Source organism: Myxine glutinosa, chromosome 4, assembly GCF_964187855.1.
Source record: "Myxine glutinosa chromosome 4, kmMyxGlut1.1, whole genome shotgun sequence".
NCBI lineage: Eukaryota > Metazoa > Chordata > Myxini > Myxiniformes > Myxinidae > Myxine > Myxine glutinosa.
The window spans coordinates 198,661,424-198,805,602 of record NC_136264.1 but is presented as its reverse complement, the minus strand read 5'-3'; the positions used below and the strand labels follow the sequence as shown (position 1 = coordinate 198,805,602).

Sequence of the window (144,179 nt, the reverse complement as noted above, 5' to 3'; positions counted from 1 at the left end):
TTAATTTAAAATGTAATAAACGTTTCTCCTGTCCCTGCCCTTGTCCATGTCCATGGATGTTCCAGAACGATGCTGTGGAGGGAGCAATGATGTCCCGAGTTTGGGATGTCCTGGTGGTCGCAATTGCGATGTTATTGTTTGCCGGAGTTAAATCATTTGAACCATCTTCCTGGTTCAAGAGGAAGAGCCACAAAACAAAGCCCCGCACTCAGTGGTGAGGAACACAAGTGACGTTTAAATCAATGTTTTACTTTCTATCAATATTTTCATCCAAGGGGACAAGATAGCTCAGGAATTTAAAATGAATTGACGTTGAATTTTTACAAATAACTAGCAAAGGATCGACCCTCTGGTGGGTCGAGTTTGCACATTACTTGCTGAAAAAGAACAGTCGGTGTTTTCCAAGAAAACTATAGAGCTGTTTGTGTGGTCTGTTTTATGGGACTTCAAAAGGGTTAAGGGTCTTAAGTGTGTCAGGGTTGCAGGAGTTCTAAATGGTCTTTTGGGTCGTCAATGTTCTGAAAGGGTTTTGGGTTCCAAAGGGTCTTCAGGGGTGCAAATCGAAAGAGGTCCAAGGGGTCCAAAACAACAACAACATGCATTTTAAGGCCATTTTCCCTGCCAGAGCGGGGGTTAGCCTTGCGGTCCCCATGACAATCTTCTCCATTTTGCCCTATTTTCTGCATCTCTCCTTGTTAACCCCCTTGCTTACATTTCTTCTTCCACCATCTTCAGCCAAGTCTTTCTCGGTCTTCCCCGTCCTCTACTTCCTTCTACATTCATTTCCATCACTCTTCTCAACCAGTCGCTTTCATCCTTCCTTAACACATGACCAAACCATCTCAACCTGTTCCTCTTCGAAGCATCAATCACAGGCTCTATTCCCATCATCTTTCGCAATTCATCATTTGTCTTCCTCTCTCTCTCTCAACGATACTCCGCACACCCACCGAACCATTTGCATTTCCACCCTTTCCAGCCTGAGTTGCTGCTCTACGTTCATGACCCATGTCTCGCTCCCATAAATCATAACACTTCTCACACATGCAGCATACACCTTTCCCTTCAGCTTCAACGACACTCCCCTCCTCATCAGCACGCCACTCAGTTCCCGAAACTTCTTCCATCCACATCTCACTCCAGCAACCGCTGCCGCGTCTGATCCACCTTCTCCATTCAGCATGTCTCTGAGGCAGCAAAATTTTTTCACACCTTCCAGCTTCACGCCGTCTCCAAGATCCAACTCAACATTTCCTCCATGTGCAGCTCCCTCTGTGCACACCTTACATTTGAATGTAGTTGCCACACTGGTTAATGATCCTCTCAGACCACTACATTTTTGATGAACCCACTCAGCGCACATTGTACATTGAATGGAGTTCACTCCGACACCCTTCCTGCACACAGCACGTGGCCACTTCCCAGTTCTTTCCACCTCACCACATACTTTACCACTTGCCATCACCTTCGTCTTTCCGATATTCACCTTCAAACCTTTTGTCTCCATACATTCCTTCCATTTTTTTTTATTTTTTTTTTTATTATTATTATTATTTTTTTTGTATACAAGATCGAGGCTCGTGAAAGAGCGAACATTAATCACACAGAAAGACAAACAGACACATAAAACAAATAACATCGGGAGCGGTAGACAAGATGGGGAGAGAGGGGGAAGGACACAAACACAACATTTGAGAGCAGGGACCGAGAGACATGGAGACATCGAGAGATCTGTGGGAGGGAGAGGGCTTTGGGGGGGAGGCATGTGAAGGGGGGGAGGCATGTGAAGGGGGGGGGGGGTGGGAGAGGTATAAACATATGGACACTGCCAGGATTTCCAGGAAAGAGTTGGAATTTCAAACAAGGTGGATCTGGGGTGAATTAGTGGGGGTAGAAAAGATCAAGGTTATGGATGGGGGAAGATAAGAGATGGTGGTGAACAGCTGTTTTAAAGACTTGGAGGGAGGAGAGGGATTGAAGGGAGTGTGGGAGTTTGTTCCACAGGCGGGAGAAAAGAGGAATGAAAGAGTGAAGGTGAGCAGAGAGCCGAGATTTCGGCAGTTTAACCATCAGAGGGTTGCTGGCAGATCTTGTGCGACCTGTAGGAATATTTGGGGGACAGAGCACAGAGAGAGCTGGGGGAGCAAGGCCGGAGAGGAGTCGGTAGAAGACAGAAAGACCACCTACCTGCCTGCGGTGAGTGAGTGAAAGGCCCTCAGAGATAGCTTCATCGCGGGAGATTCCAATGATTTTGAAAGCTTTGGATTCAACAGCGTGAAGCCGAGCCAGGTGTGAGGCAGGAGCACCAGCCCATAGGGGAGAACAGTATTCCATTGAGCTGCGGATGAAAGCCTTGTAAGTGGTGAGGAGCTCAGGTGTGCCGAGGAAGGACTTCGCACGACGGAGGATGCCCAGTCGGCGACTGGCTTTGGAGGCCAGCTTGGAAATGTGGTTTTCCCAAGAAAGATCATGGCAGATAGTGAGACCCAAAAGCTTGAGTGACAGAACTTCTTGGAGAGGATTGTTGAGAAAGTAGATGGGAGGGTTGTCCAGTCGATCTTTTCGGAGAGACATAGTAAGAGAGTGAGATTTGGCAGGATTGAAAGACATGTTCCACTTGTTTGACCAGTCTGTGATTTTGTCCAGGTCTTCAGAGAGTGAGGAGGCTGCAGACTGCCGATCTGAGGGAAGAGGAATGGAGCGGCAGAGAGTGGAGTCATCAGCAAAGAGATAGAGAGGATTTTCCAGAGAGTCAGAGAGATCATTGATAAAGACCAGAAAAAGCACAGGGCCCAGCACACTTCCTTGGGGAACTCCAGCCTGAACAGGAAGGGGAGATGAGAGAAATCCATTCAGGGCCACACGTTGACTACGACCAGAGAGGAAGTCCGCAAGCCATGCATGGAGATTTCCATGGATACCATAGGAGGAGAGTTTGGTGAGCAGAGCTGGGTGCCAGACCGTATCAAAGGCCCTTGATATGTCAAGGGAGACAGCTCTGATTTCCTGTTTGGCATTGAGGACCTCCATCCATTGTTGAGACAGCAGAAGCAGCATGTCCAGAGTAGAGTGACCTGGTCTGAAACCAAATTGATGATCAGAGATCAAGCCATTGGAGAAGAGGAAAGATTTCATATCCGAAGCAATGATGGATTCCATGACTTTGCTGATAATTGGGAGCAGGCTGATTGGTCTGTAGTTGCAAGGATCTGTTTTTGCACCTTTTTTGTGTAAAGCGGTAATGTTAGCTGATTTCCAGGATGCTGGCAGATGACCTTGAGCAAAAGATAGGGTGAAAAGAACAGAGAGAGGGTGAGATAGAGCGGCAGAGCAGGATTTTAAGACCCGTGGGCTGATGCCGTCTGGTCCAGTTGCAGAATCAGAGTCGAGGTTTGACAAAAACTCCTCCACCTTGTCAGGAGAGAAGGACACAGAGTCCAGGAGCAGTTGGGTTCGACTGGGAAAGGTGGGAACAGAGAGAGATGGGTTTGGGACTAAGGATTTCGAGGCGAACACAGAGTTGAGGCATTCGGCTTTGTCACGTGCGATGTCAACTGTGTGGCCATTTGAGGTAAGGGAGGGGATGGAGGGGGAACAAACACCAGAAACGGATTTGACCAGACGCCACCAGGATTTGGAGGAAGGAGACAGGTTTGAGAGTTCATTCTTGAGTGAGGAGAGATAGTGCTTCCTGGCACTCCTGAGGGTAGACACACACTTGTTCCGAGCTTGGTGGAAGGAACTGAGATTTCCTTCAGTTGGATTAGCCTTCCAAGAGGCAAAGGCAAGTTGTTTCAGGGCAACTGCCTCACCACAAGATTCAGTGTACCATGGACGGGAGGAAGGGTAAGACAATTGAAGGCGAGATGGGATAAATCTGTGCATGAGAGAGATCAGTTTGCTTTGGAAGAATTCCCAGGAAGAATTGATGTCAGAGGCAGTGGAGATGGGAGACCAATCCAGACGATTGATGGCTGCTTGAAGACCGTCCCAGTCGGCCTGAGTGAAATGCCAGACTCGTCGACGCTGAGGAGGCTCTCTGAGAATGGCCAGAGAGATGTCCACTTTGACAAGCACATGATCAGAAGAACCGATTGGAGCAGAAGAAGAGCAGCAGACATTAGCAGGGAAGTTTGTCATAACCAAGTCTAGAAGAGAAGATACTCCATTGGCTGAGATCCGGGTCGGGAAATTGACAGATTGTGTCAATCCCAGTGAGTCACAGAAGTCCTTTGCTGAGGTGCCATGACTAGTGAGAGAGGAACCCATACCCAACTAGGTGGCATGATGACAGTTGAAGTCACCACATATGAGGAAGAGAGAGTTGGGATGAGTGGATAGAAGTTGGTCCATGTTGTCAGACATTGAAATGTAGATGGAGTCATAAGGAGACTTAGAGATAAGGAGACTTGTTCATCTTTTCCTTCAGTCCATCCATACTTTCCGCCATCAACACCAGATCATCTGCATACAACTCCCATGGTAAACCCTCCTTTACGTTCTGAGCCAGCACCTCCATCACAGCTACAAATAGTAGTGGACTGAGTACAGACCCCTGATGCACTCCCACCTTCACCTCAAACTCACCACTGTTTCCGTCCTTACAGCTGTGCACGCTCTTTTGTACATTGCCATCACAACTCTGATCAACCATTCCTCCACTCCTAACTTCCTCAATGCCCATGTCACTACTTCGCGTGGAACCCTATCGAATGCTTTCTCCAGATCAACAAACCTAAGAAACAACGTCTTCCTCTTCATGTACTTCTCCTGCAACTGCCTCACAATAAAAAGCGCGTCTGTCGTTTCTCTTCCTGGCATAAATCCAAACTGCATTTCGTCGATCTTCACTTTCTTCCTTATCCTCCTCTCCAACACCCTTTCCAATACCTTCATTCCATGCTCCAATAACTTTATCGCTCGATACGAGCCACAGTCCAGAGGGTCCCCTTTCCCCTTGTATAGACGGAAGAGGGTACTCAGTTCCCAAGCCACTGGAATGCGGCCTTCTTTCACCACCAGATTACAGATCTCTGTCATTCTCTTCACACCCCAACTTCCTGCTGCCTTCAACATATCTCCCACAACTCCCGTCGGCCCTCCCGCTTTTCTACTCTTCATTGCTTTTATCGCTTCCTCAACTTCCTTCTCAGTTATCTTCTCTGCCGGTCCTAAAACTGGGTTACTCTCTATGTTGCCATCCCATTCATTCTCTGCATTCATCAGCATTTCCACATATCTCTTCCATCTTCAAACTTGTACATGTGCAGAACCAAATTTGCAAACAAAGCGGCCGGATCTGAACCCATGGGTATGCCCACTGTCTGCTAGAGTATCTTGGGATCTGAACCCATGGGTATGCCCACTGTCTGCTGGAGTATCTTGGGATCTGAACCCCTGCGTATGCCCACTGTCTGCTAGAGTATCTTGGGATCTGAACCCATGGGTATGCCCACTGTCTGCTGGAGTATCTTGGGATCTGAACCCATGGGTATCCCCACTGTCTGCTGGAGTATCTTGGGATCTGAACCCATGGGTATGCCCACTGTCTGCTGGAGTATCTTGGGATCTGAACCCCTGCGTATGCCCACTGTCTGCTGGAGTATCTTGGGATCTGAACCCATGGGTATGCCCAATGTCTGCTGGAGTATCTTGGGATCTGAACCAATGGGTATGCCCACTGTCTGCTGGAGTATCTTGGGATCTGAACCCATGGGTATGCCCACTGTCTGCTGGAGTATCTTGGGATCTGAACCCATGGGTATGCCCAATGTCTGCTGGAGTATCTTGGGATCTGTACCCATGGGTATGCCCACTGTCTGCTGGAGTATCTTGGGATCTGAACCCATGGGTATGCCCACTGTCTGCTGGAGTATCTTGGGATCTGAACCCACGGCTGTCTGCCGGAGTATCTTGTTGCCAAATGTAAAGAAACTGTTGTTTAGCAGAAATCGAATACTTTCTTTGAGTTTACTTTTTTTTAACTGCATGAATATTGATTATTATCCTTTACAGACCAGTGTGCTCTGTTTTGATATACATTAATGTATACCATATTACCTCCTGCAAATGCTTTATCTATTGCTCTGTGCAATGCGGTTACTAGCTTGTCATGCGGAATGTTCACAATTACAATGACGTGTGTTATTTAACCATTCCTCCACATCTATAGATTGTACAGTGTCCTTGTAGTTGAAGATCTTTCCCCGAATTGAATTTACCAAAATGTACACAACTCTTGGTCGTGTTGTATTGTTTCTGGAAGTTTAGTCCACACTTCCTTATGTTGAAGTATTTTCTCTATATTTATCATTTCCATCCCTTTGTTATCAAACATAATTTTGATGACATCATTGTCTTTTCTACGATTCACTTTTTTTAGGTTTCTCTTTGTACATTTTATGATCAATCATGTCCAGAATTGCTTCCATGTGTTGGATTGGGAGTTCCTCTTGATCGTCCTCTTCCATTTATCTGTTCACGATTTGCCAAACTTCTTTCAGTTTTTTTATTATTAAGGTATTGATCTTAATTCTGCTGTTGTTACACACACACACACACACACACACACACACACACACACGAAACAAACACTTAAAACAGCCACCGTCACTTGCCGGGATACTCTGGATACCAGCGACGTCATAACAATGGCGCTGTTTTTCTCACTGTACTCAACATTGCCTTTCCTTGAGGAATTTCCTCCTCCTCATCGATGCAAACCGATGGGCATTATCAGTGCCCTATCCTTTTCAAGCAAGGAAGCAGCACGTACCATTTTAAAAGTCTTTGGTGTGACTTGAACCGGTCCAAACCAGATGGGTGTTTTTTGGAGACACCATCTCCTTACTGGATTTCCATTGGCTCCCCATGGGAGCTCATCCGCTCTTTGCCAGGTGTTGTTTTTGGTCCTGTCTCGGTGTCACAGTCACCCTCCCCACTAACAAAGCCAGTGATGGGTGTCCGTTTCGTCACCGATAACCTGACCATGTGGCAGGAAGCACTGGCTTTCATATTACCAGTGGCAGTCCCAAAAGACTGACCTGACCGAAACCTGATTTCCGTTCCAACAGGACAATGACCCCAAACATAGAGCCAAAGCAACACTGGAATGGCTTTAGAACAATAATGTGAAAGTTATTGAGTGGCCCAGCCAAATCCCAGACATGAATCCCATTGAGAATCTGTGGAAAGATTTGAAGATTGTTCTTCACCGACGCTCCCCATTGAACTTGGCAGAGCTTGAGCAAATCTTCAAGGAAAAATGGGAGAAACTCCACAAATCCAGATATACAAAGCTGATACATTCATACCCAAGAAGCCTCGAAGCTGTAATCACTGCCAAAGGAGCTTCTACGAAGTAGTGACTCACGCGATGTAAATTTGATATTTCTGTATTTCCTTTTAAATTATTTTGTCGACAATTTAAAAAAAAAGACACTTTGATATTATGGGGTATTATGTGCAGATCAGTGACAAAAAAAATCTCTATTTAATCCATTTTGAATTCAGGCTGTAACATAAAATGTGAAAAAAGTCAAAGGGTGTGAATACTTTCTGAAGGTAATGTATCTCGTTTGGTATCATGCATTTCGTCTGGTTGAATGTTGAACTTTGCCTGCATGCGGAGCTTTTCAAACGCAGCGTGGAAAGCTCCCGCCGGAAACGGGCGACAGTTGAATGTGCGACCATATAAATACATGGGCAGACGCCACACTTCACATTATATTAATATTAATAGATACCGCACTTGATTTTAGCTCAAACTGACAAGTACCGTCTTTGTTTCTTGCAGCTTTCGATGTGGCCAGAGACATTTGCAGAAAAAAATGGGGAAGAAAGAGCAGCCATTGCCTGAGGAGGTTCAAGAAAAGGAAGTAATGGAGATGCAGGAAGTAAAGAAACAGCTGGATCGAATAATAAAAGAAAGAAATGCATTGTTAGTTAAACAAGAATTGCAGGAACAACAATTAGAGCGAAAAAAGTTGTGGCTGAGAGAGAAAGAAAAAGTGCAGGAAAGGCGTGAAAAGTTGTCACGAAAAAAAGAAGAGCTGAAAGAAAGAAAGCGATTAGTTCAGCTCAGAGAGCAAGAGGTGCAGGAAAAGGAGGTGCAACATAGCTATGAGGAAGAGGTATGGATGAAAGAGAAAGAAAAGCAGAAGAAAACAGAGGAAGAACAGCAAATGAAAAGCAAGGAAGAGGAAATGAGGAAAACAGATGAGGAAGAGCAGATGAAAAGGCATGATGAAAAGCTAAAGGAAAGAAAGGTGGCAGAGTGGAGGCAAATCCAACTGGAAGATCAGAAAGAACATGCGGAATTTGTACAATGGAAGGAATCGGTATGTCAGGAGCATACACGAAGAATGCTTGAGATCCGACAAAAAGAGCAAGAAGTTCGAAAGAGTGAGTGCAGGGTGGAGGAATTAGAGAAACAGATTTGGAAAAAGGGAATGGAGTGCGAACAACTGCAGGCTCAATTCGAAAAAATGAAGGCGTTAAAAGAACCGGAGATAAAGCATAGAGAGCTTGAGACACGCCGACAAGAGGAAGAGGTTAGCGAACGAGAACGGGAAGTTGAGAGAAGGGAGAAAGCGGTACACCGAAGAGTGGAAGAGGATCGTGTGCGACAAGAACAATTTGGAGAGACAAAGACAAGAAAAGAGGAAGAATTGTTGTGCAGAGAGCAAGAGGCACATCGACTGGAGCAAGAGATTTGTAAAATGGAAAACGATGCGCTTGCACGGGAACACGAGGTTTGGCAAAGTGAGCAAAAGCGAAGAGAACAGGAAAAACACAGGGTGACGGATCAGGGAATAAAAGATCCGTTTGAGAAATTAAATGAGATGAAAGAGGAGGTAGAAGCAAGTGTTGGTGGAGAGGAGGTGGAAGCAAGTGTTGGTGTAGAGGAGGTGGAAGCAAGTGTGAGTGCAGAGGCAGAAGCAAGTGTTGGTGTAGAGGAGGTAGAAGCAAGTGTTGGTGTGGAGGAGGTAGAAGCAAGTGTTGGTGTGGAGGAGGTAGAGGTAGCGGAAGAGGAGGTAGTGGAGGTAGAGGAAGAAGCAATTGTTGGTGTGGAGGAGGTGGAAGCAAGTGTTGGTGTAGAGGAGGTGGAACCAAGTGTTGGTGTGGAGGAGGAAGAAGCAATTGTTGATGTGGAGGAGGAAGAAGCAATTGTTGGTGTGGAGGAGGAAGAAGCAATTGTTAGTGTGGAGGAGGCAGAAGCAATTGTTGGTGGAGAGGAGGCCAAAGCAATTGTTGGTGTAGAGGAGGAAGAAGCAATTGTTGGTGGAGAGGAGGCCGAATCAAGTGTTGGTGTAAAGGAGGAAGAAGCAAGTGTTTGTGTGGAGGAGGAAGAAGCAATTGTTGGTGTGGAGGAGGAAGAAGCTATTGTTGGTGTGGAGGAGGAAGAAGTAATTGTTGGTGGAGAGGAGGCCGAAGCAATTGTTGGTGTGGAGGAGAAAGAAGCAATTGTTGGTGGAGAGGAGGCCGAATCAAGTGTTGGTGTAAAGGAGGAAGAAGCAAGTGTTTGTGTGGAGGAGGAGGAATCAAATGTTGGGGTAGAGGAGGAAGAAGCAATGATTGTGCAAAATGTTGGTGAATGGAAACTGCGTCGGCAGCAACTACGGGATGAGAATGCCAAAGAGTTGTTGCGGAATTGGGATGAGAGTCAACGGCTGAAGCAGGAAGAAGAACAGCTGGTGAAAACAAAGGAAAAACTCTTGTTGAAAAAACAAAGAAAGAAGCAAAGGGAGGCAGCAAAGAAAAGTGTGGGAATTGAACAGAAACCCCACGGTGTTGGCAGGACTCATCAACCACAACAGAAGCCTCACCATGAAGATGGGCTGCAACAGCAGCAACCAAAACAGCAGGAACGGAAGCCTCACCATGAAGATGGGCTGCAACAGCAGCAACTAAAACAGCAGGAATGGAAGCCTCACCATGATTATTGGCAGCAAACACAACCAAAACAACATGTTGTTGAAGGGCTGCAGCAGGAACAGAAGCCTCGCCGTGATTCCTGGCAGCAACAGCAATACCGTGAACAACATGAAGAGCAGCAGCATGGTGTTGAGGTGCCCTACCATATTCATGACCTTCAACAGGTAAGCATTCTTCAGGACTTTGGAGAAGTTGGAGTGAACATACAGGTGATAAACACAGCCAACCGAAGATGAACATGATAAGTTGAAATAAATTTGGCACTTCGTCTTTGACAGACATTGCTGTTAATTCTTGCTTTGATGAAGAGGAATATCCTTAATTGTGGAAATAATTGTAATTATAATTTTGCTGGGAAAGTCTAACTTATTGGTTCAGTCATTCCCCATGAAGGATCATTCCCAAGCATTTTAACTCCCCTCGATTGGATTGGATCAGCTAATTCAAGCTTTTCTCGATTACATGTTCCATCAGTGCATTTTCTGATGTGTCCTTTCCTGAACAAGTTATCAAACTGATGAAGACATCAATGTATTTAATCATTCATATTTTGTTTTTCCAAAGGCCCCCCAGAAGAGGCGCCCGTTCCCTCCTCCACCACCCTCCTACATGAAACCATCGTACAAGTTAGAACGTAAGTCGCCAAGAATCTTGCCTTACATTACCAATTATCCCAAACTTTGTCGACGCTGCACGTTCTTCACCTCCATCGTGTCCCATTTTCTCTGTGCCTCCGAAGTGTTGAAAACAAACGAATATTTTGCTGCGCTCAAAGCCATCCAAGCACCAAACAAATCTTCCAATGTGGTGGAAGTCTGGCATGAGTGTTAATGTATCCATACAGAAGCCAAGTGTGCACCTGGATGATCATTAAAATTATTTTTTCACAATTCCACTTTCAATCAGTGACAGGTGACTCGAGCTGCCTTCTCCGGAGGAGTTCATCAGGGTTCGCTTCTCGGCCATCAGATGAGGTTTTAATATTTTAAAATTCGTACAGTAAGTGGGGATGTGTGGGCTCGGCATGAGGCACAGGAATGATGGATCAAGTCGCTTAAATTCCCTTGTAAAGTGACAGAACGTAAACATTCTTCCTCGTCCCGTGGGAGTTGTTGATTAAGAAAATACAAATGTGAAACTGCAGAGAAAAGTGAAATAAAACATGAACTCAAATACAGAAAACGAGGGAGAGGAGAGGCACAGAAAAAGAGATCGATAGATATTCATTCCAGGATTGTGTTGGGAGGCAGCAGAATGATGGAGATTATGGTGACGATGCTGTTGACTGCTTTTGCTGATGTGTGTGCAGCGAAACCAGTCATCGTAATGGCCGCTGGAGACGAAGATGAAATGCTTGGCAGTGACTCTGTCATCTTTCCGCCGTGCAAGCGCTCCAAGAATACAAAAAGAAATGCCAGGTTGATGATGATGGCGAATTCAAAATTTTTTAATTGAACATCAATCTCCAGAACTAAGGTACGATAAACACACGATGGACTCGACTTAATCACTCGCGTCCTTTTTGTGACTTTGTTACTGTACATCACATGTGACTGTTACTGTATTTCATCGACGACTTTATTACCGTACTGTACATTATGTGTGACTTCATTGCTTTAGTTGTGTGTTTTAATTACTGTACATCGTGCATCACTTCATTAATCTAAATGAGGCGTGACTTCGTTACTACTGTCGTATGATGGAGATGATGATGACAATGCTATTGAGTGGTTTTCACTTGCTTTTGTTCATGTGTTGCAGAGGAAAAAGTCATAGGAATACCCAATGGAGAGGAAGATGCAATGTTTGGCAATGGGTCTCTCTCTCATCACTCCACCGAACAAGTGCACCAGGACTAAAAAAAACAAACAAAAAAAAACACGCAGGTTCATTCAAAAAAATTGGGGATCCATCCATAAGCATCTTTCATGTTTCTCTCACCTTGGTTTTCATTTCAACTCTTCCTGAATCACAATCCTGTTCTACGTTTGCTTGAAACTGCTCAAAATATTTCCTGGAGGTCAAGTCCAGCTCCCTTCTAATCAGCAGTCAATATCCTGGGTACCCATCTCACTGAGAACTTTCTCATGCCAGATAAAATTCTAGTATCCGGATCCGATTCTCGGTGAGGATGCACTGATCCATTACTGAGTCTCACCAACGTATCTGCTCATCTTCAGTCATTGGTCAAAAGCTTGTGGACCACGTCAACCTCTTCTGGTGTGGCGGCTTCGTTGGGACATCAAGATCTTGGCTCAGACTCAGTGCTGTTTCTCTCTCAAATAAATTCAGCTGCCCAGTTGTTGTTTTACAGCGGCAAATGAAGGAAGGGGCATCATCTGTCAATGTTGCCACCATGTCCTCATGGATTTCCTTTGGACCTTTCGTATGGAGTTACAATGATTGATTATTGATCTGATTTCAGACTTTTCCATTGACCGACTCATGTTGAGACTTCTGGTCCTACGAAAATAAACAAAAGTCCGTTTTAAAATAAACTAGAACTGCCAACTAGAAACTAGACAACCCCCACACACACAGGAGCCTCGACCCCCGTACATTCGCAGAGAGTGTAAACGGGCAGGGTATCAGGCAACTTGAACTTGGCAGCCTGGCCTGGCTCGTACGCCCAAACTTCATTCTTCAGACGCTGGTGACGAGGCTGCCGCTGATAATCCCCACATAATCCCAATGCAGCCTGCGTGGGAGTATAGCCACTGATCTATAGTATAGCAGGCAGCGTGGAGTCTGGCGGCGAGGATGGAACATCACGTGATCACTCTGAGCGAATCAGCGAGCTGCTCTGGCACAGGATGAGATGTTTTATCTGTTCTGTTTTATCTGTTTATCTGTGTATCTGTGTATCTGTGTTTATCTGAGGTTTTATCTGTTTATCTGTGTATATCTGATGTTTTATCTGTTCTATTTTATCTGTTTATCTGTGTATATCTGATGTTTTATCTGTTTATCTGTGTATCTGTGTATCTGTGTTTATCTGAGGTTTTATCTGTTCTGTTTTATCTGTTTATCTGTGTATATCTGATGTTTTATCTGTTTATCTGTGTATATCTGAGGTTTTATCTGTTCTGTTTTATCTGTTTATCTGTGTATATCTGATGTTTTATGTTTATTTATTTATTGTTTTGTTTTTGTTTTATTGTTTTATGTGTTTTATCTGTTTATCCGATGCTTTATCTGTGATTATAATGTTCCTCGCTGAAATGTGCTAAGATATATATATGAATAAAAAATATAGATCTCGTCATCGGAGGTCATTTTTCCATAGGCCATGTCCTTCCCAGGCCCAATTGCCATGTCTATGCCAAAAATCAAGTATGTGAGCCTCTCCGTTTAGGAGTCTACAGGTAACATATATATATACACACACACACACACACGCACACGAACTGTTTTATTTATATAGATAATTATGACGTCATAGGTCACGTGGTATGGGCGCCATCTTGGAAAAACCGAAAAACTTTGCTCCTCTATATATCCGAAAGCGCTACATAGAAAAATTGGGACATGGCTCATTGTAAAGAAATCTCCATGGGGAATAAAATATGTTGATGATGATATCATAGGTGCCTCCATTATGACGTCATAATTCGACAAGTACAAAACTTCATCCGCTCAAGATGAAATTTATTGAGCGTCATCTAGGGATAAATTGGTGGAGAAAAAAATTTGATGACGTCATCGGTCATGTGGTTTCGCCGCCATATTTGTTTTAACACAAAAGCCTTAAAGAAAAAAAGACACTGAAAACACATCCTTGCGAGGGACTGCAATCTCTGATTGCTCTTTCTAGTTTCCTTGTTGTTGGGGTCCACAAGGCCACAAGACCGGTATGGAACACTGACACGTTGGTGGGAGTGGGAGTTTGGGGAAGAAATTCATTTTATCCAAGGGTCAAAAAGTTCAATAAAGGAGAGAATGGATATTTGGCATGTGAAGACAATAAATAAACAAGGAAGATGTTGTGAAGAGCTTGCAAAAATACTTGCGAAATCCCTAAAACAAATATGGCCTTAAAAATAATTGGGGGTTGGATTCAGTGACCTAACATGCAAATGAATGAATGATCGTTTTAAGGCCATTTTCCCCGCTGGAGCGAGGGGTAGCCTTGCGGTTCCCATGACAATCATGGTTCCCTGTTTGAGGCAATGTTTTTATGGCCGGATGCCCTTCCTGACACCAACCCTCAGTCGCCTCTTACGACACGCAGGGATACGGTGTACCTATTCTAAATCGGCGTACACACCGGGATCATGTGACCGGGATTATGTGACCTAACATGCAAATCATCTTCAAATTTCAAGTCAATCGGATGAAAATTGATGATATAAAAAATTTGACAAAGTTGTTGATATTTGGCCTTTGTTGACGTTTTGACCTCAAAATGAGTAGGCTTCTCGATTATGACCGGCTCAACCATTTGGTGGAGTTTGGTGAAGATCGGTTTAAAATTGTGACCTGTCGGTGATTGACATGCAGACAAACAGACAATCACAGACCAGACCAACCAATATATACACAAAGAATTAAGTTAAGCACCCCCCCCGTTTTTTTACAACCTCGCACATTACAAGTTTGTTGTCGTCAAAACAGTGTAATATACCCATGATATTGCTATATTTTCTGGAGAAGTGATATTATGGTCACATAAAAACATAACAATCATGCCGTTTTCAATATTTTATTCTGAATAATTTAAGGTGAAATTTTTTGGGAATTTTAGGCATATTTTCACCTCAATTTAAGTATGGAGCTATAGGTCCATCACGGACAGTGTGGATGACGTTTATGTTTTCTAACGTACAGTCATTGTTCTGAGAAGACCTCTAGCGATCTTTGCGTCAATAACGTGTGTAGGACCCACGTGATCGGATCACTGACTCAACCAATCACTTTTTTTCACTTTGATCACTCAATTTCATCAATGGATAATTGCTAATGTCATACCAATCATTATTTGATCTCACATACCTTAGAATATATGCCAATGTATACATATACACAAAGAATATATATTAGGGGGTGCTTACCTTAATTCGTTGTGTAGGGGTGCTTAACTTAATTCTTTGTGTATACTTGCTAATCATCAATTTTGCAAGTGATAAAGCTCCACAAGGTATGTCAGGAACCTCGGTAGAATAACAACAATCCATAAGTGCATTAGCAGAAGTCACTTATTAACACTTTAAGGTAACAGCTGCCCTTCCTACCCACCTGCCCCCACCCTCATCCCCGACACCTCATCTTTTTTCATACCGGCGGGAATTAGATGCACTCTCCTTTTTCCCTGTTGATGGGAGATTTCCTGTGGTGGATGATTTTCTCTGCACCATGCACCCATTACTGAGAGCAGGTCTGGATGGCAGGCTCGGTAGGGTCGGCAAACCTCCACGTCCTGAAATGAAAGCCCGGTGCATATGTGTACTTTACTTGGTAAACAGGAATTAGCAAAGTGTGGCATCAGGAATGAATGGATTAATGAATAAAAGTTGTAATTGTAATGGTTCTCTTTTTGAGGCAATGTTTTTATGGCCGGATGCCCTTCCTGACGCCAACCCTTTTACTCGCCTCTTACGACACGCAGGGATACGGTGTACCTATTCTAAACCGGGGTACACACCGGGGTACACACCGGAAATGTGGGCAAGGGGGTTAACAAGGGGAGATGCAGAAAATGGGGCAAAATGGAGAAGATTGTCATGGTGACCGCAAGGCTAACCCCCGCTCTTGCAGGTAAAATGGCCTTAAAATGCATGTTGTTGTTGTTGTATTTTATGGTTACTTCTTGACTGGCCCTTGTATTAATGATGATGTCATCAGTGCCTTCATTATGACATCATAATTAGACAAGTAGAACACTTGATCCGATCAGTTTGAAATTTATTGAACATGTTCTACACAAATTGTATGGGAGAATTAAGTTGATGATGTCATTGTTCATGTGGTTCAGCAGCCATATTTGATTGAAAATGAAAACCTTCAAAAATCTTTTCCAGAAAGGTTTACTATTTACCCCCACCAAAGGAGAGGGTGTTGCATTTGGATCCATTTGTTTGTTTGTTTGGCCGCACAGAACGCGAGGGTGTGTATTCATTTCATTCGACCCTTTGGAACCTCAAGACCCTTTACAACCCCCAAGATCCTTCTGAACCTTTATAATCCTGAGATCCATCAAGATCCTAAGTGCCATGAAGAACCATAAGGACCTTTAAAACTCTTTAGACCCCTAATTCCCTCCAAAACACTTAAAACACTTTAGAGCCTTTAGAACCCTGAGACCCTGTCGACCCCCTTTTAACCCTAAGACCATTTCAGACCCCTAAGACCCATTCAAACTCTTAAGACTCTCTATAACGCTACACCCTTTAAAATCCTTTAAGACCCAAAAGACGCAGAGGACCCAAAATACCCTTAAAGACCCAGAAGACCAAAAAGACCCATTAATACCCCAAAGACCCAGAAGACCCAAAAGACCCCAAGGACCCAAAAGACCCACAAAACGTAGAGGACCCAAAGGACAAAACCACATGCATCCTGGTGAGGGTCTGCAATCTCTGATTGGATTGTTCTTTCTCGTTTTAATATTAACCTGTTGCTGTTGGTTTTACCGTGTGGTCGTGTTCGTCTTCTTCTGCTTCTTCTTCTTCTTCTTCTTCTTCCCAAACACATTTTGTGAATAATTTGTAATTGAGTACTTGTGTGGATACTGGGGAACGAAACTCCAAAGCACGTCAGGAATTTGGAATAAATCCGTTAAGTCGGGCTGTTTGAGATTCGCGCAATTAAGGCACTATAAACAGTGAATCGTCTAACGGTCTGCTCAGCCACTCCTGACAGGCTGATTCACCGTGGTCTGTAACGTTCTGCTCAGCCACTCCTGACAGGCTGATTCACCGTGGTCTGTAACGTTCTGCTCAGCCACTCCTGACAGGCTGATTCACCGTGGTCTGTAACGGTCTGCTCAGCCACTCCTGACAGGCAGATTCACCGTGGTCTGTAACGATCTGCTCAGCCACTCCTGACAGGCTGATTCACCTTGGTCTGTAACGGTCTTCCCAGCCACTCCTGACAGGCTGATTCACCGTGGTCTGTAACGGTCTGCTCAGCCACTCCTGACAGGCTGATTCACCGTGGTCTGTAACGGTCTGCTCAGCCACTCCTGACAGGCTGATTCACCGTGGTCTGTAACGGTCTGCCCAGCCACTCCTGACAGGCTGATTCACTGTGGTCTGTAACGGTCTTCCCAGCCACTCCTGACAGGCTGATTCACCGTGGTCTGTAACGGTCTTCCCAGCCACTCCTGACAGGCTGATTCACCGTGGTCTGTAACGGTCTTCCCAGCCACTCCTGACAGGCTGATTCACCGTGGTCTGTAACGGTCTGCTCAGCCACTCCTGACAGGTTGATTCATGAGACGCCGATTAGTATGCAAATGAATGGGTGGACGTGGAGACCTCTCATCCATTCCCCGCCCGCCGGGCGTTGAAATAATTTCCACAAATACATTCTGCTGTGGTGTCAAGTTGGTGACATCTTCATAATGAAATTTTGCATTCTGTGCAAATTGCCAGAGGAAAGTGGACAAGAGGCCCTTGTTCTTTGTGAGAACAAAAGCAAAGCAATCAATTAGGCTACTGATGCACAATGAGATGGTATTTCGTTTTCAGAAAGATAAATAATTCACAATAACCTTAAGTTGGCTTAGCCCTTAACCCTGGTGTTGGCTTAGCGGTTAGGGTGCCGGCTTGGGATCCGAGGATCCTGGGTTCGAATCCCGGTCGATTGCTGAATTAACGCCAGGGGGGTTGACTCAGCCTGTCATCCTTCCGAGGTCGGCAAATTGAGTACCAGCTTGCTTGGATGAATGATCACGGTGTGTACCCCGATTTAGAACAGGTACACTTTATCCCTGCGCATCGTGAGAGCGTGACCAAGGGTTGGCGTCAGGAAGGGCATCCGGCCATAAAAACATTGCCTCAAACAGGGAACCATGATTGTCATGGGGCCCGCAAGGCTAACCCCCGCTCTTGCGGGGAAAATGGCCTTAAAACGATCATTCATTCATTCATATTCATTCATTCAACCTTAAGGAATGTCGTGTTGACAGAAAGCACTGCAACAATAACTGTAGCAGACCAATTAGGAAAAGTTCATTCATCGTTACTGAAGTAGAAGCTATGTAGTCATCTGCAGACTTACGAGAGAGCCAACCCATTATTATTATTTTCCGAATTGATGCAACTTCTATTCCTACCTGCCGCTGCTGGGTATTCAGAAACTGGAGAACAAGTCTCGTATTAGCACTGTGGCCCCATGATGCGCCCAAGGCTGCGGTCACAAAGGACTCCTCCACTGATGGTTCTTCTGCACAAAATACACACCAAAATTAGAGAAGAGAGTACATAAAGAACAGGCGAAAAGGAAAGGGGAACACACGGCAACAAGGCCATCAGAAAGCGATCCAAATCGGTACCAAAGAAACTTCTTGTTTGCTTTGCCTGAATTTCTGACTCATCTTACTCCAATTTTTATTTATACAAGAGTCTGACCTCATTAAGGAGCTAATTGACATTCAAGAGAAGGAAAGGAGAAATAATACAAAAACGAATACTCTAACAATGGCCCAGAGAGAAACTGTGGGGTAAGAATTAGTGAGTGGAGAAGGCATTGTGGAGACGTGGATGTGCAAGGGTTAGCACACGAGGTCGTGAGGGGCAGCACATTACAAAGCCTGAAGTGAGGAGAACAAGGTAATGGACACAGCGAGATGATCAGATGAATTCACACAACGGAGAATATGCGTCATGCTTGAATTGAAAGGAATGTTCCAGGTTCATGATAAATTGCTCACTTTTTTTTCAAGATCTGACAGGAGAGATTCTGCCGCAGCCTTCTGGACAAGCGGTTGAGGAATTATAATGCTGAGAGATGAATCATCTACAAAGTGTTAAAATGAATTTTCTAGTGATGTATGTGAAGGACAGGATTGTTCTCAGAAAACCACCTTGAGGGACACCTGCCTCCAGAGGTACAGCATGGCATAATATTTCATCAAACGCAACCTGGTGCGTGTAACGTCCAGGAAATTTCAACGCGAGTGGAGGAGGGAACACGAGATACCATTAGCCGACAGGAAGGAAATCAGTGCAGGATGCAGGATAGAATATAAAGTGCACACATGATACGTCGTGAGAAGAGCTTGGCCTCTTGTTTGAAATTGAGTGCATTCATTTATGAAGAAGCAATGGAACAATCAAGGGAAGCAATGAATTTCTCTCCACCTTGGCAGAAGGGAGGTCACATGCGATCAGAGGTTTCCATTGAACGGGACAGGGTGGGTGCAGGAACAGAGATTAGAAATTGTGGCCTTGTCTATAAAGACGGTAAAGGCAGTCAACCCTAACATAAGCCATGTACATAGTGATCCCCATCTCCTATCCTTCAAGTTACTCCCATCCTTCAAGAATGGAAGAACCCATTCGGAGCACGTTCCAAAGATACAGTTGACCAACTGCCACCAAGCTTTTGTCGATGGAAAGAAGCACAGCTGCGAGTTAATGTCTCAGATGGGCCTGGTGTTGAGATCTGGTGTGATTTAGCACAAAGACATGATGGTTGCGAGCTTTATGGGGAAACGTCAGCTTCCTGTTGGTGAGGTCGGCTTTCTTGCAGGAAGGGTAAGCTATTCTTATGGCAATTGGCTACTGCATCAATCACTGTACCAATGACGATATATATTGACAGAATAGGCAAAGGCAGGAAGGTGGTTTATTGAGAAATGTGTCGCATGCATTGTCGATACATCCAGAGAAGAAAGAGAGTGGAGCAGTTCGCTGGAGATGGAAGACTGCATGGAAGACTAATCTGCCCGATTAAAATTCCCAACAAGGCAGTGCCCTGGTGACCACCAGATAGATGGACAACTTCAAAAGTGGATGATGGAAGGAGCCATGGGGAGATGAGGAAGAACAATAAAGTTTGGAGATGTTGTAAATAACCTTTTGAAGTTCATGTAATAATTCTTCATCAGCCATTTTAGCACCCTTGGACTTTAGTCCGTTGAGCTACTGTGATTGAGTAGTGTCCGTCAGTCAGTCAGTGAGTCTGTAAACACCAGTCATTATCGCTTGATCCAAACACACGATTTCGATGAAACTTGGCCACAAGCTTCATATGTGATGCCTAATGAAGGTGTATTTACCGCATCAAAATCTGCGCTTAATAAGGGGATCAATGTGGGTCCAGGTTTGACCCCCCCCCCCAAAATAGGTATTTGCTCTCTTCTCTGTTACATGTTTTGTGTTTCATCCACACCTACCAGTGATTCCCTGGTTCTACCAGGTGAGTGCAGTGGCATTGTCCCCATTTAAAAAAAAATTCAGAAGGGTATTATTGCTCTGACGTGTTACTAAAGTCTCTTGGTATAAAATTTCCAAAGTATCTACACGAGCAAGGAGCACAGGGAACGTTCTATTGCAGGCAGTCGAGTGGGAACTTCAATCACCTCTTCTTGGACAATACAGTATATAGTTCATTATGATATCTATCTATAATTCCAGTAATCTCTGTGTGTATGTTTGTATGTATGTATGTATGTATGTTTGTCTGTGACCGCTGTTTCTCGACAACTACCGGTCCGATATACTTGAAACTTGCCAGGTATATTGCTGGGGACCCGAGGATGTGCCTTTTCAACGTTTCATATTAATCGGACAAGTAGTTACCGAGCTATGTCCAAAAAACGATTCAACCAATCAGAGAGCAGCGAGCTATCACGTGTGCCGAACGTGGCGAACAGACTCTGCCTCGGACGGCACATTTGAGAGCGTATTCATTTATTTCACGTTGGCAAACTATGTTGGCGTTCAACTATGTTTTAAAACTAATTAAAACTAATTTGCGATTCATCGTAACTGCGATATGCGACCTTCCGGACAGTGAAGACTGCACTTCCGGCAGCCAATCACAGAACGCGTTGTTGCGTAGGCGTGGCCGATGTGAGAGCGAGCCGAGCCGAGCGTGTGCGCCATTACGGTTCGTAATTCGATTTCTTCCGGAGAAAATAATAATTTCTCGATTTCTTATGCGCATTATTTCTCCCAATTCAGTCAGAGCGAAGGGCGGAAGCGAAGAGCGTTGTTTTTTTTGTTTACGGGCGTACGGGCGTACGGGCGGGGTAGAGCGTACGGGTAGCGTTTTTTTTTTTTTTTGGCAAGGAACGGGCACCCACGTACGGGCATGCCCTAGTAATAATAATAATAATAATAATAATACATTTATTTTATATAGCGCTTTTCAAGAAGCCCAAAGGCGCTTTGAAAGAGTACAAAAAACAAGTGCAAAAAGACAAAAATCAATAGGTAAATAATCAAAGCAAAAGGAAGGAGAAGGAGAAGAGATAGTCAGGGGTTAAATGCTGTGGGTTAAATGTTGAATGCAGTGTTGAGCAGGTGGGTCTTGAGTGATGTTTTGAATGTGGGGAGTGAGGAGGAGTCTCTGATGGTGTGAGGTAGTGAGTTCCAGAGGGTGGGAGCAGCGATGGAGAAGGCCCTGTCCCCCCAGGATCTGAATTTGGTCCGGATGGGGGGGAGGGGGGGGGGGTCAGGAGGTTGGTACCAGCAGAGCGGAGGTTGCGGGTGGGAGTGTGTCTGGAGAGGAGGTCAGCCAGGTAGGATGGGGCCAGGTTATGGAGGGCTTTGTAGGTCAAGAGGAGGATTTTGTACTGGATTCTCTGGGGGATGGGGAGCCAGTGAAGCTTAAAAAGGACGGGGGTGATGTGGTCACGGGTCCGGGAATGGGTGAGTAGATGGGCAGCGGAGTTCTGAATGTATTGGAGTTTATTGGTGATTATTGAGGGTGAACCATAGAGGAGGCTGTTGCAGTAGTCCAGACGGGAGGTGATGAAGGCGTGGATGAGGGTTTCTGCAGCCGTGGAGGAGAGGGATGGACGGAGACGGGCGATGTTTTTCAGGTGAAAGAAGGCTGTTTTTGTGATCTGTTTAGTGTATTTGTCGAAGGAGAGGGTTTGGTCAAAGATGATGCCAAGAATCCGGATGTGAGGGGAGGTGGATACTGGGAAACCGTCGATGTTGAGGGCAAAGTTATGGGTGGATTTGGTGAGCGTTTTTGGGCCAATGATGATTATTTCAGATTTATCATAGTTAAGTTTGAGGAAGTTGATTTGAAGCCAGGATTTTATTTCAGTGATGCAGTTTGTCAGGATAGAGTGGGTGGCGGTGGAGATGGACTTGGTGGAGATGAAAAGCTGGATGTCATCGGCGAAGCAGTGGAATTGGAGACCATGACGGCGGATTAAGTGACCAAGGGGGGACAGGTACAGGATGAAGAGGAGGGGGCCAAGAACTGAACCTTGGGGGACACCTTGGGGGAGGGGAGCAGTGGGGCATTTGCAGTTATTGATGGAGATGAACTGGCGTTTGTCAGAGAGGTATGATTTGATCCAAGAGAGGGCAGTGCCAGTAATGTTAAAGGTGGTTTCAAGTCGGGTGAGGAGGATGGTGTGATTGATGGTGTCAAAGGCGGCACTGAGGTCGAGGAGGATGAGAATGTTGAGGTTGCCGGCATCAGAGGAGAGGAGAAGGTCGTTGGTGATTTTGAGGAGAGCAGTTTCAGTACTGTGGTTGGAGCGGAATCCGGATTGGAATGTTTCATACAGGTTATTGGCAGAGAGGTGATGTTTGAGTTGAGTGGCTACAGCACGTTCCAAAACTTTTGACAGAAAGGGTAGGTTGGAGATGGGTCTGAAGTTGTTTAGGGTGTCAGGGTTTAGTCCAGGTTTTTTCAGAATGGGGGTAACAGCAGCAATTTTGAGGGATGGTGGGACAATGCCTGCAGACAGGGAGGAGTTTATTGTTGCAGTGATAAGTGGCGAGAGAGCAGGAAGGGAGGCCTTGACAAAGCTGGAGGGGATGGGGTCAAGAGTGCAGGTGGCAGTTTTCATTCCTATGAGGAGTTCAGAGAGGTCAGTAGGGGAGACTGGGTAGAACTGAGACAGGGGTTGGCAGGATAAGGGGGGGCAGGTGGTTGGAGGGGGAGCGGGTGCGGTGGTGGTTAAGCTGTTGTAGATGTTGTCAATTTTGCTTTGGAAGAATGAAAGGAAGGAGATGCAGTTTTCTCCTGTGAATGACTGGGTGGTGGTGTTCAGGGGGCTGAGGAGTTTGGTTATTGAAGAGAAGAGTGCTTTTTGGTTTCCAGAGCCAGAGTGGATAATTTGAGAGTAGTAGGCGGAGCAGGCGTGGGAGAGGGCATCTTTGTAGTGCTGTAGGTGGTCCTTGTAGGCTTGGGAGTGAATTGTGAGACCTGTTTTATTGCGGAGTCTTTCAAGTTGGCGAGCACGAGTTTTCATCAGGCGGAGTTCAGGGGTAAACCAGGGAGCAGAATGGGTGAAAGAAACTGTTTTGGTTTTTATAGGCGCAAGCTGGTCAAGGCAAGAGGAGAGAGTGTGGTTGTAGTAGTCAGTGAGGTCAGAAGGGGTGTGGAGGTCAACGAAGGGAGCATTGGACATTTTTTCATTTTTTCAGGTGGATGAGAATGAGGTAGGTGAAAGAGCGTTTAGCTTACGGAAGTTGATAGTGCGATAATGCCTTGGTGCTGGGGTGGGGATGTTGATGGTCATAGTGATGGCTAAATGGTCAGAGAGGGTGAGGTCGGAGCCAGAAAGATGGTGCAAAATTAATCCAGTAGAGCAGACAAGGTCCAGAATGTGCCCACGGTTATGGGTAGGAAAGTTGACATGTTGAGTGAGGTTAAAGCAGGTGAGTAAATCAGTGAAGTCAGTGGTTATTGTGGAGTCAGTGGAGTCCATGTGGATATTGAAATCACCGAGGAGGAGGATTGAGGGGGAGAGGGAACAGAGCTGGGTCAGAAAGTAGAAGTCAGACAGGAATGATGGGTGTGGTTTAGGAGGGCGGTAGACGACAGCCATGACTGACTGCGTGTGACCAGAGAGTTTAAAAGCCAGGTGTTCAAATGGTGGAGCAGATGAGATGGAGATGAGGCTGGTCTTGATGTCCTGTCGGTGTATTACGGCAATTTCACCACCTCGGCCCTCCGAGCGTGGTTTATTGATGTATGAATATCCATTGGGTGTAGTGAGGTTGAGTGAGAAGTAATCCAGAGGTTGTTGCCAGGTTTCAGTGAGACAGAGAAAGTCCAGTTTATTATCCAGAATGTAGTCGTTCAGGATGAGGCTTTTGTTGTTGAGGGACCGGGTATTGAACAGAGTGAGCTTCATGTTTGTTTGTACGGTGGGGATGAACTCAGGTGATTTAGCCAGGGTTTGCAGACAGGAGGTGCGATCGTGTGCGTTGCTGTGACCAGGTGCGCTGGGACGATGAGTGGGAGTGCGCTGAGCCGACCAGAGTACGGGAATGAAGTGACCTGTTTGTAAGTAAACAAACTTACGACCAGAGCCTCTATGAATATATCTGGGTCGTCGCAGGAGTCCGTGGTATTTGATTGCAGAGATGCATGATGGAGTGGAGTAAGTGTTGAGCAGAAGTAGCCTTGCAGCGGAGTACCTTAGAGCCATGTCAGGCAGGAGCAAAGGGGGCGAGGACAAGGCCAAGGTCGAGGAGGACGAGTACGCCTTGCCAGTGGGAGCGGCTTGCCAGAAGCGGCGAGCAAGACAGTAAAGGCCGAAGCGGCAGACGAGCGCAGGACAGTTCGGGAGCGGGCCTGAGGCAACGGTGGAAGAGCCGGGCAGGCGAAGCCAGGAGCAGAGCCGGGACCGAGCAGAGAGCAGACCAACGGCCAAAAAGCCGCCACGACCACCAGAAAAGCAGACTATGTACAATGACCCAGTCGGAGAAGCGGCGAGCAAGACAGTAAAGGCCGGAGCGGCAGACAAGGCGCAGGACAGTCCGGGAGCGGGCCTGAGGCAACAGTGGAAGAGCCGGGCAGGCGAAGCCAGGAGCAGAGCCGGGACCGAGCAGGAAGCAGACCCAACGGCCAAAAAGCCGCCACGACCACCAGAAAAGCAGACTATGTACAATGACCCAGTCGGAGAAGCGGCGAACAAGTAACGCCAGCGTCCTCTCCAGACCGGACCGGAAGCGGCACTCCAATCATGAGATATGGCTTGAAAAACGAGATTTCATTGTTATATTTACATCCAACACCGAAGGTGGAAGGAGGTCATGTTTTCACCCCTGTCTGTTTGTCTGTGAGCAGGATATAGTTGTGAGCAACCCTAACAAAATATCTCAAAAGGTTATGGATGGATTCGGATGTAACTTGGACAGGTTGGGTGTGTGACAATGATGAAGTGCTTAGATTTTGGTGAAGATCCAGACCTGCATCCGGATATTAGAATTTCTAGTGATTCTACTCCATTGTGAGATAGGGCCAAAAACGAACGTAGCACAATATCCCAAAAAGTTTGTGACGGATTTGGGCGAAACTAGGCGGATGAGTTGGTTGGGTGACAAGAACAAGGTGATTAGATTTTGGTTAAGCTGCGGATGCAGATCTGGCCTATCAGAGGAATACAAAAGGTAAACCGTTCAGCCTGGCACATGTATGCACTCTGAGTGCCTGTTTTATTTACACCTGTTACTCTCTTTGTGTTTCTTCTCTTCTTTCCTGTAAAAACGGTTCAGTTCTCGAGGATAATTGACCCACGTCTTTTTTTCCATCCTCCCCTTCGTTCTTTGACTTCCGATGCTTGATCCTGCTGATTCAACTCTGGGCCCATTCATTCCACAACATAATCCCCACTCACCGCCAACCACAATTCCTTCCCTCTTTTGCTCTAAATAAGGATTAACATCAACAACGCTAGCTTCACCTCACTTCTCACTTGTCTCAACTTACTCTTCTCAGCTTTGTTGATCAAATTAATCGTTTAACTTGTCTGCCGCTGCAGACCAACGTGTCTTCACAGAAACTAGATTCCATTGTTATTTTCATGTCCTATTTCATAAAACTGCCAGAAAAAAAATGTTCACACTGGAATTAGCGACTAGCAAAACCCTAACGTTAACACGTTGAATGAAGCACAGAAGTAACCTTTTTGTGAACGGGTTGGAATTTTGCGTTACTTTCTTGTATTATTTCTTCCTATTTCATGGTACATGTTATGCCGACTCTTCTTCAAACAGAAACACGGTTCCTACTGAATTATTCAGTCCATACCAAATCGTGGGAAAACAAACGAGGAGTATGATGGCATTATTGTGCAGGCGACACCTAAATTCAAATTAGAAGGTGCATCTCCGTCATTTTAACCACCCAGTGGTGATCAGTCCAGGCTTGGCACTGCGGTTTGAATTGCTGTTGTACAGGTCGAAATTGGAAGAAAATAATAAAATTACTTTGAAGCACAAAAAGTGCGGCACAAATTAAATAGCAATAAAACGTGTTGTTAACTCAGCAAAAGAACTGTAACTGACTTGAGGTGTTCTGAAACATGCAGGGCCGGATGCGCACTTGAGGTCAAGCCTTGGCGTGTTTGTCCCCACGTGGTGTATTACATGTTTGGGCGTTTTGGCAAGCGGGTTTGGGAGGTCGAGTGATAATGTATAACGAGCCGAAACCCGTGGAACATCCACGGAAGGGAGGATGTGGTGTATGGATAGAGTGTACCATTATGGGTGGCATAGGGGATTTGCTTGTCCGAGTAAGAATGAGGAAGAAAGATGAGAATGAAGAGTGCATATATGAACAACGCTCGCCGACACCGGCACAAATGCATGCTCTGGATTGTCCACTCAGTGGATGGCTTGCTTTCGCCTTCGCCTGTCCAATCAGCGGACGGCTTGCTTCGCCTTCGCCCAGCAGACGCCAATACGATGGCGTCGTAAGATGGCGTCGTATCGGCAGTTAATCGGATGCTTTTGGGCCCCAACGTCGGCTAATTCAGATTTTTCGAGTTTGGCTGTAGGTGACAAACAAAGAGTGCGGTTCGTAGATCGTAAATCCATTAGTGCCGTGGGCATCGGGTCACTGGGTGCGGCGTAAAAGGGATAACAAAGTCGAGTCCTTACGCTATTATTATATAGATGATTGTAAAGCGGATTATCTTGAAAAATAAGCGAAGTACCAACTTCTCCTCTGGTGTGTGGGTGTATCCAGGCATAAGGAAGAAGGCTATTGAAAATTGGGTAGCCACGTCAAATTCCAAGATGGCCGCCACCATATTTGTCTGAACCTTGTGAGTGAAACATCTTGAAAAGTAAACGAACTACTAACTTCTAATCTGGTGTGTGGGTGTATCTACGCATAAGAATGAATGAATGAATGATCGTTTTAAGGCCATTTTTCCCCGCTTGAGTGGGGGTTAGCCTTGCGGCCCCATGACAATCATGGTTCCCTGTTTGAGGCAATGTTTCTATGGCCGGATGCCCTTCCTGACGCCAACAAGAGGAACGCTATTGAAAATTGGGTCGCCACGTCAAAATCCAAGATGGCCGCCTTGCGTCTTCCACTTTGTCAACTCACATCACTTCAACGACGGGGGACCAAGGCGTAACGCTTGTCCAAAGGGTAATTATAAAGGTTAATTCTAAAGTGTAATTATAAAGGTTAATGCTCAAGGGTAATTCTTAAGGTTAATTCTAAAGGGTAATTCTAAAGGTTAATTCTAAAGTGTAATTCTAAAGGGTTCGATATAGTAATTCTAAAGGGTAATTCTAAAGGGTAATTCTAAAGGTTAATTCTAAAGGTTAATTCTAAAGGTCAATTCTAAAGTAATTATGAAGGCTGATTCTAAAGTGTAATTCCAAAGTGTAATTCTAAAGTGTAATTCTAAAGTGTAATTCTAAAGGGTAACTCCCAAAGGGTAATTCTAAAGGGTAATTCTAAAGGGTAATTATGAAGGGTTCGATATAGTAATTCTAAAGGGTAATTCTAAAGGGTAATTCTGAAGGTTAATTACAAAGGGTAATTCTAAAGTGTAATTCTAAATTGTAATTCAAAAGGGTAATTCTAAAGGGTAATTCTAAAGGGTAATTCTAAAGGGTAATTATATATATTTAAAAATAACCACCTTTAGAGGCCATTTTTCCCCGCAAAGCGGGGGTTGGCCTTTTTCGGGGACCGTGGTTGTTGTTGTTTTTCGGTCCCCTTTTTGAAGCAATGTTTTACGGCCGGATGCCCTTCCTGCCGCCAACCCTTTTTGTCGCCTTTTACGACAAACAGGGAATTACCAGTGAACTGGTACTCAATTAGCCGACCTCGGAAGGATGACAGGCTAAGTCAACCCCCCTGGCGTTAATTCAGCGATCGACCGGGATTCGAACCCAGGATCCTAGGATCCTAAGCCGGCACCCTAACCGCGAGCCCAACACCAGGGATCAAAGGGTAATTCTAAGGTGTAATTCTAAAGGGCAATTATAAAGGTTAATTCCAAAGGGTAATTCTAAAGAGTAATTCTAAAGGTTCATTCTACAGTGTAATTCTAAAGTGTAATTCTCAAATGTAATTCTAAAGTGTAATTCTAAAGGGTAATTCTAAAGTGTAATTCTAAAGTATAATTCTAAAGGGTAATTCTAAAGGGTTCAATATAGTAATTCTTAAGGGTTATTCGAAAGGGTTATTCGAAAGTGTAATTCTAAAGGGTAATTCTAAACGGTTCAATATAGTAATTCTTAAGGGTTATTCTAAAGGTTTATTCTAAAGAGTAATTCTAAAGGTTAATTTCAAAGTGTAATTCTAAAGTGTAATTCTAAAGTGTAATTCTAAAGTGTAATTCTAAAGGGTAATTCTAAAGTGTAATTCTAAAGTGTAATTCTAAAGGGCAATTATAAAGGTTAATTCCAAAGGGTAATTCTAAAGAGTAATTCTAAAGGTTCATTCTAAAGTGTAATTCTAAAGTGTAATTCTAAAATGTAATTCTAAAGTGTAATTCTAAAGGGTAATTCTAAAGTGTAATTCTAAAGTGTAATTCTAAAGGGTAATTCTAAACGGTTCAATATAGTAATTCTTAAGGGTTATTCTAAAGGTTTATTCTAAAGAGTAATTCTAAAGGTTAATTTCAAAGTGTAATTCTAAAGTGTAATTCTAAAGTGTAATTCTAAAGTGTAATTCTAAAGTGTAATTCTAAAGGGTAATTCTAAAGGGTAATTCTAAGGTGTAATTCTAAAGGGCAATTATAAAGGTTAATTCTAAAGTGTAATTCTAAAGGGTAATTCTAAAGGGTTCTAAAGGGTAATTCTAAAGGTCAATTACAAAGGTAAATTCTAAAGGGTTTGTTATAGTAATTCTAAAGGGTAATTCGAAAGTGTCCTAAAGGGTAATTATAAAGGGTTCAGAGGGTCATTCTTATGGGTTTTGTTCGTTTCTCGGCTTTGCCTATTCCACATTAAAAATGGCAAACTGAACCGCTTCCTTCGGACACGGGTGCGATATTTTTTTTCTTTTTTTTTAGCATTGTCTGCCTGTCTGGCAGTCAAACAAAATTGAAAATCATTGCAAACAGAAAATTTTGTGTTTAAGGATCTCAAAGGAAACAACAGCCACGAAGAACTAATGTAAAGTGTTAGATAAGGTGGTGTATAAGACACTGCATCAATGGTGGTAATCTTTCGGATTTTTTTTTTTTATTACAACCTTTAAATCTTTATTTTATTTCAATTGAATTAAATACTTCAACAATGCAAAACACAAATTGCCCTTTTCCACTTTCAAAACCCTCCCATTTAGCAGTACTTGGACAAAATTTTACGGCATTTTCGATCATCTCGGCCAATCAAATTTGCCGCTTGTAGACCCCGCTTATATGCTGGTTCCTCAAGACGGCGTGGGGTAAGATGTACTGTGAACTCTCTAGTTTCTAGATGTTGCAAATGTGGAACCTGTGTGGCTCAGCCCAGCATGGAGAAAGAATCCATTATCAGGTGGAGGAGAAAAGGCATTTGTGACAATCAGTGCTCATCGAGAAGAAAAAGGATGTTGCCAAATTTGCTCCGACAGTAATGAACTTTGGAAATGTGCACCAGTTTGATCTTCACCATACTGTCAAGGAAACCACGTATCTTTTATGTCAATGTTAATGTACTCAAACCCCTGCCTCACACCAATATACCACAAGACAAGAAAGATGAAGATGGGCAATTTGGTTCCATTCATATCAATATTGACTAATTGTGATGAAAAATAGCAGAAGTGCAATAATTACTGGAAGTGTGGCACATTTATTTATCCGACTTTTTTTGGGAGAGGAAGATTAATTTCGATCATTGTGTTGCACACTGATCTCACTAAAGATAATGATGTGTCCATGTAACAAGTTTTACAATCGGAGAAACAAACCCAGAACATTAAGCATTTAATTTCTTCTGATAAAGGAAGATATCCGGTGTTGCTCACCTGTTATCTCCAAAGCAGATTTCGGGCGATCGTTAAATCTTACTGCGATCTGATTCGTCAGCAAGATCTAAAATAAGAAAAAAGAAGATTAAAATTTCATGTATTAGGCAACGGCATACAAAAGTCTATAAAAACAAACAAACCACTGATGTATTGTTAAGCATTGGTCTTTCTTTCTTTGGTATTGGTCTTTCTGGCTTCAACCGACTCCTCTCCGGCCGAGCTCCCCCTGCTCTGTCTGTGCCCTGCCCCCCAAATATTCCTGCAGGACGCACAAGATCTGCCGTCAACTCTCTTCTGGTGAAACTGCCAAAATCAACTCTTTGTCTTGATTTTGCCTTTTTCATTCCTCACCTTCACTCTCACCTTCGCTCTTTCATTCCTCTTTTCTACCACCTCTGGAACAATCTCCCACACTCGCTTCAATCCCTCTCCTCCCTCCAGGTCTTTAAAACAGCTGTTCACCACCATCTCTTATCTTCCCCCATCCAAAACCTTGATCTTTTCTTCCCCCGTTAAAACACCCCAAATCCACCTCTTTCAATCCCAACTTCTTTCCTGAAATTCCTAGTCGTGTTCATTTGCTTTATACCATGTACTCCTCCTCCCCCCCCCCCCCCAGCCCTCCCCCTTGCACAGATCTACCGACGTCCCTGTTCCCTACTGTTGTTGTGCTTGTGTTCTTCTCTGTCTCTCTCCACCTCTTGTCTCCCGCTCCCTTCATTGTATGTTTTATGTGTCTGTGCATGTTTTCATGTTCAATGTGTTAGCTCTTACACGAGCCTCGATTCTGTATACAAAAAAAAAAAAGAAGTAAAGATTACAAGTAAAATAAATAAAAACAAATAAATGAGCACATTTCCAAGATTGATGACAAAAAGATCAATCGATATCTACAGCGTATAGTAATCCGCCAAGGTGTCGAGGAGGGTGGGGAAGGGGGTCCAAGGGTGGAGCTAAAGGTTTTTCCTTGACAACCCCCACCCCATCCTTTGAAATCCTCATCATTCATACACTCAAAGCCACGAAGGTGTTATTTGAGTGAGTGGACCCAAAGAGATGTAAATCACTCTGTGACAAGACTTGACTAGATGGAGGGTGATTCCAAACTGCCCAACCCATCTCTCGTACAGTATAGCATTGTACACATTTACTGTGTGAGACAAAGCATTATCATGGCAATAACATTACATACCGAGACAGTATACCACTGACCATCCCATTTCACCATGGAGCTAATCAATGGCCGTTTTACCACGTTCACGGAGTCTTTCCTGCATGATTTTAACTATTGAGGTCCTGACACGCGATATATTGCCCGAAACAACTAGACTGATGGTTAAGCTTGAATTTTTTTGAGTGATAGGAACCAATATCTCCACTCTATGCGAGAGAAATCACGATATCCCTCCCTATCGTCGAACTCCAGGAGCTACGTTGCATTGGCCGGACGAGGTACCTTTTGCTCAAACATTGAACTCCTTTGATAAACTACCTCGTACCAACCTTAATCGATTTCCAGGGATAATTCATTATTTTTTCCACATTTCTGTTTCTGACATCAAGTTCTGCAACTGACAATTTTATAGTCCGGCCACAAATCACACCCAGACAAAACAGCTGTCTGCTTCCTTTCTGGTCTTGCACCCCCTACTCTTTTCATACTTTTTCCACCCCCCTCTACCCACAGGTTTCTCCAGGGCACACATGGTCCGCCATCAATCCCCTTCTGGTGAAACTACCTAAAACCAGGATCACTGCTCACCTTCACTTATTTGTTCCTCTTTTTTCCCACCTGAGGAATCAACTTCCACATCCTCTGCAATCTCATTGTTCCCTCTAAATCTTCAAGACAGCTGTTCACCACCATCTCAGATCGTCCCCCATCTAAAACCATGATCTTTTCTTCCTTCGTTAACCACACCCCAATCCCTCCTCCTAAGTTTCCAGTTTTAACTCCTTGGAGTTTCCTTCTCCATACATGCGTTTTGCATCCTGATCCCTTCAGTGTGCTAAGTCTTACACAAGCCTCGACTGTATAACATAAAATAAAACAAGATTTAAAAAAAAAAAAAAAAAAATTTTTTTTTTTTTGTATACAAGATCGAGGCTCGTGAAAGGGCGAACATTAATCACACAGAAAGACAAACCGACACATAAAACATATAACATCGGGGGCGGTAGACAAGATGGGGAGAGAGGGGGAAGGACACAAACACAACATTTGAGAGCAGGGACTGAGAGACATGGAGACATCGAGAGATCTGAGAGAGGGCGAGGGCTTTGGGGGGAGGCATGGGAAGGGGGCGGTGGGAGAGGTATAAAACATATGGACACTGCCTGGACTTCCAGGAAAGAAGTTGGAATTTCAAACAAGGTGGATCTGGGGTGAATTAGCGGGGGTAGAAAAGATCAAGGTTTTGGATGGGGGAAGATAAGAGATGGTGGTGAACAGCTGTTTTAAAGACCTGGAGGGAGGAGTGGGATTGAAGGGAGTGAGGGAGTTTGTTCCAGAGGCGGGAGAAAAGAGGAATGAAAGAGTGAAGGTGAGCAGAGAGCCGAGATTTCGGCAGTTTAACCATCAGAGGGTTGCTGGCAGATCTTGTGCGACCTGTAGGAATATTTGGGGGACAGAGCACAGAGAGAGCTGGGGGTGCAAGGCCGGAGAGGAGACGGTAGAAGACAGAAAGACCACCTACCTGCCTGCGGTGAGTGAGTGAAAGGCCCTCAGAGATAGCTTCATCGCGGGAGATTCCAATAATTCTGAAAGCTTTGGTTTCTACAGCGTGAAGCCGAGCTAGGTGTGAGGCAGGAGCACCGGCCCATAGGGGAGAACAGTATTCCATTGAGCTGCGGATGAAAGCCTTGTATGTGGTGAGGAGCTCAGGTGTGCCGAGGAAGGACTTCGCACGACGGAGGATGCCCAGTCGGCGACTGGCTTTGGAGGCCAGCTTGGAAATGTGGTTTTCCCAAGAAAGATAAATATCCTTAAGTTTAAATCCTTAAGTTTAAATCCTTATCCTTAAGCTTAAAGATAAATAATAAAATATCATAAATAACACCAACAGGCCAACCTTAAGTTTCAATAGGATATGGTATATAGCATTAGTTAGGTATGGGGCAACATCACAGATCGAAATATCACAATGTTTTACCTGTCCATTATATGTTGTGTGCTGAACTCCCTGTACAAATGTACTCTGCCTGTCATTTCAAGGAGTCTTTCCTGACAGGCAAAGTACTCGGAATAGCGTTTCTGAGCAATCTCCATCAACCTATGACATAAAAAGGTAAAACCTGTGTGTTTAAAGGCAAAACGCAAGCAAATCTCTGGGTGACAATTTACCAAATCAGACATGTCAGTATTAAGGATTGATAAGAAAAAAACAAGGCGAGAAAAAAAGGAAATATCTATGTATGACACTGTATACAGTCGTGGAGTCGTCTGAATCCATCGGTGGAGAGCATCATCAAAAAACAACAACTGCAATGGGCTGATTACCTCTTAAGAATGAGCGATTTAAGGATCCCGAAACAGTTATTTTATGGGGAACTGCCTGTGGGAAAACGTGGCATTGGGAAACCTAGAAAGCACGCCAAGGATTGTCCAAACGCGACACGAAAAAGCTGCGATATTGACCCGGCCAAGTGGGAACATCAGACCACAGATCGCTCGTTTTGGAGAAGGATTGTCAACAAAGGCATCAGAAATTTTGAGAAAGTGAGATGTGAGCGTATCCACCAGGCTCGCTTGAGGAGAAAGAATCCAGACCAAGCGGCATCAACCAGATTCCAGTGCGACATGTGAGGGAGACCGTGCGCAACTGCGGCTGTGGCCTCGCTGCGCATTCTCGTGCTTACCACAGGACATGATAATCCAACAGTCTTCGTCGGACTCGACGTGACTTCCATCATCATCATACAGCCATGGCCAAAAATATTGGAACCCTTGCACTTTGCTCAAAGAATGCACCATTTCTTCCAGAAAATTATTGAAATTTAAAAAATCTTTTGGTATTCGCAAATGTATTTCTATGGTTTGCAGCGGAACAAAAAAAAGCTGAAAAATTTGTTAAATCTTAGATTATTCCACACAGAAATCCTAAAATGGCCCGGACAATATTATTGGCACCTTTTAGAAGTTGTTAGAAATAATTAAGTGTGTGGTATAAACAGGAGGTCGCCACTCCTCTCTGTCTCTCTGCTGACCGTTGGGGAATTCACCCTCTTCTGCCCGTGCTGTTGGAGTCAACTGGACTCTCATTCACCAGATGTGCAGAGCCATCTACCATTTGAGCCACATGACTATGGACCGTTACCCTGGGAAGGGGGGCTGACAGGTACTACACCTTGCCCACAGGTGACCTAGGATTATGCAAGGCAGGGGCATCCATCTCCCTGAGGTATCAGAAGACACCCGCATGCCCAATGTTTGCAGTGGAACAAAACAAAAAAAAGCTGAACACATTACTAAATCTTACATTATTCCACACAGAAATCCTAAAATGGCCCGGACAATATTATACAACCTTTTAGAAGTTGTTAGAAATAATTACATTTCATAACCTCCTTGGACGTGGCCGCAAGAGAAAACTTGATCGAAGATTGCAGCGAAGGATTGTTCGACTGGTGTAGAATGCACCTGGATCAACTGTCAAACAGATTGAAGCTGACCTTCATACACAAGGTATGACAGTTTCAACTCGCACCATCCGCAAGGCATTTTGGAGGGCAATGTTCAACCCAGTGGCGGAAAGCTGGGTCTCCGTCAAAGGTCAAGGGTCTTGCAGCAGGACAATGACCCCAAACACACTTCAAAAAGCACCCAGGAATGGTTCAAGACAAAACGCTGGACTGTACTGAAGTGGCCAGCAATGAGTCCAGATCGAAATCCCATTGAACACCTGTGGGAGATCTGAAAACAGCAGTTGGGAGAAGGCACCCTTCAAATCTGGGAGAGCTGGAGCAGTTTGCACACGAAAAGTGGGCCAAACTGCCAGTAGGGAGGTGGAGGAAGCTCATTCATGGCTATAGGAAGTGCTTGACTGCAGTTATTTTGTCCAAAGTCTGTGCTAGCAAATATTAAGTCGAGGGTATAAATAATTTTGTCAATGCCATTTCTTTTGAATTTTCTTATTTAAAAGGATATATTAAGTTCTGAATCAAAAACAAAGGGTCTGTAATATTAACAGTGAAATAAAGATTTGTGGAGACCAAATAATTTTGTCAATTTCATCTTATTTTTAGAGAAAATTGTGAGTTATTTGAAAGAAGTGCAAGGGTGCCAATATTTTTAGCCATGACTGTATAAGAGTGAGTTGTGTGTACGAGTGTGTGTGTGTTCGAGTGTCTGTGTGTGTACGAGTGTCTGTGTGCGTACGAGTGTCTGTGTGCGTACGAGTCTGTGTGCGTACGAGTGTCTGTGTGCGTACGAGTGTCTGTGTGCGTACGAGTGTCTGTGTGCGTACGAGTGTCTGTGTGCGTACGAGTGTCTGTGTGCGTACGAGTGTCTGTGTGCGTACGAGTGTCTGTGTGCGTACGAGTGTCTGTGTGCGTACGAGTGTCTGTGCGCGTACGAGTGTCTGTGTGCGTACGAGTGTCTGTGCGCGTACGAGTGTCTGTGTGCGTACGAGTGTCTGTGTGCGTACGAGTGTCTGTGTGCGTACGAGTGTCTGTGTGCGTACGAGTGTCTGTGTGCGTACGAGTGTCTGTGTGCGTACGAGTGTCTGTGTGCGTACGAGTGTCTGTGTGCGTATGAGTGTCTGTGTGCGTACGAGTGTCTGTGTGCGTACGAGTGTCTGTGTGCGTACGAGTGTCTGTGTGCGTACGAGTGTCTGTGTGCATACGAGTGTCTGTGTGCGTACGAGTGTCTGTGTGCGTACGAGTGTCTGTGTGCGTACTAGTGTCTGTGTGCGTACGAGTGTCTGTGTGCGTACGAGTCTGTGTGCGTATGCGTCTGTGTGCGTACGAGTGTCTGTGTGCGTACGAGTGTCTGTATGCGTTTGAATGTCTTCGTGGGTACGAGTGTCTGTGTGCGTACGAGTGTCTGTGTGCGTACGAGTGTCTGTGTGCGTACGAGTGTCTGTGTGCGTACGAGTGTCTGTGTGCGTACGAGTGTCTGTGTGCGTACGAGTGTCTGTGTGCGTACGAGTGTCTGTGTGCGTACGAGTGTCTGTGTGCGTACGAGTGTCTGTGTGCGTACGAGTGTCTGTGTGCGTACGAGTGTCTGTGTGCGTACGAGTGTCTGTAAGCATACGTGTCTGTGAGCGTATGAGTCTGTGTGCTTCCGAGTGTCTGTGTGCGTACGAGTGTCTGTGTGCGTACGAGTGTCTGTGTGCGTACGAGTGTCTGTGTGCGTACGAGTGTCTGTGGGCGTACGAGTGTCTGTGGGCGTACGAGTGTCTGTGTGCGTACGAGTGTCTGTGTGCATACGAGTGTCTGTGTGCGTACGAGTGTCTGTGTGAGTATGAGTCTGTGTGCATATGAGAAGACTTTTCTTTGACTTCTATACAACTCCACACCCCTTGACCAATCTCCACCAAATTTTTCACGAGTGCTGGGGGTACCCAGGGTCAGGTCATGGGCATCAAACCTCCCTCCTCCCTCCCCCCACACATCCCAAAAGGAAATTATCTGTGTGCATGTGTGTAGGCACTCAAAATGAACAGTTTACTTTTTAAATCCCACCGATATGCCGGATCTGCATCCGGACCTGAACGAGAATCCATTCAGCTTCTCCCTTGTCACCGACTCTACTCATCCACCAAGTTTTGTCATAACCCATCAATGACGTTTTGAAGTATCGTGCTCCATATAATTTTTGCCCCTATCTCTCAATGGTGAAGAATCACTTTTCAATTCTAGAATCCGGATATTCACCAAAATTGAATCAGTTTGTCCTCATCACACACCCAACCTGTCCACCAAGTTTCGTCCGAACCCATCCATACCATTTTGAAATGCAGTGTCGTGCTCTATATAGTTTTTGCCACTTTCTCTCTCAATCGTGAAGAATGACTTTTGAAATTATCGTATCCGAATCCAGATCTGCACCAAAATCTAATCAACTCGACCTTGTTGTTACACAAACAAACCTGTCCAGTAAGTTTCATCCGAATTCGTGCACAACTTCCTGAGATATCCTGCTCACTGACAGATAAATAGACAGAGAGACAGGGATGACAAACGTAACCTCTGTCCACCTTAGGTGGCGGAGATAAAAACGGCGGGCCCAATGCCCAACAAATTTTTCATATGTGTTGGCAGTTACCCACAGCCACTAACTGGCAATCACAGAGGTGGAAGGAATCACTGAAAACTCAAAGAGGTGGGCTGGGGAAGGGTTAATTTTCTTGCTTTTGAAATATATATATTTTTAAATTGATTAATTTCAAGGAGAGTGCTGTGCAATGAGGGCATGCGTACCTGTGGCGGTGATAAGATTGCTTGCAAGAGGAAGTGATCAATAAAGGCAAAGCATATGGAAACACCAAGAAGGTTTGGTCTAAAGTCGATTAAAACTGAAGTGAATGGTTATCCCACAACGTGCTCACCTCAATGGTGAAAAGGCTCCTTCCGTGTCAATATATATGACGGGGCTGTCCAAGCCACCCATTCTCATAGGAAGAGTGGCCAGTACACTCAGCATCATGCAGAGCTGCGTCTTACCACAGCCCGGTGGCCCTGACACCTATGTGGGTGAACAACAATAAACCTGTTTGGAAGTTACGATATTAAGTGTCATCGGTGAAAATCAACCAAATTATTCAGGCTTCATTTTTCCAGCTAGACAAAGACATACTACATACCTCTGTGACTGAACCGCAGGCAAGACCTCCACACAGAGCATTATCCAGAGACGCCAATGATGTGGGTAAAAAAGCAGACTGCTGCTTGTGTTGTTGTTTTATTTCAAGTGCCTGATGACATTGAAAACATGTTTTAAAAAAGTAATGTACAATACAAATATAAACAGTTGATCAGTAAACTTCCTTGGACAAACATGTAATGTCAATAACGGCACTCCCTTTGCAATAAAAACAAAAATAACTTGCACAGAAATCACAAGTCAGACAAATATATCAGCAACGAGAATGGCACTCGGTAGAGCGCATACCTCCGCCAGGCTGAACACTGAACACTCCATGTTTTGTATCCACTGATAGGTCAGATCTGGATCCGGACCTCAACCAAAATCGAATCGGCTTGTTTTTGTCATCTAATCTACTCGTCCACAAAGTTTTGTCATAACTCGTCCATAACTTTTTGAGATATCGTGCGATACTGTCGGACCCCGCTATTCATGGTTCCGCTATTCGTGTGATAAAATGTGACCTGTTTCTCTCTACACGGAAAAGTGCCCAGCAAATTCGCGGTTGTTTTCCTATTCGCGGCCGTGTTCCTCGAATTTGTGGTTTTTCAGTGGTTAAAAAAAAAACCATGAGCCATTAGCTTCACATACGGTATTTATAAAACCTTCGTGGATTATCGTTGATATTGAGGGATTTACCTCGCCATTCACGGATTTTGTCTCTCCATTCACCCCCGTTGACTCAGCTCAGGTTGACTCAGCCTGTCATCCTTCCGAGGTCGGCTAATTGAGTACCAGTTCACTGGTAATTCCCTGTTTGTCGTTAAAGGCGGCAAAAAGGGTTGGCGTCAGGAAGGGCATCCGGCCGTAAAACATTGCTTCAAAAAGGGGACCGAAAAACAACAACAACCACGGATTCCCGAAAAAGGCCAACCCCCGCTTTGCGGGGAAAAATGGCCTCTAAAGGTGGTTATTATATTATTTATATTCACCGTTTGGTCCTCTCTATTCGCGGATTTTTGTGACTCGGGAACCTATCCCCCCTTTTTCCATTGAAGCAATGCCCCGCTATTCGCAGGTTTCGCTATTCGCGGATTTTCCAGGAACGTACCCCCCACGAATAGTGGGGTCTGAGGGTATATCGGTTTTCGCCCGATCTCTCAATGGTGAAGAATCAATTTTTTTCTTGTCCATAACTTTTTGGGATAACCGGCTCACAGACAGACAAACAAAAAAACAAACGGACAAGGGTGAAAACATAACCTCCGGTCACCTTCGACAGAGGAGGTAAATATCATGAGTGTACTTTCACGTGGATGAAAAGGACATGAGTAGACAACGGAAAAACGCACATGGCGTGTGGGATTTCAACCTGGGTTCCCCACATAATGAGCCATCCTGGGTTCAAATTACTTTGATAAACAGAACAACCCAATTTTAACAAGCTGAAAGAAATGAATGAATGATCGTTTTAAGGCCATTTTCCCCGCTAAAGCGGGGGTTAGCCTTGCGGGCCCCATGACCTCAGGGATCCCTTTTTGAGGCAGTTTTTATGGCCGGATGCCCTTCCTGACGCCAACCCCTAGTCACCTCTTACGATGAGCAGGGATACGGTGTACCTATTCTAAATTGGGGTACACACCGGGATCATTCATCCCAGAAATCAGGTACTCAATTTGCCGACCTCGGAAGGATGACAGGCTGAGTCAACCCCCCTGGCGTTAATTCAGCGATCGACCGGGATTCAAACTCAGGATCCTAGGATCCCAAGCCGGCACCCTAACCGCTAAGCCAACACCAGGCTTGCCAATTTCGGTGAGGTACAAAAATCAATGATCTTCATTCGTATGTCAAATTCGATGACAAAAGCTTTAATAACATAGGGAAATGCAAGCAACATGCACTTTAGCTGGTAAAGTTATTTATTACACAGGAAGTGTAATTGATCAGTCGTGATCTTTCTATCGAGGAGTGTCTGATAGGGCAGGATTCCAAAGTCGACGGTAATGCATTGAGAGGCTGATCTATCAGTGGGTGTAAAATGCCGGGGTACCTGCACTGCCATGGTCATGCATTGACAGTGATCCAGGCATCTACTTCCTGGTTGATTTTGATGCCATCAGTGTGCCTCTGCTCTGGCTGGGGGCTCATTTGGGCTCTTGATGTAACCAAATAATATTTCGTCCACTCTTGCAGCACAGATACCCCTGGTGTCAGTGCTTTTAACTTTGCAATGTCCCAGGACCTTACTCACAGAATTTCAGCTCCGACTCTAATTTTTGATGTAAACATGGTATCTTCTCGATCTATTTTTGTACTCAAAAGCCAGGGATTGTACTGTAAAAAAAAATCGTCCCCCCTCCCCCCCCCCCCCCCTTTTGGAAACTCTGAACATGTCACTTCTTACTCCTCACCATCAACTTTTGTTCATCCTGCCCATCGAACCATCTTCCAATATAGCAAGGCTGACAGGGATGGCTTACGTTATTTTCTTGCTGATGTTCGCTGGAACTCAATTCTTTGACACAACCCACCTGAAGCTGAAGAGGAAGTTACTGAGTGGATCCACGTTGGCATGGGCTTCTTTACCCTTTCACCGATCGACCAAGTGAAACCACATGCTCAACCTTTGACGTCCCTGGGTCTCTACTGTTGTTGTGCTTGTATGCTTTCCTCTCCCTCCCCCTCCTGTCTTCCGCTCCCTTAATTGTACGTATGTTTTATATGTCCGTGCACGTTTTCCTGCTTAATGCGTTAGCTCTTACACGAACCTCGACTCTGTATACAAAAACATTGGGGCAATACCCCTGGCACTCACCTGGTAGAATAAACAGTATACTGCACCGACTGAAGGCATTTTAAACGAATTTCAATGGTTGCTAGAAGACAGGGCAACATGTACAATAAAAAACCTATTTTAGGGGGCAAACCCCACGCCCCTCCTCCAACCCCATATACCTCCGAAGACCCCAATATTTCTAATGCCTTGAACAAAATTGGTACATCATGGGTGATTAAGGTTGTGGTGAAGTTTCATCGAAATTGCGTGTGTAGTTTCTGAGAAGAAAGTAAACACTTATTTTGGGGGGCAACCCCCCCTTAAGCCCCCAAAGGGGCAGATTTTTTTTAATGCCACGAATAAACTTTGGGACAGCACAGGTGGTGAAGGTTGTGGTCAGGTTTCATCGAAATTGTGTGTGTAGTTTCAGAGAAGAAAGCAAATACCTATTTTGGGGGTTCAAACATGGACCCACTTTGACCCTCCGTAGATCCCCTTAGACTTAGATTTTTTTTGTGCCAGAAACAAACTTTGATACATCACGGGTGATGAAGGTTGTGGTCAAGTTTCATCGAAATAGTGTGTGTAGTTTCAGAGGAAAAGCAAATTCCTATCTTAGAGGGTCAAACCTGGATCCACTTTGACCCTGGGGAACCGCCTTCGACCCCGATTTTGTTAATGCCGTGAACAAACGTTAGTTACAACCCAACAAATATAATTTGTGCCAAGTTTGGTCAAAATCCCTTCAGCGGTTTCGGAGAAGAAGTTGCAAGTGTTTATGGACGGACGGACAGGCTGACGGATGACGCGCCATTGCATAAACTCCCCTGAATTCGTTCCAGCTTCATCGCGGTAGATTCCAATGATTCTGAAAGCTTTGGTTTCAACAGCGTGAAGCCGAGCGAGATGTGAGGATGGAGCACCAGCCCAGAAGGGAGAACAGTATTCCATTGAGCTGCGGATGAATGCCTTGTATGTGGTGAGGAGCTCAAGTGTGCCAAGGAAGGACTTCGCACGACGGATGATGCCCAGTCGGCGACTGGCTTTGGAGGCCAGCTTGGAAATGTGGTTTCCCCAGGAAAGATCATGGCAGATAGTGAGACCCAAAAGCTTGAGTTACAGAACTTCTTGGAGAGGGTTGTTGAGAAAGTAGATGGGAGGGTTGTCCAGTCGGTCTTTTCGGAGAGACATAGTGAGAGTGTGAGATTTGTCAGGATTGAAAGACATGTTCCACTTGTTTGACCAGTCTGTGATTTTGTCCAGGTCTGCAGAGAGTGAGGAGGCTGCAGACTGCCGATCTGAGGGATGAGGTATGGAGCGGCAGAGAGTGGAGTCATCAGCAAAGAGATAGAGAGGATTTTCCAGAGAGTCGGAGAGATCATTGATGAAGACCAGAAAAAGCACAGGGCCCAGAACACTGCCTTGGGGAACTCCAGCCTGAACAAGAAGGGGAGATAAGAGAAATCCATTCAGGCCCACACGTTGACTACGACCAGAGAGGAGGTCCGCAAGCCATGTGTGGAGATTTCCATGGATACCACAGGAGGAGAGTTTGGAGAGCAGAGCGGGGTGCCAAATCGTATCGAAGGCAAGTGATATGTCAAGGAAGACAGCTCTGATTTCCTGTTTGGCATTAAGGACCTCCATCCATTGTTGAGACAGCAGAAGGATCACGTCCAAAGTAGAATGACCTGGTCAGAATCCAAATTGATGATCAGAGATCAAGCCATTGGAGAAGAGGAAGAATTTGATGTCAGAAGTGATGATTGATTCCATGACCTTGCTGATAATTGGGATCAGGCTGATTGGTCTGTAGTTGCAAGGATCTGTTTTTGCACCTTTTTTGTGTAAAGTGGTAATGTTTGCTGATTTCGCAGTTGATAGCAGATGACCTTGAGCAAAAGAGAGGGTGAAGAGAACAGACAGAGGGTGAGATAGAGCGGCAGAGCAGGATTTTAGGACCCGTGGGCTGATGCTGTCTGGTCCAGTTGAAGAATCAGAGTCGAGGTTTGACAAAAACTTCTCCACCTTATCAGGAGAGAAGTAACTTGGCTTGTGTATGCATTATTTCAAAAACCGTTCAACATTTAGCTTTCATATTACACAGACCTATTCGGCCTATCACAAAAAAGGCAGGGGGCCTGGAGTATCAGCTCCTTGTTCAATCAGTATCATTGCGTTGCCTCAATTGAGGCGCGTCACTTGTTTCGTCTTGCAAGTAAACACTGTAAATGAGTCTTAGAGAATGTTAAAGCCCCAGTCACACCGGGCCTGCGACCAGGTTATGACCTAGCTGCGACCGAAAATTTTGTGAATCGCGGGCAAATCGTAGAAAGAGCGCGCGACTGGTCGCAGAGGTCGTGGGTGATCGCCAGAGCAAAATCAGTCGCAGCAAGGTCGATGGTCATGTTCAAAACTTCTGACCTGCGATTCCAAATCGTAAGAGGTCGTAGACAGGTCTTACATGGTCGTACCACCAGTCGCACATGGACGCACCACCAGTCGTGCATGATTGCGGGTCAAGTAGTCGCACGATTGGTCGTGCTACTGGTCCTGCCACCCGACGATTGGTGGTGCCACCTGTCGTACGACCTCACGATCGGTAGTGCGACCAGTCACGGCCTGTCCCGACTGGTTGCACGACCTTACGATTGGTGGTACCACCAGTCTTTAGCTCGCAGACCAGTATATTTGGACCATTATACTATAATATTATATTATTATATGATATTATATTATTTTATACCATTCGCGTGTGTTCGGCGTGTTTTGCTGTGCGTGTACAACAATGTTTTTGTCAGTGTTTAATGGTTCGACGTGTGTTGACAAGACGCTCGCTAAACGACTTTAGTAAATTCGGTCCGATGTTTTGATTTAAATCGCTTAATTCTTAAACAAGGGCTGGCAGGTACACAAACTCGGCTCCAAGCTGTCTACCCTGGGTTCGAATCCCAACCAAGCTATAAAGTGGCATCGTGGTGATTCATAGGCAGTGTGAATCATCATTTCCAGGATCGACGTTAAACGGGAATCCCGTCTGCTGGCGTTAGTTGGTAGACCCCACGCCACGGTGTCCTTCACGAAGAGGAGGCGAGCCATCACCGGAATCCTGAATAAAGTACAAATTCCTGTCCGAAATACTTCTGGGAATGCAATGGCAAACCACCAGTACAGTGTGACGATTGACAAGAAACTGTTTCGGTAGGACGGAGTCTTTGTCATACAGTATGGAGTATGGGACTGCACATCAGAATCCTTTAACTTTAACATGATATAAATAAATATTTAATACAGGATGTCATTCTATTCTTCAACACGATCTTCTTCCTGTGACTTCTTCTTCATTAGCCCACCTTTCTTGAGGGGTCGGCCGGGGGAAGCTTGGTCTGAGTTTGTCACGAACCGGTTGGCCAGGCCTGACGTTCCACTAGTCAGGGCAAGGATTTGTAATTTGTTGAGGGTGCCTGCGATAGCTCGCCGACTCTTCGCGAAGGACATCTTGGGGTCTTTAACGTCCACAAACGAACGTCGGCAGACGGCACGTCCGTTTAACGTCCATCTGAGGGATCGTAAACACATTTATGACATTTTATAGCTGCGTCGGGAATCGAACTCACGACTGGCTGTGACTGGCTGCGACTGGCTGCGATCGATCGTGTGAGCGGTCGCAGGTCGCCACCACTCGTCGCACGATTACCTACGATTGATCTTGCGATCGATCTTCTCCAATCGTTGGTGATCGCACGACCACGCGTACCACCAATCGTACGATGACCTACCATAAGTCCTAAGAGCAATCGCTGTTTGCGATCGCAAATGGAGAGCGTAGCAAACATTGACGATTGGTCGTACCTCGGCCAGATTGCCATCAATCGCACGATCCAGAAATCGTACGATCCAGTGTGACTGAGGCCTAAGCAACAGTATGCAGAATCTGTGTGTGATTCTACCTCAATTCAACAGGTAAGATCCAGAGATTTTTGGAGAATTGTTAACAGCATTCTCATCCATAATCGATCATCGATTCTTGTCCTCTTCAATGGCCCTGAAGTGCTAACCTCTCCTATTGATGAAGTCAACATCTTTTCTGAGCATTCTGCTGCAAACTCCACATATGCAGACCACGGACACCCATTGCCTGCTTGTCCTTCCCGTGTTCACACCAGTTTGTCCACTATTATCATCACACCCAGGAAAGTTGCGAAGATTATTCAAGGGCTTGACATCTCAAAAGCTGCTGGACCAGATGGAATCTCTGAAATTGCTTTGAAGATGTGTTCACCTGAACTGTCTTCTGTTCTCTCAAAATTGTATCGCTTATCTGTGCTTCTACCCAGCTAAAAGCAGGCTTTTGTAGTCCCTATCTTTAAAGGCTCCGATGAGAAATCGGCTCCTTCCAACTATCGACATATTCGCCTTTTACGCATTATGAGCAATTTGTTTGAATCCCAGCTGAAACTGCAACTCACAAGTCATCTGGAAACCCACAACCTCTCAAGTGATGCCCGGCGTGGCTTCCGACATTCAATATCTACTGGTGATGTTCTATCCCTAATTAATGAACATGTGAATCGGGCTTTGGATCATCGTGGTGATGTTAGGGTTGATGCTCTCGACATCTTGACAGCTTTTGACAAAGCGTGGCACAAGGGCATTTCTGGACAACTGATCTATAAGCTAAAATCGTGTGTCATCTCTGGAAAATTTCTTCCGACAATTTCTGACTTCCTTGTAAATCAAAAAGATCTCTGTGGTACACGAGTGACAGTCATCCCCGGTTCTGGGTTGTGCCCTCCATTGTTCTTGTTGTTTATGAATGACCTGCCTGGTTGTATTCTTGCACAGTTAGCCATTTACACAGATGATTCAACACTGTACGAGTATACTACATATCCAGGAACCATGCATGTCTCCTCCATCCCGTGTTCAGGCCAGTGCCACCCTTAATCAGGAACGAGAGAGTGTGATTAACTGGGGAAATGATTAGCTCATTACTTTCAACCAAAATAAGACTCACTTGCTGTCTGTGTGCAGCTCGAGATCACCCAATTTTCCAACCATGTCTATGGATTATTCACCTTTGCAGGAACTCCTTGGTATGTATCCATCTTCGTGGATTGGACATCAGCTCAAACTTCAGATGGGAAAAATGCATCTCTGGTATAACTAAAGGAGCCTCTCATTGCCTTGGCGGCTTATTCCGTGCTCGGCGATTCAATCCTCCAGCTGCCATGCCCTATCCATACAAGGCCACCATACGACCCGTCATGGAGTGTTGTTGCCATATTTGGGCTGATGCCTCTCACCTCTCTCCTTTATATAATCCAGCGACGTGCTGCCAATCTGGTGGGACAGGAGTTACATCGTCCCTGGAACCTTTCAATCCACTGCTCTGTATGTTATTTGAGCCTTTTCCCCAGATAATTTTACGGAATGTGATCTTGAGGGTCGAATCACAGGTTGTTCCACCTGAGCGTACTTTTAGTTACTCTACACGTTTGGCAGCTTCTTCCCATCTCTGCTCTCACTGTAGTATCTGTCTCGAGGACGAAGACAATCCACAAACCAGACAGCCACTCTTCTAGTTTCTTTCCCCGTACTGCACCCCTTTGGAACTCTTCACAGGCATCCTGCTTCCCCCTCAATCCTAACATACCTCAGTTCAAGAGGAATCCTACTATATTAAATAAGGCAATTCTATGTATGCGTGTGTGTTTGTCTAAAATTATCGAAGAAAACATGGCTGGGCTGATTTCCACCAAAATTTGCACGTTGATAGTACCAGGGTCAGCTCATGGGCACAGGCCCAATCCTCCCTCCCCTCTTCCCCCCCCCCGTTCTTTGTGAGGGGGGGGGGGAGGGAGGACATGAAGTTTGCCTGCACACCCACATAGTGAAAGGGGGGGTTATTAATTAGGGCACAAATTATATTTGCCCCTCCTTCCCCATTATTTCCCCACCCTTTACCCCTTCCCAGCCGAAGGGAGCGGGTGTTTTTGTGTAAATGTCTCTTTAATATAAATACTCTCCTTTGTGTCGCCCCCACCTTTGAGTGGCTTTTACTTTGTGGCGCGTGAAATTTCATAAAGAATATTTTAAAAAACTTACAGTGGTAGTTTTCGGACAACAGTGCTTGCTGATAGTCATCATCAGCTGTGATAAATCCTCATAACTCCTCCCAGTCATCCTCAGTAGATCCAGTGGAGACAATGTTAGAAAATCCTCGAGGAGGGTGGGGAGAATTGAATAAGAAAAAAAAAATTCCAACAATGAATTCCACAATATCAAATATTTAAAGCTCTTTCTAACCAGTCACCGGTATAAATACATATTTAGTGCTTTCTGTGGGAGGTGAGAAAATTGAAATTTGCCATACTGATGTGACTGAAACCACGATTCAAGAAAAATAAAAAACAAATACAGAGTTCACAAAACACCTTACCTCGCGTAGTCTTGAGAAACAAGGACATGGACGGGGTTGACGAGCGGAAAATTTGATTGGTCGTGATGATGTAAAATGCCATAATATTTTGTGCAAGTACTGCTAAACGGAAGGTTTTTTTGAAAGCGCTAAAAGGCGATTTGTGTTCTACAGTGTTCAAGTCTATAATTCAATTGAAATAAAATGAAGATTTTAAAAGTTGTAAAAAATAATTTTTTCCGGAAGCTTCCCGCTGTCTCTTTTACGCCACCTTATTTTCAGAAACATTCATACTTCAAGTTCAATATTTGATTACAAATAAACAAATCATAGCTGTTGGAAACAATTCCATGTACACGCCGAGTCTTTCGACAAAAATCAGTTTGCTCCTGCAATTCGGTCTCTGTTGAAGAGTCATCAACCGGTCAGGTCAGCAGGGGTGGTCTTAGTGATTTTGGGGCCCTGTCAAAAGTTAAAAATAGGTCCCCACACCTCCTTTATCCCTACCCAACCCATTCTGAACAAGGATAAAACGCCCAATTTTCACAATGCATGTTCCTCCAATAATGCACCGCAGATTGTGATTTTAACTTTACTCTATTCTCCAATATTCACCAAAACAATGCAGAAACCATCGAGCTATCACAATAAAAACCACCGTTTAGAGGCCATTTTTCCCCGCAAAGCGGGGGTTGGCCTTTTCGGGGACCGTGGTAGTTGTTGTTTTTTGGTCCCCTTTTTGAAGCAATGTTTTACGGCCGGATGCCCTTCCTGACGCCAACCCTTTTTGCCGCCTTCAACGACAAACAGGGAATTACCAGTGAACTGGTACTCAATTTGCCGACCTCGGAAGGATGACAGGCTGAGTCAACCCCCCTGGCATTAATTCGGCGATCGACCGAGATTCGAACTCAGGATCCTAGGATCCTAAGCCGGCACCCTAGCCGCTAGCCCAACACCAGGGATCATCGAGCTATCACAATAAAAAAAAGGAAATTAATATTACAATCGGAATGTAATAACTCTACATTAATTTGGCATCTCAGTGTGAGTGCATTGTGATGGTCTCAAAAAACAACATACTCTACCTATAACTCGGAAACAATGCGGTCGAAATGTTCTTACCTGTTAGCCCGAACGTTACCGCTACTGCTGCCGACACTGCTGCTTCATTTTCGGATTTACTTTTGAGGGAATCATACAGTATATCACCCCCACCAGCCAGGGTGCCTTAAGCAAACCTTCAAGTTTGCACCCTAATTCTCCCTCCTTCAACCCCCCCACCCCCCCCCCCCCCCCCACCATGGGGCCCTGGGCAATTGCATTGATCCACATGTGCCCACAACACAAATTCAACTTATCAGTTACTATCTAACCCTAACCCCAGTTCCTTTTTCAGTATCAAATAAAATACCATCAGAAGGTCCATAATAGAAGGAAGAAATTGGAGGGTGAAGGGAGATAAGCAAGTCACACCTGGCAGGTCACAACCTGTTGCTTTGCCAGTCGTGAACACAGTTCAGCGGGCAAACCAGCTCGGCGGAGATTTTTGGAGGCCATGGCTCTACGTCTGTCCAGTTCTGGTGGACAAACAATCACATAAGCAACATCACAATGCAGCTTTGTCTTTGGATTATTGTTATTTTTACTTTATTATCATTGTTTTACCGCCGTTTACATGCTTGCATCATCACAAAATATCCACCCTCACCAAACTGTAACTTGAAATACCTGAGCTCACTCAATGTGTTGTTCTTTTTGGCCGAAGAACATTGTCTACATTTTTACCTGCAACATGTTGCAGGTCTACAAGAGCTTCCCATTGCTGTTGTTGTTGGGGTTCTTGTTAAGGATCGATTTCTGAAATGTGCAACCATTGGTCAAACAGCTGCCAGACCACACCCACATCTGTCGCTTGACTCCACCCTCTATAGCACAAGTTAAAATTATATGGACGCCATCTTGGTGTTTTGGTGGTCCAAACACATTAGGCCTGTAAGCCTCCACTGATCATACACTGCCCGGGTTTGTGGCATAAGATTTCCATTGGGTTGGCTCGATTGTTATTCACGATGACAGACCCCGAAAAATCTAATCATATGTCCCCGAGGACCCAAAAGACCCTTGAGGACCAAAAACACCCAGATGACCCAAAAGTCCTTGATGACCCAAAATACCCAGTTCACCCAAAAGTCCCCAAGGACCAAAAAGACCCAGATGACCCTGATGACTCAAAAGTCCCCAAAGACCTAAAAGTCCCAGAAGATCCAAAAGTCCCCAATTAAAATTTGGTCCAATGGACGAACAGGCCCCCGAGTGTAATAAATATTTGAACTGACATTTAGTGTTCCTTTCATCTTTGTTTTGGCATACTGCATCGCCTGGAGTGGTCTATGGTCAATTAATTTACATAGGCTCCGCCCCTACCCTCTGTCCCAGCCCTATTGGTTAAAGGGAAACCACATCAGTTATTTTGAGCATTTCTGAGTGCAGGTCATTGTGTGGGTTGAGGCTGGATGAAGACATTACTCTTTGAGAAACGAGCAATAAGACAGAGCTGCAAGATACAGTCAGGGTTACGTAAAACAATATAGGAACATGTGCAGTGTTTGACTTTGCTGAATAAGATATCTTGGCACTTTTGCTCCAAGATTGGGTATCCTCTGAGTACCATATTCCATTGTGTTATTCCACATTATATAAAATTACAGAAACAAGTGAATAAAAAAATTTATGCTAAATTAAAAAGGCAATGTAGGGATGACAAACTACAGTCTAAAAAAGGTCCTAAACAAGATAGGGATGATGTTGGTTTAGACTTAGAGAGTAGCTAACAGTATTGCCATCACATAACAATCCCTCCATCACTGCCTCAAGACTATTGTCTCGAGATAGGCCGAGCTAAAAGTATTAGAAGCTCCTATAGTTCATTTCTGCAAAAGTATAAGAAGCTCCTATATAATTTCAGGGACTTCTTGCAGCTTCAGTTGTCTTTCCTACTTTTCTTTTTTATCAACTTGGAGTAACCAATCACAAATGGAGATAATTATAGAATGCTGTTATTGGAGATGTTCATGCATTTGTAAGAAGTTGCTGATCATGTACTGATATTATAACATTGTACTCATCTGCTAATTTGTAGAGTCCAGGTGGTTGTTGTTGTTGTTGTCAGTGTGTGGCTGCACAACAGGAGTAATCAAGTACTGGTGTAACCAGTGGAGTGTTTGTAGAAGCTTGAAGCAATAACTGATGAAGTATAAATGAGGCAGTAATGTTGGGATTGTTATGCGATGGCAATACTGTGAGCTACTCTCCAAACCAACATCATCCCCATCTTGTTTAGGACATTTATTAGACTGTAGTTTGTCATTCCAACATTGCCTTTTTAATTTAGCATAATTTTTTTTATTGACTTTCACATGTCGAATAATAATAAGCTTTAATCAAGCCCATCAGAACGCACAGTACATCAGCATGCACGGTAACCAAGGGTTATGTTATATAATCAAGCAGTATGTTATATCATCAAATGTTATGTTATATAATCAAGCGTTATGCAACACAAATTCCGAAAAAGATTGTGTTATGTAATTTTTGAACATATTGCAGTTAATCAATCTGTGACCATGTGACAAATCAAGGCAGTGTTCTGGGCCCTGGGCTTTTTTTGGTCTTCATTGATGATCTTTCTGACGCTGGAAAATCCTCTATATCTCTTTGCTGATGACTCCACTCTCTGCCGCTCCATGCCTCATCCCTCAGATCGGCAGGCAGCAGCCTCTTCAATCTCTGCAGACCTGGACAAAATCACAAACTGGTCAACCACGTGGAGCATGTCTTTCAATCCTGACAAACCTCACACTTTCACTTTGTATCTCCAAAAAGAACGTCTGGACAACCCTCCCATCTACTTTCTCAATAATCCTCTTGAAGAAATTCTGTAACTCAAGCTTTTGGGTCTCACTATCTGCCATGCTCTTTCCTGGGAAAACCACATTTCCAAGCTGGCCTCCAAAGCCAGTCGCTGTCTGGACATCCTTCATCATGTGAAGTCCTTTCTGGGCACTTCAGAGCTCTTCACCACAAACAAAGCTTTCATCCGCAGCTCAATGGAATACTGCTCTCCCCTCTGGGCTGGTGCACCTGCCTCACATCTCGCTCGGCTTCATGCTGTTGAAACCAAAGCATTCAGAATCATTGGAATCTCCCTCGATGAAGCTAACTCCGAGGGCCGTTCACTTACTCACCGCAGGCAGGTTGGTGGTCTTTCTGTCTTCTACCGACTCCTCTCTGGCCTTGCTCCCCCAGCTCTCTCTGGGCTCTGTCCCTCAAATATTCCTACAGGTCGCACAAGATCTGCCAGAAACCCTCTGATGGTTAAACTGCCAAAATCAAGACTCTCTGCTCACCTTCACTCCTTCATTCCTCTTTACTCCTGCCTCTGGAACAAACTCCCACACTCTCTTCAATCCCTCTCCTCCCTTCAAGTCTTCAAAACAGCTGTTTACCACCATCTCCTATCTTCCCCCATCCAAATCCTTGATCTTTTTCTGCCCAGTTAATACACCCCAAATCCACCTTCGTCAAATTCCGTTTTCTTTCCTTAAAGTTCCTGTCGTGTCCATTTGTTTATCCCGTATAGCCCGCCCCAAGCCTCTCCATTCCACACGTCTCCCGATGTTCCTGTTATCTGCTGGTGTCTGTCTCTGTCACTATCTGTCACTATCTCTCTCTCTCTCTCTCTCTCTCTCTCTCTCTCTCTCTCTCTCTCTCTCTCTCTCTATCACACACACACACACACACACACACACACACACACACACACACACACACACACACACACACACACACACACACACACACACACACACACACAAACACCCCCTTTATGATATGTTCTATGTGTTAGCTCTTACACCAGCCTTGACTAAGTGTGGAATGTTTTATGAACACCAAGTCGGAAGGGTAGCGCCAAAAAACGACGAGGGCCCCCCTGGGTGAAAAAGCAAAAACAAGTGGGAAAATGTTGTCAGATGGGAGTGCCCCAGATGAATGACTGTGGCCCACAGTAACAGAAAAGAGGAGGTGAGGGGCTTCAGGGAAATTTGCAAACAAGGAGCGTTCCCAGTGGCATGGACAGTGCAAACGAGTGACCTTCGAAAGGCCTCCCGGAATCCCGTGTTCAGTGCTGCTCCAGTCGTGAACTCACAGAGAAGGGGACCCACGATACTGCGCCAGGTGATGAGAGAATCTCCCAGGGCACTGCACCTGCGTTAAGACCTATAGCTTGCTGGTGGTGAGTGTGGGGAAACCGACTTCAACGGTACTCTCCAGCAGGCACTGCAGAACCAGGAATGAATGCAACAGGTAACGCAGAGAGAACCCCCTAAAAAACAATTTCTTATGGAAATAATAAGCATGTTGGGCTCACTGTAAAAACCAAAAAAAATCCTTATTTCAAAATCTTGAATATTTTTCATATCTTGGGGAAAACAATTATCATCCTTGAAACTAACAGGCCCATCTTTATGGGATGTGTGTATGGTAAGAAAATACGTCAAAAATTCTCAAAGAGTAGAAATTCAAAATAACCCCCCCCTCCCTCCTCTCCACTTTATGGGACGGGGACAGCCCCTCCCTGTTGAAACAACCACAAACACACTTTATGGGATTGGGACAGCCCCTCCCTGCTGAAACGACCCCACCCCCAATTTCAGGGAAGGGGCCAGCCCCTCCCTGGTGAAATGACCCCCACCCCCAAGTGTATTTGTTCACATGCACCCCCATTGCCTGCACCGGAACGACCCCAACACCGTTCCCCCGGACACGCGTACATAATAAATAGATGGGCCCTTTTGAGGGAGAATGGAGGATTTACCTCAAGTGTTTAATCAATAAAGGGTGTCGGACCCTCCCTGCTGAAACGACCCCACACCCGTAATAAAGGGCGTCAAACCACGACCGGGACATTTGTATGTAAATCAATTTCAACTGACGTCACCCAAATAACGAATCATAAGCCTTATAATGTATAATAATCGGGGTAACTTACGAAAGCTTTACTTAAATTGGTGGAGAAAAGGCGATGCCAAAAAAGCATTTCTGACCGACTAACCAGTAAAAGCAGCACTCTGTGGGTGAAACCTTGAGGTGTGTGGAAAGAACAAACCAGGAGCGCTGGTTCCTCGGGCGTTTAGTGTTGAAAACGTTCATCAGGATTCCATCGTGATCGAGGAAATGTTTTATAAATTAACATTCTCCACATTAAGAGGCAAAGCGACGTGAACAAAACATTATATTAATGCAGACCCTTCGTGAATCAACGTATAACATCGTCGCGCCTCATCTTGTAATAAACACTGAAGAACAAAAAAAAAATGTTCAAGACTCCCATGAGCTCGTGGAGACGGTGACATTATCACGGTTTTACATTATATTCGATTACACACAGATTGTGTTTGTGTTCAACGCCGAGAATATATATCGAACCAACAAACCAACGTACCAAGTAAGTCGAAAAACACACCTTGGCCGTAAAGTCAAAACTCCTCCACGACGCTTCACGTCTGCCGCGAAGGGGCGCAATCTCCTTTTTCCGAATTCCGGATTCGCCAAAACATGCAAGTTCATCATCCTGCGAAAAAATAAGCATAGCGGCAATGCCCCCACCCACCCCGTATACATCCACCCCGTATACATCCACCCCGTATACATCCACCCCGTATACATCCACCCCTTTCCCATCCACCCCGTATACATCCACCCCTCCCCCACCCACCCCGTATACATCCACCCCTCCCCCACCCATCCCGTATACATCCACCCCTCCCCCACCCACCCCGTATACATCCACCCCTCCCCCACCCACCCCGTATACATCCACCCCTCCCCCACCCATCCCGTATACATCCACCCCTCCCCCACCCACCCCGTATACATCCACCCCGTATACATCCACCCCTCCCGTATACATCCACCCCTCCCCCACCCATCCCGTATACATCCACCCCTCCCCCACCCATCCCATATACATCCACCTCTCCCCCACCCACCCCGTATACATCCACCCCTCCCCCACACACCCCGTATACATCCACCCCTCCCCCCACCCACCCCGTATACATCCACCCCGTATACATCCACCCCGCATACATCCACCCCTCCCCCACCCATCCCGTATACATCCACCCCTCCCCCACCCACCCTGTACACATCCACCCCTCCCCCACCCACCCAGTATACATCCACCCCTCCCCCACCCACCCCGTATACATCCACCCCTCCCCCACCCACCCCGTATACATCCACCCCTCCCCCACCCACCCCGTATACATCCACCCCTCCCCCACCCACCCCGTATACATCCACCCCGTATACATCCACCCCGTATACATCCACCCCTCCCCCACCCACCCCATATACATCCACCCCGTATACATCCACCCCTCCCCCACCCACCCCGTATACATCCACCCCTCCCCCACCCACCCCATATACATCCACCCCGTATACATCCACCCCTCCCCCACCCACCCCGTATACATCCACCCCGTATACATCCATCCCGTATACATCCACCCCTCCCCCACCCACCCCGTATACATCCACCCCTCCCCCACCCACCCCGTATACATCCACCCCTCCCCCACCCACCCACCCCGTATACATCCACCCCTCCCCCACCCACCCACCCCGTATACATCCTCATATTAAACGTTTGCCTTCTACCTGCGACTTGATATCTTCATCATTTTAAAACGGTGTTATTCATGCAAATATGGCGGAGATTTTAACATTCTTTTCACTTCCTTTATTCCCACCATGTGTGGAATTGGGTGATTTAAACGGGGTGTGATTGTGGTGTACACCGTGCATACTGTGTGCCAGGCAGGTAACAGGTTGTGGCTTGTATCACCTGGCTGCATTTGAAAGAGACTGCTGAACACGGTGGTCCAGATGTGTTGTGACCCCCATACAATTCTATAAAACGTTATATTTATGTTTACCAATGGCTTGGGTGTGCAATGCAATGTAAGCAATATAGAAATGGCACATGTAAACCTTATTAAATGTCTACCCTTGCCTGAGGAGAGGGTTTTGTATTTGAGTACGTTTGTCTGTCTGTCTGTCTGTCTGTCTGTCTGTCTGTTTGTTTGTCCACACAGAATAAATATGATTTCTCTTCAACCGTTGGTCCGATTGACAGGAAATTGTCACCACAGGTGCAACTCCACCTGTATAATTTATGATACTTATGACGTCATAGGTCACGTGGTTCGGCCGCCATCTTGGAAAAACCGAAAAACTTTGCACCTCCATATGTCCGAAAGTGCTGAATATAAAAAATTGAGACATGGCTCATTGTAAAGAACTCTCAATGGAGAATAAAAGATGTTAATGATGATGTTTTAGGTGCCTCCATTATGACGTCATAATTCGACAAGTACAAAACTTCAACCGATCAAGGTGAAATTTCTTGAGCATAATCTCGGAATAAATTGGTGGAGAAAAAATAATAACGATGACGTCATCAGTCACGTGGTTCGGCCGCCATATTTGTTTTAACACGAAAGCCTGAAAAACCACTGAAAACACATCCTGGCGAGGGTTTGCAATCTCTGATTGCTCTTTCCTGTTATTACTTGCAAAATCGAAAATTCTTCTGGTATATTGATTGGTCTTGTGCATTATTCTGTGTTTGTCTGTCAATCGCGGAACCGATCTTCATGAAACTTTACCAAGTTGCAGAGGTAGTCACAACTGAGAAGCTTTTTGATTTTGAGGTCAAATTTCTAAAATTGCCATTTTTCATCCAATTGACTTGAAAGTTGAACAGCATTTGATTATTGAATCACAAAATTGTAAAAACAACTATTTTTGAGATCTAAAGGTCAACTTAACATCAAACTTCTAAAATCATCAATTTTCATCTGGACAAATTATCAATCTTCATCCGATTGAACCAAGGTTTGATTAAGATTGTCAATTTAAATCTTAACGAAATGGCCAATTTGATGTATCCATGGCAACATTTTTTTGGAGGTGGGTGGGGGTGGATTTTGCAAGTTTTGTGCTCTGCACGACGTGTTTCTTTTTGATAATATTTACACTTGTATAATAAAAAATAATTTCACCATATCCGATGAGAAGTTTCACGCAACATTACCTGCCGGTCCACTTGTCTAGCAACATTGCCTGCGGGTCCACTTGTTGAGCAACATTGCCTGCGGGTCCACTTGTCTAGCAACATTGCCTGCGGGTCCACTTGTCCAGCAACATTGCCTGTGGGCCCACTTGTCCTGCAACATTGCCTGCGATTCCACTTGTCCAGCAACATTGCCTGCGGGTCCACTTGTCTGGCAACATTGCCTGCGGGTCCACTTGTCCAGCAATATTGCATGCAGGTCCACTTGTCTAGCAACATTGCCTACATGTCCACTTGTCTAGCAACATTGCCTGCGGGTCCGCTTGTCTAGCAACATTGCCTGTGGGTCCATTTGTCGAGCAACATTGCCTGCGGGTCCACTTGCCAAGCAACATTGCCTGCGGGTCCACTTGTTTAGCAACATTGCCTGCATGTACGCATGTCATGCAACATTGCCTGCGGGTCCACTCAGTCTGTGCACTTGGTTGAGCTCCATTAGGTCGCTATCTCCTTCTCGTCTCGGCAGGTACATTCTCGGGATGCATTGATTTTTATGCCTCCACCGACAGAGTCGCCGGAGGCATTATGTTTTCGGGTTGTCCGTCAGTACGTCTGTCTGTCCGTGTTAAACCTCGTTTTTCTCAGCAACCATGTGTCAGATTGAGACCAAACTTTCAGGGTAGGAGTGACAAACATGCAGAATGGTTTTATGATAATTGTGACGTCATAGGTCACGTGGTGTGGCAGCCATCTTGGATTAAAAGCAAATAATTAAAAAAATATTTCTCAGAGTTTGAAATCATCCAAGTAAATTGTAAAGTACTGCAGATGTTTCACCTTTATAAAATCTCTTTGGACGTTCTCTTATTTGATGCCAGGGTGTATCCATATCCTTGCTCATTCATGAGGTTGTTCAGTGGGTCCAAAGCCAGGCAAAACAGGAGGGGTGAGAGGCTGTTTCCCTGTAAGATTCCTCGATGTATCTTAACTCCTCGTATTGTGATCTTTCCAACCGAATGCTGTAATATCAATGTGGTATTCCAAAGCTCCATTGCTTTCTTTATCAGTTTGATTATTTGGGGGTTGATCTTGTACAAATGATGGCATTTCATTATGCATGGATGTGGGGCACTCTGAAAAGCTTTTTTGTCGTCTATCCATGCTGAAGATAATTTAGTTCTTCTTGTATTGCAACTTCAAGTATGGTCTTGTTTAATAACAGGTGGTCTATCATTCCATAGCATCCTATTGCATCCCTTCTGTTCTTCGTCTTGGCCTCCTTATAGTCTACTTGCCAAGCCTATAGAGCCCTCTTGTGAACCCGGAAATGTTGAGTACCCCAACGTTTTAAGTTAGAAATGTACAATATGGGTCCCCAGCACTTAGAAACTGCCGGATGCTAACTTGCATATGTTGGGCAATTAGCAAAATTCGCATTAATAGCATTAACCCTATCAAACATAGGCCTGGGGCACTGAAATTTCTGTTTCGCTCTGTTGCTCCGTTTGAATGCTTCATGTGAGCAAACTATTTGAAGGATCTGTATGAAATTTGGACATAATACACTTAGACAGATATGCTTTCCGTGAGTGTTCTTATAAAAAATTTCCTGCGATCAAAATTTCATGTGAAAAAAGGGATGTAAAAGCCGTGGATTTTTTTTCACCCAACATGACTCCACCAGCTCTGAAAGAAGTCCCAAGAACTGATGCTTTCCAAGATGCCATCAAACAGAGTGTTTCAAGAGCACAGAAGAAGGATGCTGCTTGGCTCTCGCAGCTCCACTCTTCCCTCTTCCCCTGGACTGGGTAGCCTACAATGTTGTGCAACATCTGATGACAGTGCTCCAAAGCTGAAGACGATAAGTGTCTTTGGACCACTGCTTGACTCGCCCCCTGCCCACCCTGATCCAGTGCTCAGTACCATTGCCTACTTAGACACATCACTGAGGCAGCTTGGCATGAGCCACAGTCATATCACGTTTGACATGCAGCTGTACGTGATCGCTTGCCTGATCAAGTGGAGTGATCTGCAGCGATGGTCATCAGTGGTTCTCAGACCTGGGATGATGCACACTCTCATGTCATTCATCGGTTCAATCGGACAACTGATGAATTCAACAGGTGTGGAGGAGCTAGTCGGTGCATCATTTGGAGGCCTGAAATCCATCTTCAACGGGAAGGCCTGGCCCAAGGCTATGCGAGCCTTCCGTATGGGTGTGTCTGCTCTTCTTCATGACTTCTTAGAGGAGGGAGAGAAGACTCACGAGCAGATAACGGCATTCCTGGAGAAAGCCAGAGAGCACCCCACAGGCCGGCTATGGGTGGATTGTTTCATCACCCCTACCCTAATAGCTCACAGGTTCTGGCGAGCAGAAAGAGATGGTGATTGGATGCTGCAACAACACTGCCTTGAAGAGATGCTGCCCTATTTCTTTGCTGCCGGTCATCACCACTACGCAAGATGGATCACATGGCATCTGCGCGACATGCAGTACCTTCCTGCTACTGCCAAGGATGACCTTTACGCTGGAAGCCATGTGTGCCGCCTCTCTGATGGTGCAGCTACAGTGAGTGGAGACATGTTTGGGGAGCAGACATGCATCAAGCAAGGGAAGGGAGTAGGAGGCATGAAGGGCATCTCCACCAACCCTGAGCAGGTCGCCGTGTGGATCCAATCTTTCGGCACCTGCTCCTATCTCTCCAAGTCATTGGATGAGATTTACGACGATGCTGAAGCACCGGATTAGACAATGAAGCCCAACAGACACAAAGAAGAGGGTAAATGACGGCGGGAATTGGACGCGGAGGACCGGGCTAAAATCCTGAGAGTGCTACAGGAAAACTCCCATCCACTCACCATAGAGACCACGACCCTCCACCATATCATAAATGGCCAGGTGGCAGATGAAAAGGTGAATGTGCAAGATGCATTGAAGATCGGACAGGACATGAGCACACTGTTCTCTTCATCACTTCCTGAGAGATTTCATGCGCCCATCTCAAATAAGGTGGTGACAATGACATTCACCAAAAAAAGAGTGAAGGTCAATGCGAAGATCATATGTGACCTTGAGGCGTTGTTTGCTCGGCTGCTGGTGGTGGGGAGCAAGAGAAGAATGGAGCTCTCTGCCCTCTTTGACTACGAGCTCGGCCCGGTCCCTGCATCCATCATCGATGAGTATGGATGCCTCAGGAAGGGTAACAAGTCTATGATCGTCCAGCGTCTTGGAATCCTTGCCCCCAATCCCCACCCACCACATGTTGTACTCGTTGATGCATCGCAGCTCATCTACCACGTGGTGTGGCCATCGTCAGGCACTGTGGCTGACCTCGCAGCCAGCATGGGGCACCGGCTTAATCGCTACATCACCGAAACATTTGTCATCTTTGACCGGTATGAGCAAGTCTCTGCCAAAGACCACGAGAGGCAGAGAAGAGCTGGGGAGAGCTCAACAGAGTACCGACTCTCACTGACAACCGTTCTACCTAGCCGTGACAAAGTGATGAAGAACAAGACAAACAAACGGAGACTGGGTGAGCTCCTGTGCACACACAGCATAGGGGATCACATCAAGATGGTCAGCAAAGCAGACAGTATTGTCACTCATGACGAGGCTGACGTCTCCCTCATCTCATACATGTTGGATGCAGCCAGTCGCGGAGCTGAAACTGTCCGCATTCTCAGCGACGACACTGATGTTTTCGTACTCATGGTCTATTGGTGCTGGAAGGTGGGTATCACATGTAACCTGCAGATGGAGAGATGGGATGGCACTATTCTCAACATCAATTCGACAGTAGAGAATCTCGGTGATCAGTGTCGCTCCATCCTGGCTATGCATGCTCTCTCCGGCTGCGACACCACCTCCTATCCCGCGGGGAAAGGGAAGGTGTCCGCACTCAAGGCCATGAGAGTAGTACCTGGTGACCTGCTTCACTTCATCAGAGAGGAGGGAGCTACTGATTTACAGATTACAGAGGCAGTGAGTGGTTTCTTCCTGGCTCTGTACAACGAGAGGGAGTCGGCATCTCTGAACGTCGCCAGATATGACATCTACCGAAAGCGCAAAACCCCCCCAGCACTGAAGACACTGCCTCCTACAGAGCGCAACGCTCTCCTCCATGGCCGGCGTGCCCATCTACAGGTGCTGCTTTGGAAAGCAGCAGACTGCCCTGACCCACCAGCTGTGGACATAACAGAGTTTGGATGGAATAAGAAGGAAGGCGAGAAGGGAGAGGAAGTCATCATGCCCATCCTGGATGCAAGCCCCGTTGCTCCTCCTGCCGTGTTGGAAATGATCAGCTGTAGCTGCAAAGCTGGGTTAAAGCCCTGTTTAACAGCAAAGTGCAGCTGCATAGCTGCAGGCCTGGCCTGTACCAGCTACTGCTTCTGCAAAGGCTCTGATAGTACATGTTGCAACACACTCACACACTCACAGCAAGGAGAGCAATATGACAAGAATGTCGAGTCAGGAGAAGAAGATGAAGACGATGAGGATGAGTTGGGATGAGGAAGATGAAGACGATGAGGATATGCTTTATAACAGTGCAGAGTAGTAGAAGTGCAAGACGCTCTTTCTTGATGGAAGTTTTATGTTGTGTAACTAGTGCACATCTTTTTCAGCTCTGATAATTTTGGGTATACTTGTGTTTTAATTTTGAGGATATTATTTACCCATAGTCATATTATTCTAGTTTGGTATGGTACTTGCCTTTGTTACCTCTAATACCTGTGAATAAAAGTGGAGCAATAGAGCGAAACAGAAATTTCAGTGTCCCAGGCCTATGTTTTATAGGGTTAATGCTATTAATGCTATTAATGCTAATTTTGCTAATTGCCCAAAATATGCAAGTTAGCATCCGGCAGTTTCTAAGTGCTGGGGACCCATACTGTACATTTCTAACTTAAAACTTTGGGGTACTCAACATTTCCGGGTTCACATTGCTGGCAAGTAGACTATTATTGTATTAGGTGATTGTAGATCATTTCTGTGATGATTCCCATCAGGAGTTTGTACGTTGTTGACAGACAGGTTGGGGTCATGTTGATCCATGTAGCAAATGTGGATGTAGAACTGTTGGAGGAGTAACACGACAAACGCACTAACTAACACACACACACACACACACACACACACACACACACACACACACACCGGTCCGTGAATTATAGTAAGGATTCATATCTGTTCTGCCATGTCCTTCAATACTCTCGGATGTTTAACCGGCATCAAAGCTTTTTCCTCTTTCGTCAACTCCTAGAAAGACCCAAACTAATGTGAAAGGCAAACAAATAACTAACACCAGGAGACGGGACTCCCGGCTTAACGTCCATCTGAGGGATGGACGTTAAGTTGTGGGAGAGCGGAGTTGTGGGAGATATGTTGAAGGCAGCAGGAAGTTGGGGTGTGAAGAGAATGACAGAGATCTGTAATCTGGTGGTGAAAGAAGGCCGCATTCCAGTGGGTTGGGAACTGAGTACCCTCGTCCCTCTACACAAGGGGAAAGGTGACCCTCTGGAGTGTGGCTCGTACCGAGCGATAAAGCTATTGGAGCATGGAATGAAGGTATTGGAAAGGGTGATGGAGAAGTGGATAAGGAAGAAAGTGAAGATCGACGAAATGCAGTTTGGATTTATGCCAGGAAGAGGAACGACAGACGTGCTCTTTATTGTGAGGCAGTTGCAGGAGAAGTACATGGAGAAGAGGAAGAAGTTGTTTCTTGGGTTTGTTGATCTGGAGAAAGCATTCGATAGGGTTCCACGCGAAGTATTGACATGGGCATTGAGGAAGTTAGGAGTGGAGGAATGGTTGAGCAGAGTAGTGATGGCAATGTACAAAAGAGCACGCACACCTGTAAGGACGAAGGACGGGAACAGTGGTGAGTTTGAGGTGAAGGTGGGAGTGCATCAGGGGTCGGTACTAAGTCCAAGACTATTTGTAGCTGTGATGGAGGTGCTGGCTCAGAACGTAAATGAGGGTTTACCGTGGGAGTTGTTGTATGCAGATGCTCTGGTGTTGATTGCAGAAAGTATGGATGGACTGAAGGAGAAGATGAACAAGTGGAAGGAATGTAAGGAGACAAAAGGTCTGAAGGTGAATATCGGAAAGACGAAGGTGATGGCAAGTGGTAAAGCATGTGGTGAGGTGGAAAGAACTGGGAAGTGGTCGTGTGCTGTGTGCAGGAAGGGTGTCGGAGTGAACTCCATTCAATGTACAATGTGCGCTGAGTGGGTTCATCAAAAATGTAGTGGTCTGAGAGGGTCATTAACCAGTGTGGCAGCTACATTCAAATGTAAGGTGTGCACAGAGGGAGGTGCAGATGGAGGAAATGTTGAGTTGGATCTTGGAGATGGCGTGAAGCTGGAAGGTGTGGAAACATTTTGCTACCTCGGAGACATGCTGAATGGAGAAGGTGGATCAGACTCGGCAACGGTTGCTGGAGTGAGATGTGGATGGAAGAAGTTTCGGGAACTGAGTGGCGTTCTGATGAGGAGGGGAGTGTCGTTGAAGCTGAAGGGAAAGGTGTATGCTGCATGTGTGAGAAGTGTTATGATTTATGGGAGCGAGACATGGGTAATGAACGTAGAGCAGCAACGAAGGCTGGAAAGGGTGGAAATGCGAATGGTTCGGTGGATGTGCGGAGTATCGTTGAGAGAGAGGAAGACAAATGATGAATTGCGAAAGATGATGGGAATAGAGCCTGTGATTGATACTGTGAAGAGAAACAGGTTGAGATGGTTTGGTCATGTGTTGAGGAAGGATGAAAGTGACTGGTTGAGAAGAATGATGGAAATGAATGTAGAAGGAAGTAGAGGACGGGGAAGACCGAGAAAGACTTGGCTAAAGATGGTGGAAGAAGAAATGCGGGCAAGGGGGTTAACAGGGGGAGATGCAGAAAATAGGGCAAAATGGAGAAGATTGAATAAAATTAAATAAATAAAAAATGGAGAAGAAAAAATAAAACTCGACTGAATCGACAAACAATGATCAATTGTTGTACATTTATTAACTCTCAGCACACAGGGTCGTTTCACGCCCGTGCCATCTGCACTCTGACATAACTCGCCGGAAATTGAAAGAGACCCGTTTGAACATGGAGAACATTTTGTACATCTACACATGACATCCTCCCCTTCATGTCCACAATTACGAAGAGCAATATAAAAAATAAAAAATAAAAAAAAGTAGCAATATGTGTCCGAGGGTAGACTGCCCCAGTCAGGAAGCGGACAAGGGGATTATTTTGCCCCTGAATGAGTCAACGCGAAAATGAAACACAAAAACACACAACTTCACAGATTCAAACGGGAGGGTACTCTTCTCTGGCGCATTGAGCGTTGTGGAGGAACGGTGGATACAGAGTCCCAGGTGATTCTTTCAGTCTCCAAGACGAGCGGAGCGTTCGCGAAAGTTTTCGAGGAATCCGAGCCACCCGGAGCGGCCACGACAATCTCTGGTGGTGGCGGGTCAAACTGTTGTTCTGGCTGTGATAAAGCTGCAGGCTCGATTGACTGACAGTGACGGTCGGTCACATGATCCTGGTGTCGACAAATTTTGCGGCCGTTGTGCAGGAGAATCTCATAGGACAGTGGACCTGGCTTCTTGATGATGTCCCCAGGTAACACGTCTCACCCGCGTCAAAGTTGTGGGCAAACACTGGATCTGCAATGTTGACACAGCGACTGTTGGACGACTTATTGTCCACCAACTTTTGATTAAAGCTGACTCTGATGGACATTTGACAACATGTCTACTTTGAGATTGTCAAGCGCCGATTTCAGGTGTCGTTTCATCAACAACTCAGACGGAGTTGCACCTGTTGTTGTGATATTTGAGCAGGAGACGGGACAGCTTTGTCTCAAAGTTTCCCTTCCGAAGTTTCTGTAATCCAGATTTGTTGATTCCCGCCAAACGTTCGACCAAGCCATTCGAAGCCTGGTGATGTGAGCTGACAAACTTATGTTCCAAACTGCCTCTGGAAGCAACGTCAGCACAACTGTTCAGAATACGTGTCAAAATCTCCCCATGAGGGTCGAATTGGTCGATATGGCCGAAGGCAGTCATGCTCTGGGTGTTTACCTTCATCTCCATGTAATGTAACTCGACTGAATCGACAAACAACGATCAATTCTCGTATATTGATAAAACTCTCGTCACACATAGACATTTGACGTCCGCACCATCTGCACTCTCACGTCACTACCGGAAACTGAAAAAGACCCATTTGAACACGGAGAACATTTTGGACATCCATACGTGACAGATACTAAATAGAAAAAAAAACTTTTTTAGTTTTGAAAAAATATCTTTTTTTTGATGAAAAACGTTGGTTTGACACGAACTGATATGTGTGTTTACTAAAAGGGGGTTCTTCTTCATTGTGAAATTGAGTGTGTGTTATTTACTTATTTCTGCTTTTGTTTACAAATCATGGTAAAATGTGTTTCATTTATCACTCGTTTTGGGACTCAAATGGTAATCGTCATGTTAAAACTTGATGTGACGGTAAATCTGATGATGACGTCAACATTTTTTCAGGATCCGGTATTTCAACATTTGGCGTCCCACCACAAGTCATAATCCGTCCATAAAGTTTGGGATATCGCGCCATGTAACGTTTTTGAGCCGGCCATCTCTCAATGGTGAAAAATCAATGAAAAATTTAAAATTTCTCCGGATTCGTCCTCGACACACACTCAGCCATTATGACGTCACGACGGTTGGGCATGGTCACAATGATAGATAGAGACGTACATTGTTGACCTCACTTGGTGATCGACGAGCAGCAGAGAAGATGTGGTTTCTCATCGCGGTGTTGATACTCGCTCTTAGCCGAAGTTTTGTAACATCACGACCAACACAGCAGGTAACGGGTTTGTAAGAGATAATGTACTCGGGGAAGGTACACCACACGACAGGAGATACGTAGTTGTAGTTTGTGAAATACTTTTGCTGTTTAAACCGGTAACTATGGAGACAACGAAAATGCAAATGACATCTCCTGTCACGGAGCCGGTAATCTGGGCCTGAGAGAAACGAACGAACTACCTATGGTGTCAAATCTTTTATGTAGTGTGTGTTGAACAAACTCCTTAATCTAGGCCCCTATGAGATTTAGCTCCCGGTCTAGTACCACACATTGCACTCGTTTGTAAGGTGCAAATTGAGAACCGATAACATACAACTCAGGCTTGCCAAGGCTTAGGAGGTTGCGCACTCACCTTGAGCTGTCCTACCTGGGTTTGAATCTTGATCCATGCATAAACTGCCACCCTGGTGTTTCACGTGCAGAGTGGTACATCAGTGTGTGTACCAACCATCGGAGGAACGTTAAGCCAGAGGACCCGTCTGCCAGCACTCGTTTCTCACAAAGAGGAGGCGAGTTATCACCAGCATTCTGAACAAATCACAAATTGCTTCCCAAACCCTCTTGCAAAACTGCCCTTGGTCACCAAAACAATATGACCAGTAGGAGTTCAATGGGGGCTTCATCCTGTGTCCAGTGGATTGAAAACGGGCTGATGGATGATGGATGATTGATGATGGTGATGAAATGCATCTTGAAAAGTTGGGTCTAAACCCTTTTCTAAAACGGATGATAAAGTTTCCCCGGAAAAAAAAATTCACAAACATCTTGTTTTTTATGTCACCAAGTTTTCGATTTTGTAAGCGAATTGTAAAAATATTGTTTAGTTTAATTTAAAATGTAATAAACGTTTCTCCTGTCCCTGCCCTTGTCCATGTCCATGGATGTTCCAGAACGATGCTGTGGAGGGAGCAATGATGTCCCGAGTTTGGGATGTCCTGGTGGTCGCAATTGCGATGTTATTGTTTGCCGGAGTTAAATCATTTGAACCATCTTCCTGGTTCAAGAGGAAGAGCCACAAAACAAAGCCCCGCACTCAGTGGTGAGGAACACAAGTGACGTTTAAATCAATGTTTTACTTTCTATCAATATTTTCATCCAAGGGGACAAGATAGCTCAGGAATTTAAAATGAATTGACGTTGAATTTTTACAAATAACTAGCAAAGGATCGACCCTCTGGTGGGTCGAGTTTGCACATTACTTGCTGAAAAAGAACAGTCGGTGTTTTCCAAGAAAACTATAGAGCTGTTTGTGTGGTCTGTTTTATGGGACTTCAAAAGGGTTAAGGGTCTTAAGTGTGTCAGGGTTGCAGGAGTTCTAAATGGTCTTTTGGGTCGTCAATGTTCTTAAAGGGTTTTGGGTTCCAAAGGGTCTTCAGGGGTGCAAATCGAAAGAGGTCCAAGGGGTCCAAAACAACAACAACATGCATTTTAAGGCCATTTTCCTTGCCAGAGCGGGGGTTAGCCTTGCGGTCCCCATGACAATCTTCTCCATTTTGCCCTATTTTCTGCATCTCTCCTTGTTAACCCCCTTGCTCGCATTTCTTCTTCCACCATCTTCAGCCAAGTCTTTCTCGGTCTTCCCCGTCCTCTACTTCCTTCTACATTCATTTCCATCACTCTTCTCAACCAGTCGCTTTCATCCTTCCTTAACACATGACCAAACCATCTCAACCTGTTCCTCTTCGAAGCATCAATCACAGGCTCTATTCCCATCATCTTTCGCAATTCATCATTTGTCTTCCTCTCTCTCTCTCTCAACGATACTCCGCACACCCACTGAACCATTTGCATTTCCACCCTTTCCAGCCTTCGTTGCTGCTCTACGTTCATGACCCATGTCTCGCTCCCATAAATCATAACACTTCTCACACATGCAGCATACACCTTTCCCTTCAGCTTCAACGACACTCCCCTCCTCATCAGCACGCCACTCAGTTCCCGAAACTTCTTCCATGCACATCTCACTCTAGCAACCGCTGCCGCGTCTGATCCACCTTCTCCATTCAGCATGTCTCCGAGGCAGCAAAAACATTTCACACCTTCCAGCTTCACACCGTCTCCAAGATCCAACTCAACATTTCCTCCATGTGCAGCTCCCTCTGTGCACACCTTACATTTGAATGTAGTTGCCACACTGGTTAATGATCCTCTCAGACCACTACATTTTTGATGAACCCACTCAGCGCACATTGTACATTGAATGGAGTTCACTCCGACACCCTTCCTGCACACAGCACGTGGCCACTTCCCAGTTCTTTCCACCTCACCACATACTTTACCACTTGCCATCACCTTCGTCTTTCCGATATTCACCTTCAGACCTTTTGTCTCCATACATTCCTTCCACTTGTTCATCTTTTCCTTCAGTCCATCCATACTTTCCGCCATCAACACCAGATCATCTGCATACAACTCCCATGGTAAACCCTCCTTTACGTTCTGAGCCAGCACCTCCATCACAGCTACAAATAGTAGTGGACTGAGTACAGACCCCTGATGCACTCCCACCTTCACCTCAAACTCACCACTGTTTCCGTCCTTACAGCTGTGCACGCTCTTTTGTACATTGCCATCACAACTCTGATCAACCATTCCTCCACTCCTAACTTCCTCAATGCCCATGTCACTACTTCGCGTGGAACCCTATCGAATGCTTTCTCCAGATCAACAAACCTAAGAAACAACGTCTTCCTCTTCATGTACTTCTCCTGCAACTGCCTCACAATAAAAAGCGCGTCTGTCGTTTCTCTTCCTGGCATAAATCCAAACTGCATTTCGTCGATCTTCACTTTCTTCCTTATCCTCCTCTCCAACACCCTTTCCAATACCTTCATTCCATGCTCCAATAACTTTATCGCTCGATACGAGCCACAGTCCAGAGGGTCCCCTTTCCCCTTGTATAGACGGAAGAGGGTACTCAGTTCCCAAGCCACTGGAATGCGGCCTTCTTTCACCACCAGATTACAGATCTCTGTCATTCTCTTCACACCCCAACTTCCTGCTGCCTTCAACATATCTCCCACAACTCCCGTCGGCCCTCCCGCTTTTCTACTCTTCATTGCTTTTATCGCTTCCTCAACTTCCTTCTCAGTTATCTTCTCTGCCGGTCCTAAAACTGGGTTACTCTCTATGTTGCCATCCCATTCATTCTCTGCATTCATCAGCATTTCCACATATCTCTTCCATCTTCAAACTTGTACATGTGCAGAACCAAATTTGCAAACAAAGCGGCCGGATCTGAACCCATGGGTATGCCCACTGTCTGCTAGAGTATCTTGGGATCTGAACCCATGGGTATGCCCACTGTCTGCTGGAGTATCTTGGGATCTGAACCCCTGCGTATGCCCACTGTCTGCTAGAGTATCTTGGGATCTGAACCCATGGGTATGCCCACTGTCTGCTGGAGTATCTTGGGATCTGAACCCATGGGTATCCCCACTGTCTGCTGGAGTATCTTGGGATCTGAACCCATGGGTATGCCCACTGTCTGCTGGAGTATCTTGGGATCTGAACCCCTGCGTATGCCCACTGTCTGCTGGAGTATCTTGGGATCTGAACCCATGGGTATGCCCAATGTCTGCTGGAGTATCTTGGGATCTGAACCAATGGGTATGCCCACTGTCTGCTGGAGTATCTTGGGATCTGAACCCATGGGTATGCCCACTGTCTGCTGGAGTATCTTGGGATCTGAACCCATGGGTATGCCCAATGTCTGCTGGAGTATCTTGGGATCTGTACCCATGGGTATGCCCACTGTCTGCTGGAGTATCTTGGGATCTGAACCCATGGGTATGCCCACTGTCTGCTGGAGTATCTTGGGATCTGAACCCACGGCTGTCTGCCGGAGTATCTTGTTGCCAAATGTAAAGAAACTGTTGTTTAGCAGAAATCGAATACTTTCTTTGAGTTTACTTTTTTTTAACTGCATGAATATTGATTATTATCCTTTACAGACCAGTGTGCTCTGTTTTGATATACATTAATGTATACCATATTACCTCCTGCAAATGCTTTATCTATTGCTCTGTGCAATGCGGTTACTAGCTTGTCATGCGGAATGTTCACAATTACAATGACGTGTGTTATTTAACCATTCCTCCACATCTATAGATTGTACAGTGTCCTTGTAGTTGAAGATCTTTCCCCGAATTGAATTTACCAAAATGTACACAACTCTTGGTCGTGTTGTATTGTTTCTGGAAGTTTAGTCCACACTTCCTTATGTTGAAGTATTTTCTCTATATTTATCATTTCCATCCCTTTGTTATCAAACATAATTTTGATGACATCATTGTCTTTTCTACGATTCACTTTTTTTAGGTTTCTCTTTGTACATTTTATGATCAATCATGTCCAGAATTGCTTCCATGTGTTGGATTGGGAGTTCCTCTTGATCGTCCTCTTCCATTTATCTGTTCACGATTTGCCAAACTTCTTTCAGTTTTTTTATTATTAAGGTATTGATCTTAATTCTGCTGTTGTTACACACACACACACACACACACACACACACACACGAAACAAACACTTAAAACAGCCACCGTCACTTGCCGGGATACTCTGGATACCAGCGACGTCATAACAATGGCGCTGTTTTTCTCACTGTACTCAACATTGCCTTTCCTTGAGGAATTTCCTCCTCCTCATCGATGCAAACCGATGGGCATTATCAGTGCCCTATCCTTTTCAAGCAAGGAAGCAGCACGTACCATTTTAAAAGTCTTTGGTGTGACTTGAACCGGTCCAAACCAGATGGGTGTTTTTTGGAGACACCATCTCCTTACTGGATTTCCATTGGCTCCCCATGGGAGCTCATCCGCTCTTTGCCAGGTGTTGTTTTTGGTCCTGTCTCGGTGTCACAGTCACCCTCCCCACTAACAAAGCCAGTGATGGGTGTCCGTTTCGTCACCGATAACCTGACCATGTGGCAGGAAGCACTGGCTTTCATATTACCAGTGGCAGTCCCAAAAGACTGACCTGACCGAAACCTGATTTCCGTTCCAACAGGACAATGACCCCAAACATAGAGCCAAAGCAACACTGGAATGGCTTTAGAACAATAATGTGAAAGTTATTGAGTGGCCCAGCCAAATCCCAGACATGAATCCCATTGAGAATCTGTGGAAAGATTTGAAGATTGTTCTTCACCGACGCTCCCCATTGAACTTGGCAGAGCTTGAGCAAATCTTCAAGGAAAAATGGGAGAAACTCCACAAATCCAGATATACAAAGCTGATACATTCATACCCAAGAAGCCTCGAAGCTGTAATCACTGCCAAAGGAGCTTCTACGAAGTAGTGACTCACGCGATGTAAATTTGATATTTCTGTATTTCCTTTTAAATTATTTTGTCGACAATTTAAAAAAAAAGACACTTTGATATTATGGGGTATTATGTGCAGATCAGTGACAAAAAAAATCTCTATTTAATCCATTTTGAATTCAGGCTGTAACATAAAATGTGAAAAAAGTCAAAGGGTGTGAATACTTTCTGAAGGTAATGTATCTCGTTTGGTATCATGCATTTCGTCTGGTTGAATGTTGAACTTTGCCTGCATGCGGAGCTTTTCAAACGCAGCGTGGAAAGCTCCCGCCGGAAACGGGCGACAGTTGAATGTGCGACCATATAAATACATGGGCAGACGCCACACTTCACATTATATTAATATTAATAGATACCGCACTTGATTTTAGCTCAAACTGACAAGTACCGTCTTTGTTTCTTGCAGCTTTCGATGTGGCCGGAGACATTTGCAGAAAAAAATGGGGAAGAAAGAGCAGCCATTGCCTGAGGAGGTTCAAGAAAAGGAAGTAATGGAGATGCAGGAAGTAAAGAAACAGCTGGATCGAATAATAAAAGAAAGAAATGCATTGTTAGTTAAACAAGAATTGCAGGAACAACAATTAGAGCGAAAAAAGTTGTGGCTGAGAGAGAAAGAAAAAGTGCAGGAAAGGCGTGAAAAGTTGTCACGAAAAAAAGAAGAGCTGAAAGAAAGAAAGCGATTAGTTCAGCTCAGAGAGCAAGAGGTGCAGGAAAAGGAGGTGCAACATAGCTATGAGGAAGAGGTATGGATGAAAGAGAAAGAAAAGCAGAAGAAAACAGAGGAAGAACAGCAAATGAAAAGCAAGGAAGAGGAAATGAGGAAAACAGATGAGGAAGAGCAGATGAAAAGGCATGATGAAAAGCTAAAGGAAAGAAAGGTGGCAGAGTGGAGGCAAATCCAACTGGAAGATCAGAAAGAACATGCGGAATTTGTACAATGGAAGGAATCGGTATGTCAGGAGCATACACGAAGAATGCTTGAGATCCGACAAAAAGAGCAAGAAGTTCGAAAGAGTGAGTGCAGGGTGGAGGAATTAGAGAAACAGATTTGGAAAAAGGGAATGGAGTGCGAACAACTGCAGGCTCAATTCGAAAAAATGAAGGCGTTAAAAGAACCGGAGATAAAGCATAGAGAGCTTGAGACACGCCGACAAGAGGAAGAGGTTAGCGAACGAGAACGGGAAGTTGAGAGAAGGGAGAAAGCGGTACACCGAAGAGTGGAAGAGGATCGTGTGCGACAAGAACAATTTGGAGAGACAAAGACAAGAAAAGAGGAAGAATTGTTGTGCAGAGAGCAAGAGGCACATCGACTGGAGCAAGAGATTTGTAAAATGGAAAACGATGCGCTTGCACGGGAACACGAGGTTTGGCAAAGTGAGCAAAAGCGAAGAGAACAGGAAAAACACAGGGTGACGGATCAGGGAATAAAAGATCCGTTTGAGAAATTAAATGAGATGAAAGAGGAGGTAGAAGCAAGTGTTGGTGGAGAGGAGGTGGAAGCAAGTGTTGGTGTAGAGGAGGTGGAAGCAAGTGTGAGTGCAGAGGCAGAAGCAAGTGTTGGTGTAGAGGAGGTAGAAGCAAGTGTTGGTGTGGAGGAGGTAGAAGCAAGTGTTGGTGTGGAGGAGGTAGAGGTAGCGGAAGAGGAGGTAGTGGAGGTAGAGGAAGAAGCAATTGTTGGTGTGGAGGAGGTGGAAGCAAGTGTTGGTGTAGAGGAGGTGGAACCAAGTGTTGGTGTGGAGGAGGAAGAAGCAATTGTTGATGTGGAGGAGGAAGAAGCAATTGTTGGTGTGGAGGAGGAAGAAGCAATTGTTAGTGTGGAGGAGGCAGAAGCAATTGTTGGTGGAGAGGAGGCCAAAGCAATTGTTGGTGTAGAGGAGGAAGAAGCAATTGTTGGTGGAGAGGAGGCCGAATCAAGTGTTGGTGTAAAGGAGGAAGAAGCAAGTGTTTGTGTGGAGGAGGAAGAAGCAATTGTTGGTGTGGAGGAGGAAGAAGCTATTGTTGGTGTGGAGGAGGAAGAAGTAATTGTTGGTGGAGAGGAGGCCGAAGCAATTGTTGGTGTGGAGGAGAAAGAAGCAATTGTTGGTGGAGAGGAGGCCGAATCAAGTGTTGGTGTAAAGGAGGAAGAAGCAAGTGTTTGTGTGGAGGAGGAGGAATCAAATGTTGGGGTAGAGGAGGAAGAAGCAATGATTGTGCAAAATGTTGGTGAATGGAAACTGCGTCGGCAGCAACTACGGGATGAGAATGCCAAAGAGTTGTTGCGGAATTGGGATGAGAGTCAACGGCTGAAGCAGGAAGAAGAACAGCTGGTGAAAACAAAGGAAAAACTCTTGTTGAAAAAACAAAGAAAGAAGCAAAGGGAGGCAGCAAAGAAAAGTGTGGGAATTGAACAGAAACCCCACGGTGTTGGCAGGACTCATCAACCACAACAGAAGCCTCACCGTGAAGATGGGCTGCAACAGCAGCAACCAAAACAGCAGGAACGGAAGCCTCACCATGAAGATGGGCTGCAACAGCAGCAACTAAAACAGCAGGAATGGAAGCCTCACCATGATTATTGGCAGCAAACACAACCAAAACAACATGTTGTTGAAGGGCTGCAGCAGGAACAGAAGCCTCGCCGTGATTCCTGGCAGCAACAGCAATACCGTGAACAACATGAAGAGCAGCAGCATGGTGTTGAGGTGCCCTACCATATTCATGACCTTCAACAGGTAAGCATTCTTCAGGACTTTGGAGAAGTTGGAGTGAACATACAGGTGATAAACACAGCCAACCGAAGATGAACATGATAAGTTGAAATAAATTTGGCACTTCGTCTTTGACAGACATTGCTGTTAATTCTTGCTTTGATGAAGAGGAATATCCTTAATTGTGGAAATAATTGTAATTATAATTTTGCTGGGAAAGTCTAACTTATTGGTTCAGTCATTCCCCATGAAGGATCATTCCCAAGCATTTTAACTCCCCTCGATTGGATTGGATCAGCTAATTCAAGCTTTTCTCGATTACATGTTCCATCAGTGCATTTTCTGATGTGTCCTTTCCTGAACAAGTTATCAAACTGATGAAGACATCAATGTATTTAATCATTCATATTTTGTTTTTCCAAAGGCCCCCCAGAAGAGGCGCCCGTTCCCTCCTCCACCACCCTCCTACATGAAACCATCGTACAAGTTAGAACGTAAGTCGCCAAGAATCTTGCCTTACATTACCAATTATCCCAAACTTTGTCGACGCTGCACGTTCTTCACCTCCATCGTGTCCCATTTTCTCTGTGCCTCCGAAGTGTTGAAAACAAACGAATATTTTGCTGCGCTCAAAGCCATCCAAGCACCAAACAAATCTTCCAATGTGGTGGAAGTCTGGCATGAGTGTTAATGTATCCATACAGAAGCCAAGTGTGCACCTGGATGATCATTAAAATTATTTTTTCACAATTCCACTTTCAATCAGTGACAGGTGACTCGAGCTGCCTTCTCCGGAGGAGTTCATCAGGGTTCGCTTCTCGGCCATCAGATGAGGTTTTAATATTTTAAAATTCGTACAGTAAGTGGGGATGTGTGGGCTCGGCATGAGGCACAGGAATGATGGATCAAGTCGCTTAAATTCCCTTGTAAAGTGACAGAACGTAAACATTCTTCCTCGTCCCGTGGGAGTTGTTGATTAAGAAAATACAAATGTGAAACTGCAGAGAAAAGTGAAATAAAACATGAACTCAAATACAGAAAACGAGGGAGAGGAGAGGCACAGAAAAAGAGATCGATAGATATTCATTCCAGGATTGTGTTGGGAGGCAGCAGAATGATGGAGATTATGGTGACGATGCTGTTGACTGCTTTTGCTGATGTGTGTGCAGCGAAACCAGTCATCGTAATGGCCGCTGGAGACGAAGATGAAATGCTTGGCAGTGACTCTGTCATCTTTCCGCCGTGCAAGCGCTCCAAGAATACAAAAAGAAATGCCAGGTTGATGATGATGGCGAATTCAAAATTTTTTAATTGAACATCAATCTCCAGAACTAAGGTACGATAAACACACGATGGACTCGACTTAATCACTCGCGTCCTTTTTGTGACTTTGTTACTGTACATCACATGTGACTGTTACTGTATTTCATCGACGACTTTATTACCGTACTGTACATTATGTGTGACTTCATTGCTTTAGTTGTGTGTTTTAATTACTGTACATCGTGCATCACTTCATTAATCTAAATGAGGCGTGACTTCGTTACTACTGTCGTATGATGGAGATGATGATGACAATGCTATTGAGTGGTTTTCACTTGCTTTTGTTCATGTGTTGCAGAGGAAAAAGTCATAGGAATACCCAATGGAGAGGAAGATGCAATGTTTGGCAATGGGTCTCTCTCTCATCACTCCACCGAACAAGTGCACCAGGACTAAAAAAAACAAACAAAAAAAAACACGCAGGTTCATTCAAAAAAATTGGGGATCCATCCATAAGCATCTTTCATGTTTCTCTCACCTTGGTTTTCATTTCAACTCTTCCTGAATCACAATCCTGTTCTACGTTTGCTTGAAACTGCTCAAAATATTTCCTGGAGGTCAAGTCCAGCTCCCTTCTAATCAGCAGTCAATATCCTGGGTACCCATCTCACTGAGAACTTTCTCATGCCAGATAAAATTCTAGTATCCGGATCCGATTCTCGGTGAGGATGCACTGATCCATTACTGAGTCTCACCAACGTATCTGCTCATCTTCAGTCATTGGTCAAAAGCTTGTGGACCACGTCAACCTCTTCTGGTGTGGCGGCTTCGTTGGGACATCAAGATCTTGGCTCAGACTCAGTGCTGTTTCTCTCTCAAATAAATTCAGCTGCCCAGTTGTTGTTTTACAGCGGCAAATGAAGGAAGGGGCATCATCTGTCAATGTTGCCACCATGTCCTCATGGATTTCCTTTGGACCTTTCGTATGGAGTTACAATGATTGATTATTGATCTGATTTCAGACTTTTCCATTGACCGACTCATGTTGAGACTTCTGGTCCTACGAAAATAAACAAAAGTCCGTTTTAAAATAAACTAGAACTGCCAACTAGAAACTAGACAACCCCCACACACACAGGAGCCTCGACCCCCGTACATTCGCAGAGAGTGTAAACGGGCAGGGTATCAGGCAACTTGAACTTGGCAGCCTGGCCTGGCTCGTACGCCCAAACTTCATTCTTCAGACGCTGGTGACGAGGCTGCCGCTGATAATCCCCACATAATCCCAATGCAGCCTGCGTGGGAGTATAGCCACTGATCTATAGTATAGCAGGCAGCGTGGAGTCTGGCGGCGAGGATGGAACATCACGTGATCACTCTGAGCGAATCAGCGAGCTGCTCTGGCACAGGATGAGATGTTTTATCTGTTCTGTTTTATCTGTTTATCTGTGTATCTGTGTATCTGTGTTTATCTGAGGTTTTATCTGTTTATCTGTGTATATCTGATGTTTTATCTGTTCTGTTTTATCTGTTTATCTGTGTATATCTGATGTTTTATCTGTTTATCTGTGTATCTGTGTATCTGTGTTTATCTGAGGTTTTATCTGTTCTGTTTTATCTGTTTATCTGTGTATATCTGATGTTTTATCTGTTTATCTGTGTATATCTGAGGTTTTATCTGTTCTGTTTTATCTGTTTATCTGTGTATATCTGATGTTTTATGTTTATTTATTTATTGTTTTGTTTTTGTTTTATTGTTTTATGTGTTTTATCTGTTTATCCGATGCTTTATCTGTGATTATAATGTTCCTCGCTGAAATGTGCTAAGATATATATATGAATAAAAAATATAGATCTCGTCATCGGAGGTCATTTTTCCATAGGCCATGTCCTTCCCAGGCCCAATTGCCATGTCTATGCCAAAAATCAAGTATGTGAGCCTCTCCGTTTAGGAGTCTACAGGTAACATATATATATACACACACACACACACGCACACGAACTGTTTTATTTATATAGATAATTATGACGTCATAGGTCACGTGGTATGGGCGCCATCTTGGAAAAACCGAAAAACTTTGCTCCTCTATATATCCGAAAGCGCTACATAGAAAAATTGGGACATGGCTCATTGTAAAGAAATCTCCATGGGGAATAAAATATGTTGATGATGATATCATAGGTGCCTCCATTATGACGTCATAATTCGACAAGTACAAAACTTCATCCGCTCAAGATGAAATTTATTGAGCGTCATCTAGGGATAAATTGGTGGAGAAAAAAATTTGATGACGTCATCGGTCATGTGGTTTCGCCGCCATATTTGTTTTAACACAAAAGCCTTAAAGAAAAAAAGACACTGAAAACACATCCTTGCGAGGGTCTGCAATCTCTGATTGCTCTTTCTAGTTTCCTTGTTGTTGGGGTCCACAAGGCCACAAGACCGGTATGGAACACTGACACGTTGGTGGGAGTGGGAGTTTGGGGAAGAATTTCATTTTATCCAAGGGTCAAAAAGTTCAATAAAGGAGAGAATGGATATTTGGCATGTGAAGACAATAAATAAACAAGGAAGATGTTGTGAAGAGCTTGCAAAAATACTTGCGAAATCCCTAAAACAAATATGGCCTTAAAAATAATTGGGGGTTGGATTCAGTGACCTAACATGCAAATGAATGAATGATCGTTTTAAGGCCATTTTCCCCGCTGGAGCGAGGGGTAGCCTTGCGGTCCCCATGACAATCATGGTTCCCTGTTTGAGGCAATGTTTTTATGGCCGGATGCCCTTCCTGACGCCAACCCTCAGTCGCCTCTTACGACACGCAGGGATACGGTGTACCTATTCTAAATCGGCGTACACACCGGGATCATGTGACCGGGATTATGTGACCTAACATGCAAATCATCTTCAAATTTCAAGTCAATCGGATGAAAATTGATGATATAAAAAATTTGACAAAGTTGTTGATATTTGGCCTTTGTTGACGTTTTGACCTCAAAATGAGTAGGCTTCTCGATTATGACCGGCTCAACCATTTGGTGGAGTTTGGTGAAGATCGGTTTAAAATTGTGACCTGTCGGTGATTGACATGCAGACAAACAGACAATCACAGACCAGACCAACCAATATACTTGCTAATCATCAATTTTGCAAGTGATAAAGCTCCACAAGGTATGTCAGGAACCTCGGTAGAATAACAACAATCCATAAGTGCATTAGCAGAAGTCACTTATTAACACTTTAAGGTAACAGCTGCCCTTCCTACCCACCTGCCCCCACCCTCATCCCCGACACCTCATCTTTTTTCATACCGGCGGGAATTAGATGCACTCTCCTTTTTCCCTGTTGATGGGAGATTTCCTGTGGTGGATGATTTTCTCTGCACCATGCACCCATTACTGAGAGCAGGTCTGGATGGCAGGCTCGGTAGGGTCGGCAAACCTCCACGTCCTGAAATGAAAGCCCGGTGCATATGTTTACTTTACTTGGTAAACAGGAATTAGCAAAGTGTGGCATCAGGAATGAATGGATTAATGAATAAAAGTTGTAATTGTAATGGTTCTCTTTTTGAGGCAATGTTTTTATGGCCGGATGCCCTTCCTGACGCCAACCCTTTTACTCGCCTCTTACGACACGCAGGGATACGGTGTACCTATTCTAAACCGGGGTACACACCGGGGTACACACCGGAAATGTGGGCAAGGGGGTTAACAAGGGGAGATGCAGAAAATGGGGCAAAATGGAGAAGATTGTCATGGTGACCGCAAGGCTAACCCCCGCTCTTGCAGGTAAAATGGCCTTAAAATGCATGTTGTTGTTGTTGTATTTTATGGTTACTTCTTGACTGGCCCTTGTATTAATGATGATGTCATCAGTGCCTTCATTATGACATCATAATTAGACAAGTAGAACACTTGATCCGATCAGTTTGAAATTTATTGAACATGTTCTACACAAATTGTATGGGAGAATTAAGTTGATGATGTCATTGTTCATGTGGTTCAGCAGCCATATTTGATTGAAAATGAAAACCTTCAAAAATCTTTTCCAGAAAGGTTTACTATTTACCCCCACCAAAGGAGAGGGTGTTGCATTTGGATCCATTTGTTTGTTTGTTTGGCCGCACAGAACGCGAGGGTGTGTATTCATTTCATTCGACCCTTTGGAACCTCAAGACCCTTTACAACCCCCAAGATCCTTCTGAACCTTTATAATCCTGAGATCCATCAAGATCCTAAGTGCCATGAAGAACCATAAGGACCTTTAAAACTCTTTAGACCCCTAATTCCCTCCAAAACACTTAAAACACTTTAGAGCCTTTAGAACCCTGAGACCCTGTCGACCCCCTTTTAACCCTAAGACCATTTCAGACCCCTAAGACCCATTCAAACTCTTAAGACTCTCTATAACGCTACACCCTTTAAAATCCTTTAAGACCCAAAAGACGCAGAGGACCCAAAATACCCTTAAAGACCCAGAAGACCAAAAAGACCCATTAATACCCCAAAGACCCAGAAGACCCAAAAGACCCCAAGGACCCAAAAGACCCACAAAACGTAGAGGACCCAAAGGACAAAACCACATGCATCCTGGTGAGGGTCTGCAATCTCTGATTGGATTGTTCTTTCTCGTTTTAATATTAACCTGTTGCTGTTGGTTTTACCGTGTGGTCGTGTTCGTCTTCTTCTGCTTCTTCTTCTTCTTCTTCTTCCCAAACACATTTTGTGAATAATTTGTAATTGAGTACTTGTGTGGATACTGGGGAACGAAACTCCAAAGCACGTCAGGAATTTGGAATAAATCCGTTAAGTCGGGCTGTTTGAGATTCGCGCAATTAAGGCACTATAAACGGTGAATCGTCTAACGGTCTGCTCAGCCACTCCTGACAGGCTGATTCACCGTGGTCTGTAACGTTCTGCTCAGCCACTCCTGACAGGCTGATTCACCGTGGTCTGTAACGTTCTGCTCAGCCACTCCTGACAGGCTGATTCACCGTGGTCTGTAACGGTCTGCTCAGCCACTCCTGACAGGCAGATTCACCGTGGTCTGTAACGATCTGCTCAGCCACTCCTGACAGGCTGATTCACCTTGGTCTGTAACGGTCTTCCCAGCCACTCCTGACAGGCTGATTCACCGTGGTCTGTAACGGTCTGCTCAGCCACTCCTGACAGGCTGATTCACCGTGGTCTGTAACGGTCTGCTCAGCCACTCCTGACAGGCTGATTCACCGTGGTCTGTAACGGTCTGCCCAGCCACTCCTGACAGGCTGATTCACTGTGGTCTGTAACGGTCTTCCCAGCCACTCCTGACAGGCTGATTCACCGTGGTCTGTAACGGTCTTCCCAGCCACTCCTGACAGGCTGATTCACCGTGGTCTGTAACGGTCTTCCCAGCCACTCCTGACAGGCTGATTCACCGTGGTCTGTAACGGTCTGCTCAGCCACTCCTGACAGGTTGATTCATGAGACGCCGATTAGTATGCAAATGAATGGGTGGACGTGGAGACCTCTCATCCATTCCCCGCCCGCCGGGCGTTGAAATAATTTCCACAAATACATTCTGCTGTGGTGTCAAGTTGGTGACATCTTCATAATGAAATTTTGCATTCTGTGCAAATTGCCAGAGGAAAGTGGACAAGAGGCCCTTGTTCTTTGTGAGAACAAAAGCAAAGCAATCAATTAGGCTACTGATGCACAATGAGATGGTATTTCGTTTTCAGAAAGATAAATAATTCACAATAACCTTAAGTTGGCTTAGCCCTTAACCCTGGTGTTGGCTTAGCGGTTAGGGTGCCGGCTTGGGATCCGAGGATCCTGGGTTCGAATCCCGGTCGATTGCTGAATTAACGCCAGGGGGGTTGACTCAGCCTGTCATCCTTCCGAGGTCGGCAAATTGAGTACCAGCTTGCTTGGATGAATGATCACGGTGTGTACCCCGATTTAGAACAGGTACACTTTATCCCTGCGCATCGTGAGAGCGTGACCAAGGGTTGGCGTCAGGAAGGGCATCCGGCCATAAAAACATTGCCTCAAACAGGGAACCATGATTGTCATGGGGCCCGCAAGGCTAACCCCCGCTCTTGCGGGGAAAATGGCCTTAAAACGATCATTCATTCATTCATATTCATTCATTCAACCTTAAGGAATGTCGTGTTGACAGAAAGCACTGCAACAATAACTGTAGCAGACCAATTAGGAAAAGTTCATTCATCGTTACTGAAGTAGAAGCTATGTAGTCATCTGCAGACTTACGAGAGAGCCAACCCATTATTATTATTTTCCGAATTGATGCAACTTCTATTCCTACCTGCCGCTGCTGGGTATTCAGAAACTGGAGAACAAGTCTCGTATTAGCACTGTGGCCCCATGATGCGCCCAAGGCTGCGGTCACAAAGGACTCCTCCACTGATGGTTCTTCTGCACAAAATACACACCAAAATTAGAGAAGAGAGTACATAAAGAACAGGCGAAAAGGAAAGGGGAACACACGGCAACAAGGCCATCAGAAAGCGATCCAAATCGGTACCAAAGAAACTTCTTGTTTGCTTTGCCTGAATTTCTGACTCATCTTACTCCAATTTTTATTTATACAAGAGTCTGACCTCATTAAGGAGCTAATTGACATTCAAGAGAAGGAAAGGAGAAATAATACAAAAACGAATACTCTAACAATGGCCCAGAGAGAAACTGTGGGGTAAGAATTAGTGAGTGGAGAAGGCATTGTGGAGACGTGGATGTGCAAGGGTTAGCACACGAGGTCGTGAGGGGCAGCACATTACAAAGCCTGAAGTGAGGAGAACAAGGTAATGGACACAGCGAGATGATCAGATGAATTCACACAACGGAGAATATGCGTCATGCTTGAATTGAAAGGAATGTTCCAGGTTCATGATAAATTGCTCACTTTTTTTTCAAGATCTGACAGGAGAGATTCTGCCGCAGCCTTCTGGACAAGCGGTTGAGGAATTATAATGCTGAGAGATGAATCATCTACAAAGTGTTAAAATGAATTTTCTAGTGATGTATGTGAAGGACAGGATTGTTCTCAGAAAACCACCTTGAGGGACACCTGCCTCCAGAGGTACAGCATGGCATAATATTTCATCAAACGCAACCTGGTGCGTGTAACGTCCAGGAAATTTCAACGCGAGTGGAGGAGGGAACACGAGATACCATTAGCCGACAGGAAGGAAATCAGTGCAGGATGCAGGATAGAATATAAAGTGCACACATGATACGTCGTGAGAAGAGCTTGGCCTCTTGTTTGAAATTGAGTGCATTCATTTATGAAGAAGCAATGGAACAATCAAGGGAAGCAATGAATTTCTCTCCACCTTGGCAGAAGGGAGGTCACATGCGATCAGAGGTTTCCATTGAACGGGACAGGGTGGGTGCAGGAACAGAGATTAGAAATTGTGGCCTTGTCTATAAAGACGGTAAAGGCAGTCAACCCTAACATAAGCCATGTACATAGTGATCCCCATCTCCTATCCTTCAAGTTACTCCCATCCTTCAAGAATGGAAGAACCCATTCGGAGCACGTTCCAAAGATACAGTTGACCAACTGCCACCAAGCTTTTGTCGATGGAAAGAAGCACAGCTGCGAGTTAATGTCTCAGATGGGCCTGGTGTTGAGATCTGGTGTGATTTAGCACAAAGACATGATGGTTGCGAGCTTTATGGGGAAACGTCAGCTTCCTGTTGGTGAGGTCGGCTTTCTTGCAGGAAGGGTAAGCTATTCTTATGGCAATTGGCTACTGCATCAATCACTGTACCAATGACGATATATATTGACAGAATAGGCAAAGGCAGGAAGGTGGTTTATTGAGAAATGTGTCGCATGCATTGTCGATACATCCAGAGAAGAAAGAGAGTGGAGCAGTTCGCTGGAGATGGAAGACTGCATGGAAGACTAATCTGCCCGATTAAAATTCCCAACAAGGCAGTGCCCTGGTGACCACCAGATAGATGGACAACTTCAAAAGTGGATGATGGAAGGAGCCATGGGGAGATGAGGAAGAACAATAAAGTTTGGAGATGTTGTAAATAACCTTTTGAAGTTCATGTAATAATTCTTCATCAGCCATTTTAGCACCCTTGGACTTTAGTCCGTTGAGCTACTGTGATTGAGTAGTGTCCGTCAGTCAGTCAGTGAGTCTGTAAACACTTCAGTCATTATCGCTTGATCCAAACACACGATTTCGATGAAACTTGGCCACAAGCTTCATATGTGATGCCTAATGAAGGTGTATTTACCGCATCAAAATCTGCGCTTAATAAGGGGATCAATGTGGGTCCAGGTTTGACCCCCCCCCCCCAAAATAGGTATTTGCTCTCTTCTCTGTTACATGTTTTGTGTTTCATCCACACCTACCAGTGATTCCCTGGTTCTACCAGGTGAGTGCAGTGGCATTGTCCCCATTTAAAAAAAAATTCAGAAGGGTATTATTGCTCTGACGTGTTACTAAAGTCTCTTGGTATAAAATTTCCAAAGTATCTACACGAGCAAGGAGCACAGGGAACGTTCTATTGCAGGCAGTCGAGTGGGAACTTCAATCACCTCTTCTTGGACAATACAGTATATAGTTCATTATGATATCTATCTATAATTCCAGTAATCTCTGTGTGTATGTTTGTATGTATGTATGTATGTATGTTTGTCTGTGACCGCTGTTTCTCGACAACTACCGGTCCGATATACTTGAAACTTGCCAGGTATATTGCTGGGGACCCGAGGATGTGCCTTTTCAACGTTTCATATTAATCGGACAAGTAGTTACCGAGCTATGTCCAAAAAACGATTCAACCAATCAGAGAGCAGCGAGCTATCACGTGTGCCGAACGTGGCGAACAGACTCTGCCTCGGACGGCACATTTGAGAGCGTATTCATTTATTTCACGTTGGCAAACTATGTTGGCGTTCAACTATGTTTTAAAACTAATTAAAACTAATTTGCGATTCATCGTAACTGCGATATGCGACCTTCCGGACAGTGAAGACTGCACTTCCGGCAGCCAATCACAGAACGCGTTGTTGCGTAGGCGTGGCCGATGTGAGAGCGAGCCGAGCCGAGCGTGTGCGCCATTACGGTTCGTAATTCGATTTCTTCCGGAGAAAATAATAATTTCTCGATTTCTTATGCGCATTATTTCTCCCAATTCAGTCAGAGCGAAGGGCGGAAGCGAAGAGCGTTGTTTTTTTTGTTTACGGGCGTACGGGCGTACGGGCGGGGTAGAGCGTACGGGTAGCGTTTTTTTTTTTTTTTGGCAAGGAACGGGCACCCACGTACGGGCATGCCCTAGTAATAATAATAATAATAATAATAATACATTTATTTTATATAGCGCTTTTCAAGAAGCCCAAAGGCGCTTTGAAAGAGTACAAAAAACAAGTGCAAAAAGACAAAAATCAATAGGTAAATAATCAAAGCAAAAGGAAGGAGAAGGAGAAGAGATAGTCAGGGGTTAAATGCTGTGGGTTAAATGTTGAATGCAGTGTTGAGCAGGTGGGTCTTGAGTGATGTTTTGAATGTGGGGAGTGAGGAGGAGTCTCTGATGGTGTGAGGTAGTGAGTTCCAGAGGGTGGGAGCAGCGATGGAGAAGGCCCTGTCCCCCCAGGATCTGAATTTGGTCCGGATGGGGGGGAGGGGGGGGGGGGGGTCAGGAGGTTGGTACCAGCAGAGCGGAGGTTGCGGGTGGGAGTGTGTCTGGAGAGGAGGTCAGCCAGGTAGGATGGGGCCAGGTTATGGAGGGCTTTGTAGGTCAAGAGGAGGATTTTGTACTGGATTCTCTGGGGGATGGGGAGCCAGTGAAGCTTAAAAAGGACGGGGGTGATGTGGTCACGGGTCCGGGAATGGGTGAGTAGATGGGCAGCGGAGTTCTGAATGTATTGGAGTTTATTGGTGATTATTGAGGGTGAACCATAGAGGAGGCTGTTGCAGTAGTCCAGACGGGAGGTGATGAAGGCGTGGATGAGGGTTTCTGCAGCCGTGGAGGAGAGGGATGGACGGAGACGGGCGATGTTTTTCAGGTGAAAGAAGGCTGTTTTTGTGATCTGTTTAGTGTATTTGTCGAAGGAGAGGGTTTGGTCAAAGATGATGCCAAGAATCCGGATGTGAGGGGAGGTGGATACTGGGAAACCGTCGATGTTGAGGGCAAAGTTATGGGTGGATTTGGTGAGCGTTTTTGGGCCAATGATGATTATTTCAGATTTATCATAGTTAAGTTTGAGGAAGTTGATTTGAAGCCAGGATTTTATTTCAGTGATGCAGTTTGTCAGGATAGAGTGGGTGGCGGTGGAGATGGACTTGGTGGAGATGAAAAGCTGGATGTCATCGGCGAAGCAGTGGAATTGGAGACCATGACGGCGGATTAAGTGACCAAGGGGGGACAGGTACAGGATGAAGAGGAGGGGGCCAAGAACTGAACCTTGGGGGACACCTTGGGGGAGGGGAGCAGTGGGGCATTTGCAGTTATTGATGGAGATGAACTGGCGTTTGTCAGAGAGGTATGATTTGATCCAAGAGAGGGCAGTGCCAGTAATGTTAAAGGTGGTTTCAAGTCGGGTGAGGAGGATGGTGTGATTGATGGTGTCAAAGGCGGCACTGAGGTCGAGGAGGATGAGAATGTTGAGGTTGCCGGCATCAGAGGAGAGGAGAAGGTCGTTGGTGATTTTGAGGAGAGCAGTTTCAGTACTGTGGTTGGAGCGGAATCCGGATTGGAATGTTTCATACAGGTTATTGGCAGAGAGGTGATGTTTGAGTTGAGTGGCTACAGCACGTTCCAAAACTTTTGACAGAAAGGGTAGGTTGGAGATGGGTCTGAAGTTGTTTAGGGTGTCAGGGTTTAGTCCAGGTTTTTTCAGAATGGGGGTAACAGCAGCAATTTTGAGGGATGGTGGGACAATGCCTGCAGACAGGGAGGAGTTTATTGTTGCAGTGATAAGTGGCGAGAGAGCAGGAAGGGAGGCCTTGACAAAGCTGGAGGGGATGGGGTCAAGAGTGCAGGTGGCAGTTTTCATTCCTATGAGGAGTTCAGAGAGGTCAGTAGGGGAGACTGGGTAGAACTGAGACAGGGGTTGGCAGGATAAGGGGGGGCAGGTGGTTGGAGGGGGAGCGGGTGCGGTGGTGGTTAAGCTGTTGTAGATGTTGTCAATTTTGCTTTGGAAGAATGAAAGGAAGGAGATGCAGTTTTCTCCTGTGAATGACTGGGTGGTGGTGTTTAGGGGGCTGAGGAGTTTGGTTATTGAAGAGAAGAGTGCTTTTTGGTTTCCAGAGCCAGAGTGGATAATTTGAGAGTAGTAGGCGGAGCAGGCGTGGGAGAGGGCATCTTTGTAGTGCTGTAGGTGGTCCTTGTAGGCTTGGGAGTGAATTGTGAGACCTGTTTTATTGCGGAGTCTTTCAAGTTGGCGAGCACGAGTTTTCATCAGGCGGAGTTCAGGGGTAAACCAGGGAGCAGAATGGGTGAAAGAAACTGTTTTGGTTTTTATAGGCGCAAGCTGGTCAAGGCAAGAGGAGAGAGTGTGGTTGTAGTAGTCAGTGAGGTCAGAAGGGGTGTGGAGGTCAACGAAGGGAGAATTGGACATTTTTTCATTTTTTCAGGTGGATGAGAATGAGGTAGGTGAAAGAGCGTTTAGCTTACGGAAGTTGATAGTGCGATAATGCCTTGGTGCTGGGGTGGGGATGTTGATGGTCATAGTGATGGCTAAATGGTCAGAGAGGGTGAGGTCGGAGCCAGAAAGATGGTGCAAAATTAATCCAGTAGAGCAGACAAGGTCCAGAATGTGCCCACGGTTATGGGTAGGAAAGTTGACATGTTGAGTGAGGTTAAAGCAGGTGAGTAAATCAGTGAAGTCAGTGGTTATTGTGGAGTCAGTGGAGTCCATGTGGATATTGAAATCACCGAGGAGGAGGATTGAGGGGGAGAGGGAACAGAGCTGGGTCAGAAAGTAGAAGTCAGACAGGAATGATGGGTGTGGTTTAGGAGGGCGGTAGACGACAGCCATGACTGACTGCGTGTGACCAGAGAGTTTAAAAGCCAGGTGTTCAAATGGTGGAGCAGATGAGATGGAGATGAGGCTGGTCTTGATGTCCTGTCGGTGTATTACGGCAATTTCACCACCTCGGCCCTCCGAGCGTGGTTTATTGATGTATGAATATCCATTGGGTGTAGTGAGGTTGAGTGAGAAGTAATCCAGAGGTTGTTGCCAGGTTTCAGTGAGACAGAGAAAGTCCAGTTTATTATCCAGAATGTAGTCGTTCAGGATGAGGCTTTTGTTGTTGAGGGACCGGGTATTGAACAGAGTGAGCTTCATGTTTGTTTGTACGGTGGGGATGAACTCAGGTGATTTAGCCAGGGTTTGCAGACAGGAGGTGCGATCGTGTGCGTTGCTGTGACCAGGTGCGCTGGGACGATGAGTGGGAGTGCGCTGAGCCGACCAGAGTACGGGAATGAAGTGACCTGTTTGTAAGTAAACAAACTTACGACCAGAGCCTCTATGAATATATCTGGGTCGTCGCAGGAGTCCGTGGTATTTGATTGCAGAGATGCATGATGGAGTGGAGTAAGTGTTGAGCAGAAGTAGCCTTGCAGCGGAGTACCTTAGAGCCATGTCAGGCAGGAGCAAAGGGGACGAGGACAAGGCCAAGGTCGAGGAGGACGAGTACGCCTTGCCAGTGGGAGCGGCTTGCCAGAAGCGGCGAGCAAGACAGTAAAGGCCGAAGCGGCAGACGAGCGCAGGACAGTTCGGGAGCGGGCCTGAGGCAACGGTGGAAGAGCCGGGCAGGCGAAGCCAGGAGCAGAGCCGGGACCGAGCAGAGAGCAGACCAACGGCCAAAAAGCCGCCACGACCACCAGAAAAGCAGACTATGTACAATGACCCAGTCGGAGAAGCGGCGAGCAAGACAGTAAAGGCCGGAGCGGCAGACAAGGCGCAGGACAGTCCGGGAGCGGGCCTGAGGCAACAGTGGAAGAGCCGGGCAGGCGAAGCCAGGAGCAGAGCCGGGACCGAGCAGGAAGCAGACCCAACGGCCAAAAAGCCGCCACGACCACCAGAAAAGCAGACTATGTACAATGACCCAGTCGGAGAAGCGGCGAACAAGTAACGCCAGCGTCCTCTCCAGACCGGACCGGAAGCGGCACTCCAATCATGAGATATGGCTTGAAAAACGAGATTTCATTGTTATATTTACATCCAACACCGAAGGTGGAAGGAGGTCATGTTTTCACCCCTGTCTGTTTGTCTGTGAGCAGGATATAGTTGTGAGCAACCCTAACAAAATATCTCAAAAGGTTATGGATGGATTCGGATGTAACTTGGACAGGTTGGGTGTGTGACAATGATGAAGTGCTTAGATTTTGGTGAAGATCCAGACCTGCATCCGGATATTAGAATTTCTAGTGATTCTACTCCATTGTGAGATAGGGCCAAAAACGAACGTAGCACAATATCCCAAAAAGTTTGTGACGGATTTGGGCGAAACTAGGCGGATGAGTTGGTTGGGTGACAAGAACAAGGTGATTAGATTTTGGTTAAGCTGCGGATGCAGATCTGGCCTATCAGAGGAATACAAAAGGTAAACCGTTCAGCCTGGCACATGTATGCACTCTGAGTGCCTGTTTTATTTACACCTGTTACTCTCTTTGTGTTTCTTCTCTTCTTTCCTGTAAAAACGGTTCAGTTCTCGAGGATAATTGACCCACGTCTTTTTTTCCATCCTCCCCTTCGTTCTTTGACTTCCGATGCTTGATCCTGCTGATTCAACTCTGGGCCCATTCATTCCACAACATAATCCCCACTCACCGCCAACCACAATTCCTTCCCTCTTTTGCTCTAAATAAGGATTAACATCAACAACGCTAGCTTCACCTCACTTCTCACTTGTCTCAACTTACTCTTCTCAGCTTTGTTGATCAAATTAATCGTTTAACTTGTCTGCCGCTGCAGACCAACGTGTCTTCACAGAAACTAGATTCCATTGTTATTTTCATGTCCTATTTCATAAAACTGCCAGAAAAAAAATGTTCACACTGGAATTAGCGACTAGCAAAACCCTAACGTTAACACGTTGAATGAAGCACAGAAGTAACCTTTTTGTGAACGGGTTGGAATTTTGCGTTACTTTCTTGTATTATTTCTTCCTATTTCATGGTACATGTTATGCCGACTCTTCTTCAAACAGAAACACGGTTCCTACTGAATTATTCAGTCCATACCAAATCGTGGGAAAACAAACGAGGAGTATGATGGCATTATTGTGCAGGCGACACCTAAATTCAAATTAGAAGGTGCATCTCCGTCATTTTAACCACCCAGTGGTGATCAGTCCAGGCTTGGCACTGCGGTTTGAATTGCTGTTGTACAGGTCGAAATTGGAAGAAAATAATAAAATTACTTTGAAGCACAAAAAGTGCGGCACAAATTAAATAGCAATAAAACGTGTTGTTAACTCAGCAAAAGAACTGTAACTGACTTGAGGTGTTCTGAAACATGCAGGGCCGGATGCGCACTTGAGGTCAAGCCTTGGCGTGTTTGTCCCCACGTGGTGTATTACATGTTTGGGCGTTTTGGCAAGCGGGTTTGGGAGGTCGAGTGATAATGTATAACGAGCCGAAACCCGTGGAACATCCACGGAAGGGAGGATGTGGTGTATGGATAGAGTGTACCATTATGGGTGGCATAGGGGATTTGCTTGTCCGAGTAAGAATGAGGAAGAAAGATGAGAATGAAGAGTGCATATATGAACAACGCTCGCCGACACCGGCACAAATGCATGCTCTGGATTGTCCACTCAGTGGATGGCTTGCTTTCGCCTTCGCCTGTCCAATCAGCGGACGGCTTGCTTCGCCTTCGCCCAGCAGACGCCAATACGATGGCGTCGTAAGATGGCGTCGTATCGGCAGTTAATCGGATGCTTTTGGGCCCCAACGTCGGCTAATTCAGATTTTTCGAGTTTGGCTGTAGGTGACAAACAAAGAGTGCGGTTCGTAGATCGTAAATCCATTAGTGCCGTGGGCATCGGGTCACTGGGTGCGGCGTAAAAGGGATAACAAAGTCGAGTCCTTACGCTATTATTATATAGATGATTGTAAAGCGGATTATCTTGAAAAATAAGCGAAGTACCAACTTCTCCTCTGGTGTGTGGGTGTATCCAGGCATAAGGAAGAAGGCTATTGAAAATTGGGTAGCCACGTCAAATTCCAAGATGGCCGCCACCATATTTGTCTGAACCTTGTGAGTGAAACATCTTGAAAAGTAAACGAACTACTAACTTCTAATCTGGTGTGTGGGTGTATCTACGCATAAGAATGAATGAATGAATGATCGTTTTAAGGCCATTTTTCCCCGCTTGAGTGGGGGTTAGCCTTGCGGCCCCATGACAATCATGGTTCCCTGTTTGAGGCAATGTTTCTATGGCCGGATGCCCTTCCTGACGCCAACAAGAGGAACGCTATTGAAAATTGGGTCGCCACGTCAAAATCCAAGATGGCCGCCTTGCGTCTTCCACTTTGTCAACTCACATCACTTCAACGACGGGGGACCAAGGCGTAACGCTTGTCCAAAGGGTAATTATAAAGGTTAATTCTAAAGTGTAATTATAAAGGTTAATGCTCAAGGGTAATTCTTAAGGTTAATTCTAAAGGGTAATTCTAAAGGTTAATTCTAAAGTGTAATTCTAAAGGGTTCGATATAGTAATTCTAAAGGGTAATTCTAAAGGGTAATTCTAAAGGTTAATTCTAAAGGTTAATTCTAAAGGTCAATTCTAAAGTAATTATGAAGGCTGATTCTAAAGTGTAATTCCAAAGTGTAATTCTAAAGTGTAATTCTAAAGTGTAATTCTAAAGGGTAACTCCCAAAGGGTAATTCTAAAGGGTAATTCTAAAGGGTAATTATGAAGGGTTCGATATAGTAATTCTAAAGGGTAATTCTAAAGGGTAATTCTGAAGGTTAATTACAAAGGGTAATTCTAAAGTGTAATTCTAAATTGTAATTCAAAAGGGTAATTCTAAAGGGTAATTCTAAAGGGTAATTCTAAAGGGTAATTATATATATTTAAAAATAACCACCTTTAGAGGCCATTTTTCCCCGCAAAGCGGGGGTTGGCCTTTTTCGGGGACCGTGGTTGTTGTTGTTTTTCGGTCCCCTTTTTGAAGCAATGTTTTACGGCCGGATGCCCTTCCTGCCGCCAACCCTTTTTGTCGCCTTTTACGACAAACAGGGAATTACCAGTGAACTGGTACTCAATTAGCCGACCTCGGAAGGATGACAGGCTAAGTCAACCCCCCTGGCGTTAATTCAGCGATCGACCGGGATTCGAACCCAGGATCCTAGGATCCTAAGCCGGCACCCTAACCGCGAGCCCAACACCAGGGATCAAAGGGTAATTCTAAGGTGTAATTCTAAAGGGCAATTATAAAGGTTAATTCCAAAGGGTAATTCTAAAGAGTAATTCTAAAGGTTCATTCTACAGTGTAATTCTAAAGTGTAATTCTCAAATGTAATTCTAAAGTGTAATTCTAAAGGGTAATTCTAAAGTGTAATTCTAAAGTATAATTCTAAAGGGTAATTCTAAAGGGTTCAATATAGTAATTCTTAAGGGTTATTCGAAAGGGTTATTCGAAAGTGTAATTCTAAAGGGTAATTCTAAACGGTTCAATATAGTAATTCTTAAGGGTTATTCTAAAGGTTTATTCTAAAGAGTAATTCTAAAGGTTAATTTCAAAGTGTAATTCTAAAGTGTAATTCTAAAGTGTAATTCTAAAGTGTAATTCTAAAGGGTAATTCTAAAGTGTAATTCTAAAGTGTAATTCTAAAGGGCAATTATAAAGGTTAATTCCAAAGGGTAATTCTAAAGAGTAATTCTAAAGGTTCATTCTAAAGTGTAATTCTAAAGTGTAATTCTAAAATGTAATTCTAAAGTGTAATTCTAAAGGGTAATTCTAAAGTGTAATTCTAAAGTGTAATTCTAAAGGGTAATTCTAAACGGTTCAATATAGTAATTCTTAAGGGTTATTCTAAAGGTTTATTCTAAAGAGTAATTCTAAAGGTTAATTTCAAAGTGTAATTCTAAAGTGTAATTCTAAAGTGTAATTCTAAAGTGTAATTCTAAAGTGTAATTCTAAAGGGTAATTCTAAAGGGTAATTCTAAGGTGTAATTCTAAAGGGCAATTATAAAGGTTAATTCTAAAGTGTAATTCTAAAGGGTAATTCTAAAGGGTTCTAAAGGGTAATTCTAAAGGTCAATTACAAAGGTAAATTCTAAAGGGTTTGTTATAGTAATTCTAAAGGGTAATTCGAAAGTGTCCTAAAGGGTAATTATAAAGGGTTCAGAGGGTCATTCTTATGGGTTTTGTTCGTTTCTCGGCTTTGCCTATTCCACATTAAAAATGGCAAACTGAACCGCTTCCTTCGGACACGGGTGCGATATTTTTTTTCTTTTTTTTTAGCATTGTCTGCCTGTCTGGCAGTCAAACAAAATTGAAAATCATTGCAAACAGAAAATTTTGTGTTTAAGGATCTCAAAGGAAACAACAGCCACGAAGAACTAATGTAAAGTGTTAGATAAGGTGGTGTATAAGACACTGCATCAATGGTGGTAATCTTTCGGATTTTTTTTTTTTATTACAACCTTTAAATCTTTATTTTATTTCAATTGAATTAAATACTTCAACAATGCAAAACACAAATTGCCCTTTTCCACTTTCAAAACCCTCCCATTTAGCAGTACTTGGACAAAATTTTACGGCATTTTCGATCATCTCGGCCAATCAAATTTGCCGCTTGTAGACCCCGCTTATATGCTGGTTCCTCAAGACGGCGTGGGGTAAGATGTACTGTGAACTCTCTAGTTTCTAGATGTTGCAAATGTGGAACCTGTGTGGCTCAGCCCAGCATGGAGAAAGAATCCATTATCAGGTGGAGGAGAAAAGGCATTTGTGACAATCAGTGCTCATCGAGAAGAAAAAGGATGTTGCCAAATTTGCTCCGACAGTAATGAACTTTGGAAATGTGCACCAGTTTGATCTTCACCATACTGTCAAGGAAACCACGTATCTTTTATGTCAATGTTAATGTACTCAAACCCCTGCCTCACACCAATATACCACAAGACAAGAAAGATGAAGATGGGCAATTTGGTTCCATTCATATCAATATTGACTAATTGTGATGAAAAATAGCAGAAGTGCAATAATTACTGGAAGTGTGGCACATTTATTTATCCGACTTTTTTTGGGAGAGGAAGATTAATTTCGATCATTGTGTTGCACACTGATCTCACTAAAGATAATGATGTGTCCATGTAACAAGTTTTACAATCGGAGAAACAAACCCAGAACATTAAGCATTTAATTTCTTCTGATAAAGGAAGATATCCGGTGTTGCTCACCTGTTATCTCCAAAGCAGATTTCGGGCGATCGTTAAATCTTACTGCGATCTGATTCGTCAGCAAGATCTAAAATAAGAAAAAAGAAGATTAAAATTTCATGTATTAGGCAACGGCATACAAAAGTCTATAAAAACAAACAAACCACTGATGTATTGTTAAGCATTGGTCTTTCTTTCTTTGGTATTGGTCTTTCTGGCTTCAACCGACTCCTCTCCGGCCGAGCTCCCCCTGCTCTGTCTGTGCCCTGCCCCCCAAATATTCCTGCAGGACGCACAAGATCTGCCGTCAACTCTCTTCTGGTGAAACTGCCAAAATCAACTCTTTGTCTTGATTTTGCCTTTTTCATTCCTCACCTTCACTCTCACCTTCGCTCTTTCATTCCTCTTTTCTACCACCTCTGGAACAATCTCCCACACTCGCTTCAATCCCTCTCCTCCCTCCAGGTCTTTAAAACAGCTGTTCACCACCATCTCTTATCTTCCCCCATCCAAAACCTTGATCTTTTCTTCCCCCGTTAAAACACCCCAAATCCACCTCTTTCAATCCCAACTTCTTTCCTGAAATTCCTAGTCGTGTTCATTTGCTTTATACCATGTACTCCTCCTCCCCCCCCCCCCCCAGCCCTCCCCCTTGCACAGATCTACCGACGTCCCTGTTCCCTACTGTTGTTGTGCTTGTGTTCTTCTCTGTCTCTCTCCACCTCTTGTCTCCCGCTCCCTTCATTGTATGTTTTATGTGTCTGTGCATGTTTTCATGTTCAATGTGTTAGCTCTTACACGAGCCTCGATTCTGTATACAAAAAAAAAAAAGAAGTAAAGATTACAAGTAAAATAAATAAAAACAAATAAATGAGCACATTTCCAAGATTGATGACAAAAAGATCAATCGATATCTACAGCGTATAGTAATCCGCCAAGGTGTCGAGGAGGGTGGGGAAGGGGGTCCAAGGGTGGAGCTAAAGGTTTTTCCTTGACAACCCCCACCCCATCCTTTGAAATCCTCATCATTCATACACTCAAAGCCACGAAGGTGTTATTTGAGTGAGTGGACCCAAAGAGATGTAAATCACTCTGTGACAAGACTTGACTAGATGGAGGGTGATTCCAAACTGCCCAACCCATCTCTCGTACAGTATAGCATTGTACACATTTACTGTGTGAGACAAAGCATTATCATGGCAATAACATTACATACCGAGACAGTATACCACTGACCATCCCATTTCACCATGGAGCTAATCAATGGCCGTTTTACCACGTTCACGGAGTCTTTCCTGCATGATTTTAACTATTGAGGTCCTGACACGCGATATATTGCCCGAAACAACTAGACTGATGGTTAAGCTTGAATTTTTTTGAGTGATAGGAACCAATATCTCCACTCTATGCGAGAGAAATCACGATATCCCTCCCTATCGTCGAACTCCAGGAGCTACGTTGCATTGGCCGGACGAGGTACCTTTTGCTCAAACATTGAACTCCTTTGATAAACTACCTCGTACCAACCTTAATCGATTTCCAGGGATAATTCATTATTTTTTCCACATTTCTGTTTCTGACATCAAGTTCTGCAACTGACAATTTTATAGTCCGGCCACAAATCACACCCAGACAAAACAGCTGTCTGCTTCCTTTCTGGTCTTGCACCCCCTACTCTTTTCATACTTTTTCCACCCCCCTCTACCCACAGGTTTCTCCAGGGCACACATGGTCCGCCATCAATCCCCTTCTGGTGAAACTACCTAAAACCAGGATCACTGCTCACCTTCACTTATTTGTTCCTCTTTTTTCCCACCTGAGGAATCAACTTCCACATCCTCTGCAATCTCATTGTTCCCTCTAAATCTTCAAGACAGCTGTTCACCACCATCTCAGATCGTCCCCCATCTAAAACCATGATCTTTTCTTCCTTCGTTAACCACACCCCAATCCCTCCTCCTAAGTTTCCAGTTTTAACTCCTTGGAGTTTCCTTCTCCATACATGCGTTTTGCATCCTGATCCCTTCAGTGTGCTAAGTCTTACACAAGCCTCGACTGTATAACATAAAATAAAACAAGATTTAAAAAAAAAAAAAAAAAAATTTTTTTTTTTTTGTATACAAGATCGAGGCTCGTGAAAGGGCGAACATTAATCACACAGAAAGACAAACCGACACATAAAACATATAACATCGGGGGCGGTAGACAAGATGGGGAGAGAGGGGGAAGGACACAAACACAACATTTGAGAGCAGGGACTGAGAGACATGGAGACATCGAGAGATCTGAGAGAGGGCGAGGGCTTTGGGGGGAGGCATGGGAAGGGGGCGGTGGGAGAGGTATAAAACATATGGACACTGCCTGGACTTCCAGGAAAGAAGTTGGAATTTCAAACAAGGTGGATCTGGGGTGAATTAGCGGGGGTAGAAAAGATCAAGGTTTTGGATGGGGGAAGATAAGAGATGGTGGTGAACAGCTGTTTTAAAGACCTGGAGGGAGGAGTGGGATTGAAGGGAGTGAGGGAGTTTGTTCCAGAGGCGGGAGAAAAGAGGAATGAAAGAGTGAAGGTGAGCAGAGAGCCGAGATTTCGGCAGTTTAACCATCAGAGGGTTGCTGGCAGATCTTGTGCGACCTGTAGGAATATTTGGGGGACAGAGCACAGAGAGAGCTGGGGGTGCAAGGCCGGAGAGGAGACGGTAGAAGACAGAAAGACCACCTACCTGCCTGCGGTGAGTGAGTGAAAGGCCCTCAGAGATAGCTTCATCGCGGGAGATTCCAATAATTCTGAAAGCTTTGGTTTCTACAGCGTGAAGCCGAGCTAGGTGTGAGGCAGGAGCACCGGCCCATAGGGGAGAACAGTATTCCATTGAGCTGCGGATGAAAGCCTTGTATGTGGTGAGGAGCTCAGGTGTGCCGAGGAAGGACTTCGCACGACGGAGGATGCCCAGTCGGCGACTGGCTTTGGAGGCCAGCTTGGAAATGTGGTTTTCCCAAGAAAGATAAATATCCTTAAGTTTAAATCCTTAAGTTTAAATCCTTATCCTTAAGCTTAAAGATAAATAATAAAATATCATAAATAACACCAACAGGCCAACCTTAAGTTTCAATAGGATATGGTATATAGCATTAGTTAGGTATGGGGCAACATCACAGATCGAAATATCACAATGTTTTACCTGTCCATTATATGTTGTGTGCTGAACTCCCTGTACAAATGTACTCTGCCTGTCATTTCAAGGAGTCTTTCCTGACAGGCAAAGTACTCGGAATAGCGTTTCTGAGCAATCTCCATCAACCTATGACATAAAAAGGTAAAACCTGTGTGTTTAAAGGCAAAACGCAAGCAAATCTCTGGGTGACAATTTACCAAATCAGACATGTCAGTATTAAGGATTGATAAGAAAAAAACAAGGCGAGAAAAAAAGGAAATATCTATGTATGACACTGTATACAGTCGTGGAGTCGTCTGAATCCATCGGTGGAGAGCATCATCAAAAAACAACAACTGCAATGGGCTGATTACCTCTTAAGAATGAGCGATTTAAGGATCCCGAAACAGTTATTTTATGGGGAACTGCCTGTGGGAAAACGTGGCATTGGGAAACCTAGAAAGCACGCCAAGGATTGTCCAAACGCGACACGAAAAAGCTGCGATATTGACCCGGCCAAGTGGGAACATCAGACCACAGATCGCTCGTTTTGGAGAAGGATTGTCAACAAAGGCATCAGAAATTTTGAGAAAGTGAGATGTGAGCGTATCCACCAGGCTCGCTTGAGGAGAAAGAATCCAGACCAAGCGGCATCAACCAGATTCCAGTGCGACATGTGAGGGAGACCGTGCGCAACTGCGGCTGTGGCCTCGCTGCGCATTCTCGTGCTTACCACAGGACATGATAATCCAACAGTCTTCGTCGGACTCGACGTGACTTCCATCATCATCATACAGCCATGGCCAAAAATATTGGAACCCTTGCACTTTGCTCAAAGAATGCACCATTTCTTCCAGAAAATTATTGAAATTTAAAAAATCTTTTGGTATTCGCAAATGTATTTCTATGGTTTGCAGCGGAACAAAAAAAAGCTGAAAAATTTGTTAAATCTTAGATTATTCCACACAGAAATCCTAAAATGGCCCGGACAATATTATTGGCACCTTTTAGAAGTTGTTAGAAATAATTAAGTGTGTGGTATAAACAGGAGGTCGCCACTCCTCTCTGTCTCTCTGCTGACCGTTGGGGAATTCACCCTCTTCTGCCCGTGCTGTTGGAGTCAACTGGACTCTCATTCACCAGATGTGCAGAGCCATCTACCATTTGAGCCACATGACTATGGACCGTTACCCTGGGAAGGGGGGCTGACAGGTACTACACCTTGCCCACAGGTGACCTAGGATTATGCAAGGCAGGGGCATCCATCTCCCTGAGGTATCAGAAGACACCCGCATGCCCAATGTTTGCAGTGGAACAAAACAAAAAAAAGCTGAACACATTACTAAATCTTACATTATTCCACACAGAAATCCTAAAATGGCCCGGACAATATTATACAACCTTTTAGAAGTTGTTAGAAATAATTACATTTCATAACCTCCTTGGACGTGGCCGCAAGAGAAAACTTGATCGAAGATTGCAGCGAAGGATTGTTCGACTGGTGTAGAATGCACCTGGATCAACTGTCAAACAGATTGAAGCTGACCTTCATACACAAGGTATGACAGTTTCAACTCGCACCATCCGCAAGGCATTTTGGAGGGCAATGTTCAACCCAGTGGCGGAAAGCTGGGTCTCCGTCAAAGGTCAAGGGTCTTGCAGCAGGACAATGACCCCAAACACACTTCAAAAAGCACCCAGGAATGGTTCAAGACAAAACGCTGGACTGTACTGAAGTGGCCAGCAATGAGTCCAGATCGAAATCCCATTGAACACCTGTGGGAGATCTGAAAACAGCAGTTGGGAGAAGGCACCCTTCAAATCTGGGAGAGCTGGAGCAGTTTGCACACGAAAAGTGGGCCAAACTGCCAGTAGGGAGGTGGAGGAAGCTCATTCATGGCTATAGGAAGTGCTTGACTGCAGTTATTTTGTCCAAAGTCTGTGCTAGCAAATATTAAGTCGAGGGTATAAATAATTTTGTCAATGCCATTTCTTTTGAATTTTCTTATTTAAAAGGATATATTAAGTTCTGAATCAAAAACAAAGGGTCTGTAATATTAACAGTGAAATAAAGATTTGTGGAGACCAAATAATTTTGTCAATTTCATCTTATTTTTAGAGAAAATTGTGAGTTATTTGAAAGAAGTGCAAGGGTGCCAATATTTTTAGCCATGACTGTATAAGAGTGAGTTGTGTGTACGAGTGTGTGTGTGTTCGAGTGTCTGTGTGTGTACGAGTGTCTGTGTGCGTACGAGTGTCTGTGTGCGTACGAGTCTGTGTGCGTACGAGTGTCTGTGTGCGTACGAGTGTCTGTGTGCGTACGAGTGTCTGTGTGCGTACGAGTGTCTGTGTGCGTACGAGTGTCTGTGTGCGTACGAGTGTCTGTGTGCGTACGAGTGTCTGTGTGCGTACGAGTGTCTGTGTGCGTACGAGTGTCTGTGCGCGTACGAGTGTCTGTGTGCGTACGAGTGTCTGTGCGCGTACGAGTGTCTGTGTGCGTACGAGTGTCTGTGTGCGTACGAGTGTCTGTGTGCGTACGAGTGTCTGTGTGCGTACGAGTGTCTGTGTGCGTACGAGTGTCTGTGTGCGTACGAGTGTCTGTGTGCGTACGAGTGTCTGTGTGCGTATGAGTGTCTGTGTGCGTACGAGTGTCTGTGTGCGTACGAGTGTCTGTGTGCGTACGAGTGTCTGTGTGCGTACGAGTGTCTGTGTGCATACGAGTGTCTGTGTGCGTACGAGTGTCTGTGTGCGTACGAGTGTCTGTGTGCGTACTAGTGTCTGTGTGCGTACGAGTGTCTGTGTGCGTACGAGTCTGTGTGCGTATGCGTCTGTGTGCGTACGAGTGTCTGTGTGCGTACGAGTGTCTGTATGCGTTTGAATGTCTTCGTGGGTACGAGTGTCTGTGTGCGTACGAGTGTCTGTGTGCGTACGAGTGTCTGTGTGCGTACGAGTGTCTGTGTGCGTACGAGTGTCTGTGTGCGTACGAGTGTCTGTGTGCGTACGAGTGTCTGTGTGCGTACGAGTGTCTGTGTGCGTACGAGTGTCTGTGTGCGTACGAGTGTCTGTGTGCGTACGAGTGTCTGTGTGCGTACGAGTGTCTGTGTGCGTACGAGTGTCTGTAAGCATACGTGTCTGTGAGCGTATGAGTCTGTGTGCTTCCGAGTGTCTGTGTGCGTACGAGTGTCTGTGTGCGTACGAGTGTCTGTGTGCGTACGAGTGTCTGTGTGCGTACGAGTGTCTGTGGGCGTACGAGTGTCTGTGGGCGTACGAGTGTCTGTGTGCGTACGAGTGTCTGTGTGCATACGAGTGTCTGTGTGCGTACGAGTGTCTGTGTGAGTATGAGTCTGTGTGCATATGAGAAGACTTTTCTTTGACTTCTATACAACTCCACACCCCTTGACCAATCTCCACCAAATTTTTCACGAGTGCTGGGGGTACCCAGGGTCAGGTCATGGGCATCAAACCTCCCTCCTCCCTCCCCCCACACATCCCAAAAGGAAATTATCTGTGTGCATGTGTGTAGGCACTCAAAATGAACAGTTTACTTTTTAAATCCCACCGATATGCCGGATCTGCATCCGGACCTGAACGAGAATCCATTCAGCTTCTCCCTTGTCACCGACTCTACTCATCCACCAAGTTTTGTCATAACCCATCAATGACGTTTTGAAGTATCGTGCTCCATATAATTTTTGCCCCTATCTCTCAATGGTGAAGAATCACTTTTCAATTCTAGAATCCGGATATTCACCAAAATTGAATCAGTTTGTCCTCATCACACACCCAACCTGTCCACCAAGTTTCGTCCGAACCCATCCATACCATTTTGAAATGCAGTGTCGTGCTCTATATAGTTTTTGCCACTTTCTCTCTCAATCGTGAAGAATGACTTTTGAAATTATCGTATCCGAATCCAGATCTGCACCAAAATCTAATCAACTCGACCTTGTTGTTACACAAACAAACCTGTCCAGTAAGTTTCATCCGAATTCGTGCACAACTTCCTGAGATATCCTGCTCACTGACAGATAAATAGACAGAGAGACAGGGATGACAAACGTAACCTCTGTCCACCTTAGGTGGCGGAGATAAAAACGGCGGGCCCAATGCCCAACAAATTTTTCATATGTGTTGGCAGTTACCCACAGCCACTAACTGGCAATCACAGAGGTGGAAGGAATCACTGAAAACTCAAAGAGGTGGGCTGGGGAAGGGTTAATTTTCTTGCTTTTGAAATATATATATTTTTAAATTGATTAATTTCAAGGAGAGTGCTGTGCAATGAGGGCATGCGTACCTGTGGCGGTGATAAGATTGCTTGCAAGAGGAAGTGATCAATAAAGGCAAAGCATATGGAAACACCAAGAAGGTTTGGTCTAAAGTCGATTAAAACTGAAGTGAATGGTTATCCCACAACGTGCTCACCTCAATGGTGAAAAGGCTCCTTCCGTGTCAATATATATGACGGGGCTGTCCAAGCCACCCATTCTCATAGGAAGAGTGGCCAGTACACTCAGCATCATGCAGAGCTGCGTCTTACCACAGCCCGGTGGCCCTGACACCTATGTGGGTGAACAACAATAAACCTGTTTGGAAGTTACGATATTAAGTGTCATCGGTGAAAATCAACCAAATTATTCAGGCTTCATTTTTCCAGCTAGACAAAGACATACTACATACCTCTGTGACTGAACCGCAGGCAAGACCTCCACACAGAGCATTATCCAGAGACGCCAATGATGTGGGTAAAAAAGCAGACTGCTGCTTGTGTTGTTGTTTTATTTCAAGTGCCTGATGACATTGAAAACATGTTTTAAAAAAGTAATGTACAATACAAATATAAACAGTTGATCAGTAAACTTCCTTGGACAAACATGTAATGTCAATAACGGCACTCCCTTTGCAATAAAAACAAAAATAACTTGCACAGAAATCACAAGTCAGACAAATATATCAGCAACGAGAATGGCACTCGGTAGAGCGCATACCTCCGCCAGGCTGAACACTGAACACTCCATGTTTTGTATCCACTGATAGGTCAGATCTGGATCCGGACCTCAACCAAAATCGAATCGGCTTGTTTTTGTCATCTAATCTACTCGTCCACAAAGTTTTGTCATAACTCGTCCATAACTTTTTGAGATATCGTGCGATACTGTCGGACCCCGCTATTCATGGTTCCGCTATTCGTGTGATAAAATGTGACCTGTTTCTCTCTACACGGAAAAGTGCCCAGCAAATTCGCGGTTGTTTTCCTATTCGCGGCCGTGTTCCTCGAATTTGTGGTTTTTCAGTGGTTAAAAAAAAAACCATGAGCCATTAGCTTCACATACGGTATTTATAAAACCTTCGTGGATTATCGTTGATATTGAGGGATTTACCTCGCCATTCACGGATTTTGTCTCTCCATTCACCCCCGTTGACTCAGCTCAGGTTGACTCAGCCTGTCATCCTTCCGAGGTCGGCTAATTGAGTACCAGTTCACTGGTAATTCCCTGTTTGTCGTTAAAGGCGGCAAAAAGGGTTGGCGTCAGGAAGGGCATCCGGCCGTAAAACATTGCTTCAAAAAGGGGACCGAAAAACAACAACAACCACGGATTCCCGAAAAAGGCCAACCCCCGCTTTGCGGGGAAAAATGGCCTCTAAAGGTGGTTATTATATTATTTATATTCACCGTTTGGTCCTCTCTATTCGCGGATTTTTGTGACTCGGGAACCTATCCCCCCTTTTTCCATTGAAGCAATGCCCCGCTATTCGCAGGTTTCGCTATTCGCGGATTTTCCAGGAACGTACCCCCCACGAATAGTGGGGTCTGAGGGTATATCGGTTTTCGCCCGATCTCTCAATGGTGAAGAATCAATTTTTTTCTTGTCCATAACTTTTTGGGATAACCGGCTCACAGACAGACAAACAAAAAAACAAACGGACAAGGGTGAAAACATAACCTCCGGTCACCTTCGACAGAGGAGGTAAATATCATGAGTGTACTTTCACGTGGATGAAAAGGACATGAGTAGACAACGGAAAAACGCACATGGCGTGTGGGATTTCAACCTGGGTTCCCCACATAATGAGCCATCCTGGGTTCAAATTACTTTGATAAACAGAACAACCCAATTTTAACAAGCTGAAAGAAATGAATGAATGATCGTTTTAAGGCCATTTTCCCCGCTAAAGCGGGGGTTAGCCTTGCGGGCCCCATGACCTCAGGGATCCCTTTTTGAGGCAGTTTTTATGGCCGGATGCCCTTCCTGACGCCAACCCCTAGTCACCTCTTACGATGAGCAGGGATACGGTGTACCTATTCTAAATTGGGGTACACACCGGGATCATTCATCCCAGAAAGCTGGTACTCAATTTGCCGACCTCGGAAGGATGACAGGCTGAGTCAACCCCCCTGGCGTTAATTCAGCGATCGACCGGGATTCAAACTCAGGATCCTAGGATCCCAAGCCGGCACCCTAACCGCTAAGCCAACACCAGGCTTGCCAATTTCGGTGAGGTCCAAAAATCAATGATCTTCATTCGTATGTCAAATTCGATGACAAAAGCTTTAATAACATAGGGAAATGTAAGCAACATGCACTTTAGCTGGTAAAGTTATTTATTACACAGGAAGTGTAATTGATCAGTCGTGATCTTTCTATCGAGGAGTGTCTGATAGGGCAGGATTCCAAAGTCGACGGTAATGCATTGAGAGGCTGATCTATCAGTGGGTGTAAAATGCCAGGGTACCTGTACTGCCATGGTCATACATTGACAGTGATCCAGGCATCTACTTCCTGGTTGATTTTGATGCCATCAGTGTGCCTCTGCTCTGGCTGGGGGCTCATTTGGGCTCTTGATGTAACCAAATAATATTTCGTCCACTCTTGCAGCACAGATACCCCTGGTGTCAGTGCTTTTAACTTTGCAATGTCCCAGGACCTTACTCACAGAATTTCAGCTCCGACTCTAATTTTTGATGTAAACATGGTATCTTCTCGATCTATTTTTGTACTCAAAAGCCAGGGATTGTCCTGTAAAAAAAATCGTCCTCCCCCCCCCCCCCCTCTCGGAAACTCTGAACATGTCACTTCTTACTCCTCACCATCAACTTTTGTTCATCCTGCCCATCGAACCATCTTCCAATATAGCAAGGCTGACAGGGATGGCTTACGTTATTTTCTTGCTGATGTTCGCTGGAACTCAATTCTTTGACACAACCCACCTGAAGCTGAAGAGGAAGTTACTGAGTGGATCCACGTTGGCATGGGCTTCTTTACCCTTTCACCGATCGACCAAGTGAAACCACATGCTCAACCTTTGACGTCCCTGGGTCTCTACTGTTGTTGTGCTTGTATGCTTTCCTCTCCCTCCCCCTCCTGTCTTCCGCTCCCTTAATTGTACGTATGTTTTATATGTCCATGCACGTTTTCCTGCTTAATGCGTTAGCTCTTACACGAACCTCGACTCTGTATACAAAAACATTGGGGCAATACCCCTGGCACTCACCTGGTAGAATAAACAGTATACTGCACCGACTGAAGGCATTTTAAACGAATTTCAATGGTTGCTAGAAGACAGGGCAACATGTACAATAAAAAACCTATTTTAGGGGGCAAACCCCACGCCCCTCCTCCAACCCCATATACCTCCGAAGACCCCAATTTTTCTAATGCCTTGAACAAAATTGGTACATCATGGGTGATTAAGGTTGTGGTGAAGTTTCATCGAAATTGCGTGTGTAGTTTCTGAGAAGAAAGCAAACACTTATTTTGGGGGGCAACCCCCCCTTAAGCCCCTAAAGGCAGATTTTTTTTAATGCCGCGAATAAACTTTGGGACAGCACAGGTGGTGAAGGTTGTGGTCAGGTTTCATCGAAATTGTGTGTGTAGTTTCAGAGAAGAAAGCAAATACCTATTTTGGGGGTTCAAACATGGACCCACTTTGACCCTCCGTAGATCCCCTTAGACTGAGATTTTTTTTTTGTGCCAGAAACAAACTTTGATACATCACGGGTGATGAAGGTTGTGGTCAAGTTTCATCGAAATAGTGTGTGTAGTTTCAGAGGAAAAGCAAATTCCTATTTTAGAGGGTCAAACCTGGATCCACTTTGACCCCGGGGAACCGCCTTAGACCCCGATTTTGTTAATGCCGTGAACAAACTTTAGTTACAACCCAACAAATATAATTTGTGCCAAGTTTGGTCAAAATCCCTTCAGCGGTTTCGGAGAAGAAGTTGCAAGTGTTTATGGACGGACGGACAGGCTGACGGACGACGCGCCATTGCATAAACTCCCCTGAATTCGTTCCAGCTTCATCGCGGGAGATTCCAATGATTCTGAAAGCTTTGGTTTCAACAGCGTGAAGCCGAGCGAGGTGTGAGGAAGGAGCACCAGCCCAGAGGGGAGAACAGTATTCCATTGAGCTGCGGATGAATGCCTTGTATGTGGTGAGGAGCTCAAGTGTGCCAAGGAAGGACTTCGCACGACGGATGATGCCCAGTCGGCGACTGGCTTTGGAGGCCAGCTTGGAAATGTGGTTTCCCCAGGAAAGATCATGGCAGATAGTGAGACCCAAAAGCTTGAGTTACAGAACTTCTTGGAGAGGATTGTTGAGAAAGTAGATGGGAGGGTTGTCCAGTCGGTCTTTTCGGAGAGACATAGTGAGAGTGTGAGATTTGTCAGGATTGAAAGACATGTTCCACTTGTTTGACCAGTCTGTGATTTTTGTCCAGGTCTGCAGAGAGTGAGGAGGCTGCAGACTGCCGATCTGAGGGATGAGGTATGGAGCGGCAGAGAGTGGAGTCGTCATCAGCAAAGAGATAGAGAGGATTTTCCAGAGAGTCGGAGAGATCATTGATGAAGACCAGAAAAAGCACAGGACCCAGAACACTGCCTTGGGGAACTCCAGCCTGAACAAGAAGGGGAGATAAGAGAAATCCATTCAGGGCCACACGTTGACTACGACCAGAGAGGAAGTCCGCAAGCCATGTGTGGAGATTTCCATGGATACCATAGGAGGAGAGTTTGGAGAGCAGAGTGGGGTGCCAAACCGTATCGAAGGCAAGTGATATGTCAAGGAAGACAGCTCTGATTTCCTGTTTGGCATTAAGGACCTCCATCCATTGTTGAGACAGCAGAAGGATCACGTCCAAAGTAGAATGACCTGGTCAGAATCCAAATTGATGATCAGAGATCAAGCCATTGGAGAAGAGGAAGAATTTGATGTCAGAAGTGATGATTGATTCCATGACCTTGCTGATAATTGGGATCAGGCCGATTGGTCTGTAGTTGCAAGGATCTGTTTTTGCACCTTTTTTGTGTAAAGTGGTAATGTTTGCTGATTTCCCAGTTGATAGCAGATGACCTTGAGCAAAAGAGAGGGTGAAGAGAACAGACAGAGGGTGAGATAGAGCGGCAGAGCAGGATTTTAGGACCCGTGGGCTGATGCTGTCTGGTCCAGTTGCAGAATCAGAGTCGAGGTTTGACAAAAACTTCTCCACCTTATCAGGAGAGAAGTAACTTGGCTTGTGTATGCATTATTTCAAAAACCGTTCAACATTTAGCTTTCATTTTACACAGACCTATTCGGCCTATCACAAAAAAGGCAGGGGGCCTGGAGTATCAGCTCCTTGTTCAATCAGTATCATTGCGTTGCCTCAATTGAGGCGCGTCACTTGTTTCGTCTTGCAAGTAAACACTGTAAATGAGTCTTAGAGAATGTTAAAGCCCCAGTCACACTGGGCCTGCGACCAGGTTATGACCTAGCTGCGACCGAAAATTTTGTGAATCGCGGGCAAATCGTAGAAAGAGCGCGCGACTGGTCGCAGAGGTCGTGGGTGATCGCCAGAGCAAAATCAGTCGCAGCAAGGTCGATGGTCATGTTCAAAACTTCTGACCTGCGATTCCAAATCGTAAGAGGTCGTAGACAGGTCTTACATGGTCGTACCACCAGTCGCACATGGACGCACCACCAGTCGTGCATGATTAAGGGTCAAGTAGTCGCACGATTGGTCGTGCTACTGGTCCTGCCACCCGACGATTGGTGGTGCCACCTGTCGTACGACCTCACGATCGGTAGTGCGACCAGTCACGGCCTGTCCTGACTGGTTGCACGACCTTACGATTGGTGGTAACACCAGTCTTTAGCTCGCAGACCAGTATATTTGGACCATTATACTATAATATTATATTATTATGTGATATTATATTATTTTATACCATTCGCGTGTGTTCGGCGTGTTTTGCTGTGCGTGTACAACAATGTTTTTGTCAGTGTTTAATGGTTCGACGTGTGTTGACAAGACGCTCACTAAACGACTTTAGTAAATTCGGTCCGATGTTTTGATTTAAATCGCTTAATTCTTAAACAAGGGCTGGCAGGTACACAAACTCGGCTCCAAGCTGTCTACCCTGGGTTCGAATCCCAACCAAGCTATAAAGTGGCATCGTGGTGATTCATAGGCAGTGTGAATCATCATTTCCAGGATCGACGTTAAACGGGAATCCCGTCTGCTGGCGTTAGTTGGTAGACCCCACGCCACGGTGTCCTTCACGAAGAGGAGGCGAGCCATCACCGGAATCCTGAATAAAGTACAAATTCCTGTCCGAAATACTTCTGGGAATGCAATGGCAAACCACCAGTACAGTGTGACGATTGTCAAGAAACTGTTTCGGTAGGACGGAGTCTTTGTCATACAGTATGGAGTATGGGACTGCACATCAGAATCCTTTAACTTTAACATGATATAAATAAATATTTAATACAGGATGTCATTCTATTCTTCAACACGATCTTCTTCCTGTGACTTCTTCTTCATTAGCCCACCTTTCTTGAGGGGTCGGCCGGGGGAAGCTTGGTCTGAGTTTGTCACGAACCGGTTGGCCAGGCCTGACGTTCCACTAGTCAGGGCAAGGATTTGTAATTTGTTGAGGGTGCCTGCGATAGCTCGCCGACTCTTCGCGAAGGACATCTTGGGGTCTTTAACGTCCACAAACGAACGTCGGCAGACGGCACGTCCGTTTAACGTCCATCTGAGGGATCGTAAACACATTTGTGACATTTTATAGCTGCGTTGGGAATCGAACTCACGACTGGCTGTGACTGGCTGCGACTGGCTGCGACTGGCTGCGATCGATCGTGTGAGCGGTCGCAGGTCGCCACCACTCGTCGCACGATTACCTACGATTGATCTTGCGATCGATCTTCTCCAATCGTTGGTGATCGCACAACCACGCGTACCACCAATCGTACGATGACCTACCATAAGTCCTAAGAGCAATCGCTGTTTGCGATCGCAAATGGAGAGCGTAGCAAACATTGACGATTGGTCGTACCTCGGCCAGATTGCCATCAATCGCACGATCCAGAAATCGTACGATCCAGTGTGACTGAGGCCTAAGCAACAGTATGCAGAATCTGTGTGTGATTCTACCTCAATTCAACAGGTAAGATCCAGAGATTTTTGGAGAATTGTGAACAGCATTCTCATCCATAATCGATCATTGATTCTTGCCCTCTTCAATGGCCCTGAAGTGCTAACCTCTCCTATTGATGAAGTCAACATCTTTTCTGAGCATTCTGCTGCAAACTCCACATATGCAGACCACGGACACCCATTGCCTGCTTGTCCTTCCCGTGTTCACACCAGTTTGTCCACTATTATCATCACACCCAGGAAAGTTGCGAAGATTATTCAAGGGCTTGACATCTCAAAAGCTGCTGGACCAGATGGAATCTCTGAAATTGCTTTGAAGATGTGTTCACCTGAACTGTCTTCTGTTCTCTCAAAATTGTATCGCTTATCTGTGCTTCTACCCAGCTAAAAGCAGGCTTTTGTAGTCCCTATCTTTAAAGGCTCCGATGAGAAATCGACTCCTTCCAACTATCGACATATTCGCCTTTTACGCATTATGAGCAATTTGTTTGAATCCCAGATGAAACTGCAACTCACAAGTCATCTGGAAACCCACAACCTCTCAAGTGATGCCCGGCGTGGCTTCCGACATTCAATATCTACTGGTGATGTTCTATCCCTAATTAATGAACATGTGAATCGGGCTTTGGATCATCGTGGTGATGTTAGGGTTGATGCTCTCGACATCTTGACAGCTTTTGACAAAGCGTGGCACAAGGGCATTTCTGGACAACTGATCTATAAGCTAAAATCGTGTGTCATCTCTGGAAAATTTCTTCCGACAATTTCTGACTTCCTTGTAAATCAAAAAGATCTCTGTGGTACACGAGTGACAGTCATCCCCGGTTCTGGGTTGTGTCCTCCATTGTTCTTGTTGTCTATGAATGACCTGCCTGGTTGTATTCTTGCACAGTTAGCCATTTACACAGATGATTCAACACTGTACGAGTATACTACATATCCAGGAACCATGCATGTCTCCTCCATCCCGTGTTCAGGCCAGTGCCACCCTTAATCAGGAACGAGAGAGTGTGATTAACTGGGGAAATGATTGGCTCATTACTTTCAACCAAAATAAGACTCACTTGCTGTCTGTGTGCAGCTCGAGATCACCCAATTTTCCAACCATGTCTATGGATTATTCACCTTTGCAGGAACTCCTTGGTATGTATCCGTCTTCATGGATTGGACATCAGCTCAAACTTCAGATGGGAAAAATGCATCTCTGGTATAACTAAAGGAGCCTCTCATTGCCTTGGCGGCTTATTCCGTGCTCGGCGATTCAATCCTCCAGCTGCCATGCCCTATCCATACAAGGCCACCATACGACCCGTCATGGAGTGTTGTTGCCATATTTGGGCTGATGCCTCTCACCTCTCTCCTTTATATAATCCAGCGACGTGCTGCCAATCTGGTGGGACAGGAGTTACATCGTCCATGGAACCTTTCAATCCACTGCTCTGTATGTTATTTGAGCCTTTTCCCCAGATAATTTTACGGAATGTGATCTTGAGGGTCGAATCACAGGTTGTTCCACCTGAGCGTACTTTTAGTTACTCTACACGTTTGGCAGCTTCTTCCCATCTCTGCTCTCACTGTAGTATCTGTCTCGAGGACGAAGACAATCCACAAACCAGACAGCCACTCTTCTAATTTATTTCCCCGTACTGCACCCCTTTGGAACTCTTCACAGGCATCCTGCTTCCCCCTCAATCCTAACATACCTCAGTTCAAGAGGAATCCTACTATATTAAATAAGGCAATTCTATGTATGCATGTGTGTTTGTCTAAAATTATAGAAGAAAACATGGCTGGGCTGATTTCCACCAAAATTTGCACGTTGATAGTACCAGGGTCAGCTCATGGGCACAGGCCCAATCCTCCCTCCCCTCTTCCCCCCCCCCCGTTCTTTGTGAGGGGGGGGGGGGCGAGGGAGGACATGAAGTTTGCCTGCACACCCACATAGTTAAAGGGGGGGTTATTAATCAGGGCACAAATTATATTTGCCCCTCCTTCCCCATTATTTCCCCACCCTTTACCCCTTCCCAGTCGAAGGGAGCGGGTGTTTTTGTGTAAATGTCTCTTTAATATAAATACTCTCCTTTGTGTCGCCCCCACCTTTGAGTGGCTTTTACTTTGTGGCGCGTGAAATTTCATAAAGCATATTTTAAAAAACTTACAGTGGTAGTTTTCGGACAACAGTGCTTGCTGATAGTCATCATCAGCTGTGATAAATCCTCATAACTCCTCCCAGTCATCCTCAGTAGATCCAGTGGAGACAATGTTAGAAAATCCTCGAGGAGGGTGGGGAGAATTGAATAAGAAAAAAAAAATTCCAACAATGAATTCCACAATATCAAATATTTAAAGCTCTTTCTAACCAGTCACCGGTATAAATACATATTTAGTGCTTTCTGTGGGAGGTGAGAAAATTGAAATTTGCCATACTGATGCGACTGAAACCACGATTCAAGAAAAATAAAAAACAAATACAGAGTTCACAGAACACCTTACCTCGCGTAGTCTTGAGAAACAAGGACATGGACGGGGTTGACGAGCGGAAAATTTGATTGGTCGTGATGATGTAAAATGCCATAATATTTTGTGCAAGTACTGCTAAACGGAAGGTTTTTTTTGAAAGCGCTAAAAGGCGATTTGTGTTCTACAGTGTTCAAGTCTATAATTCAATTGAAATAAAATGAAGATTTTAAAAGTTGTAAAAAAGATTTTTTTCCGGAAGCTTCCCGCTGTCTCTTTTACGCCACCTTATTTTCAGAAACATTCATACTTCAAGTTCAATATTTGATTACAAATAAACAAATCATAGCTGTTGGAAACAATTCCATGTACATGCCGAGTCTTTCGACAAAAATCAGTTTGCTCCTGCAATTCGGTCTCTGTTGAAGAGTCATCAACCGGTCAGGTCAGCAGGGGTGGTCTTAGTGATTTTGGGGCCCTGTCAAAAGTTAAAAATAGGTCCCCACACCTCCTTTATCCCTACCCAACCCATTCTGAACAAGGATAAAACGCCCAATTTTCACAATGCATGTTCCTCCAATAATGCACCGCAGATTGTGATTTTAACTTTACTCTATTCTCCAATATTCACCAAAACAATGCAGAAAACATGGAGCTATCACAATAAAAAAAGGAAATTAATATTACAATCGGAATGTAATAACTCTACATTAATTTGGCATCTCAGTGTGAGTGCATTGTGATGGTCTCAAAAAACAACATACTCTACCTATAACTCGGAAACAATGCGGTCGAAATGTTCTTACCTGTTAGCCCGAACGTTACCGCTACTGCTGCCGACACTGCTGCTTCATTTTCGGATTTACTTTTGAGGGAATCATACAGTATATCACCGCCACCAGCCAGGGTGCCTTAAGCAAACCTTCAAGTTTGCACCCTAATTCTCCCTCCTTCAACCCCCCCCCTCCCCCTCCCCAGCATGGGGCCCTGGGCAATTGCATTGATCCACATGTGCCCACAACACAAATTCAACTTATCAGTTACTATCTAACCCTAACCCCAGTTCCTTTTTCAGTATCAAATAAAATACCATCAGAAGGTCCATAATAGAAGGAAGAAATTGGAGGGTGAAGGGAGATAAGCAAGTCACACCTGGCAGGTCACAAGCTGTTGCTTTGCCAGTCGTGAACACAGTTCAGCGGGCAAACCAGCTCGGCGGAGATTTTTGGAGGCCATGGCTCTACGTCTGTCCAGTTCTGGTGGACAAACAATCACATAAGCAACATCACAATGCAGCTTTGTCTTTGGATTATTGTTATTTTTACTTTATTATCATTATTTTACCGCCGTTTACATGCTTGCATCATCACAAAATATCCACCCTCACCAAACTGTAACTTGAAATACCTGAGCTCACTCAATGTGTTGTTCTTTTTGGCCGAAGAACATTGTCTACATTTTTACCTGCAACATGTTGCAGGTCTACAAGAGCTTCCCATTGCTGTTGTTGTTGGGGTTCTTGTTAAGGATCGATTTCTGAAATGTGCAACCATTGGTCAAACAGCTGCCAGACCACACCCACATCTGTCGCTTGACTCCACCCTCTATAGCACAAGTTAAAATTATATGGACGCCATCTTGGTGTTTTGGTGGTCCAAACACATTAGGCCTGTAAGCCTCCACTGATCATACACTGCCCGGGTTTGTGGCATAAGATTTCCATTGGGTTGGCTCGATTGTTATTCACGATGACAGACCCCGAAAAATCTAATCATATGTCCCCGAGGACCCAAAAGACCCTTGAGGACCAAAAACACCCAGATGACCCAAAAGTCCTTGATGACCCAAAATACCCAGTTCACCCAAAAGTCCCCAAGGACCAAAAAGACCCAGATGACCCTGATGACTCAAAAGTCCCCAAAGACCTAAAAGTCCCAGAAGATCCAAAAGTCCCCAATTAAAATTTGGTCCAATGGACGAACAGGCCCCCGAGTGTAATAAATATTTGAACTGACATTTAGTGTTCCTTTCATCTTTGTTTTGGCATACTGCATCGCCTGGAGTGGTCTATGGTCAATTAATTTACATAGGCTCCGCCCCTACCCTCTGTCCCAGCCCTATTGGTTAAAGGGAAACCACATCAGTTATTTTGAGCATTTCTGAGTGCAGGTCATTGTGTGGGTTGAGGCTGGATGAAGACATTACTCTTTGAGAAACGAGCAATAAGACAGAGCTGCAAGATACAGTCAGGGTTACGTAAAACAATATAGGAACATGTGCAGTGTTTGACTTTGCTGAATAAGATATCTTGGCACTTTTGCTCCAAGATTGGGTATCCTCTGAGTACCATATTCCATTGTGTTATTCCACATTATATAAAATTACAGAAACAAGTGAATAAAAAAATTTATGCTAAATTAAAAAGGCAATGTAGGGATGACAAACTACAGTCTAAAAAAATGTCCTAAACAAGATAGGGATGATGTTGGTTTAGACTTAGAGAGTAGCTAACAGTATTGCCATCACATAACAATCCCTCCATCACTGCCTCAAGACTATTGTCTCGAGATAGGCCGAGCTAAAAGTATTAGAAGCTCCTATAGTTCATTTCTGCAAAAGTATAAGAAGCTCCTATATAATTTCAGGGACTTCTTGCAGCTTCAGTTGTCTTTCCTACTTTTCTTTTTTATCAACTTGGAGTAACCAATCACAAATGGAGATAATTATAGAATGCTGTTATTGGAGATGTTCATGCATTTGTAAGAAGTTGCTGATCATGTACTGATATTATAACATTGTACTCATCTGCTAATTTGTAGAGTCCAGGTGGTTGTTGTTGTTGTTGTCAGTGTGTGGCTGCACAACAGGAGTAATCAAGTACTGGTGTAACCAGTGGAGTGTTTGTAGAAGCTTGAAGCAATAACTGATGAAGTATAAATGAGGCAGTAATGTTGGGATTGTTATGCGATGGCAATACTGTGAGCTACTCTCCAAACCAACATCATCCCCATCTTGTTTAGGACATTTATTAGACTGTAGTTTGTCATTCCAACATTGCCTTTTTAATTTAGCATAATTTTTTTTATTGACTTTCACATGTCGAATAATAATAAGCTTTAATCAAGCCCATCAGAACGCACAGTACATCAGCATGCACGGTAACCAAGGGTTATGTTATATAATCAAGCAGTATGTTATATCATCAAATGTTATGTTATATAATCAAGCGTTATGCAACACAAATTCCGAAAAAGATTGTGTTATGTAATTTTTGAACATATTGCAGTTAATCAATCTGTGACCATGTGACAAATCAAGGCAGTGTTCTGGGCCCTGGGCTTTTTTTGGTCTTCATTGATGATCTTTCTGACGCTGGAAAATCCTCTATATCTCTTTGCTGATGACTCCACTCTCTGCCGCTCCATGCCTCATCCCTCAGATCGGCAGGCAGCAGCCTCTTCAATCTCTGCAGACCTGGACAAAATCACAAACTGGTCAACCACGTGGAGCATGTCTTTCAATCCTGACAAACCTCACACTTTCACTTTGTATCTCCAAAAAGAACGTCTGGACAACCCTCCCATCTACTTTCTCAATAATCCTCTTGAAGAAATTCTGTAACTCAAGCTTTTGGGTCTCACTATCTGCCATGCTCTTTCCTGGGAAAACCACATTTCCAAGCTGGCCTCCAAAGCCAGTCGCTGTCTGGACATCCTTCATCATGTGAAGTCCTTTCTGGGCACTTCAGAGCTCTTCACCACAAACAAAGCTTTCATCCGCAGCTCAATGGAATACTGCTCTCCCCTCTGCGCTGGTGCACCTGCCTCACATCTCGCTCGGCTTCATGCTGTTGAAACCAAAGCATTCAGAATCATTGGAATCTCCCTCGATGAAGCTAACTCCGAGGGCCGTTCACTTACTCACCGCAGGCAGGTTGGTGGTCTTTCTGTCTTCTACCGACTCCTCTCTGGCCTTGCTCCCCCAGCTCTCTCTGGGCTCTGTCCCTCAAATATTCCTACAGGTCGCACAAGATCTGCCAGAAACCCTCTGATGGTTAAACTGCCAAAATCAAGACTCTCTGCTCACCTTCACTCCTTCATTCCTCTTTACTCCTGCCTCTGGAACAAACTCCCACACTCTCTTCAATCCCTCTCCTCCCTCCAAGTCTTCAAAACAGCTGTTTACCACCATCTCCTATCTTCCCCCATCCAAATCCTTGATCTTTTTCTGCCCAGTTAATACACCCCAAATCCACCTTCGTCAAATTCCGTTTTCTTTCCTTAAAGTTCCTGTCGTGTCCATTTGTTTATCCCGTATAGCCCGCCCCAAGCCTCTCCATTCCACACATCTCCCGATGTTCCTGTTATCTGCTGGTGTCTGTCTCTGTCACTATCTCTCTCTCTCACACACACACACACAAACACCCCCTTTATGATATGTTCTATGTGTTAGCTCTTACACCAGCCTTGACTAAGTGTGGAATGTTTTATGAACACCAAGTCGGAAGGGTAGCGCCAAAAAACGACGAGGGCCCCCCTGGGTGAAAAAGCAAAAACAAGTGGGAAAATGTTGTCAGATGGGAGTGCCCCAGATGAATGACTGTGGCCCACAGTAACAGAAAAGAGGAGGTGAGGGGCTTCAGGGAAATTTGCAAACAAGGAGCATTCCCAGTGGCATGGACAGTGCAAACGAGTGACCTTCGAAAGGCCTCCCGGAATCCCGTGTTCAGTGCTGCTCCAGTCGTGAACTCACAGAGAAGGGGACCCACGATACTGCGCCAGGTGATGAGAGAATCTCCCAGGGCACTGCACCTGCGTTAAGACCTATAGCTTGCTGGTGGTGAGTGTGGGGAAACCGACTTCAACGGTACTCTCCAGCAGGCACTGCAGAACCAGGAATGAATGCAACAGGTAACGCAGAGAGAACCCCCTAAAAAACAATTTCTTATGGAAATAATAAGCATGTTGGGCTCACTGTAAAAACCAAAAAAAATCCTTATTTCAAAATCTTGAATATTTTTCATATCTTGGGGAAAACAATTATCATCCTTGAAACTAACAGGCCCATCTTTATGGGATGTGTGTATGGTAAGAAAATACGTCAAAAATTCTCAAAGAGTAGAAATTCAAAATAACCCCCCCCTCCCTCCTCTCCACTTTATGGGACGGGGACAGCCCCTCCCTGTTGAAACAACCACAAACACACTTTATGGGATTGGGACAGCCCCTCCCTGCTGAAACGACCCCACCCCCAATTTCAGGGAAGGGGCCAGCCCCTCCCTGGTGAAATGACCCCCACCCCCAAGTGTATTTGTTCACATGCACCCCCATTGCCTGCACCGGAACGACCCCAACACCGTTCCCCCGGACACGCGTACATAATAAATAGATGGGCCCTTTTGAGGGAGAATGGAGGATTTACCTCAAGTGTTTAATCAATAAAGGGTGTCGGACCCTCCCTGCTGAAACGACCCCACACCCGTAATAAAGGGTGTCAAACCACGACCGGGACATTTGTATGTAAATCAATTTCAACTGACGTCACCCAAATAACGAATCATAAGCCTTATAATGTATAATAATCGGGGTAACTTACGAAAGCTTTACTTAAATTGGTGGAGAAAAGGCGATGCCAAAAAAGCATTTCTGACCGACTAACCAGTAAAAGCAGCACTCTGTGGGTGAAACCTTGAGGTGTGTGGAAAGAACAAACCAGGAGCGCTGGTTCCTCGGGCGTTTAGTGTTGAAAACGTTCATCAGGATTCCATCGTGATCGAGGAAATGTTTTATAAATTAACATTCTCCACATTAATAGACAAAGCGACGTGAACAAAACATTATATTAATGCAGACCCTTCGTGAATCAACGTTAACATCGTCGCGCCTCATCTTGTAATAAACACTGAAGTCTGAAGAACAAAAAAAAAATGTTCAAAACTCCCATGAGCTCGTGGAGACGGTGACATTATCACGGTTTTACATTATATTCGATTACGCACAGATTGTGTTTGTGTTCAACGCCGAGAATATATATCGAACCAACAAACCAACGTACCAAGTAAGTCGAAAAACACACCTTGGCCGTAAAGTCAAAACTCCTCCACGACGCTTCACGTCTGCCGCGAGGGGGCGCAATCTCCTTTTTCTGAATTCCGGATTCGCCAAAACATGCAAGTTCATCATCCTGCGAAAAAATAAACATAGCGGCAATGCCCCCACCCACCCCGTATACATCCACCCCTCTCCCACCCACCCCGTATACATCCACACCTCCCCCACCCACCCCGTATACATCCACCCCTCCCCCACCCATCCCGTATACATCCACCCCTCCCCCACCCATCCCGTATACATCCACCCCTCCCCCACCCACCCCGTATACATCCACCCCTCCCCCACCCATCCACCCCTCCCCCACCCACCCTGTATACATCCACCCCTCCCCCACCCACCCTGTATACATCCACCCCGTATACATCCACCCCTCCCGTATACATCCACCCCTCCCCCACCCACCCCGTATACATCCACCCCTCCCCCACCCATCCCGTATACATCCACCCCTCCCCCACCCATCCCGTATACATCCACCCCTCCCCCACCCACCCCGTATACATCCACCCCTCCCCCACCCATCCCGTATACATCCACCCCTCCCCCACCCACCCTGTACACATCCACCCCTCCCCCACCCACCCCGTACACATCCACCCCTCGCCCACCCACCCCGTATACATCCACCCCTCCCCCACCCACCCCGTATACATCCACCCCTCCCCCACCCACCCCGTATACATCCACCCCTCCCCCACCCACCCCGTATACATCCACCCCTCCCCCACCCACCCACCCCGTATACATCCTCATATTAAACGTTTGCCTTCTACCTGCGACTTGATATCTTCATCATTTTAAAACGGTGTTATTCATGCAAATATGGCGGAGATTTTAACATTCTTTTCACTTCCTTTATTCCCACCATGTGTGGAATTGGGTGATTTAAACGGGGTGTGATTGTGGTGTACACCGTGCATACTGTGTGCCAAGCAGGTAACAGGTTGTGGCTTGTATCACCTGGCTGCATTTGAAAGAGACTGCTGAACACGGTGGTCCAGATGTGTTGTGACCCCCATACAATTCTATAAAACGTTATATTTATGTTTACCAATGGCTTGGGTGTGCAATGCAATGTAAGCAATATAGAAATGGCACATGTAAACCTTATTAAATGTCTACCCTTGCCTGAGGAGAGGGTTTTGTATTTGAGTACGTTTGTCTGTCTGTCTGTCTGTCTGTCTGTTTGTCTGTCTGTCTGTCTGTCTGTTTGTCTGTCTGTCTGTCTGTCTGTTTGTCTGTCTGTCTGTCTGTCTGTCTGTCTGTCCACACAGAATAAATATGATTTTCTCTTCAACCGTTGGTCCGATTGACAGGAAATTGTCACCACAGGTGCAACTCCACCTGTATAATTTATGATACTTATGACGTCATAGGTCACGTGGTTCGGCCGCCATCTTGGAAAAACCGAAAAACTTTGCACCTCTATATCTCCGAAAGTGCTGAATATAAAAAATTGAGACATGGCTCATTGTAAAGAACTCTCAATGGAGAATAAAATATCTTAATGATGATGTTTTAGGTGCCTCCATTATGACGTCATAATTCGACAAGTACAAAACTTCATCCGATCAAGGTGAAATTTCTTGAGCATAATCTCGGAAAAAATTGGTGGAGAAAAAATAATAACGATGACGTCATCAGTCACGTGGTTCGGCCGCCATATTTGTTTTAACACGAAAGCCTGAAAAACCACTGAAAACACATCCTGGCGAGGGTTTGCAATCTCTGATTGCTCTTTCCTGTTATTACTTGCAAAATCGAAAATTCTTCTGGTATATTGATTGGTCTTGTGCATTATTCTGTGTTTGTCTGTCAATCGCGGAACCGATCTTCATGAAACTTTATCAAGTTGCAGAGGTAGTCACAACTGAGAAGCTTTTTGATTTTGAGGTCAAATTTCTAAAATTGCCATTTTTCATCCAATTGACTTCCAAGTTTTGTGCTCTGCACGACGTGTTTCTTTTTGATAATATTTACACTTGTATAATAAAAAATAATTTCACCATATCCGATGAGAACTTTCACGCAACATTACCTGCAGGTCCGCTTGTCATGCAACATTGCCTTCGGGTCCACTTGTCCAGCAACATTGCCTTCATGTCCGCTTGTCATGCAACATTGCCTGCGGGTCCAATTGTCTCGCAACATTGCCTGCGGGTCCACTTGTCCAGCAACATTGTCTGCGGGTCCACTTGTCTAGCAACATTGCCTGCGGGTCCGCTTGTCATGCAACATTGCCTGCGGGTCCACTTGTCCAGCAACATTGCCTTCATGTCCGCTTGTCTAGCAACATTGCCTGTGGGTCCACTTGTCCAGAAACATTGCATGCGGGTCCGATTGTCATGCAACATTGCCTGCGGGTCCACTTGTCCAGCAACATTGCCTGCGGGTCCACTTGTCTAGCAACATTGCCTGCGGGTCCGCTTGTCATGCAACATTGCCTGCGGGTCCACTTGTCCAGCAACATTGCCTTCATGTCCGCTTGTCTAGCAACATTGCCTGTGGGTCCACTTGTCCAGAAACATTGCATGCGGGTCCGATTGTCATGCAACATTGCCTTCGGGTCCACTTATCTAGCAACATTGCCTGCAGGTCCGCTTGTCATGCAACATTGCCTTCGGGTCCACTTATCTAGCAACATTGCCTGTGGGTCCACTTGTCTAGCAACATTGCCTGCGGGTCCACTTGTCCAGCAACATTGCCTGCGGGTCCACTTGTCTAGCAACATTGCATGCGGGTCTGATTGTCATGCAACATTGCCTTCGGGTCCACTTGTCCAGCAACATTGCCTTCATGTCCGCTTGTCATGCAACATTGCCTGCGGGTCCAATTGTCTCGCAACATTGCCTGCGGGTCCACTTGTCCAGCAACATTGCCTGCGGGTCCACTTGTCTCGCAACATTGCCTGCGGGTCCGCTTGTCATGCAACATTGGCTGCGGGTCCACTTGTCCAGCAACATTGCCTTCATGTCCGCTTGTCTAGCAACATTGCCTGTGGGTCCACTTGTCCAGAAACATTGCATGCGGGTCCGATTGTCACGCAACATTGCCTGCGGGTCCACTTGTCCAGCAACATTGCCTGCGGGTCCACTTGTCTAGCAACATTGCCTGTGGGTCCACTTGTCTAGCAACATTGCCTACGGGTCCACTTGTCTCGCAACATTGCCTCCATGTCCGCTTGTCTAGCAACATTGCCTGCGGGTCCACTTGTCCAGCAACATTGCCTGCGGGTCCACTTGTCTAACAACATTGCCAACATGTCCGCTTGTCTAGCAACATTGCCTGCGGGTCCACTTGTCTAGCAACATTGCCTGTGGGTCCACTTGTCTGGCAACATTGCCTGCGGGTCCACTTGTCCAGCAACATTGCCTGCGGGTCCACTTGTCCAGCAACATTGCCTGCGGGTCCACTTGTTGAGCAACATTGCCTGCCTGTCCACTTGTCTAGCAACATTGCCTGCGGGTCCACTTGTTGAGCAACATTGCCTGCGGGTCCACTTGTCTAGCAACATTGCCTGCGGGTCCACTTGTCAAGCAACATTGCCTGCCGGCCCACTTGTCTTGCAACATTGCCTGCGATTCCACTTGTCCAGCAACATTGCCTGCGGGTCCACTTGTCTAGCAACATTGCCTGCGGGTCCACTTGTCTGGCAACATTGCCTGCGGGTCTACTTGTCCAGCAACATTGCCTGCGGGTCCACTTGTCTGGCAACATTGCCTGCGGGTCCACTTGTCTGGCAACATTGCCTGCGGGTCCACTTGTCCAGCAATATTGCATGCAGGTCCACTTGTCTAGCAACATTGCCTACATGTCCACTTGTCTAGCAACATTGCCTGCGGGTCCGCTTGTCTAGCAACATTGCCTGTGGGTCCATTTGTCTAGCAACATTGCCTGTGGGTCCATTTGTCTAGCAACATTGCCTGCGGGTCCACTTGCCAAGCAACATTGCCTGCGGGTCCACTTGTTTAGCAACATTGCCTGCATGTACGCATGTCATACAACATTGCCTGCGGGTCCACTCAGTCTGTGCACTTGGTTGAGCTCCATTAGGTCGCTATCTCCTTCTCGTCTCGGCAGGTACATTCTCGGGATGCATTGATTTTTATGCCTTCGCCGACAGAGTTGCCGGAGGCATTATGTTTTCGGGTTGTCCGTCAGTACGTCTGTCTGTCCGTGTTAAACCTCGTTTTTCTCAGCAACCATGTGTCGGATTGAGACCAAACTTTCAGGGTAGGAGTGACAAACATGCAGAATGGTTTTATGATAATTGTGACGTCATAGGTCACGTGGTGTGGCAGCCATCTTGGATTAAAAGCAAAAAAAAAAAAAAAAAATTCCTCAGAGTTTGAAATCATCCAAGTAAATTGTAAAGTACTGCAGATGTTTCACCTTTATAAAATCTCTTTGGACGTTCTCTTATTTGATGCCAGGGTGTATCCATATCCTTGCTCATTCATGAGGTTGTTCAGTGGGTCCAAGGCCAGGCAAAACAGGAGGGGTGAGAGGCTGTTTCCCTGTAAGATTCCTCGATGTATCTTAACTCCTCGTATTGTGATCTTTCCAACCGAATGCTGTAATATCAATGTGGTATTCCAAAGCTCCATTGCTTTCTTTATCAGTTTGATTATTTGGGGGTTGATCTTGTACAAATGATGGCATTTCATTATGCATGGATGTGGGGCACTCTGAAAAGCTTTTTTGTCGTCTATCCATGCTGAAGATAATTTAGTTCTTCTTGTATTGCAACTTCAAGTATGGTCTTGTTTAATAACAGGTGGTCTATCATTCCATAGCATCCTATTGCATCCCTTCTGTTCTTCGTCTTGGCCTCCTTATAGTCTACTTGCCAAGCCTATAGAGCCCTCTTGTGAACCCGGAAATGTTGAGTACCCCAACGTTTTAAGTTAGAAATGTACAGTATGGGTCCCCAGCACTTATAAACTGCCGGATGCTAACTTGCATATGTTGGGCAATTAGCAAAATTCGCATTAATAGCATTAACCCTATCAAAGATAGGCCTGGGACACTGAAATTTCTGTTTCGCTCTGTTGCTCCGTTTGAATGCTTCATGTGAGCAAACTATTTGAAGGATCTGTATGAAATTTGGACATAATACACTTAGACAGATATGCTTTCCGTGAGTGTTCTTATAAAAAATTTCCTGCGATCAAAATTTCATGTGAAAAAAGGGATGTAAAAGCCGTGGATTTTTTTTCACCCAACATGACTCCACCAGCTCTGAAAGAAGTCCCAAGAACTGATGCTTTCCAAGATGCCATCAAACAGAGTGTTTCAAGAGCACAGAAGAAGGATGCTGCTTGGCTCTCGCAGCTCCACTCTTCCCTCTTCCCCTGGACTGGGCAGCCTACAATGTTGTGCAAGATCTGATGACAGTGCTCCAAAGCTGAAGACGATAAGTGTCTTTGGACCACTGCTTGACTCGCCCCCTGCCCACCCTGATACAGTGCTCAGTACCATTGCCTACTTAGACACATCACTGAGGCAGCTTGGCATGAGCCACAGTCATATCACGTTTGACATGCAGCTGTACGTGATCGCTTGCCTGATCAAGTGGAGTGATCTGCAGCGATGGTCATCAGTGGTTCTCAGACCTGGGATGATGCACACTCTCATGTCATTCATCGGCTCAATCGGACAACTGATGAATTCAACAGGTGTGGAGGAGCTAGTCGGTGCATCATTTGGAGGCCTGAAATCCATCTTCAACGGGAAGGCCTGGCCCAAGGCTATGCGAGCCTTCCGTATGGGTGTGTCTGCTCTTCTTCATGACTTCTTAGAGGAGGGAGAGAAGACTCACGAGCAGATAACGGCATTCCTGGAGAAAGCCAGAGAGCACCCCACAGGCCGGCTATGGGTGGATTGTTTCATCACCCCTACCCTAATAGCTCACAGGTTCTGGCGAGCAGAAAGAGAGGGTGATTGGATGCTGCAACAACACTGCCTTGAAGAGATGCTGCCCTATTTCTTTGCTGCCGGTCATCACCACTACGCAAGATGGATCACATGGCATCTGCGCGACATGCAGTACCTTCCTGCTACTGCCAAGGATGACCTTTACGCTGGAAGCCATGTGTGCCGCCACTCTGATGGTGCAGCTACAGTGAGTGGAGACATGTTTGGGGAGCAGACATGCATCAAGCAAGGGAAGGGAGTAGGAGGCATGAAGGGCATCTCCACCAACCCTGAGCAGGTCGCCGTGTGGATCCAATCTTTCGGCATCTGCTCCTATCTCTCCAAGTCATTGGATGAGATTTACGACGATGCTGAAGCACCGGATAAGACAATGAAGCCCAACAGACACAAAGAAGAGGGTAAAGGACGGCGGGAATTGGACGCGGAGGACCGGGCTAAAATCCTGAGAGTGCTACAGGAAAACTCCCATCCACTCATCATAGAGACCGCGACCCTCCACCATATCATAAATGGCCAGGTGGCAGATGAAAAGGTGAATGTGCAAGATGCATTGAAGATCGGACAGGACATAAGCACACTGTTCTCTTCATCACTTCCTGAGAGATTTCATGCGCCCATCTCAAATAAGGTGGTGACAATGACATTCACCAAAAAAAGAGTGAAGGTCAATGCGAAGATCATATGTGACCTTGAGGCGTTGTTTGCTCGGCTGCTGGTGGTGGGGAGCAAGAGAAGAATGGAGCTCTCTGCCCTCTTTGACTACGAGATCGGCCCGGTCCCTGCATCCATCATCGATGAGTATGGATGCCTCAGGAAGGGTAACAAGTCTGTGATCGTCCAGCGTCTTGGAATCCTTGCCCCCAATCCCCACCCACCACATGTTGTACTCGTTGATGCATCGCAGCTTATCTACCACGTGGTGTGGCCATCGTCAGGCACTGTGGCTGACCTCGCAGCCAGCATGGGGCGCTGGCTTAATCGCTCCATCACCGAAACATTTGTCATCTTTGACCGGTATGAGCAATTCTCTGCCAAAGACCACGAGAGGCAGAGAAGAGCTGGGGAGAGCTCAACAGAGTACCGACTCTCACTGCCAACCCCTCTACCTAGCCGCGACAAAGTGATGAAGAACAAGACAAACAAACGGAGACTGGGTGAGCTCCTGTGCACACACAGCATAGGGGATCACATCAAGATGGTCAGTAAAGCAGACAGTATTGTCACTCATGACGAGGCTGACGTCTCCCTCATCTCATACATGTTGGATGCAGCCAGTCGCGGAGCTGAAACTGTCCGCATTCTCAGCGACGACACTGATGTTTTCGTACTCATGATCTATTGGTGCTGGAAGGTGGATATCACATGTAACCTGCAGATGGAGAGATGGGATGGCACTATTCTCAACATCAATTCGACAGTAGAGAATCTCGGTGATCAGTGTTGCTCCATCCTGGCTATGCATGCTCTCTCCGGATGCGACACCACCTCCTATCCCGCGGGGAAAGGGAAGGTGTCCGCACTCAAGGCCATGAGAGTAGTACCTGGTGACCTGCTTCACTTCATCGGAGAGGAGGGAGCTACTGATTTACAGATTACAGAGGCAGTGAGTGGTTTCTTCCTGGCTCTGTACAACGAGAGGGAGTCGGCATCTCTGAACGTCGCCAGATATGACATCTACCGAAAGTGCAAAACCCCCCCAGCACTGAAGACACTGCCTCCTACAGAGCGCAACGCTCTCCTCCATGGCCGGCGTGCCCATCTACAGGTGCTGCTTTGGAAAGCAGCAGACTGCCCTGACCCACCAGCTGTGGACATAACAGAGTTTGGATGGAATAAGAAGGAAGGCGAGAAGGGAGAGGGAGTCATCATGCCCATCCTGGATGCAAGCCCCGTTGCTCCTCCTGCCGTGTTGGAAATGATCAGCTGTAGCTGCAAAGCTGGGTTAAAGCCATGTTTAACAGCAAAGTGCAGCTGCGTAGCTGCAGGCCTGGCCTGTACCAGCTACTGCTTCTGCAAAGGCTCTGATAGTACATGTTGCAACACACTCACACACTCACAGCAAGAAGAGCAATATGACAAGAATGTCGAGTCAGGAGAAGAAGTTGAAGACGATGAGGATGAGTTTTATGATGAGGATATGCTTTATAACAGTGCAGAGTAGTAGAAGTGCAAGACGCTCTTTCTTGATGGAAGTTTTATGTTGTGTAACTAGTGCACATCTTTTTCAGCTCTGATAATTTTGGGTATACTTGTGTTTTAATTTTGAGGATATTATTTACCCATAGTCATATTATTCTAGTTTGGAATGGTACTTGCCTTTGTTACCTCTAATACCTGTGAATAAAAGTGGAGCAATAGAGCGAAACAGAAATTTCAGTGTCCCAGGCCTATGTTTTATAGGGTTAATGCTATTAATGCTATTAATGCTAATTTTGCTAATTGCCCAAAATATGCAAGTTAGCATCCGGCAGTTTCTAAGTGCTGGGGACCCATACTGTACATTTCTAACTTAAAACTTTGGGGTACTCAACATTTCCGGGTTCACATTGCTGGCAAGTAGACTATTATTGTATTAGGTGATTGTAGATCATTTCTGTGATGATTCCCATCAGGAGTTTGTACGTTGTTGACAGACAGGTTGGGGTCATGTTGATCCTATGTAGCAAATGTGGATGTAGAACTGTTGGAGGAGTAACACGACAAACGCACTAACTAACACACACACACACACACACACACACACACACACACACACACACACACACACACACACACACACACACCGGTCCGTGAATTATAGTAAGGATTCATATCTGTTCTGCCATGTCCTTCAATACTCTCGGATGTTTAACCGGCATCAAAGCTTTTTCCTCTTTCGTCAACTCCTAGAAAGACCCAAACTAATGTGAAAGGCAAACAAATAACTAACACCAGGAGACGGGACTCCCGGCTTAACGTCCATCTGAGGGATGGACGTTAAGTTGTGGGAGAGCGGAGTTGTGGGAGATATGTTGAAGGCAGCAGGAAGTTGGGGTGTGAAGAGAATGACAGAGATCTGTAATCTGGTGGTGAAAGAAGGCCGCATTCCAGTGGGTTGGGAACTGAGTACCCTCGTCCCTCTACACAAGGGGAAAGGTGACCCTCTGGAGTTTGGCTCGTATCGAGCGATAAAGCTATTGGAGCATGGAATGAAGGTATTGGAAAGGGTGATGGAGAAGTGGATAAGGAAAAAAGTGAAGATCGACGAAATGCAGTTTGGATTTATGCCAGGAAGAGGAACGACAGACGTGCTCTTTATTGTGAGGCAGTTGCAGGAGAAGTACATGGAGAAGAGGAAGAAGTTGTTTCTTGGGTTTGTTGATCTGGAGAAAGCATTCGATAGGGTTCCACGCGAAGTATTGACATGGGCATTGAGGAAGTTAGGAGTGGAGGAATGGTTGAGCAGAGTAGTGATGGCAATGTACAAAAGAGCGCGCACAGCTGTAAGGACGAAGGACGGGAACAGTGGTGAGTTTGAGGTGAAGGTGGGAGTGCATCAGGGGTCGGTACTAAGTCCAAGACTATTTGTAGCTGTGATGGAGGTGCTGGCTCAGAACGTAAAGGAGGGTTTACCGTGGGAGTTGTTGTATGCAGATGCTCTGGTGTTGATTGCAGAAAGTATGGATGGACTGAAGGAGAAGATGAACAAGTGGAAGGAATGTAAGGAGACAAATGGTCTGAAGGTGAATATCGGAAAGACGAAGGTGATGGCAAGTGGTAAAGCATGTGGTGAGGTGGAAAGAACTGGGAAGTGGTCGTGTGCTGTGTGCAGGAAGGGTGTCAGAGTGAACTCCATTCAATGTACAATGTGCGCTGAGTGGGTTCATCAAAAATGTAGTGGTCTGAGAGGGTCATTAACCAGTGTGGCAGCTACATTCAAATGTAAGGTGCGCACAGAGGGAGGTGCAGATGGAGGAAATGTTGAGTTGGATCTTGGAGATGGCGTGAAGCTGGAAGGTGTGGAAACATTTTGCTACCTCGGAGACATGCTGAATGGAGAAGGTGGATCAGACTCGGCAACGGTTGCTGGAGTGAGATGTGGATGGAAGAAGTTTCGGGAACTGAGTGGCGTTCTGATGAGGAGGGGAGTGTCGTTGAAGCTGAAGGGAAAGGTGTATGCTGCATGTGTGAGAAGTGTTATGATTTATGGGAGCGAGACATGGGTAATGAACGTAGAGCAGCAACGAAGGCTGGAAAGGGTGGAAATGCGAATGGTTCGGTGGATGTGCGGAGTATCGTTGAGAGAGAGGAAGACAAATGATGAATTGCGAAAGATGATGGGAATAGAGCCTGTGATTGATGCTGTGAAGAGAAACAGGTTGAGATGGTTTGGTCATGTGTTGAGGAAGGATGAAAGTGACTGGTTGAGAATAATGATGGAAATGAATGTAGAAGGAAGTAGAGGACGGGGAAGACCGAGAAAGACTTGGCTAAAGATGGTGGAAGAAGAAATGCGGGCAAGGGGGTTAACAGGGGGAGATGCAGAAAATAGGGCAAAATGGAGAAGATCGAATAAAATTAAATAAATAAAAAATGGAGAAGAAAAAATAAAACTCGACTGAATCGACAAACAATGATCAATTGTTGTACATTTATTAACTCTCAGCACACAGGGTCGTTTCACGCCCGTGCCATCTGCACTCTGACATAACTCGCCGGAAATTGAAAGAGACCCGTTTGAACATGGAGAACATTTTGTACATCTACACATGACATCCTCCCCTTCATGTCCACAATTACGAAGAGCAATATAAAAAATAAAAAATAAAAAAAAGTAGCAATATGTGTCCGAGGGTAGACTGCCCCAGTCAGGAAGCGGACAAGGGGATTATTTTGCCCCTGAATGAGTCAACGCGAAAATGAAACACAAAAACACACAACTTCACAGATTCAAACGGGAGGGTACTCTTCTCTGGCGCATTGAGCGTTGTGGAGGAACGGTGGATACAGAGTCCCAGGTGATTCTTTCAGTCTCCAAGACGAGCGGAGCGTTCACGCAAGTTTTCTAGGAATCCGAGCCACCCGGAGCGGCCACGACAATCTCTGGTGGTGGCGGGTCAAACTGTTGTTCTGGCTGTGATAAAGCTGCAGGCTCGATTGACTGACAGTGACGGTCGGTCACATGATCCTGGTGTCGACAAATTTTGCGGCCGTTGTGCAGGAGAATCTCATAGGACAGTGGACCTGGCTTCTTGATGATGTCCCCAGGTAACACGTCTCACCCGCGTCAACGTTGTGGGCAAACACTGGATCTGCAATGTTGACACAGCGACTGTTGGACGACTTATTGTGCACCAACTTTTGATTAAAGCTGACCCTGATGGACATTTGACAACATGTCTGCTTTGAGATTGTCAAGCGCCGATTTCAGGTGTCGTTTCATCAACAACTCAGACGGAGTTGCACCTGTTGTTGTGATATTTGAGCAGGAGACGGGACAGCTTTGTCTCAAAGTTTCCCTTCCGAAGTTTCTGTAATCCAGATTTGTTGATTCCCGCCAAACGTTCGACCAAGCCATTCGAAGCCTGGTGATGTGAGCTGACAAACTTATGTTCCAAACTGCCTCTGGAAGCAACGTCAGCACAACTGTTCAGAATACGTGTCAAAATCTCCCCATGAGGGTCGAATTGGTCGATATGGCCGAAGGCAGTCATGCTCTGGGTGTTTACCTTCATCTCCATGTAATGTAACTCGACTGAATCGACAAACAACGATCAATTCTCGTATATTGATAAAACTCTCGTCACACATAGACATTTCACGTCCGCACCATCTGCACTCTCACGTCACTACCGGAAACTGAAAAAGACCCATTTGAACACGGAGAACATTTTGGACATCCATACGTGACAGATACTAAATAGAAAAAAAAACTTTTTTAGTTTTGAAAAAATATCTTTTTTTTGATGAAAAACGTTGGTTTGACACGAACTGATATGTGTGTTTACTAAAAGGGGGTTCTTCTTCATTGTGAAATTGAGTGTGTGTTATTTACTTATTTCTGCTTTTGTTTACAAATCATGGTAAAATGTGTTTTTTTTTTTTTTGTATACAACATCGAGGCTCGTGAAAGAGCGAACAGTAATCACACTGAAAGACAAACAAACACATAAAACAAATAACATCGGGAGCGGTAGACAAGATGGGGAGAGAGGGGGAAGGACACAAACACAACATTTGAGAGCAGGGACCGAGAGACATGGAGACATCGAGAGATCTGTGGGAGGGCGAGGGCTTTGGGGGGGGGGGCATGGGAAGGGGGCGGTGGGTGGTTTTATTTTATTTAAGTTAAATTCAATAGATGTAAATAATTTTTGGAGAGATAATTGCTCTACGTTATGTAGTAAAAAAGAATTTGAAAATTATATGAAACACACGATTGAAAAATATAAATATATTGTTGTGAAACAAGATGAGATATTAAAGGATGTATTTTTATTTTAAACATAATTACATATATAAATGACAACAATTATTATTAACCTTGTGGGTAAATCTGCTTCTGGAAAGAACTTTCATAAATCTAAACTCTTGAATAGTAAAAATGAAAAGATTGGAAGTTTTTTTTAAAAACACCCTATGATTCGTTTTGTGAGTACTACAACCATAGCAAAGCGACCAGGAGAAGTAGAAGGGAAAGATTATTACTACATTTCAATGGAGGAACATATGCGATTGAGGAACGAAGGTCAAATATTTGAGGAGGTCTCTCTTGGTTCTACAAAATATTCACATTGTAAGAGTGAGTTAAATAAAGTAAAATCTAATGGTCTTGGGATTTTAGAAACTAATCCTGAAGGAATGAGACAAATTATTAAACAATTGTGTGGTGATGGAGTTAAGATTTTATCATTCGGTTTTGATATCGATGAGGAGACTCAACGCAAACGTATGAAAAGCAGAGATACAAGTATTAGTGAAGAAGAAATAACAACTCGTATTAATACCAATAAAGAATTTGATGAAATATTTAAAGAAAAGGATTTATTTCAACACATTTACTATAATGACAAAGAAAAGGAAAATTTTCCCATTGACCTTTACAATTCATTAAATGATATTTTTCAATAAATAAATACAGAAAATGAATACCGAAGAAAGATCAAGAAAGTTTAAAGAACATCAAGAGTTGGTTTCAAAAGTTGTAAAGCAACAGGAAGAGATAAAGAAGAAACGGAGACAGAAACTAACTGGTGAAGAACCTTTGAAAGAAAACAAGAGAAATTTTTTAAACCGCTTTTAAAAACTCAACACCCTACAGTTCCCACGGTAGAATTTACTCCGAAAAAACTTCAAATGCTCAAAGATTTTAGTCAGATAACAAAACAAGAACTTGGAAAATTAGAATATAATGATGAAGAATTATTTCAGAAACTTGAGGAGGTAAATCAACCCCCTAATTATGTAGTGGAAGCTCTTCAAAACAATGAATATTTGGCAGATTCAAAAACCAGAGCAGGTCTCATTCCAACAGAAGAACCAGCAGTGTTTCATCTTGTGGAAGAAAAGGTATTGATATTTAATGATGAATTGATGTTCTTGAGTTCTACTCAACCAAATGTTAAATTAACTCCAAGATTAATGTTTCTTCTAACAAACCCCGGATTCAGCGGTTCAAAATATTTTGAGGAACCACTTGATATTGAAAGAGAGGAAGATAGGGTATATATTGAGTTGCTAAATGCACTTGATTATGGAGTTTCTGTTGCTGGTAAAAGTAAGAAGAATGAGAAGGAGAAACATATTATTGATGCTTTAGTAAGCTTGGTTCGGGTGTTAGTTTTCTTCCAAATGACCCATCACAATTAGTTAATAGGCTATTATTGTTGTTAGGTAGTAAGAAGGCTGGAAACAACAATTGTTTTAATGAATCCTCAGCCATTTTATATCAGTTGATGAACATGAAAATAATTAATAAATGTCAATACAAAGATATTTTATTAGATATTAAATAAGATGAGAAGCACAATTCTTAGTTTTAATTTCACAACGAGCGATTACACAGCTTCATTCCCTTACCCACTACAACTTGACCCCCTTACCTCATATGAGGCATCTTTGTTGTCAATGGAAACTTACAATACCCTTTTTAATATCACAGAGAAAAACAACAAGTTTAGTTATAATCCAGGAAGTGGATATAAAACTATAACCGTTTCACCTGGAGCTTACGAGATTTCTCAAATATCTTCAGAAGTCTCTCGCCTTATGAAAGAAAAAGGTGATGAACCAAAAAATATTGTAATAGATATTCAAAAACACACTTCAAAATCAACTATTAAACTTAAAAATAATTATAAAGTTGATTTCACGATTGAAAATTCGTTTAGAGAGCTATTGGGTTTCTCTTCAAAAAAGATTGAAAATAACGGGACGTTTTACAGTGATAATGTTATCCAAATATCCTCCGGTATAAATTCAGTATTAATTCATTGTGATTTGATTGATGGTGCTTATAACGATGGAATAAGAACAAATACAATATTTTCATTCAGTGCATACTCAACCCCGATTGGTTATAAATTTAATATGGAACCAAAAAATCTTGTCTATTTACCTGTGTCAGGAAAAACCATATACAGAGTAAATTTTAGGATAACCGACCAAGATAATCGTATGATATCCTTTAATGATGAAATTATATCCATCAGAATTCACCTACGTGAAGTTTTTCAATAAATAAATAATGGTTATTGTGAGAAAACATGAGTTGGGAAAATATAAAATAATTACAGGGGAGGTCATGTACCTTTCACCATACTATACAAGGTATGTGGGTAAAGGATACTATAAACCTAAGAGACAATGAGGTGTAGGTCATCAATTTCGAAATAAAGGAGATGGGATAATTGATACTCTAATGGGTATTGGTTCAACCATCCTTAAACATAAAGACCTAATTGGTTCAACTGCTTCTGCCGTGGGCTCCGTTGCGGGTGCTATAAAGAGTATAAAAGATGCTCAAAAGGAGTCTCATAAATTACAAGCAATCAAAGAAATAAAAAAAGGTAAAACTCAACTATCTTCACAAGAACGACAAAAAATCATTAAAATACTTGGGTCAGGGTTTCAACGATTTTAATACTATATAAATACAAGTATGGAAGCGATTGATAGTATCTATGATTTGGATGATACAATTATCATTTCAAACTCCACAAAAAAGGAAGACTATTTTAAGGTAAATGCTATAACAGGAACAGACTGGAATTCAAACGGAACAAAAAGTTTTGAAATAAATAATCAACAAACTTACTTGAATATAGCTGATAGTTTCTTGCTGTGTAAATTTAAATTCACTAAGGCTGCGAATAATACTAATGCTACACTCGTAAATGATTTCTTCTGGAAAATGTTTGACAGTGTCCGCCTGTATATTGGAACACAAGAGGTTGAAGCGGTTGATTATGTCTCTGCTACATCTGAAATGATGAAATTTACACTATATTCGTTTAGTGATAGAATGGGTAAGGGAGCTGTTGAAGGTTTTATTCCTGATATGTCAACGGGAACAAATGCTGACCCCGGTTATAGTCAAAGGAAGGCAATGTATAATGATGACACAAAACCAGAGAATAGTTTTACCGTAGCAGTACCTCTGAAAGGTATATTTGGATTTTGTGATTATGACAAAGTTTTGTATGGTCTTAAAATTAGATTTCAACTACAAAGGAATGATAATGTAAATAGATTGCTTTTTGGGGCTCAAAATGCTTTTGGTGATAATAATAAATTTGTTATTAATGATTTGTGTTGGTATATTAGTGAATATACTCCTAATCTTAAAACGGAAGAGATGTTAAATAGAAGACTTAACTCAAAGAAACCACTAAATGTATCATACCTTAAAAGAAGATGTCAACACGTTAAACTGGAACACACTACCTACACTTGGAATTTAGGTGTTCTTCAAGGAAAGCCACGATACCTATGGCTCATTTTTAAGAAACCAGATGGAGATGAAGGCACTGATAAGAATAATGCGCTGAGTGATAATGCTAAGGTGAAACAACTTCGGGTTTCTCTTGATGGCACATTTTATCCGCGAGATAGATTGGAAATTGATTGGGAAAAAAATGATTATGCGGAAGCCTACAAGTCCTACCAAAAGGTGTGTGAAAGTAATGGTAATAATGATCCTATTTTGGATATGGTTGCGTTTCAAAAACTTTATACAATCTATGCAATTGACCTGAGTTCTCAAAAGGAAACTATAAAGTCTAATCGAGTGGATACTTCTCTATACATTGAAAGAGGGGAGAGTGAAGAGGTTAATGCATATTGTTTGCTTTTGGAGGAAACAGAATTACAGATTAATACAGATAATGGTGTTATGATTAATATCACATAGGTTTTTTTCTCATAAATAAATGGTTGGGGTATATGTTAATCAAATCAATCTTAATAAATTAACATCTTGTATTCAAAATCAAAAGCCTTGTATTATTAATGTTAATACAATTCAAAGAAAAGGAGCTGTAAGAATTGATGTTTTACTCACACACACACACAAGTAAAAACACTAAATGATGTTGGATCTCTTAAAATTAAAATGACGAAACCTATGTTAAAGAAATATTCAATAGACGAGTCAAGAGGAGGATTTCTCCCGTTTCTAATTCCTTTATTTGCTGGGTTAAGTGCGGCGGGAGCATTGACTGGTGGTATTTCAGCAGCGGTAAAAACTGCTAACGAAAGGAAGGCACAACTAAAAGCTCAAAAAGAATTGGAAAGACATAACAAGGAGTTGGAGAAACAAATTAGTGGAAGTGGTGTAATTGTAGATTTTGCTCAAAAACTTGAAAGTCTACCTGATAAAGCTAGATTGTTGGTTGGAGATATGCTTTCCTCTATCGCTCAAGCGGGTGTTAAACTAACTAAACGGGGTAATGGATTGTATCTTTCTCATAAATAAATGGATAAATGGTTTAAACAATTTGGAAAGAATACAACGTCAAATATAGAACTAGCTAAGTATTGTAAAACAATAAAAATTGATAATGTGGTTATTTGTATGAGAGATGAATTAATACATATAAATAAGAATACAAAGAATATTATTATGAATTTAGACACACAGAATGGTTCTCATTGGGTTTGTATTCATAATAGTCAGGATAAATATTATTTTGATAGTTATGGTATGCCACCACCTGTTGAAGTAATACAATTCTTACAGAATGGTGTTTATCAAACATTTCAAGTTCAAGAAATTAATTCTAAATGTTGTGGTCAATTATGTTTATATGTATTATTTCAACTCAACAATAATGAAAATTTTTATGATATCATTTTTAATCTAATATAAATGACTTATGTTGGAAAAGATGGTTCTATCTTTGGAAAATCCTCTCAGGATATTGATTTATCAAATTATTATACAAAGGCACAGGCTGAACGACAAAAATATAGTGTAAGTAAAAATATTAATATGAAGAATACTTATAAATTAATCAATTATCCAAACCCTACAGATGCGAATGACTTAATTAGATTAAGTGATTTATCACAATATATATTTTTAAAGAAAACAGCACGTTTTGTTAAACAAGTAAAATTTACAACCACAACACCTGGTTATACTGACCATACACCTTTCCTCATTGAATTTAACTACCTGCTTACAATTGAATTTTATAAAGAAGGACATATAGTTAATATGCGAATTAATAAATGGGGGTATGATATGCCTGATTTAGGGTATAATTGGTCTTTTTCAATAAACATAGAAGCCCTACATGATTTTAATCAGTCTCGTAAAGAAGAATATTATCCACTTGGTGAGGATAAGGATTTATGTGGAAGTATAATTAATAAACAACAAATACATGGTTTTAAGAAAAGAAAAATATATGATAGTATAGCGATGGTTAGCATGACAAAGAAGGAAGGTCATGAGATAAGGATAGAAAGCCAAGGAATACAAACCAATTTGGTAGTGGGAAGATGGGGTGGTATTACCTGTCATAATATTAATCTCACATATATTTCTGATACATAAATGGCAGGAAGAAGACTACAAGAGAATTATAATTTTTGTATTCAAGGATACCTACAAGAAAAGGGTGCTCGGTATTACATACCTTATGATTTGGAGCATATACATGGGAATTTTGTCATTAAAAACTGGCCTTATACTGATATTGTTAAACCCACAAATAGAGACTTGTTTAAAATATTAAATAAAAATGAACTTCTCAAAGTTATGAAATATAAAACTCTTTTAGAAATCGTCAACAAATCTTATTGGTATCCTATTATGAGAAAAATAATTATAGATACAAGAATATCTCAAAATCCAGATGAGTATATGTATAATATTCTTTGGGGTTCAAACTCAAGGGTAGCAAGGAATGAGGAAGGAGTTGAAGAAGAGAAGGAGGAAAGAGAGAAAAGAGAGAAGGAGGAGAGGGAACAAAGAGAGTGGGAGGAGAGGGAGATGGAAATCAGAGCGATTCAAAAAAGAGTGGATGTATTACAGCAAGAAGATCAATCTCAACTCACCGAAGAGGAAAATAAAGAAAGAATGAATGCTGTGAAAATATTGATATCAAAAATTGCTAAGATAAATGAGGAAGGAGTTAAAGAAGAGAAGGAGGAAAGAGAGAAAAAGGAGAAGGAGGAAAGGGAGAAAAAGGAGGAGGAGAGGGAGAAAAAGGAGAAGGAGGAGAGGGAGGAAAGGGAGCAAAGAGAGAGGGAGGAAAAATATAAAAAGATGGAAATCAGTGAGATTCGTAAAAGATTGAGTGTATTACAGCAAATAAATCAATCTCAATGCACCGAAGAGGAAATTAAAGAATTAACAACTCTTATGAAGATAATGGTTTCAAAAATAACAACGTCAATGTCTTCAATTTCAGGGAGGAGATTTAAACGAGAAAGTGGTGAAGAAGAAGAAGAAGAAGGAAAAGATTATGTGATTGATGATGTTGGTGTCATTGACTTTAGTTAGTTTTTATTTGTAAATAAATGGAGGAGAGAGTGAAGGCATTCCTTAGGATTCTTTATGTTTTAAAAATAAAGATTGAAATGTATATGTTGAAAACCAAAAAGGTTTTGATACTCTGTCGGAATTTTTCTGATAAATAAATATGAGTTATTGTCTCAAATGTAAAAAGAAAACAAAATCTAAAAATATCTCTTATGTTAAAGCTAAAAATAATAGAGTTTATCAAAAAGGAATATGTCAAGTATGTGGCTCTAAAAAGTGCCAATTCATCTCTCCTAAAAGAGGAGGAGACATACAAAAGTTTCTGTCAGGAAGTAAATTTACAACAACTGTAATTCCAGGGGAATTACACCTTCCAGGGTATTCTTTCTGTGGTCCAGGAACAAACTTGGATAAAAGATTAGATGAGGCTGACAATCCTAAACCTTGGTCTAAACCTACAAATAGGGTTGACGAAGTGTGTATGAAGCATGATATTGCTTATGGGAAAACCACTACGTTGACTGAAAAACATAAAGCCGACAGCGAAATGTTGTATAATTTGTCTTTGATACAAAATCCAACGTTGAGAGAGAAAGTTGATAGGTTTATTGTGAGAAATTTGATAAATGCTAAATTGAAACTTGGTCTTGGTTATTCCTCAAAAAACTATTAGGCTCTAATGATGTCATCAAGACTGAGGAGCTTTTGGCTGAAGAATTACACAAACCTATAATCACAAAGTTTAAAAGAAGGAAGGTTTATTCTAAATACACCGACCACATATGGTCCGCTGATTTAATTGAATTGAATAATGACAGGGGATACAGGTATGCTTTAACCGTTATTGATTTGAGGAGTAGATTTGCCTGGGTTGTCCCTTTAAAAAATAAAAGGGGTGATACTTTAATGTTAGCCTTTAAGCTAATATTTGATCGGGATAAAAGGAAACCAAAGAAGTTATGGACTGATGAGGGAACAGAGTTCTATAACTAAATATTCATGAAATTTCTTAAGGGGAAGGGTATTAAATTATACAGCACCTTTAATGAAGGAAAAGCAGTTGTTATTGAGCGTTTTAATCGTACTTTGAAAGAGAGACTATCTATCTATAATTCCAGTAATCTCTGTTTGTACGTTTGTACGTCTGTACGTCTGTTTGTCTGTGACCGCTGTTTCTCGACAACCACGGGTCCGATATACTTTTAACTTGCCAGGTATATTGCTGGGGACCCGAGGATGTGCCTTTTCAAGGTTTCATATTAATCGGACAATTACTTACCGAGCTATGTCCAAAAAACGATTCAACCAATCAGAGAGCAGCGAACGATCGCGTGTGCCGAACGTGGAGGACACACTCTGCCTCGGATGGCACATTTGAGAGCGTATTCATTTATTTCACGTTTGCAAACTATGTTGGCGTTAAACTATGTTTTAAAACTAATAAAACCGAATTTGCGATTCATTCGCTTTCCTGCGCGTTTGTGCACGCGATGGCGATTTCTTTACCAAACTCCGGAAGCCGTTCGCTTTGGACCAAACCATTGCATGTAAATAGAGGGGGGGGATTGTCACCGTACTCGCAAGCCGTTCGCTTTGGACCAAACCATTTCATGTAAATAGAGGGGGGGGATATAATTTTAGATATAGATATAGTACGGGCAATGCCCTAGTATAAAAAATTCACACAACTCGGTTCTCAAAAATGGGTGTATTTAATTCAGGATATTGTAGATAATTACAATAATACAGTTCATTCATCAACAAAATCAAAACCATCGGAAACATTTACAAAATTAGAATATGAAAAGGAGATTAATTTGAGAAAGCCCAAGTTTAAAGTTGGTGATATTGTAAGAATATACAAATGGAAAAGTCATTTTGAGAAAGGTTATACACAAAAATGGAGTCGTGAATTATTTAAAATCATTGATGTAATGGATACAGTCCCTTGGACCTACAAATTATATGATTTAAATGGAGAAGAAATCTTGGGTTCATTTTACTCACAAGAATTACAAAAAACACAAGTAAGCAGATAATACCCTTGAAAATAATAAATAAATAAATAAAATGTAATGGGGATACGTTTTTAAATCTGTGAACCCCAAACACAGAATCACACAACTTTTTAGTTGGGGCTTAACTTTTGTGTGTGCATAATGGGGATACGTTTTTAAATCTGTGAACCCCAAACACAGAATCCCACAACTTTTCAGTTGGGGCTTAACTTTTGTGTGTGTATAATGGGGATACGTTTTTAAATCTGTGAACCCCAAACACAGAATCCCACAACTTTTCAGTTGGGGCTTAACTTTTGTGTGTGTATAATGGGGATACGTTTTTAAATCTGTGAACCCCAAACACAGAATCCCTCAACTTTCCAGTTGGGGCTTAACTTTTGTGTATGTGTGAGTGAGTCATAATAATATACAAACCCTAACCCAACCCCATCCCTAACCCAACCCCATCCCTAACCCAAACCCATCCCTAACCCAACCCCATCCCTAACCCAACCCCATCCCTAACCCAACCCCATCCCTAACCCAACCCATCCCTAACCCAACCCCATCCCTATCCCAACCCCATCCCTAACCCAACCCCATCCCTAACCCAACCCCATCCCTAACCCAACCCCATCCCTAACCCAACCCCATCCCTAACCCAACCCCAACCCATCCCTAACCCTCACATTCAAAATCCCAACCCTAACCCAATCCTAACCCAACCCCAACCCTAACCCTCGCATTCAAAATCCCAACCCTAACCCAACCCCATCCCTAACCCAACCCTAACCCTCACATTCAAAATCCCAACCCTAACCCAACCCCATCCCTAACCCAACCCCATCCCTAACCCTCACATTCAAAATCCCACCTAAACCCTAACATAATCTTTTTTTTCTTCTTTTTAAAAAATATGTATTTCATTTTTTTTTTTTTCTTCTTCTTCCAATTCTGTCTTTCAAGGCTTTCAAATTTGAAGAAGTAGAAATGGGAAGAAAGAATTTTCCAGCATTTTCTTCCTCGAACTTTCTTGATATTGCTTAAATCAAGCGTCATTAAACAAAGAACATTGTTCATTGCTTTAGAATCCAAAGAGTCTCCAAGATGGACCCCACAGGTAGTCTCCAAAATAAAACCAACTTTCCAAGTTCCCAAGGTATAACCACATTCCTGTTGAGCCTCCAAGATAGGTATCACATTCCGAGTCATAAAAACAAAACCCCCATTCCGAGTCTCCAAAAATATAACCATCTTTCCAAGTCCCCAAGATAGAACCACAATTTTCAGAAATATTGGGGGTTTCCGTGATAAGTCTCACATAGTATAACTGCGGACCATCAGGCAAAACTTCCCTTTCCCAATTTTTTAGGGTTTCTATGATGTGTCTCACATAGTATAACTGCGGACCATCAGGGAGAATTCCCATTTCACAATTTTTTAGGGTTTCTATGATGTGTCTCACATAGTATAACTGCGGACCATCAGGGAGAACTCCCCTTTCCCAATTTTCAGAAATTTGTGGGTCTCCAATGTATGACTTGTATTCTGGCTCATCAAGGTAGAACTTGTTCAGTGGGTTTTGTTTTGATAACTCACAACAAGTATCATCATGGTAAAACTCTTTTTCAGGATTTTGTGGATCTCCAAGGTATAACTCTTTGGCTGCGTCATCAAGGTAGAACTCGTTCTGGGGGTCTTGGTTGTTCAAAATGTCTTCAAACAAAAAAATAACTTCATCCCAAGTTGTGTTAAAAGCAGAATTTTCATTTCGTATCTCAGATACAATTTCCTGTGAAAGAAAATAACAATGTATTAATTTAATACAATATTTTTATTTGTATAAATCAAGCTCTATGAATATTAAAATAAACTTTGTTAACTCTTACATGAGTCTCATCTTAAAAAAAAAAAAAAAAAAAAAAAAAATTAAAATAAATAATAAAAAAAATAAACAAACTTACCTCCATTGATAAGAGGTTCGAGTCCAGTTCATCAATCTGAAGGTTGAGTTCTACACAGGTAGTAGGACTCCAAGGAATAGCAAAGTTATCCCATTCCATTTCGGCATAGTAGTCCATTCTCAAGTGAAGCAGAAAGCGTGTTTGAAAAAGCCTGTGTGGTCGGTGCCTTTTATAAGAAGGGCTGGGTGTGTGTCATTTCCTGTGGAAATTCCCTGGGCAAACCTGGGCGTGTCTTAACTGGAAATGATGTGATGGAAATTCCCTGAAAATGATGTAATGTATTACCTGGAAATGATACAATGCTGAAGAGTTTATAAAGTGGGTGGGACTTAGCAAAAGCGGGCGGAGCTTAGCAGAAGTGGGCGGGGCATAGCAAAAAGTGGGCGTGGCTTAACAAAAAGCGGGCGGGCCTTAGTAAAAAGTGGGCGTGGTTTACCAAAAAGTGGGCGGAGCTGACCAAAAAGTGGGCGGCACTGGAGGCGCTCAAACAAGAACATTGAGGGAGGTTTACCATTTTATCTTAGCTCAGTTAAAATATCTTAATAAAGAACCAAACTCAAACATCTTTTTTGTTAATATATTAGATGGTGAAGGGAGTGGCAAGAGAATTAAATTATTTCCCACGCATAAACAAATATTTGTAGGGTCGTTGTTTGAGTGGGTCAAAGATGATTCACCAGATGATATTAAGAGTAAAAGGTTAAAAGGTCCATAAGGTCAGAAGGATCACAGGTTCACACAGAAGGACCATTGTTTAAGTGGTCTAATGAATAAGGATAACATGTCAAAAGGTTAGAAGGTTCGTAAAGAACAGGGTGAGAGAAATAGAGGTGTTTAGGGGCAATGAGGGAGGGGAAAAATTAACATGTAAGTCAATGGGAAAATGAGTGTCCCAGAAGCAACATATATACACTACTACTATATATATATATATATATATATATATATATATATATATATATATATATATATATATATATATATATATATATATATATATATATATATGCATGCATGCATGCATGCTGTACTATATACTCAGTAGGCGTGTGGCGATGCACCACAGTCATAGCCAGTGGAAAGTGTGAATGTCACCATGATAAGTGGATGCCTTAAAAAAAAGAAGATATATATATATATATCTTCGTACAGCTTTGATCTTTCTTTTCCTCTGGTGTTGTTATAATAAATGTGTGTTCCTTCTCCAAGCTTTGGTTTCGTCTTCATCCAGTTGCTTTAGTCTTTTCTTTCCATTGGTCTACGTGGCACGATTAAAACCGCTATAATCGGGTTAGTCATTGTTAACGGCCTGGGTCGTGACTCGCTTCACTCGGCGTGTCCATTACCGTCGCGACTCGGGCGGGGCTGTCTCCTCGCTGGTTGGGAGGTCACGGTAAGCAGGTATTCGGAGGGTCTTTTTTTGGGTCTCTGGCCCGATTACCCTGGTCGTGGCTGACCACCAGTGACGTCACAGACCCCCAGGATCGGCAACGGCCAGTATAACGGGCAAAGGGGTTAACCCCCCTTGGCAAGGGGAGCGCCGTCGTCCCAGATCCGCAACAATTGAACCGTTGAACTTGGGGACGACTAAGAAGAAGACCTTTGTTGGTCGAAAGCTTGCCAAATTAAAGATCGACGTCCTGAATATTGTTACAGATACGACTTTGATGGTATGGTGGGCCGAGCGGGATGGCCGCCGTATCCGTACAAGTTACCCGATTGTGCCCGAATGTTGACTAATCGCGCTACGCTGGCTCAATAGGAAAGAGAAGACACCCGGCTGGGTTATAATGACACAATACGACACCAGGGTTTCGATTCTCAAGTATATTCGTACGGAAAAAGGTTAGATTACAGGGGCTAGAGGTATATTACAGGAAGACAGGCACTTAGACACACTCTTATATTATCCCCGGACAGACGACAGACACACGGGACAAAATGCTGACTCACACGGGGGTTGATGAAAAGGGGAGGCAGGTCGCGATGGCTCAGGTGCACCTGGCTCAGGGACAGAATCACGTACGGTGGTGTCCAGAGATGCGTGAAGGTATCACAGCGCTTGTGGGTCGCGACTTTGGTCTCAAGCTGGGGAGGTCGCTCAGCGCTCGGGAGGGTGGCGTCTTTTCCTTCCAAGCTCGGGGCGCATCTCTCTTCACGTCCGGCGCGGGGCCGCGTATATATCCGGCGGGGAGTGACACGCCCTCGGCTCGTTAGCGCCGCCCCAGATGGCATCGGCCCATGGCTTCTCATTGGGTGCGGGGGTTACCGGCTCCGCCCTTGACGAGGGGCCGACAGGGAGCCCCTTCGTGGTAACCCCGTGGAGCGCGTGGTCAATGGTGGCTAACCGAGCCGGAAGGAGGACGCCCACTCCCCATGCCGTCACCGCGCCGCCCCCCCTCTTTTGTTGTTGTTGTTGTAGTTGGCGCTTCTTCATGGGGAAGAGATGCGGAGAGGTATGGGGAGGTCCTAAACTTCCTAACAGGTGCCATATAATCACATTCTGGTGCAACGAAGAGTCATAATTAATGGAAACAAGTCCTTAACTGACATAGATTAAGAATAACTAGCAAGATGTCCTATAATTGTCTACGTGTGGTGCGGGGGACCTGGGCACGACATTTAATGGGGGGATGAAGGGGAAGATCGGCTCTAATGGGTGTTGTTTACAGACAATGGGACTAGGGAATGGGGTAAGGGAGAGTTGGGGAGTATCGGAGAAAATAGGGGAATATTTACAAGCGGATATGGAGGCCAAATTCCATATTCGCAACATTGCACCCTTCTCTACCCTCGGGGCGTCCCGACCCGATAAATTTTTACCTACTTTAGTGTGGCACGCAATGTAGTTCCCTCTACTATTAACTCTACCCTGAGTGCGACAGTTTTACTGATATTCACAAATGAGTAAATATGTCCCCCTGCGACGTTGCACCCTTCTCCTCACAGAAACACACCCACAGGATAACCGAATCCGGAAAGAATCCTCAAACTAAACATACAGCCGGTAGGGAGCATTATTTACAAGACTACGCTGCTATTTACACTACGATCCAGGACCTGTTTTTGGAGGAACACATGCAGATGTTATGCATAGAGAGAGCGCGCTTGCCAACATCGATACACCAACCCACGAGTGCTCTGTGGCCGACGGCCTTTAATAACGTGCAGAGCACCCTTTCCCGAGCATCAACAGCACCACCCCACCACCAATCGGTGCAGTCACCATTGTTCATTGGAATAAAAATAACTTCAACAACCCCTAACCCTGCAGGTGTCTCTTGCTCTTCTTGTGGTGCACTTGGTGGTGTTAACTATTAGTGGTTCACCTGTATGGCATAGGTGCCACGTTGATCCATAGGTCCATCCCCGGGTGGTGCTTGGCCGCAAACGAACTGCGGTCCATTGTGGGTGGCCACAAACATTGCGGTCCATATGGTGTACCGATCCAGGCAGCGAACAGCGAAAGTGCAGGCCCACAACTGCGCAGCCAGCACCTCTCTCTCCTCTCTCTCTACCCCAAAGCCAGATCCTCGGAGGTGGGAGACAAAAGAAGCAGACAAGTGAGTAAGGTGGTAAGGGCGCAAAAGTGCACGCAATGTAAGGTAATGCACACTGGGGCACATGGGAACCAGGTGAGACAGGTACGTTCCTATCGTACGCCCCCCCCACCAGGTAACCTACATGGCCCCTCCCTTACCCCTTACTGCATCCACACAACACAACACTACTCATAAACATCTACTTTACAAATCAACAAACATCCCTACTGTCTTCCCCGTTCCTCCCATATACCAAATTCGTCTTCTCTCCCTCCTAACCAATCAAATTTGCCATTTTCAACTCTCATCAAAATTTGCCATCTCCAACTGAACATCAAAATTTGCCATCACCAATTGAACATCAAAATTTGCCATCACCAATTCATCATCAGTCCCTCCTAGGGAGGGAGAGATGGAATCACCCCAATGTCTCATCCACGTCGTGATGCGTCTCACAAATCCACACAGCGATTCATCTCCTGCAACAAAACAAAGAAAACACAGGTGTGGAGTCATCATCATCACCACAGGTAAGTGGCTGCGTATGGTGCGACAGGTTCATCAATCCTAACTATTTCCTAAATGACTTTAACAACTTTACACTACCCGGGGTCTTTCTCCGGCCAAAACATTGGCCCTCTTACACTATGGGTTCTAAAAACCAATTCCCATTGGCCAAACTGTGGTGCTCTTCAATTTGGGGTCTCACTCCCCCGATTCATCTCCCGGTGCCCTCGCACAATTTCTGGGCTGCGGCGTGTACCTCTCCCAGTGGGTCTACCCACCTGCACACCTCCACCACTGCAGTTGCCTCCGAGCTTACCTGCTCCTCACCCTAACCTAACTACCAGGGGAAGGCCCTCTGGCTCTCTCCCCACTCCGTGCCCTCTCTGGCACTGGGCTGCCCGATCCGCACCCGGGATCCTCAGGCACCCACTCACAACTACCGGCTCCCAGAGCCCACCTGCGGCCTCACCTGGCCGACATCCTCACAGTGGTGGAGTGCCCAACCAACTACACACACTAACAGGCTACACGCCCAGCCATTTCCACAACACTAATGCACCCATTCACAACACCATTCTGCAACCGCACCACAAATGCCAATATCCAACCACAATTTACCTGCACCCTCTACCTAACACTTACACTACCCGCCCCGGGTACTCGTGAAAGGGGTCCACTCTTCCCCCATCCACACCTTCGCACCATGCACACCACTCCGTACCACTTACTCCAACTCTCTCCACACACCTGTACCTGCACACCTGTGCTCTCACACCTGGTGCCACCTGCACCCTTCTCTCCCCAAGCGCATTCGCGCTGATCCACACACTCACTACTCATACACTGCTCCACACACCTGTCCAGTTGCACACCTGTGCAATCACACCTGTCCAGTTGCACACCTGTGCAATCACACCTGTTCAATTCTCACTCACACGGCATCATCTCAGCTAACTACTCCCTTCTGAAACTTGCGCTTCCCAGTCGTCCCTTTAAACTATTGCGCTCCCACGTCATTATCATCCATACTAATCTACCTGCGTCCCCACTACAGGTATCAGTCACTAACTAAACTTAACGTTACCTAATGTCATCTTCGCTAGATCCCTACACACCATATCCTAACCCACCCGGGCTAGTTTTCACTGCCATACACCCCATAAGCT

The 144,179-nt window shown here is 44.5% G+C and overlaps 2 protein-coding genes and 1 long non-coding RNA gene across 31 annotated transcripts; 1 reads left to right on the top strand and 2 right to left on the bottom strand.

Annotated features, from left to right (window-relative positions):
* Positions 1-11,367: 11,367 nt before the first annotated feature.
* LOC144891865 (DNA repair protein RAD51 homolog 2-like) lies at positions 11,368-54,031 on the bottom strand. Of its 29 annotated transcripts, none has more exons than XM_078776869.1 (11): positions 53,801-53,863; positions 52,505-52,635; positions 48,772-48,875; positions 46,983-47,096; positions 38,094-38,204; positions 37,839-37,975; positions 33,441-33,560; positions 30,286-30,352; positions 18,212-18,321; positions 15,214-15,352; positions 11,368-11,791 (listed from the first exon to the last, which is right to left on the bottom strand). In XM_078776869.1, the coding sequence occupies exons 3-8, from the start codon at positions 48,853-48,855 to the stop codon at positions 30,343-30,345; spliced, it is 576 nt and encodes a 191-aa protein (XP_078632995.1). In that variant the 5' UTR covers positions 48,856-48,875; positions 52,505-52,635; positions 53,801-53,863; the 3' UTR covers positions 11,368-11,791; positions 15,214-15,352; positions 18,212-18,321; positions 30,286-30,342. The 29 variants fall into 29 exon arrangements, with proteins under 29 accessions (XP_078632995.1, XP_078633005.1, XP_078632993.1 ...); XM_078776879.1 differs by having other exon boundaries at positions 48,710-48,875; positions 53,801-53,850; XM_078776867.1 differs by having other exon boundaries at positions 53,411-53,830.
* Positions 54,032-74,614: 20,583 nt separating this feature from the next.
* Positions 74,615-116,064, bottom strand: LOC137426012 (DNA repair protein RAD51 homolog 2-like). The gene is made up of 12 exons (XM_078775349.1): positions 115,639-116,064; positions 114,678-114,863; positions 111,133-111,236; positions 109,683-109,796; positions 100,782-100,892; positions 100,527-100,663; positions 96,129-96,248; positions 94,105-94,126; positions 92,974-93,040; positions 80,894-81,003; positions 77,899-78,037; positions 74,615-75,038 (listed from the first exon to the last, which is right to left on the bottom strand). Exons 3-12 carry the CDS (start codon positions 111,214-111,216, stop codon positions 74,932-74,934), a joined length of 1,011 nt encoding a protein of 336 aa, XP_078631475.1. The 5' UTR covers positions 111,217-111,236; positions 114,678-114,863; positions 115,639-116,064; the 3' UTR covers positions 74,615-74,931.
* Positions 76,140-76,448, top strand: LOC144891866 (uncharacterized). The gene is made up of 2 exons (XR_013623272.1): positions 76,140-76,183; positions 76,258-76,448. It is a non-coding gene; the product is annotated as an uncharacterized LOC144891866 (long non-coding RNA).
* Positions 116,065-144,179: the final 28,115 nt, after the last annotated feature.

What these genes read in the sequence shown, in the direction of transcription:
- LOC137426012 (XM_078775349.1), bottom strand. Translation starts at nt 111,216, where the DNA reads ATGGCCTCCAAAAATCTCCGCCGAGCTGGTTTGCCCGCTGAACTGTGT. An exon ending in GGAGCCTTTTCACCATTGAG is followed by an intron (nt 96,249 to 100,526) that starts GTGAGCACGTTG and finishes TTTATGTCATAG; the next exon opens with GTTGATGGAGATTGCTCAGA. An exon ending in ATCTGCTTTGGAGATAACAG is followed by an intron (nt 81,004 to 92,973) that starts GTGAGCAACACC and finishes TATTTTGTGCAG; the next exon opens with AAGAACCATCAGTGGAGGAG.
- LOC144891865 (XM_078776869.1), bottom strand. Translation starts at nt 48,855, where the DNA reads ATGGCCTCCAAAAATCTCCGCCGAGCTGGTTTGCCCGCTGAACTGTGT. An exon ending in CCTGCGGTTCAGTCACAGAG is followed by an intron (nt 37,976 to 38,093) that starts GTATGTAGTATG and finishes TCACCCACATAG; the next exon opens with GTGTCAGGGCCACCGGGCTG. An exon ending in GGAGCCTTTTCACCATTGAG is followed by an intron (nt 33,561 to 37,838) that starts GTGAGCACGTTG and finishes TTTATGTCATAG; the next exon opens with GTTGATGGAGATTGCTCAGA.